The sequence below is a fragment of the Pongo abelii genome, chromosome X, assembly GCF_028885655.2.
Source record: "Pongo abelii isolate AG06213 chromosome X, NHGRI_mPonAbe1-v2.0_pri, whole genome shotgun sequence".
NCBI classification, from domain to species: Eukaryota; Metazoa; Chordata; class Mammalia; order Primates; family Hominidae; genus Pongo; species Pongo abelii.
In genome coordinates, this window is record NC_072008.2 from 78437453 (window position 1) to 78581631 (window position 144179).

The 144179-nt window shown below is 37.7% G+C and overlaps 1 protein-coding gene across 2 annotated transcripts; it reads left to right on the top strand.

Annotated features, from left to right (window-relative positions):
* The first annotated feature begins 6873 nt into the window (after positions 1–6873).
* CHIC1 (cysteine rich hydrophobic domain 1) lies at positions 6874–116079 on the top strand. 2 transcript variants are annotated; one of them, XR_010138940.1, is made up of 7 exons: positions 6918–7355; positions 21234–21288; positions 28234–28389; positions 49790–49934; positions 108283–108339; positions 108611–108670; positions 109925–116079. XR_010138940.1 is itself a non-coding variant. In XM_002831810.6 (6 exons), the coding sequence occupies exons 1-6, from the start codon at positions 7057–7059 to the stop codon at positions 109973–109975; spliced, it is 678 nt and encodes a 225-aa protein (XP_002831856.1). In that variant the 5' UTR covers positions 6874–7056; the 3' UTR covers positions 109976–116079. The 2 variants fall into 2 exon arrangements, 1 of the variants encoding a protein (XP_002831856.1); XM_002831810.6 differs by lacking the exon at positions 49790–49934 and having other exon boundaries at positions 6874–7355.
* The last annotated feature ends 28100 nt before the right edge of the window (positions 116080–144179 follow it).

Genomic DNA, 144179 nt, shown 5'->3' on the forward strand with positions numbered 1-144179 from the left:
TAATGGGAAAACCAAACCCTGTAAAATATTTTAAGAAGGTTTATTTAGAGCTAATATGAATGACCAAGACCTGGGGAACAGATTCAAGCAGTGCCTGAGGTGATCAGGTTACAGTTTGGTTTTATAGCTTTTAGGGAGACAGGAATTGTACATAAGATCATAAATTAATCCATGGAAGGTATATATTAGTACAGCCTAAAGAGGCAGGATACCTTGAAGTGGAGGCTCACGAGTCATGGGTGGTTTCAAAGATTTTCTGACTGACAATTGGTTGAAAGAGTTTAACTTTTTAAAAAAACTTGAAGTCAGTAGAAATAAATGCTTGAGTTAAGATAAGCGTTATGGAGGTCAAAGCTCTTGTTATGTAGATGAAGTCTCCAGGTAGCACCCTTCAGAGAGAATAGATGGTAAATGTCTTTTTTCAGACCTTAATGATGTCAGACTGTCATGTAATCTGTCCTAGATCTGGGAAAGATCTAGAAAGGAAGTCTTGGCTGCATTAATGGAGGTTCTGTACAGATGCAAATTTCCCTAACAAGAGATGGTTTTTCAGGACCATTTCAAAATACATCAAAGAAATATTACTTTGGGGTCAAATATTTTTATTTTTTAAGGATATGCTGTCATGTGATGTTACATAACAATCAGGTTGGAATTTGGTAACTTATTGCCACAAAGAGTGTTTTGTCAGTCTTATGATCTCTAGTTCAATGTTAATGCTGGTCAGTAGTGCCTAATCTTGAAAATGATGGGGTATAATGAGGCATGTCTGACCTCCCTTTCTGTCATTGTTGGTCAGTTTTTCAGGTTTCTCTGGGGTCCCCTTGGCCAAAAGGTGGTCTGTTCAGTGAGTTGGGGGACTTAGGATTTTATTCTTGGTTTATATGAATGAAATAGAAAAATCTATGGCTAGGCAGTACAAGTAAAAAAAAAGAGAACACAAAATTACTAAATTTATAATGAACAAGGGGACATAACTACCTACTAACCTTACAGAATTTTTTTAAAAATTACAAGAAAAACTATGAAACATGTTAGGCCAACTAATTAGACAATTTATACGAAACAAATTCCTAGAAAGACAAAAATACTGAAACTGACTTAAATAGAAAATCTCAACAGAACTACTACAAGTAAAAAGAATAAATTAGTAATAAAAAAATACCCCTACAATGAAAAGCCCAGGCATGCTGAATTCTATCAAACGTTTAAAGAAGAAAAATAACAATACTTCACAGTTTCTCCCAGGAAATAGAGAAAACAGGGAAAGTCCTCAGTCTGATAACAAAGCCAAACCAATATCACAAGGAAAAAAAATATATAGACCAATTAGAATTTATCCCAGGATTTTACAAAACATGTGCAACTTCAACATTGTGAAGTTGATGACATTCTCAAATTGATCTACAGATTCAGAGCAATTCCTATCAAAATTCCAGCTGGTTTTTTAAAAAGAAACTGATGACATGACCCTAAAATTTACATGAAAATGCAGACTCAGGATAGCCAAAATAATATTGAAAAAGAGCAAATTTGATGGTCTTAAATGTTCTAATTAAAACCTTCCTATAAAGCTACAATATTCAAGATGATTTGGTGCTGGCATGAAGATAGACATAAAGAAAAATTGACTAGAATTAAGAGTTCCAAAATAAACCCAAACATTAATGGTCAGTTTTCAACAAAGATATTGAAGCAGCCTCATTGAATGGCGTGACATCTGACTTTCTTGGTCTCACAGCCACAGAGATCAAGGATGCAGACACACACAAAGGGTGAGGTTTAGAGCAGAATTTTAATAGACAAAAGAAATTTGTCTGCCACAGAGAGGGTTCCCAGAAAAATGGATTGCCAACGTGCAGTGAAATGCAAGGGTTTTTATAGATGAGCTAGTTGGGAGGCAGTATCTGATCGACAAAGGACCTGAAAAACCGGTTAGGACCATATGTGCCATCTACATAGGGTGCAAATCTCTGGCAGCCCTAACCCCAATCTTTTACTATGCAGGTGGGTCCTCTGCCTGAGCTACTCCATGTTGCTTATTTCTTTCTTACTGTGCACATGCTAACAAAACAGGGAAGGTGGAGACCCCATGGTGGACATGCCTGGCCCCAGGTAGCCCTTTCTATAATATAGGTACAGCTGCTGGCATCCCCTGTGCAAGCTTCCAGCTTCCTTATCTATGTTTGCAGCACGATCTTCCAGGTTTCCCTTTGTTAGAAAAGAAATGATTTCTCAGGCTGCTTTTTGTTGGAAAAGAAGTTCTGCTGAGGACACTCTTTTGCCCTCGCTATTTGCCTAAATAATTTCTTTTTATCTCCTGTATCAATATCAAGGCAATTCAATGAAAACAGGACAGTCTTCAGTAAATGGTGCTAGAATAATTTAATAACCACAATGCAAAATTATAAATTTAGACCCTTAATACCATACACAAAAAATTAATTCAGAATGAATCACAGACCTGAATGTTAGAGTTAAAACAAGAAAACTCAGCTGAGTGCAGTGGCTCACGCCTGTAATCCCAGCACTTTGGGAGGCCAAGGCAGGGGGATCACGAGGTCAGGAGATCGAGACCATCCTGGCTAACATGGTGAAACCCCATCTCTACTGAAAATACAAAAAAAATTAGCCGGGCATGGTGGTGGGCGCCTGTAGTCCCAGCTACTTGGGAGGCTGAGGCAGAAGGATGGCGTGAACCCGGGAGGCAGAGCTTGCAGTGAGCTGAGATCGTGCCACTGCACGCCAGCCTGGGTGACAGAGCAAGACTCTGTCTCAAAAAAAAAAAAAAAAAACAATAAAACTCTTAGAAGAAAACCTAAGAGCAAATATTTGTGATAATGGGTTAGCCAAAAATTCCTTAGCTATGTCATCAGAAGCATAAGTGATTAAAAATTGATGAACTGATCAAAATTTAAAACTTTTCCATCCTAAAGATATCATTAACCATGAGAAAAGGCAAGCCAAAGACTGGGACAAAATACTTGCACATCATATATGTAATAAAAGACTTCTATCTAGGATGCATAAAGAACATTTATAAATCCATAAGAAGACAAATAGCCCAATTTTTTAAAGGGCAAAAAAGCTGTGCACAATTTTTTTATAGCAGTTTATTCATAACATCTGAAACCTGAAAACAACACATGCCTTTTAGTGGGTGAATAGCTAAACAAATTGTGGTAAATCTATACTGTGGAATATTATACAGCAATAAAAATAACCACTGATACACACAATAACTTGGATGATTCTCAGTATAAGTATGCCGAGTGAAAAAAATCTAAGCCCCCAAAATTACATATAGTATGACACAATTTACATAATGTAAGGAGGAGGGTAAGAAGTATTATGAAAATATAACAGGAGGGATCCTTATGGTGATGTAATTGTTCTGTATCGACTGTAGTGATGGTCATGAGAACCTATACCTCTGATAAAATTGCACAGAACTAAATGGACACACACACAGACACAAATGAGTACATCTATGATGGAAAATCTGAATAAAACAGATGGATTGTATCAATGTCAATTTTGCAATTGTTAAATCTGCATAACAATAGTTATGCAAGATGTTGCTATTGGGGGATACTAAGTAAAGTGTAAACAGGATCTCTCTGTATTATTTTTTACACCTACATATGAATCTACAAGTATTTCAAAAAGAGCTTTATTTTAAAATGGGGCTAAAGATTTGGGTAGACATTTCATCAAAGAAGCTATACAAACAGACATCAGGTACATGAAAAGATGTTCATCGCTAGTCATTAGGGAAATGCAAAGCAAAACCATGATGCACACCCATAAGAATGGTTATAATAAAAAAGACAATAACAAGTGTTGGAGAGGATGTGAAAAAAGTGAAGCTCTCCTGCATTCCTTGTGGGAATGTAAATTGATGAAATCTCTTTGGAAAAACAGCTTGGCAGTTTCTTAATAAGTTCAACATCATCTTAGCATATGACTCAGGAATTCCACTCATAGGTTATCTATCCAAGAGAAATTAAAACCTATGTTCAAACAGAAGCATGTGTGTAAATGTTCATAGTGGCATTTTCATAACCTGCAAAATGTGGCAGCAACCCATATGTCATCGACTGGTAAGCGGATAAACAAAATGCGATTTATCCCAACAATGAAATGTTATTCATCAATTAAAAGGAATAAAGTACTGATACATGAAACAACATTGATGAACCACAAAAACATTATATGCTACGTGAAAGAAGCTAGACACAAAGACCACATAGTGTATGATCTCATTTATTTAAATGTCCATTAAACAAATCTGTAGAAAAGAAAGTAGATTAATGCTTACCAAGTGTTGGGGATGAATGGGGAATGGCTGAAAAATGGGACAGAGATTTCTTTTGGGGATGACGCAAATGTTTTAGTTTGTAGTGACAGTTGCACAACTCTGTGACTAAAATCAGTGAATTGAATGCTTTAATAAATAAATAAAATAAAGCTGTCTTTAAAAGGTTACAATTCTTTTCAGCTGTTTAAGGCTGAAACCCTCTCAGATGGTTAATGATCTCATGCCTCAGGTCTCTATTAATTATATGGGAGAAATACCCCCATACCCCACTTAGCAAGTTAGGCATAATGTTACATGACCTGCTTTCTTCTCCATCTACTCCTCAATTTACTATTCTTAATACTAAGGTATCATTTAGAAACCGTGGTGTTACTTGTGTTTACTGACAATAGATAAACAAAATGTATTTTTCTTCAGCTTGCTTAATTCCAAATTCTCCTATATTTAAGCAAAACAAATCACTTTTGGAATCACATATGACTTTTAATCACAACATATAAGCCAGAAAACAGATGGACAGATTTGACTACACTTGTGTGTTTAGCCAAGTATAGCACTTCCCTGAACTGTTTGGTCTTTTTGACATCTGACTAAACATGAGGGGCCTCTTTCTATTTTAACAGATTTTCCCCATCCCTTTCCTTCCTTCTCATTCTCCATGGCCATAATTTCTCCACTTTTACCATAGTTCCAATATCTTACTTGCACTTATTACAAAGTCCACCCCCTACTCCTTTCCCTTCCTGTCCTTCAAACAGCCTTTCCTAGCCTAATCTTGAGTGTGAGGAGAAACTACCATTTAAGCAGTAGTCAGTGAAATACTTTTCCCTCTAGACACAGACTTAGTGGACCTTCGTGGATAAGATATTTGGAAAAATTTTAAATGTCGTTTACAGTTTTTTTTTTTTTTGCTTCTTGAAAGAGAAGAACTGTTGCAAAGTATTAATTTTGATCTTAACTCTGACACATTAACACCCCAAAAAAGCAAAGATATATATGTCTTGCCAGAAGGCTACTACAAAATATTTTAAGGTTCTATCTTCTATAATTCCTGGCTAGTAGATACAGTTATCTAAACTACAAAAAGTTATAATTTGTTGCTTATTGATAGTGTTATGACTTATTTTTAAAGTTCCCTAAATAAACCAACTTTTGAATAAAAATGGGCTTTTCATTTTAATAACATATACTCCTTGATGATAATGGTTTGATTCATTTCTCTTACAGAACTAATTTCTTCCTACTTCACACACATTAAATGCTTTGTTTACACTGATAATGTCATGCTCATCCTAAATTAAAATTTGACTATGTCTGTTTCCCCAGAGACACACCATCTGATTGGGATGCAGCCGTAGAGTAGCAGAAAGAGCAGTGAAGCTGGTATTAGAATGCTTGGATTACAGTGTTTGTTCCGTTACTTAGCAGCTGTGTGACTTTACTGTCTTAATGATATGGATTTTTGTGCTGCTGCCAAGTATGAAACAGTTTTGCACACTATTTCGAAACGCAAAATATGTGATCTCCACAACATTTTAGTAAGTGTAAAGAAGATAGGATAGACTATTTAAAATGGAAAATTTTGGACAAAAGGTCACCATAGACCTGAATAAATTACTTAAACTTCTGAGACCCACTTTTGTCATGTAATAAAATAGATATAATGATACCTACCTCTCAGAATTAAGGGTTAACTGAAATTGTATGTGAGGGTCTAGCTCAGTGTCTGAAAAATGATGTTAATTAAGGTTTCCTTAGGTTGGAATGCTCCTTTCACCCCCTCCATCCGCCCCCTCCCCCAAAAAACACTCCAAAATTCAAACATGCATATTGTGATTTATCTTTTAAGGAAGAGCCCAAGAGGCACCATTCTACAAAATCTTTCCAAACAACTTCAGGCAGTACAGCCCTTTGGTTAAGAGTACTGGGATTCTGGAATCAGAAGAGACCACCAAATTTAAAACCAGGTCTGCCATTTAGTAGCTCCCTGACACTGGACAAATTACTTATTTTCTCTGCACCTAGATTTCCCATCTGTAAAATAAAATCATCATGATACATACCTCATAGGGTTGCAGAGGATTAAATGAGATATACATACAGAGCACTTAGCACAGTCCCTGAGTTAATAAGTCCTCCGTTAAGTATTACATACGAAAAGTAGTAAAAAGTTTCCTCTTAAGTAAAATGCTAATAAAAGTGCTTACCCTGCCTCCCAAGATTGTGGCAAAGTTATGACGCAAGGCTCTTAAACTGTAATGCTGAACAAACGTAAGGGATTGGTATATACCTTGAGATATTTTGGACAAAGTTCTAACCTTACTTTTATACAATATGCTTTCTCTCACCCGCCTGCAGTTGGGTTAATAATGCCCAGCATCAATTAATAGGAAATAAAATCAGAAGATACCCCGAATACAAGTAGCTGACGCTCAGAGAGCAGTATTAAGGCGAGCACCCGCAGACCGGACCTGGATAATTTCTTGGAGTTCACCTCTAGCGGCCCCCTCCCCTTGGAGCTGCGCAAGCGTACGCTGACTTTGCTCCTCTCTAGTGCCCCCGCCTCCAGCAGCCGGCCCCCCACCCCCCCCGTCTGCCCAACACGCAGGCGCGTCTCCTCAAATCCTGTCTCTACACCCCCCTCTTTCTCTTCATTTCGTTCCCCCTCCTCTTGCAGCACCTCAGCAGGTTCAAACTCTTCTCCCAGAGAGTGGCGGCGATCGCGAGGTCACGTGATGAGCATCCTGCTGCCCAACATGGCGGAGTTCGACACCATCTCGGAACTGGAGGAGGAGGAGGAAGAAGAAGCGGCAACGTCGTCGTCGTCGCCGTCGTCGTCGTCGTCGGTATCTGGGCCTGACGATGACGAGGAGGATGAGGAGGAAGAGGAGGAGGAAGAGGAGGAGGAGGAAGAAGAGGAGGAGGAGGAAGAGGAGGAGGAGGCGCCGCCCCCGCCTCGGGTAGTGAGCGAGGAGCATCTGCGGAGATATGCTCCCGACCCTGTATTAGTGCGGGGTGCCGGCCACATCACTGTGTAAGCGAGAGGGGGTCTTGGGACTTGAAAAGCCTGAGATTTGGCAACAGAGGAATGAGAAGTGATTGAGGGGCCTGTGGAGTGGGGGAGGGTTGACTGATTGAGGCGTACAGTTAGGAAAGGACACCTGGTCTAAATGGAGAAACCATGGGTGGATACGTGTGAAGGAAGTGAGGAGAATGTAAATATGATGCACCAATGCCAGGTAAAGAGTGAGTATAGGAGAGGGAAGTTAGGGGTTTGGGAGCCAGAGCGATTGGAGTAGGGGTGAGTCTCCTTTCTTGTATGTATGCTGGCAAGTGAACAGTCTCTAAACTGCAGGATGTACCAGAGGGTTTTTTGCTGACAAGATTGATACTTTGTGGGAAACGGCAATTGCTGTAACATGTGACAAGAACTAGGCTTGCATTCTTCAAAACGGAAACATGATATATTTTGTGAATAATAATAGAATGTTCATTCACCCACATATTCATCCATCCATTCTTCCTATCGAATCCTTCCTTATATATCACTCGATTAGAGGTTCAGGATGAGAGGCAGCTGTGGAAAGTAGAAAGAGAAATGGATTGAGTCAGGGCTCTTAGACGCTAGTCCCGGTTTTGCTTCTTTCTGGCCCTGTGACCTTGGTCAGGTTGCTTTTTCTCATTTCTGCGCCTTGATTTCTTCATCTCTAAAATAAAGGGTTTGGAGTAGATGGTTTCTAAAGCTTTTCAGTTCTGAGATAATTTACCTCCAAGGGATTTTGTATGCCCAAGTATGAAATATACAGGCATTAAATATATATGGAAATTAATACTTTGGGAGCTGAGCATGATTTCTTTAAAATTTATCCAGGGTGGTTTTTTAAAAAATTGAAATCTTGAGAAAAAATTGAATATTTCAGAAAATAAAATGGGGAGGGACTTCATAACATAGCTACAAGGCAAAAATGTTGATGATTCTCCGGGCTTTAAAGAGTGCTTCCTCATTTTTATTTGCTTGGACCATAACTATTTGGAAGTTTGAGTACTGTGTCATGTTCATCCTCTGAACTATGCTGTCTTTTACCGCATTTTCAAAATAGGTTGCCTTTTGTTGTTATGTCATGCTGCCTCTGGTTTTGATAATGGCTCACCTAGTCCCTTTGACTTTCAATTGAGTTCATGTTACATTAAATCATATATATACTACCTCCCTTATAATAGCTTCAATTTTTAACATGTTGAGTTTTTTTTTTTTTTTTTTTTTGAGACGAAGTCTCACTCTGTCGCCTAGGCTGGAGTGCAGTGGTGCGATCTTGGCTTACTGCAGCCTCTGCCTCCCAGGTTCAAGCAATTCTCCTGCCTCAGCCTCCTGAGTAGCTGGGACTACAGGCGTGACATGTTGAGTATTTTAATTGTAATATACTTTTGTAATCTTTGCGTCAAATATATTAACAAATATTTTGAAATTGGGGAAGGATTGGGGGAGGGTTTTAGAGCTGCTTTTTGATTAGGAAATTTTAAGACAATTTTTCTTGGTCCAAGAATTTTGCAGATAGCCTACAATATTCAGATGCCAACTTATTGCACGGTTTTACTTCCATTCCTTTTGTCACTAGGGAGACAATTTATTACTCAAACTAATTATGATGGCTGGTACCAAAGGTTACTTTTATGCAGATTATTTTACATGACCCTTTAGTCCGTAATTTTATACTCCAACATTCCACCTCCACATTTGCAAAATTCAGGCAGAGGAGAAGGAACAAGAAAATAAAATTTAAGTTACCTGAAATTTATTTGTGGTTCCATTCGACCCTGCACAGTTACTTACCAACCTATTTGCTTCATTAGAAGAACACTGACACTTGCCATGCCCAGGCCCTTCTGATTGGTATAATGTCCTTCTTATTAGGAGCATGCGGGTAGTACTGTTGGTATTCATTGACTGAAACCAAAACCTGAAAAGAAGCAAACCAGTACTAGACTCACTAACCATTGTATATACTTTGGAAACTTATTTAGTTTTATTGTACACATTCTTACACCTAGAAATCACATATGACATTAAATGTCTTGCGATTTGAAAGAGATTACATGTCTAGGAGAAAATTTAACTGGATCTGAGAAATGGGTCTTTGTATGGTAGTGAAGCCTTCCTTTTATCAGGTAAAGTAATATCCTTATGAAGTAGGTAATCTTATTCTGAGACTTCTAAAATCTTATTTTGCGACTTCTAAAATATCAACTTCTGTTTATTTTTTTTCTGGCATAGGAGTGTTAGAGTTGCCTTAAACTGTATACCCTATCTGAATGAAATATTTAATATTCTCTCTCAGCCCTGATTTTTTTTCCATTCTTTGTGCAGTCTTCTATTGTATAGACCATTTTGTTTCTTCCCAAAGTTTAAAATTTGAGAGCCCTCACCTCAAACTCAGTATATTTTAAGCCCAACATCCCTCTCCACATTGCCCGTGCTTTTCATTTGTTTCATTTCTTTCCTTGATGCCCCCATTCTGATCTCCTAGGGTAATATTCAAAACCTTTGAGTCATTTTGACTCTTCCTTCTCCTTGAATTGCTCTGTGTCAGTCTGCCCCAGAATTATGTCATCATAGTTTCTGAAATACCTCTTAGATTTTTCATTTTCTCATTCCTATTTGGCACCACTCTAGTTTGGGTTGCCATCATCTCCTGCTTGACTTATTGCCAGTCTGCTGCCTCTCCCTACTCCAATCCATCCTGTGTGCTTGTGCCAAACTAATTTTCTTAAAACACAGTTTAATCATGTCACTTTCCTGCTGAAAACCTGCACTGGATCTTAATTAGCTCTGAGTTTCTGTGCCATCTTCCTTCAATCTCAGAGTTCAAAGAGACCCTCCATTTGTCCAATGCTCACCTGTCCATTTGTGCCTTCCATACCTTTCTCTTCCAGCCTCCTCCCAGATCTTGCTCAACCAGGCCACCCATCTCTCCAATATTACCTCTCTACTGGCTCAGCCTGTACCCATATTCAGTCTCTAATTTTTAAAAAACAAAATAAGACAAAAGCCTTCCTATGTCCATGTTCCCTTTAGCTACTATCCAGTCTCTCTTTCTTATCTTTCAGATTTCTAAAAAAGTAGCTACATTTACCTTATCTGTTTTCTCTTTACCCCTCTCTGATCTGGATTCTGCTACCAAAACCACAGAGGAGCTATCCTTAATTAATATCACTGTGACCCTCTTGTTGCTAAATTAGTGGACATCTTTCATTCCCTATCCTTCAGGTTCTCTCTGCTGCATTTGACACTTATGATGATTTCTTCTTTTTTAGAAGCTTCTACTCCAGGGTTCACAAACACACAGGCCTTCAGAGGCAAGGCAGGTCACAGAAAATAGTGCAGCATAAGGAGACATGGGGCTTTAGTGGAACTGAAAGTTATACGTCTCAACTAATGGTATTCAAGTTCTAATTTAAGAAAAAACATTTTGCCAGCCAAAAAAATCACAGAACTCCTTGGCCACTTCACTCTCCTGGTGTTCCTTTTATTTTTCTGGCAGTTTCTCAACTGTTCATTCATGGGCTTCTCTTCCTTCTTGACCCTTAAATACCAGCAATCTCTAGAGTTTTGTTCTCAGCCCACTACTCTTCTTATTCCCTACTCTCCCTAGGTGGTCTCATCTTACCTCTCATAGATTCAGTTATCTCATGGCTCCCAAGTAGGGATTTCTTTACCAGTCTCTGCATGGGCTCTTATCTGGGCTTCTTCACTCAATAGCTTACTGTTATCTTAAATTTGACATAAACAAAAATCTTCCGACACCCCTCTCATATCCCCACCCCCAAATGCTCAAAAAAGCCTTCCTATTTCTGTATTCGCAACATCAGTTGAGTGCACCTCCACCTATCCCATTAAAGCATGCTTGGTTCTCCCCACTCACACTTCCCACTGCTAAGCAATTAGCAAATATCAACAATACATGGCTTAAGAATTTCTTCTTTTCCTCTCTACCACCACTTCATTGATTCAGGACCCTTTCACTACCCTAGCTAGTCATCTTGCCTTCATCCTTGTCATCCTCACATCCATCCTCCAGCCTGCTGCTAGATTAAGACACAGAAAGTACAGATCTAATCAAACCACTTTTCCTACTTAAGATTATCTTGTGGTTTTTCCCTTCACCTGCAAGATAGAGTCTAAGCTCCATAACAGAGCATACAGAAATGGACCCTGTGTATCTATCAGCCTAAACTCTTGCCATTTCCCTTACTGCTTGTATGTTGCTGTTCACAGCATGCTGTTTTTTTATCTCATTGCCTCTGCTCAATATGGGGCCTCCACCTAGAATGCTAATATTCACCTCCCGTTTCCCTGGCTCCCATTTCCCTGGCTCTCTATATGTCACCACCTTCTGCAAGTCTCCTTTTTTTCCTCTAAATTGTAAATTGCAATGACAAGAACAATTTCTGATTCCCTATGAATCCTCAGTGCATAGCACAGCACCTGACAAGAGGTGAGTTGAATGAATACTGGTTCACTTTAGTAACATTCAGTGTGCCCACATAGTACAAACTATACTATAGGCCCTCAACAAATACGTTAGTTGAATCATGCTGTGGAGAGCACTTGTTTCTGAGCATAGATGTGTATGAATACAACAGTATCACCAGTACCAGTATCACCAGTGATGGCGTTTATGGCATGAGCTTACCTCTGAAAGCTTTGTTAAACTGTCCCCTATGTGTCAGAGTATTATCTTAATGTTTTGGGTTTCTAGTTACTTTAACAAGATATTAGTCTTTTAACATGAAATTCATTATGATTTCTTAAGAAGTAGAATGACCTAGTCATACTACTTGTATTTCCAATTCTGAGATGATAATCATAAATGGATATTAGGAGATCTTTTTCCAAATTTTAAAAAATATGATTATATTAACTCTTACAGATTTGAGACTATAGAAACAGAAATAATGAAATATCTCTTGGAAGTATTGTGCTTCAAAAATACTATACATCTGAATAATATAACTATCACATTTCTTCTTGATATTTTTAGTATAAGTATTTGGATCTAATGTATTGAAATACAGAAAAAAATATTACATCACATGAGGTTTTTTCCTTATAGACATTACCACCCTCTTTATATTACTTAAAATATATATATATTTACCATTGATATTACACCTGCATAAAAATTAGTAGAGACAGCATATTACTAATCCTCAGAGGCTCATAACATTCTCATTAAAATTAATCTAAGAAAGCTGAAGTTATTATAGAATTGGAAAAGATGGCCAATTTTACCAAACAGTTTATATCTCCAAAAACTTAGTACTACAAATATTGATACTTCTCAAATCAGGGAATGGAACGCCTTTTCTGTAACAGTTGTCTGAGAAATTACAGTGATGATTGTTAATTTGTTTTTATATAAGGTGAATTTTTTTAAGATTTTAGGCTTTGAGAATATTGAGGCCATGGTAACTTGCCATTGTATAGTGTGGGAAGACATTTTTCCCATATGAAATATTAAAGAGATTTAACTAGAATCTTTTAAAAATCTCCTTTTATTTTGTGGCATAGCCTTTTCCTTGGTGTAGCAAATAGAGTTCAGTGAACATGCTTCAGAATCAGTATTACTATAAGTGCATGGTTTTCTAGTGAAGTCATGTCTTATTGGCAGAATTTTACACATTTTCTTTAACAAACTGAGTACGTGAACTTTAATTTGTGCAAGATTTTGAAAGGCTGGTATATAGCCATTTTCAAATATGAAAAATGGTGAGAGGTATAGGGAGGGAGAGAAAAGGGAAGAGGAACTAAGAGTATAGATCCTTTGCCTCAGTTTCCTTTACTTCAAAGAATTTGTCTAAGAAATTAAAAATGTGGGCATTGAAGACACTTGACGAAGAAAATACAATTATTGAGAACTACCAGCTGGGTCGTTCAAACATACAGTAGATTGTATATTTAATGAAGTTGATAAAATAATAGTGTGAGCACTTCCCAAGTGCCTGCTGAGCCCCACATCTTGGCTAATTTCTACCACTGATCAGTAATAAGTAGATGAGTTTGTCTAGCCTCTCTGGACTCATAATTCTTAACTTAATGGTTTGTTTATGAAACCTAACTGAGGTGTTTATTCAGCAGCAGCCATTTCAACATTTTCCTAGTAGCTGCTAAGTGAAATGTACCTAAAGTTATTTAAGTATTTTTTTAGTGTGCTGAGTCTATAAAAGGGAAAGTTAAGGGAAAAAATATCTTGTAGGCAGGAACAAGATTGCTGCTGCCTATTAGCCAAAACTATGAGAGCATCAAGCCTACTTTGCCTTTCTTCATACTTTTTTATATGGATATATTTAGGTCATAAGGGAGTATTTTAAGAAATAAAGCAACACTTTAGTTACCATTTCTAATATACTTTTTATATTTTAGAAAAGGAAATCCCTTTATATATTGGAGAAGAAAGTTAGTAATGTGAATATAGCAAGTATGTCTCTAGAACTTGAGCACTGGGCTAAACACTGTGAAGAATATAGAGAAAACAAAGTATAGGCTTTGCTTTACAAAGCTAACAGGAAAATTGCCTTTAAGATATTGATATGGAGGAGCAAGGAATAAAAGACAACATTTTGTTAACTGTTGAATTGTATAGTGCACATTAGAAGTGGCTGTGAGTATTCAGAGAAAGAAGGAATACATGAAGGCTTGGGCATTCAAGACATTACAGCAGGGGTTGGAACTTCACTTGGGGCTTGAAGGCTGCATAGGACTTAGACTTAAACTTTGGAGGGGAAGCAAGGAGACACATGAGCAAGGACCAGAGCCAATGTAACAGTGACAGTGAAGGAAGGGATCATTATGAGAATGATTTCAAAGGAGCAAATAAGAGGATTTAGGGACCACCTGGCTGTAAGCAAGATGCAAAACATAGGAGAGGGAAGGTGCGAATATGATACCAAGGTATAGGTTAAAGGAAGAGAGTAATGTGCCATTGATAGAAATGAATTTGAAAGGGGGAACCAGGTTCCAAGAAAATGTAACATTTAGTTTTAGACAGGTTTCACTTAAGGTGGTATTATTTTGTGGCAAGGTGTCCAAACAGAAATTTTCAGTATACAATTAAAGATGAGAGACCAGAGCACATATGAAAATATATTACTAGAGCTATAGATTTGGTGATCGTTAACAGATAAATGATTGTCGAAGTTGTCAAATACAGATGAACTTTTGTAGTTTGCTTAGAAAGAAAAAAAAGCAGAAGACTAAAAGCTAAATTTTAGAAGAAGTATAGAGTCTAAGGGCAGAATGAAAGAATGGGAATGTTAGGAAGGAAGTGATCAAGTGTCATAGCTGCAAACAAAGTCAAGAGAAAAAGTTCTGAGAAGACATTGAATTTGGCAATAACGAAGACAAGATGGACTTGTCATTTTGAGTAAATTTACTGAATAAGATATTATTTTCAGCAAAATGACAGTATCAAAAATCAAGTTTCAAAATTTCTTAAGAAAGGAGATATTAGGGAAATGGAAGCAGTGGACAGTTCATTTGTCTGGTGGTAAGTGAAAAGAGGGAATAGTAAACCTAAGAATTTTTAAAACAATAAAAATATTCTATACATTTTGAAGGATATATCTGTCTGTATTGACTGTATATTTGATATCTAGTAGGGGAATGACAGCTGGCAAAAGCTAAATTAGCAGCAATTGCTAATCAAGGTAGGAACATGTTACTGATGTTGCATCTATAAGGCATTTAGGCAAGATGTGGAAATAGAGGTCTACTTAAAATGATCATATCTACTTTCTAAAAATGAAAACTGCATCTATGTCTTTGTACAATAAGAATTTACTCTTTGTGTAATAATGAATTGCATCTTTTCACTAGTGATAAAGTCACTACTTCACTAGCTAAATAGATTTAAATAAAATATTTCTTGTAATATTAAATATTTGTTATTGATTGCTAAGTTAGCAAATAATTACAGTAGGTTTAATACTAGAATGTCAATTTCTCAAGAAGCAGATGAAGATTGCCGTAAAAATTCATGCATAGTGGTGTCCCATCTTGTTTTCAGTTTAGCTATACTCTTGTGTCTATGTATTGATTTCAAAGGAATATGTATTTGCATATAATATTCTCATTACATGTTGTACTGACACACCTGAACAGAATTAATGATTTTTTTTAAATGTAGTTAAAATCTTTTTTCAATTGCTGATTTATTTACTCAACTATTTTAAATATAGAATTTGTTTTAAAATACATTTTAAACATACATAATATAGTATATTTATGTACAGGTATGTATCTTGCTACTAGCTGCTAAATATAGAGAGTTTTTTTGCTTAAAACTGCCTGTGTCCTTGAAAATGAGTTATTAGCATAAATGATACAAGGACAGTATGAAATTCCTGCATAGAGGGTTTTTTTTTTTTTGGTCAAATTTTAGATTTGGGGTATACATGTACAGTTTTATTACAAAGGTATATTACATGATGCTGAGGTTTGGGGTACAATTGAACCCATCACCCAGGTGGTGAGCACAGTACCCATAGGTAGTTTTACAACCCGTACTCACCTCCGTTCTTCCCCCTTCGTGTAGTCCACAGTGTCTATGATTCCCATCTTTATGTTCATGTGTACTTAATGTTTAGCTCCCACTTATAAGTGAGAACATGTGGTATTTGGTTTTGCATGTTTCTGTGTTAATTCATTTAGGATAATGGCCTCCAGCTGCATCCATGTTACTGCAAAGAACATGATTTTGTTCTTTTTTATGGCTGCATAGGATTCCATGGTGTATATATTCCATATTTTCTTTATCTAGTCCACCATTGATGGACCCCTAGGTCAATTCCATATCCTTGCTGCTATGAATAATGCTGCGATGAGCATATGGGCACGTTTGTAATTTTGGTAGAACAATGTATCTTCCCTTGGGTATATACCCAGTAACGGAATTGCTGGTTTAAATTGTAGTTCTATTTTTGATTCTTTGAGAAATCTCCAAACTGCTTTCTACAGTAGCTGAAATAATTTAAATTCCCACCAATGTTGTATAAGTGTCCTCTTTTCTCAGCAGCCCCGGCAACATCTGTTATTTTTTACTTTTTAATAATTGCCATTCTGACTGGCATGAGATGTAGTTTTGATTTGTATTTCTCTAATGATTAGTGATTATGAGCATTTTTTCATATGTTTGTTGGCCACTTATATGTGTTTTTTTGAGAAATGTATATTCATGCCCTTTGCCCACTTTTTGATGGGGCTATTTGTTTATTGCTTATTGAATTATTTAAATTCATAATAGATTCTGTATATTATACCTTTGTTGATACATAGATCGTGGATATTTTCTCCCATTCTGTATGTTGTCTGTTTATTGATAATTTCTTTTGCTGTGCAGAAGCTGTTTAGTTTAACTAGGTCTTAATCAATTTTTGTTTTTGTTGTAGTTGCTTTTAAGGACTTAGTCATGAATCCTTTGCCAAGGCCAATGTTGAGAAGGGTGTTTCCCAGGTTTTCTTCTAGGATTTTTATAATTTGAAGTCTTACATTTAAGTACTTAATCTGTCTTGAGTTAATTTGTGTGTATCATGACAGGTAGTGTTCCAGCTTAATTCTTCTGTATATGACTGGCCAGTTATCCCAGCTCCATTTATTGAATCGAGAGGCCCCTTCTCCGTTACTCAGATTTGTCAGTTTTGTCAAAGATCAGATGGTAGTAGGTGTGCAGCTTTATTTCTGTGGTCTATTCTGTTCCATTGGTCTATGTGTGTTTTTGTGCCAGTACCATGTTGTTTTGGTTACTGTACCCTTGTAGTATAGTTTGAAGTCAGGTAATATGATGCCTCTGGCTTTGTTATTTTTGCTTAGGATTGCTTTGGCTATTTAGGTCCTTTTTTGTTTCTATATAAATTGTAGAATAGTTGTTTCTAATTCCATGAAGAATGATGTTTGTAGTTTGATAGGTATAGCATTGAATCTTTAGATTGCTTTGGGCAGTATGGCCATTTTTATGTTGTTGATTCTTCCAATCCATAAGCATGAAATGTCTTTCCATTTGTTTCTGTCATCTCTGATTTCTTTCAGCAGTGTTTTATAGTTCTCCTTGTAGACATCTTTCACCTCCTTGGTTAGATGTATCCCTAGGGTGTGTTTTTTTTTTTTTTTTTTTTTTTTTTTTTGGCTATTGTAAATGTGATGCCATTCTGGATTTGGCTCTCAGCTTAAACGTTATTGGTGTATAGAAACTCTACTGACTTTTTACATTGATTTTATATCCTGAAACTTTACTGAAGTTTTTTCTTTATCAGTTCAAGGAGCATTTTGGCAAGTCTTTAGGGTTTTCTAGGTATAGAATCATATTGTCTGCAAAAAGAGATCGTTTGACTTCTTCTTTTTCCTGTTTGCATGCCTTTATTTCTTTCTCTTGCCTGATTGCTCTGAGTAGTACTTGCAGTACTATGTTGAAAAGGAGTGGTGAGGTGGACATTTTTTTTCTTGTTCCAGTTCTCAAGGGGAATGGTTCCAGCTTTTGCCTATTCGGCATGATGGTGGCTGTGCATTTCTCATACATAGCTCTTATTATTTTGAGGTACATTCTTTTGATGGTTAGTTTGTTGACAGTTTTATCATAAGGGACATTGAATTTTATCGAAAGCTTTTTCTGTGCCTATTAAGATGATCATTTTTTGTTTGTTTGTTTTTAATCCTGTTTATGTGGTAAATTACATTTATTGATTTGTGTATGTTGAACCAACCTTGCATCCCAGGAATAAAGGCTGTTTGATTGTGGTGAATTAACTTTTTGATGTGCTGCTGGATTCGGATTGCTAATATTTTGTTGAGGATGTTTGTGTCTATGGGATGTCAGGGATATTGGCCAGTAGTTTTCTTTTTTCCTTCTATCTCTGCCAGCTTTTCCTATAAGGATGATGCTAGCTTCATAGGATGAGTTGGGAAGGAGTCCTTCCTTTTCAATTTTTTGGAATCGTTTCAGTGGGATTAGTACCAGCTCTTCTTTGTACATCTGATAGAATTTGGTTGTGAATCAGTATGGTCTTGAGCTTTTTTTGGTTGGTTGGTGTTTTATTTCTGATTCAATTTTGGAACTTGATATTGGTCTGTTTAGGGCTTCAAATCTTCCTGATTCAATCTTGGGAGCTTGTGTGTTTCCAGAATTTTACCCATTTCATCTAGATTTTCTATTTTGTGTGCTAGGTGTTCATAATAGTTATACGAAGTTTTTTTGTATTTATGTGGGATAGGTTGTAATGTCATCTTTGTCATTTCTGATTGCACTTATTTGGATCTTCTCTCTTTTTTCTTTGTTATTCTAGCTAGCAGTCTGTAAATCTTGTTTATTCTTTGAAAGCACCAACTTTTGGTTTCATTGATTCTTTGTATGGATTTTTGTGTCTCAGATTTTCTTCTGCTAGCTCTGGGGTTATTTTGTTCTTGTTTTCCTAGTTCCTCTAGGTCCTGCATAGAGTTTTAATCAGACATTGGATTCTTAACATTTCTTTACAGTGACCCTACAACCAAGTGCCATAAATCAGTTAAACAGTACAGTAGTTTATTATTTGACAAACATTTTTCAACACTGATTAGATTTCATTATGCTACTAGGTATAATAGAAAATAGCAAAATAACCCATAGTTCCTGTTTTCAAGGAACTTAATTTAGGATAAAATAAGGATTTAGGGGGTCAACATTGGAGTTTTGATTTCTCCCACTTAATACATGACTGTGGGCAAATCATTTATGTTTTGAATTTTTTTCTGGATGTTAGCTTCTTTGTCTTTAAAATGGGGTTGACAATACTTCTCTTGAAGGCTTTTAAAGCGTAAAAGTAATGTAGAGTCATGTGTCACTTAACAATGGGGATACCTCCTGAGAAATGTATTGTTAGGCAATTTTATCATTGTGTGAACATCATAGAGTGTACTTACACAAACCTAGATGGTATAGCCTAGTACACACCTAAGCTATATGGTAAGCCTATTGCTCCTAGGCTGCAAACCTGTACAGCATGTGACTGTACTGATTACTATAGGCAATTGTAACACAATGGTAAGTATTTGGGTATCTAAACATAGAAAAAGTACAAAGAAAATATAAAAGACAAAAAATGGTATACCTTTAATAGGGCACTTACCATGAATAGATCTTGAAGGACCAGAAGTTGCTCTGTGTGAGTGAGTGAGTGAGTGGTAAGTGAATGTGAAGGCCCAGGATATTACTGTATACTACTGTAGAATTTGTAAATACCGTATACTTAGGCTACAATAAATTTATTTTCAAATGCTATTCTTTGTTCAATAATAAATTAACCTTAGCTTACTGTAACTTTTTAATTTTATAAACTGTTCAATTTTTAGAAACTCGTTGACTCTTTTGTAATAATACTTAGCTTAAAACACAAATGCATTGTACAGCTGTACAAAAATATTTTCTTTATATCCTTATTCTATTAATTTTTTTTTACTTTTTAAACTTTTTTGTTAAAATCTAAGACACAAACACACACATTAGCCTAGGTTTACACAGGGTCATGATCATCAGTATCACTTCCACCTTCACAGTTATCCCATTGGAAAGTCTTTAGGGACAATAATAACACGGAGCTGTCATCTCCTGTGGTAACAATACCTTCTAGAATACTTCTAAAAGGGCCTGCCTGAGGCTATTTTACAGTTAACTTTTTGTTAGAAGAAGGAATATATACTAAAATGACAATAAAAAGTATAGTATACTAAATACATAAGCCAGTAATGGTCATTTGTTATTATCATCATGTATTATGTATTGTATGTAATTATATGTGCTATACTTTTCTATGGTGGCAAAGTAAGTTTGTTTATACCAGTATCAACACAAACGTGTGTAATGCATTGTACTACGATGTTATGAAGGCTATGACTATGACATTACAAGCGCTATGACAATACTAGGCAATAGAAATTTTTCAGCTCCATGATAATCTTATGGGACCACCATCATATATGCACTCTATCTTTGAAACATGTTATGTAGCATGTGACTATATTTACTTAGCACAGTGTCTAGCCCATGGTGAGTACGTAGTTATTGGTAGCTGTTACTGTTATTGCCCACCTCATATGGAATTCTCAGTAAATGTTACTGTCTTTTCCTTTTTGCTTACAACCTATCCTCCACTAATGTAACATTGTAGTTAATATGAAATAGTATCATCTAACATTCAGGAAGTGACCTTTGTTATCCTTGAAATCAACAAGCAAGTGAGCAAAGCCTTATAAAATTCATTTTGACTTCTTAATGCAGATTTCACTGAGTGTACTGGAAAAGAGAGTTTTCAAGTCTGGTATCTGTTTTCTCAAAATTGGTTGAGCACAGACATGAAAGCCATTCATAAGGATTAAACTTTGAGTATCTGAATAGCAACTGGTCACAAGTGGTCAAACTCTGTAGTTCCAAAGGCTGTATTAGTTGTGGAGGGGTAGTTTGTATTAGGAACATTTGCATACATACACAAAAGTGGAAAGAATAGTATAATGAAATCCCACATAGTACCCATAATCCAGCTCCAACAGTTATCAACTAAAGTAGGTTTTAACGGAAACATCTCAGTTAAAAATGGACACTTCCAGCTCAATATGTGTTTCTCTAACTTATTATTTTTTAATCCTACATCATGGGTTGAGTTAGAATCCCACTTTAATATTTGCTTTTTGTTAAGCTTTTTAAAAAATATATTAGTTTGGATTAATAATCAAAGATTTATTTTCTATAAATGTCATATAAAAAATTTTTCAGAGCACATTTTTAAATTAAAAGGCCAAAAGAAAAATGCATGGGTTTATAACTTTTTTTTTTAAAAAAAGGGAAGATTTAAGTATGCTGGGTAGAACATATTTTGTTCTGTCTTTGTTTTGAAGGTTTGGCTTGAGCAACAAGTTTGATACTGAATTTCCCTCCGTTCTAACAGGGAAGGTAAGTGAGAATTTGCTTTGAACTTTTCAGTTCTAAAGCATTGTTTTATGGCTTACTCATTGTTATGACAAATGCTTTGAATCATTGTTAATGAAGTCAAGTAATAGGAGGCCTCAGTAGTTGGAAGCTGTGTTTATACTGTTTGAAAGCTGTTGCCATGGCTACCAGCCTCTGACCAGTTATTTTGTTTATTGTCCATTAATGCCAGCCATTATTTATTTGTCCGTTCAGCTTTTTCACTTTTGCTTTTTTTTTCGGAGCATAGGTAGCTATAATTGTTTTTATTTGGGTCATTAATTTCCAGTGTTTTTAGAGTTAAAGTTATTTTTTTAACTGTATCACTCTATTAATTTTTAAAGTACCATCTGGTATGATTTGTTATACATGAAAATAATTAAATTTTTGATTAGATGTTTTTCTGACTTTTAGATAGTTGGAGTTAGTAAGATTGGACTCACTGTAATAAATTAGTACCTTTCTATTCTCTGGTTCCTCTACATTGAGTAGTATTTCCTAGTAAATCAAAGGTTTACTAGGATTCAAAACTATAAATTTAAAGACCTAATGCACAGCCTGATTACTATAGTTGATAATATTGTATTATATACTGGAAATTTGCTGAGAGTAGATTTCAGGTGTTATCACAAAATAACAAAAAGGTGACTGTGAGGAGATGGATATGCTAATGTGTTTGACTAGTAATTATCTTACTGTGTATATGTACATCAAAACATCATGTTGTACACCTTAAATATATACAATTTTAAAAAAGAAACTATATTTGGAAGATCATCTTATGACAATAATGTGAACTTTCTGTGCCCAAAGGAGAAGGCTCTGCCTAAGGCAAAAAGTTATTTACCTATGTTTGTTACTTGAGGTAGTGTAGAACAGGAGAGAAAAACCATTATATTACGGAATACTCAATCATTTCCAAATGGTTAATAGTTGAATGCTTGGATAGCTAAAAAGATGATTAGGGGTTAAAGGAAGTTAACTTTTTGTATTTTGGAGCCTTTAAATTCAATATATTTAATTTTAGTACTAGAATAATGGTATTTGTCAGTATAGATTTTGGTCATGTTTTAAAATTATCTCATTATCTAACAGGCTTTTTATTCTATTGTAGTGTCAATTATTCTCATATTGTTGGTGAGAAAAGCAAAATGAAAATCAGTGTGTTTAGTATGTATAATAAATTGGAGAAATAAGCCCATTAATAAATGTATTTTTACATAAAGAAGTTCTAGAGAGATACACATGAAACTAATAAAAGTTATTACCTTTGATGAGAGAAGAGGAATGTGATGGATAGAGGCAAGGGTAAGGATGAGACTTTTCTGAATATCTTTTAGTATTGCTTTCATTTTTAAACCATGTGACTATATTACCTTTTGAACTTTAATTTTTTCTTCATTCACTGTCCCTTGTTCTAAACTCTTTGAAAACCAGATAAGATGCTTCTATTGATATTTGCTGCTTTTTGTCATGCATTTTCCAACTATGTACTCTTTTTGCTTTTGGCCTAATCACAATCTTCCCCCCAGCCTCTTTGCAGGGTAGACAGCAGACCTATTTCTTTTTTCAAGGAATATCTTTGAAATCATAAGAAATTCTGTTTAATTTAACCCTGCAAGGTATGTTACACTTTATTTGCCTCATTTTCCCCTTGAAAAATGGGAGGTAGCTTGAGACAGAATACAGTAGTTAAACAAGCTTTGCAGTCAAATCTGGGTTGGAATCCAGGTTATGTCACTTACTGTGTGGGCTTGGGCAAGTCACTTCTCTGAGCCTCAGTTCTTATGTGAAAAATAGAGATAATGCTCATAATTACCTCACTTTTTGATTTAAGAGCTAAATGAGAGAGCATATATAAAATTCCTAGTATTTTGTCATGTACTTATTAGCTTCTCAATGTTAGTTTGTAGTTGCAGTTGACTATTCTTCATCATTGTATTGTAGTTTCACCCTGGTTGCTTTTCATTCTACTCACTGGCTTTCAATTTTTCATTGCTTTTGCAAATTTTCATCATCTAATTCTAAGAGAATACATTATTATTCTCTGGCCTCACCACTAATTTGTTCTGTTGACTGTTGACCTTTTCTGTCTCTCCTGAGGTATAATATCAAATCATTCCACAGAATACTAAACAGGTGATCATAGTTCGTGGCTAAGTTAGCCTTAGAAAATATGTGGCCATTTAACATTTAGGACACAAGGAACCCTTTGGTGTGAGATTTTGGCTCACTCTTTAGTATGTTCTACCTTCCTATCCTGATCAATTGGAGTAATTTACCAATTGAAGCAGCAGCCTAGACTTAGATTTGTTTTATATGAATTAATCATAAATGTTTTTTCAAATGAATAAAGTAGCTATTGAAATATATCTTGAATAATAATGTATTTTTGTAGAAAGATGGCAAATTCATTATTAAAATTAAAGAGAATGTGAATTATAAGAACTTCAGTAAAAAACTTATTCTTCATGTTTCCTTTGATGCTGCTGCATGTGTTGTAGGTGTAGTTATATCCAACTTTACCATTGGCTTTGAAATACAGGTCCAAGAAATTCTAGAAATGAATAATCAAAAAAAAGTCAGTGTATAAAATTCCCAGGCATACAAATTATCCGTTTTCAAAATTGGCCAATTTTATATGCTCAAGGAATCTTCAGAATATCTTTTCGCACCTTCTCATTTCTTTACAAGCCTTCTGAAACTAAAAATTCCAGTGGCCCCAAAGGTAGTAGACTGTTTTATACTAGAGGAGTAAGAATAATAAGCTGCTTTTGGTATGCACTCACACAACCTAAATTATCTGGATATGAGCTGCTCATAAATATATCCATTCTTTCCAAGTGAGTGTTTTTGTAGCACATTATCATAATGACTTGAGTATTTATTTAAGTGTACATTATGTATAGTGTACAAAATTTATCATGTGTTGGATAAGGCATAAATTATAACTGATATTTTTCTTAGCATGTGTTTGGTGATGGGAAAAACACTAAAAGGAATTCTGAAGATCTGATTTAAAAGTCACATGGTGGTAACATTAGCTTTATTCATTTTCTCGTTAATGAGATAATTTTTCTCTGACAGGCACTTTCGTTTGTTTAGGTTCCTTTGCATTATCAAAATGCTTCTCAGATAACTGGAGAGAAAAGGCAAACATAATTAATGTATATCTGAGGGAAAAAATAAAAGAAAAAAGGGTCTAAATTCCAGACTTAACAGCTCTTACATTAAAATATTTTAAAATGAATAATCTTGATAGCTAAAGTAGAAAAAATATCTACCTTTTATGAAATCAGTCTTCCAATATGAATGTGATTCTAAATAGCTTTTATGCCTGCCTGAGCTAAGCAAAATTGCAGAGGGAAGTCTGAAAACCTAAAAAAACCATTTTGACAAGCTCTGTGGCTCAATATTAATTTTTTGCTTCTTATGTGTTAATGCTTTTAATGCAAACAAAAAGATGACCTTTTATATTAAGTGCAGAAAAGATTGTTTTCCCTATTTCATATCAAACAGGTGTATACACACAGATTCTAGTGACCAGAAAATGAAAGAACCACAGAAATTTAGAAAAGAAAGTAAAGCTTTTGGCCCTCAGCTTGAAACAATTAAACTGTGTTATGGGGAGACTAGTGTGCAGTGTTTGGGAATTGTAAGCAATAAAAATCGACCTTTACTATTGTGATACAGTATGACAGCTGATTGATAGGGCTGTATTCCCCATGATTGAAGAAGGCAGATGAGTCCTGCTGGGGTTTGCTTAGAGTTTCTTCTGTTTACAGAGTCTCTTGCATCCTGTTATAAAATATTATGACCCTTTATCCCACCTTTATGGTGTGGTTTTCTTTTTTCATTCCAAGAAAGCCAAAAGAAATGAAATGTTTCTTTACAACCTACTGTTCAGCTAGAAAGTAAGGGTCTTCTGCTGTCTAACCTTCATTGCTAGAGACACTCAATTATATGAAAGTAAATGAGTAAAATGTTAACTCTGATTCTACACAGTTAACTAAACATTTCTTTCAGGTTGTTTAAAATTGAGTTAACTAATTCTCACTTCTTATGTCTTTAGCTCTGTTTTATGACTTTTACTGTTACTCAAATACAGATTTCTTTCAAAGACAATCCTGGCCTCCTTTTAAAGTCAAAATGCAGATTTTAGTTTATTGTTTGAAACTCTAGTAAAAGCTTTTCTTTTCAATATATTTGTCTTATGACCTCAAAAAAATTTGAATTCTCATTTTTAGTAACTTGAATATTTTAGTTTTTAATTCGTCTATGGTAAGAAAATAGAAATTGAGACTATTATATGTTAAAAAGAAGAAAGTGTTGGCAGGAAAGAAGGAAAATGACCACATTTTTAGGTAATGTTTTTGTTTTCAATTCCAGAAGCATATAATAAAAGGCACATTTTATAACAAATTTTATATACCTCAACATACAATTTATTTTATTCACAGTGTTTGAAATAAAAAGCCATTTTCTCTTCCCTCTTTTATTCTCTAGCTTTTGTCTCCCTCAGTCTTCTAATACTATTTCATCCCTGGTAGAAGTGGAGCTTTCTTTTCTAAGGCTCCTTATAAACAATTTTTTTTTCTTTTGGACTGACTCATTTCTGCACCTTTTAGTTTTATTTTTTTCCATCTGTGTTTGTACTTACTTTTTAAATAAAAATGTAAATTCCAATTATAAGCATTTAAATTTGTAAATGGACAGATTTAATAATTTTATGATTTGAATGAGTTTATATCAAAATTTACCATATTTAAAAAATATGTTAGCTATTCTGGATACATAATTTAAAGAGAGTTGACAGTAATGTAATATTACAGATTAAAGCTAAATATGTACATATTTTTTCTTTATTTTAACTTCTATTTGGTTGCCCAGTGATTCCCAGGAGAAAAGAAGTTGAATATTGCTGTTGGAGGGGTAAATCTTAAGATAGAAACTTGGTACCTTGTTTTTAGAAAGAAGAGCTTGATTTTTTTTTGCTGAAGAATTAAAGAGCATTGAATCTGCATTTAACATGCAGCAGATTATAAACAAATTATCCTTTTGTTTATAATGTAGTATATAGGAAAACTATGGAATATTAATAGTTACTTGAGTAAACCCATTGCCTTCAGGTGAGACTTCATGCAGAAGAGAGCTGTTTCTTTTCTTTCTCTAAACCTTCTCAGAGACATGATTTATGGACTTTCTTTTTCAAAGCATTTCAGGCAGGAGGTTACTTCCAAGGATTAATTTACATTTTCTGTGAAGTATATAAAACAAAGATTATTATTCTCATTTTATCGGTAGGAAACTGAAACTCAGAAAAATTAAATGATTTTGCCTAGGATTTTTCATAGCTAATAAGTAACTATAATTCAAGTCTCTCTATCTGTTTTTCAATGTTTTTAGTTTGTCTTAGTTTAATGTGCTTAGTGCACTCTTGTGCACTAAGTTTGTTAGTGTTTTCTAATTTCAATTATAAGGCAAGGCTCTCTGAATTTGTTTTCATATTTACTTAGAAATTTTGCCATTTAATTGGAATTCTTTGCACCCAGTGATTGTCTTTACATCATGTTGCTGACAGTCCAGATGGAGAATGAAATTAGTTTACTTGCTCTGTGTAAACAAAGTTTTGAGCCTTATAATTTCACAACTATTGTTTGTTAACATATTAGTAAGAAAATCAGATTCATGGGCTAAGCAATTAACCTTATTGATTGACATGAACAATTCTAATAAAGCTTCTAATAAAGCTCATATACTTAATGTTTAGCTTACTTTAGTGCTGAATTCTGTGATCATGTATTTTTATAACATTTGCTAATAGGTATATGTTTTGTAGTGTTGATTCTAAGACATCTCTATTAAGAGACAAAAATGTAATAAATTGATTCGTCGAGTACAATTTTTATTTGGAATAGTAGTAGTAAAGCTCTATATTTTTGATTCCTAACCTGCTAATGCGGTTTTTATTTTATAATACCTTACTTTTCCTAACAATTGCATAATTTTTGCTTTTGTACCCAGATGCTAAAAGTTCTTTCATAAACATTATAGTCTGACAGCTTTCTGAATGAAAGGGAATCATTTTTGTAATCCAGAAATGTGATTTCATTGAAAGCAAACTATTTTTAGTATACGTTTGAATTGTATAACCTTCAAGCAGAATTTTTGGTATAAATCTAATTATTCCAGTCATGTGCATGCCTTTGAACTGACTTTTTCCTTGTTTACAGAGAAGCACAAGCAGCCACTTCCAGGAATGGAGGTAGTAACTAGAAATATTAAACTTGTGTATTTAAAGACCTTTCAACTTCAAAAATTTACAGCAGTTATGAATCCATTTTATACTGAATATTAACAGGCTGTTTTGAATGCAATCACTAGGCATTGTCTTTTGTTAGTGTAACTAACAGTGGCTAATGTTAAAATCGTTATATTGCAAATTTGCCAGGGAATAAGGGTTTGAGAGTTGCCTTTTTTCAAAGTAATCCAGGAGTATTGCCAAGGTCTAATTTTAATTGCATTTTCTCTAGTAGTATTTGGGTTTTTTATTGTTGTGTTATGCTTCCAGTCTTACCCAGCTTTTACTCAGAATGACTAGAGACTATCAATTATACTGCCTTGATAATGAGAATATTTGGTAAGAAAATGGCTTGAAAGTTATCCTTTTCCGTCAACTTTATTGTAGTCATTTTATTGGTGGTCATTTCAGAAGATTGTTTTTCAACATCAGGCTAAGTTCTATCAACATGAAATTATATTGTTGTGCTTTTCAACATCATCCTAGAGTGTATGAACATATTTATGGGGAATATATCTATTTAGATATTTGTGATTCCTTAAATTATTTGTAATAAACATTTTTCTTAGATTTAGAGATAAATAGTGAAAAGCTGCCCACAAACTGCTAAAGATTGTACCCTCTTGTAGGTGGCCCCAGAAGAATTTAAAACCAGCATTGGCCGTGTGAATGCATGTTTGAAAAAGGCTCTCCCGGTCAATGTGAAATGGCTGCTGTGTGGTTGTCTCTGCTGCTGTTGCACACTGGGTTGCAGCCTATGGCCTGTTATTTGTCTCAACAAAAGAGTGAGTAACTGTTTTATTGTATAATAATAATAATAACTAACATTTATGGAAAACTTACTATGTGCTATGAACTCCTTTCAAGTACTTTACACAATTTAGTTAATTCTTGTAACAATGCTATCTTTATTTTACAGATAAGGAAACTTGGGGACAGGCACATTGTTATTTGTCCAACTTTTGTCAACACTTTACCATTTAATATGGGTTCCCATCATTTTACATAAAAGCAGTATAAGTTAAATACTAAGTAATTATAAATGTAAGTGGGCTACTTATTCTTTTTAAAATACCTGATGCTGTGACTTAAGGTATTTCCAAGTTATAGGTATAAAGGAGAGCTTCTGATCTGAAGAAAGGCAAAAGTGAGAGTAACCTACAGAGTTTGCAGGGCAAATCCTTAGTTTTAAACATGTTGCAATAACATGCTAGCATAGCGTTACTACTTATGTCATGGATTTAAGAGTACTCTCTTAATCTTGTCTTCTTTAAAATTTCACATTAGTTTTTGTGAATTTTTTCCTCTGGTGGGACGATGCCTTTAAAATATTTTAATTGAAGCCAATGAGGAAAATTAATTCATTTTACCTAAAGTGTTTTTCCTAGTACCGTATGAATGATTTCATTTAAACTTTTAAATAATAAGTAGCCAATGAAATCAGATTCAAAATTATAGTGCCTTGTGGAAGAATAATTAGTGGTGCAGTTATTTCATTAAAGCCAAAAATATTCCCAAGAAGTACTCATTATTTTTTTATCTCCATTCTTTTCCTGCCTGGTTTAATGTTTACTTCAAAAAAACAAATAATGAAATATTGCCAACTCTATGACTTTTGAATGGAAAAGTTAAGCATTTTATTGAGTCTGTTGGTAATCACAAGTAGGTCAGAGCTTCACTTTAAATATTGCTTAGTCTATTGTTTGTCAAAGCAGGTACAATATTCTCAATTGGTTTTCTATAAATAAAAAAAGCTGACAGCATAAATTCCTTTTCTTAATTGTCATGTCTTACTTTTAAAAGTCACAATCAATAACTCCTACCCATCCCTATTATTTTAAAAGCCTCAGTATGAATTAATCATGTTTGAATTTCCCATCATGTAAATACAGCTATCTCAATTACTTAAGAACAGATTTTTTTGTTTGTTTGTTTCTGTATTATCCAGGACTATCTCTTTTTCTGATGACCTGTTTACACTTTGTCTATTTGTTAATACCCTCACCAGAAGGCCTGAAATAAGGAGAAACATTTTTTTCAGTCATTTGATTTTACCATCAATACTTTGAATCGAATACTCAATGAAAACTAAGATAATACTGATGCTGTGATCTCTCCTATCCTCCATTACTTTGGATAATTAAAAGCTCATAGTGAAGTTGAGGCATCAGTATATTCTGGTTCGCAAATCTGTCAATTTAAAACATTTATTTAATATAGATTTGCAAATTGTCATCCATGAGCCAAATCCAGCCCACTCTGTTTTTAAACATTTTTTTGTTTTTGTTTTTTTGGTTTTCTTTATTATTATTATACTTTAAGTATTAGGGTACATGTGCACAATGTGCAGGTTAGTTATATATGTATACAAGTGCCATGCTGGTGTGCTGCACCCATTAACTCGTCATTTAGCATTAGGTATATCTCCTAATGTTATCCCTCCCCCCTTCCCCCCACCCCACAACAGTCCCCAGAGTGTGATGCTCCCCTTCCTGTGTCCATGTGTTCTCATTGTTCAGTTCCCACCTATGAGTGAGAACATGCGGTGTTTGGTTTTTTGTTCTTGCGATAGTTTACTGAGAATGATGATTTCCAATTTCATCCATGTCCCTACAAAGGACATGAACTCATCATTTTTTATGGCTGCATAGTATTCCATGGTGTATATGTGCCACATTTTCTTAATCCAGTCTATCGTTCTTGGACATTTGGGTTGGTTCCAAGTCTTTGCTATTGTGAATAGTGCTGTAATAAACATACGTGTGCATATGTCTTTATAGCAGCATGATTTATAGTCCTTTGGGTATATACCCAGTAATGGGATGGCTGGGTCAAATGGTATTTCTAGTTCTAGAACCCTGAGGAATCGCCACACTGACTTCCAAAATGGTTGAACTAGTTTACAGTCCCACCAACAGTGAAAAAGTGTTCCTATTTCTCCATATCCTCTCCAGCACCTGTTGTTTCCTGACTTTTTAATGATTGCCATTCTAACTGGTGTGAGATGGTATCTCATTGTGGTTTTGATTTGCATTTCTCTGATGGCCAGTGATGGTGAGCGTTTTTTCATGTGTTTTTTGGCTGCATAAATGTCTTCTTTTGAGAAGTGTCTGTTCATATCCTTCGCCTACTTTTTGATGTGGTTGTTTGATTTTTTCTTGTAAATTTGAGTTCATTGTAGATTCTGGATATTAGCCCTTTCTCAGGTGAGTAGGTTGCAAAAATTTTCTCCCATTTTGTAGGTTGCCTGTTCACTCTGATGGTAGTTTCTTTTGCTGTGCAGAAGCTCTTTAGTTTAATTAGATCCCATTTGTCAATTTTGGCTTTTGTTGCCATTGCTTTTGGTATTTTAGACATGAAGTCCTTGCCCATGCCTATATCCTGAATGGTAATGCCTAGGTTTTCTTCTAGGGTTTTTATGGTTTTAGGTCTAACATTTAAGTCTTTAATCCATCTTGAATTAATTTTTGTATAAGGTGTAAGGAAGGGATCCAGTTTCAGCTTTCTACATATGGCTAGCCAGTTTTCCCAGCACCATTTATTAAATAGGGAATCCTTTCCCCATTGCTTGTTTTTCTCAGGTTTGTCAAAGATCAGATAGTTGTAGATATGTGGCGTTATTTCTGAGGGCTCTGTTCTGTTCCATTGATCTATATCTCTGTTTTGGTACCAGTACCATGCTGTTTTGGTTACTGTAGGCTTGTAGTATAGTTTGAAGTCAGGCAGCGTGATGCCTCCAGCTTTGTTCTTTTGGCTTAGGATTGACTTGGCGATGCGGGCTCTTTTTTGGTTCCATATGAACTTTAAAGTAGTTTCTTCCAATTCTGTGAAGAAAGTCGATTGGTAGCTTGATGGGGATGGCATTGAATCTATAAATTACCTTGGGCAGTATGGCCATTTTCGTGATATTGATTCTTCCTCCCCATGAGCATGGAATGTTCTTCCATTTGTTTGTATCCTCTTTTATTTCATTGAGCAGTGGTTTGTAGTTCTCCTTGAAGAGGTCCTTCACGTCCCTTGTAAGTTGGATTCCTAGGTATTTTATTCTCTTTGAAGCAATTGTGAATGGGAGTTCACTTATGATTTGTCTCTCTGTTTGTCTGTTATTGTTGTATAAGAATGCTTGTGATTTTTGTACATTGATTTTATATCCTGAGACTTTGCTGAAGTTGCTTATCAGCTAAAGGAGATTTTGGGCTGAGACGATGGGGTTTTCTAGATATACAATCATGTCATCTGCAAACAGGGACAATTTGACTTCCTCTTTTCCTAGTTGAATGCCCTTTATTTCCTTCTCCTGCCTAATTGCCCTGGCCAGAACTTCCAACACTATATTGAATAGGAGTGGTGAGAGAGGGCATCCCTGTCTTGTCCCAGTTTTCAAAGGGAATGCTTCCAGTTTTTGCCCATTCAGTATGATATTGGCTGTGGGTTTGTCATAGATAGCTCTTATTATTTTGAGATACGTCCCATCAATACCTAATTTATTGAGAGTTTTTAGCATGAAGCGTTGTTGCATTTTGTCAAAGGCCTTTTCTGCATCTATTGAGATAATCATGTGGTTTTTGTCTTTGGTTCTGTTTATATGCTGGATTACATTTGTTAATTTGCATATATTGAACCAGCCTTGCATCCCAGGGATGAAGCCCACTTGATCATGGTGGATAAGCTTTTTGATGTGCTGCTGGATTCGGTTTGCCAGTATTTATGGAGGATTTTGTATCAATGTTCATCCAGGATATTGGTCTAAAATTCTCTTTTTTGGCTGTGTCTCTGCCAGGCTTTGGTATCAGGATGATGCTGGCCTCATAAAATGAGTTAGGGAGGATTCCCTCTTTTTCTATTGATTGGAATAGTTTCAGAAGGAATGGTACCAGTTCCTCCTTGTACCTCTGGTAGAATTCGGCTGTGAATCCATCTGGTCCTGGACTCTTTTTGGTCGGTGAGCTATTGATTATTGCCACAATTTCAGCTCCTGTTATTGGTCTATTGAGAGATTCAACTTCTTCCTGGTTTAGTCTTCGGAGGGTGTATGTGTCGAGGAATTTATCCATTTCTTCTAGATTTTCTAGTTTATTTGCGTACAGGTGTTTATAATATTCTCTGATGGTAGTTTGTATTTCTGTGGGATTGGTGGTGATATCCCGTTTTTCATTTTTTATTGCATCTATTTGATTGTTCTCTCTTTTCTTCTTTATTAGTCTTGCTAGTGGTCTATCAGTTTTGTTGGTCCTTTCGAAAAACCAGCTCCTGGATTCATTAATTTTTTGAAGGGTTTTTTGTGTCTCTATTTCCTTCAGTTCTGCTCTGATTTTAGTTATTTCTTGCCTTCTGCTAGCTTTTGCATGTGTTTGCTCTTGCTTTTCTAGTTCTTTTAATTGTGATGTTAGGGTGTCAATTTTGGATCTTTCCTGCTTTCTCTTGTGGGCATTTAGTGCTATAAATTTCCCTCTACACACTGAATGTGTCCCGGAGATTCTGGTATGTTGTGTCTTTGTTCTTGTTGGTTTCAAAGAACATCTTTATTTCTGCCTTCATTTCGTTATGTACCCAGTAGTCATTCAGGAGCAGGTTGTTCAGTTTCCATGTAGCTGAGTGGTTTTGAGTGAGTTTCTTAATTCTGAGTTCTAGTTTGATTGCACTGTGGTCTGAGAGACAGTTCGTTATAATTTCTGTTCTTTTACATTTGCTAAGGAGAGCTTTACTTCCAACTATGTGGTCCATTTTGGAATAGGTGTGGTGTGGTGCTGAAAAAAATGTATATTCTGTGGATTTTGGGTGGAGAGTTCTGTAGATGTCTATTAGGTCCGCTTGGTGCAGAGCTGAGTTCAATTCCTGGGTATCCTTGATAACATTCTGTCTCGTTGATCTTTCTGATGTTGACAGTGAGGTGTTAAAGTCTCCCACTATTATTGTGTGGGAGTCTAAGTCTCTTTGTAGGTCACTCAGGACTTGCTTTATGAATCTGGGTGCTCCTGTATTGGGTACGTATATATTTAGGATAGTTAGCTCTTCTTGTTGAATTGATCCCTTTACCATTATATAATGGCCTTCTTTGTCTCTTTTGATCTTTATTGGTTTAAAGTCTGTTTTATCCGAGACTAGGATTGCAACCCCTGCCTTTTTTGTTTTCTGTTTGCTTAGTGGATCTTCCTCCATCCTTTTATTTTGAGCCTATGTGTGTCTCTGCACGTGAGATGGGTTTCCTGAATACAGCACACTGATGGGTCTTGACTCTTTATCCAGTTTGCCAGTCTGTGTCTTTTAATTGGAGCATTTAGTCCATTTACATTTAAAGTTAATATTGTTATGTGTGAATTTGATCCTGTCATTATGATGTTAGCTGGTTATTTTGCTCGTTAGTTGATGCAGTTTCTTCCTAGCCTCGATGGTCTTTACAGTTTGGCATGATTTTGCAGTGGCTGGTTGTTCCTTTCCATGTTTAGTGCTTCCTTCAGGAGCTCTTTTAGGGCAGGCCTGGTGGTGACAAAATCTCTCAGCATTTGTTTGTCTGTAAAGGATTTTATGTCTCCTTCACTTATGAAGCTTAGTTTGGCTGGATATGAAATTCTGGTTTGAGAATTTTCTTTAAGAATGTTGAATATTGGCCCCCACTCTCTTCTGGCTTATAGAGTTTCTGCCGAGAGATCCACTGTTAGTCTGATGGGCTTCCCTTTGATGGTAACCCGACCTTTCTCTCTGGCTGCCCTTAACATTTTTTCCTTCATTTCAACTTTGGTGAATCTGATAATTATGTGTCTTGGAGTTGCTCTTCTCGAGGAGTATCTTTGTGGCGTTCTCTGTATTTCCTGAATCTGAATGTTGGCCTGCCTTGCTAGATTGGGGAAGTTCTCCTGGATAATATCCTGCAGAGTGTTTTCCAACTTGGTTCCATTCTCCCCGTCACTTTCAGGTACACCCATCAGACGTAGATTTGGTCTTTTCACATAGTCCCATATTTCTTGGAGGCTTTGCTCGTTTCTTTTTATTCTTTTTTCTCTAAACTTCCCTTCTCACTTCATTTCATTCATTTCGTCTTCTATCACTGATACCCTTTCTTCCAGTCAATCACATTGGCTCCTGAGGCTTCTGCATTCTTCACGTAGTTCTCGAGCCTTGGCTTTCAGCTCCATCAGCTCCTTTAAGGACTTCTCTGTATTGGTTATTCTAGTTAATACATTCGTCTAAATTTTTTTCAAAGTTTTCAACTTCTTTGCCTTTGGTTTGAATTTCCTCATGTAGCTCGGAGTAGTTTGATCGTCTGAAGCCTTCTTCTCTCAGCTCATCAAAGTCATTCTCCATCCAGCTTTGTTCCGTTGCTGGTGAGGAACTGCGTTCCTTTGGAGGAGGAGAGGTGCTCTGCTTTTTAGAGTTTCCAGTTTTTCTGCTCTGTGTTTTCCCCATCGTTGTGGTTTTATCTACTTTTGGTCTTTGATGATGGTGATGTACAGATGGGTTTTTGGTATGGATGTCCTTTCTGTTTGTTAGTTTTCCTTCTAACAGACAGGACCCTCAGCTGCAGGTCTGTTGGAGTTTGCTAGAGGTCCAATCCAGACCCTGTTTGCCTGGGTATCAGCAGCGGTGGCTGCAGAACAGCGGATTTTCGTGAACCACGAATGCTGCTGTCTGATCGTTCTTCTGGAAGTTTTGTCTCAGAGGAGTACCCGGCCGTGTCAGGTGTCAGTCTGCCCCTACTGGGGGGTGCCTCCCAGATAGGCTGCTTGGGGGTCAGGGGTCAGGGACCCACTTGAGGAGGCAGTCTGCCCGTTCTCAGATCTCCAGCTGCGTGCTGGGAGAACCACTGCTCTCTTCAAAGCTGTCAGACAGGGACATTTAAGTCTGCAGAGGTTACTGCTGTCGTTTTGTTTGTCTGTGCCCTGCCCCCAGAGGTGGAGCCTACAGAGGCAGGCAGGCCTCCTTGAGCTGTGGTGGGCTCCACCCAGTTCGAGCTTCCCGGCTGCTTTGTTTACCTAAGCAAGCCTGGGCAATGGCGGGTGTCCCTCCCCCAGCCTCACTGCCGCCTTGCAGTTTGATCTCAGAGTGCTGTGGTAGCAATCAGCGAGACTCCGTGGGTGTAGGACCCTCTGAGCCAGATGCGGGATATAATCTCCTGGTGTGCCGTTTTTTAAGCCCATTGGAAAAGCGCAGTATTAGAGTGGGAGTGACCCGATTTTCCAGGTGCCATCTGTCACTCCTTTCTTTGACTAGGAAAGGGAATCCCTGACCCCTTGTGCTTCCCGAGTGAGGCAATGCCTCGCCCTGCTTTGGCTCACGCACGGTGCGCTGCACCCACTGTCCTGCGCCCACTGTCTGGCACTCCCTAGTGAGACGAACCCGGTACCTCAGATGGAAATGCAGAAATCACCTATCTTCTGTGTTGCTCACGCTGGGAGCTGTAGACCGGAGCTGTTCCTATTCGGCCATCTTGGCTCCAGCCCCCCTGTTTTTAAACATTTTATTCAGTTTACCAACATTTAAACATTGTAATATTTAAAATAAAATTCATGATATCTAGCCTCTTGTAAAATCTAAAGATCTGGCAATACCAGGCCCACATGGGTATATGTCAGCAGTTGGCTCTGAGTGGTGGCTGCTTCCTTTAAGTAGAACATACATTCTCTGGTTCATCTTAGAAACCACCCATAGTTTACATTATCTGCCTTGCTCTGTAAGCATTATAGTTCACGGCCTCTGATTTTGTATGTGCCATGTTGTCAACGCTATAGTAGACAGCAAAACATTAAGAACATGCTGGTAACCTTGTGCAAGTCACTGTTCTTTCTGTAGCCTCAAGTTTTCTCACCTATAAAATCAGGACACTACTAGTTACTTTTAACATGGTTTTATGATGAAATTTAAAGCAACTCAAAGATTTTTGTCTACATGAAGAAATATAAAATATTATTAAGAATTTTTATACCTTCACTACTGATTTTCTAATCTGTAAAATAAGTTGAATAGACTATAGTAGTTTAATTGGAAGTATGATTCACATTCATATAGTTCAAATCCCTTATTTTACAGGTGTGGACATAAATCCAGAGGGTGAAGTTACTTTCTCAGAGTCACATGGCAAATAGCACAGCCATAAAAATAATCCTTGCTTTATTTTGTTTTTGTTTGTGTCTTTATACTGCATTCTCTTGACTACATCATGTTTCTTACATCAAATTGACTAGTCCTGAGACCAGAAATGTTTGTGTAAGTTGTATAATAAACAGCCCACTGAATTTTAATTCTTTAGCAGTGGATAGAAAACTTTTTCTTAAAGAACCAAATAGTAAATATTTTAGCCTTTGTGAGCCAGAGGTCTCTGTTGCAACCACTCAACTGTGGCATTGTCACATGTGAACAGCCATAAGCATATGTAAATGAGTGAGCATTACTGTGTTCTCATAAAACTTTATTTACAAAAACAGGCAGCAAGCCAGATCTGGCCTGTGGGCTGTTGTTTGACACCTTGCTCTAGCCATCTCTAATTGGGTATCTAGCTTTATGGACGTCATATCTCTGTTTGCTCACAAAATAAAATGGAAATAGTAATGAAGATGCTATGTTAGCCAATTATTGAAAATGTTTCTAGGATAAAAAATTTTATGTAGATAGTCTGCCTTATAATTTTTTTTGGCAGTATAATTCATGAGAATTTTCTCTAGCAAATTAGGTGATAAAGAAATATAGGTCAGAGTGCCTTGAGTTCTCCCTAATCTCTCTTGGCTCTGGTGCGATTTCACAGCTACATGATACATGAAATGAGGCTTTTCATTTAGCTGTTCTTCTATCTACCACTGAACCAACTGTGATATCATAGTCAATTTCAGCCCCAGTCATGCTATCACTCAAAATTTGAAATTACTTTTATTCTTTCCTTTTTTGCTTTTATACTCATTAAATTGAGATGGTCAGAGGAAAGGACTACTTTCTGACTCATGACATGAATATGATGTTTTAGGAGACAGAGGTTATAATTCACTGTCCTGTTTGATTCTGTGTTTTTGTAGCTAATTGTAAAAAGAAGGAAAAGCATATGATAGAAACAAATGCCCCATCCATACATTTTGCCATTTGGAAAAGAAAATCAGTCTTTGCAATGAGAGACAAATAGTTCTGCCAAGAATTAAGCAAATTACGTGTAATCTATGTATAATTTAGGCCTTTCATAAAATACGTTTTGTGCTCTTGGGCAAAGACAACGTGCATAAAGTGAGTGCATAGAGTATTATAACTTGGTCATAGACTGCCTTTTCCTTACCATCTTTGAACCTTTTAATTTATAGGTCAACCTTGAGTCATTTGAGCCATATATAAGAAAATGATGTTTATGGCATATTAATACTAAAAGCTGATAAGTTTGCTTCCTTTTTTGTTAGCTTTACTGGCTAATTGTATTGAATGTAGGATTGTATGTGCTCTGTAGAAGTACAGTGATTGGTATTAAGCTAACTTTGATACTTTTCTGGTCAGCTTGAGAGTCAGCCATCTGGTTTAAAAAAATAATTTATTGGGAAATAATTTACAGAACATAAAGTTAACATAATAATTTACAGAACATATTAAGAGAATAATTCATTGAATATTAATGTACTTACAGAGTTGTGTAACTATCACCATAATCTAATTTTAGAACATTTCCATCATCCTAAGAGTAAACCTTGTGACCACTTTTAGTCACTCCCAATTTCCCTCCAATCCTCCCAGCCCTATACAACTGATCTACTTTCTCTCTTATGTTTGCATTTTTGAACATTTTATATGATACGTACTCTTTCATGGCTTTTAAAACTGAGCATAATGGTTTTTGTGGAAAAATACACATGACATAAAATTTGCATTTTTAACCACTTTAAAGTGTATAATTCAGTGGCATTAACTACACTGACAGTGTTATGCAACCATCCACTATCTAGTTTCAGAAATTTTTTATCACCTGCAAGGAAAATCTCATATCCATTAAGCAGTCATTTCTCATTTTCCTTCCCCTCAGTTAGGAAGTTAAAAAGTGTTGCCCTCTTTTCTGTATTTTACAAAAGTTTAAGAAGGATTGGTATTTTCCTTTTAAACATTTGGGAGAATTTCCTTTCTTTTGGGCATAACAGTGACACCATCTGATCTTGAGATTTCTTTTCTTGGTAGGTTTTTGATTACACATTCAATATTTACTTGTTATAGGTCTATTCAGATTTTCTATTTCTACTTGAGTCAATTCTAGGAGTTTGTTCATTTCCTCTAGGTTGTCTAGTTTGTTGGCCTACAATTATTTTTAGTATTCACTGCTAATTTTTTTCTAAATTACTGTAAGAGTGATATGTAATGCCCCTATTTTCATTTCTGATTCTAGTCATCTCAGTCTTCTTTTTTTTCTTAATCCTTGTCGCTGAAAGTTTGTCAAATTTCTTTTCAAAGAAAAAACTTTTGGTCTTGTTCATTTTTTCTATTGTTCTATTCTGTATTTTATTTCTCTCCACTCTATTTTTTCCTTTCTTCTGCTATGTTTGGGTTTAGTTTGCTCTTTTTAGTTCCATAAGGTCTAAATTTAGGTTATTGATTTGAGATCGTTCTTCTTTCTTAATGTAGGCATTTACTGCCCTCAGTTTTCTTTGAAACATTGCTTACTCACATTCTGAGATACTGGGAGTTGTGATTTCAGTGTATGAATTTTGAGGGAATATAATTCAGCCCATAACACATAAGGAAGGACTTCCACTATTTTTTTATGTTTTCCATGTTGTATGTTTTTTGTTCCTCAATTCCTTCATTACTTATTTATTTTATGTTTGATTGAGTTTTTTAGTGTACTGTATACCTTATTTCCTTTTCTGTATCTTTTTAAGTTATTTTCTTAGTTGTTACAATTAACATCTTAAACTTAAAACACACTAGTTTGAATTAATATCACCTTAGCTTTAATAGTATGTAAATTCTACTGCTATATATATCCATACCTCCCCTTTTATGTTGTTATCACAAATTATATGTTATAAATTGTGTGTCCATTAACAGATTTATGATTATCATTTTGTCTTTTAATCATACGAGAAAAAGAGTTCCAACCCAAAAATACAATATTGGCTTTTAAATATATTTGTGCAGTTACCTTTACCAGTGTTCTTTATCACATGCCTCAAGTTATTGTCTAGTGTCCTTTCATTTCAGCCTAAGGATCTCTCTTTAGAGTTTATTAAAAAGCTGTCCTAATAGTGATGAACACCCTCAGCCCTTGGTTGTCTGGGAATTTCTTCATTTTTTTTTTTTTTTTTTGAAAGATAATTTTGCTCAGTATAGAATTTTTGGTTGACAGAGTTTGCTTGTTTGTTTTGTAATTTCTGCACTTTAAATACTATATGCCATCCCACTGCCTCTGACCTTCATGGTTTCTGATGTGAAATTAACTGTTAATCTTATGGAGAATCTCTTGTACTTAACAAGTCACTTCTTTCTTACTGCTTTCAAGATTTCCCTCTTTGTTTTTTACTTTCAACAGTTTAATTATACTTTATCTTGGTATGGTTCACTTTGAGTTTATCCTACTTGGAATTTATTTGGCTTCTTGGAATGTTTTTTTTTCTGTGTGCAGTTTCAAATTAGTATCTGGTGTCACTTGATGCCAGCCTGAAGAACTTCTTTTAGTGTTTCACATAAGCTGGGTCTGCAGGCCACAGATACTCTCAGTTTTTATTTAGGAATGTCTTTATTTTGTCTTCACTTTTTAATATGCAATTTTTAATTAATAGATTTTTAAAAACAATTTTAGGTTTACAGAAAAAAAATGAGCAAAAAGCACAGATTCCATAAACCCCCCTCATCCTATACCAATTTCCCCTACTATTGAGATCTTACATTAGTGTGGTACAATTGTTACAATTGATGACCCAATATTGATATCTTATAATTAACTAAAGTCCATGGTTTACATTAGGCTTCACTCTTTGTGTTCTACATCCTATGGATTTTGGCAAGTGTATAATGATATGTAGCCATCATCACAGTATCGTACAGAATAGCAGTTGCACTGCCCTAAAACTCCATTATGCTACACCTGTTTCATCCCACCCGCATATCCTGAGCAATCACCTAACTTTTTATTGTCTCCATAGGTTTGCCTTTTCCAGAATGTCATATGAGTTGAAATTATATAGAATATATTCATATTGGCTTCTTTCACTTACCAATATGCATTTAAGGTTCCTCCCTGTCTTTTTCTGGCTTGATAGCTCATTTCTTTTTATCACTGAATAATATTCCAGTTTTGGGATTTGCCACAGTTTATCTGTTCACCTATTAAAGGGTTTCTTGGTTGCTTCCAAGATTTCAAAATGATAAATAAGACTGTTATAAACATTCAGGTACAGGTTTTTGAGTGGGCAGTTTTGAACTCATTTGATGATTGCTGGATCATGTGGTAAGAGTATGTTTAGTTTTGTGAGAAACTGCCAAACTGTCTTGCAAAGTCGCTGTGCCATTTTGTATTCCCACCAGCAATGAATAAGACTTCCTGTTGTTCTACATCTTCATCAACGTTTGGTGTTGTCAGTATTGTGGATTTTGGCCATTCTAAAACGTAGGTAGTGATATCTCACTATTGTTTTAATTTCTAATTCTGCATAGTCATACGATATTGAGCAGCTTTTTACAAGCTTATTTTCCTTCCATGTATCTTCTTTGAAGAGGTTTCTGATCAGGCCTATGACTACCTTTTTTTTAATGGCACGGGTACAGGATGGTTCCTGAAGGAAAAGAGGGCTTAGTGGCCTCTAAATTCCCTCACCCACCAATTTCTGGAGGAGACTCTAGTGGGGTGAGGACTGAGGAGCCTATGCACACTTTTTCATTGGGTTGTTTATGTTATTATTGTAGAGTTGTTAAAGAGTTATTTGTATACTTTGGATACCAGTTTTCTACAAAGTATGTGTTTTGCAAATATTTTCTCTCAGCCTGTGGTTTGTCTTTTTATGCTCTTAATAGTATATTTTGTAGAGTAGAACATTTTAATTTTAATGAATTTCAACTTATCAATGTTTTCTTTTATGCATCTTGCTTTCTGGTGTTGTATGTAAGAATTCATTGCCAAACCCAAGGTCACCTAGATTTTGTTTTATGTTATATCCTAGGAATTTTAAGAGTTTGGCATTTGTGAAAGGTGTAAGGTATGTGAATACATTCAGTTTTCCTTGCATGTTGATGTCCAGTTGTACCAGCACCATCTGTTGAAAAGACAACAATTTCCTTGAATTGCCTTTTTGTCAGAGGTCTATTTCTGGCTTCTCTATTCTGTTCCATTGAATTACTAATCAGTTCTTTCACCAATTCCACACTATCTTGATTACTGTAGCTTTATAGTAAGTCATGAGGTCAAGTAGTATCAGTCCTCTTTGTTCTCCTTAAATACTGTGTTGACTATTATGGATCTTTTACTTTTCCGTATAAACTTTAGAATCATTTTTTCGATAATCACAAAATATTGTGATTTTGTATTCTGAAACTTTACTGAAGATTTTTTTGATCAGTTCAAGGAGCCTTTTGGCAGAGTCTTTTGGGTTTTTCCAGGTATAGAATAATACCATCAGCAAAAAGAGGTAGTTTCACTTTTTTACCTATTTATGTGCCTTTTATTTTTTTGTCTTGACTGATTGCTCTGTCTAGGACTTCCAGTACTGTGTTGAATAGGAGTGGTGGGAGTGAGTATCCTTTTCTTGTTCCAGTTCTCAAAAAAGCTGGGGAAATGGTTCCAGCTTTTGCCTGTTCTATATGATGTTAGCTATGGGTTTGCCATAGATGGCTCTTAACTATTTTGAGATATATTTCTTTGATGGCTGGTTTGTTAAGGGTTTTTATGAAGTGAAATTGGGTTTTATAAAAGGCCTTTTCTGTGTCTGTTGACATGATTATATGGTCTTTTTCGTCCTGTTTATGTGGTGAATCACATTTATTGATTTGCGTATGTTGAACCAACCTTGTATCCTAGGATTAAAGCCTACTTGATTGTGGAGAATTAATTTTTTGATGTGCTGCTGGATTCAGATTGCTAGTATTTGTTGGGGATTTTTGTGTCTATGTTCATCAGGGATATTGGCCTGAAGTTTTTTTTCATTGTGTCTTTGCCATATTTTGGTATCAGGATGATGCTGGCTTCATAGGATGAATTAAGGAGGAGTCTCTCCTCCTCTATTTTTTGGAATAATTTTAGTATGATTGGTACTAGCTCTTCTTCGTACTTCTGGTTGAATTCAGCTGTGAATCCATCTGGTTTAGGGTTTTTCTTCATTGGTAGGTTTTTAATTGCTGTTTCAATTTTGGAACATGTTATTGTTCTGTTCAGGGTTTCCATTTTTTTTTTTCCTGATTCAATCTTAGGAGCCTGTGTGTTTGCAGAAATTTATTCATTTCCTCTAGATTTTCTAATTAGTATGCATAGAGGTATTCATGATAGTATCTGAGGATCTTTTATATTTCTGTGAGATTGGTTGTACTGTCTCCTTTGTCATTTCTCATTGTGCTTATTTGGATCATCTCTCATTTTTCTTTGTTAATTTAGCTGTCAATCTACAGATCTTGTTTATCCCTTCAAAAAACCAACTTTTGGTTTCATTGACCCTTTGTATGGATTTTGGGGTCTCAGTTCCTTTCAGTGCTCCTCTGATTTTTGTTTTCTTCTGCTAGCTTTGTTAGTTTGTTTTTGTTTTTCTAGTTCCTCTAGGTGCAATGTTAGATTGATAATTTGAGATCCTTCTAAGTTTTGACTGTAGGCATTTGGCACTGTAAACTTTCCTCTTCATGCTGCTTTTGCTGCATCCTAGAGATTTTGTGTTTTGTGGATGATTGTCTTGTATAGTATCACGGAGAGGTTCTCTGAATTTCTTGAATTTGCATGTCGACCTCTAGCAAGATTAGGGAAATGTTCATGGACTATATCCTCAAATATGTTTTCCATGTCGCTTACTCTGTTTCCTTCTGTCTCAGGAGTCCTAATGTGTCATAGGTTTGGTCTATCTACATAATTCCCTATTTCTCAGAGACTTTGTTCCTTTTTTATAATTCTGTTTTCTTTATTTTTCCCTGACTGGCTTGATTGAAAAGGCCAGTCTTCAATCTCTGAAACTCTTTCTTGAGTTTGATCTCATCTTGGTTTTTTTTTCTTTTTTTTTCTTTTTTTCTTTTTTTTATTTTATTTTATTATGATTATTATACTTTAACTTTTAGGGTGCACAATGTGCACAATGTGCACATTGGTTGTACTGTCTCCTTTGTCATTTCTCATTGTGCTTATTTGGATCATCTCTCATTTTTCTTTATTAATTTAGCTATCAATCTACAGATCTTGTTTATCCCTTCAAAAAACCAACCTTTGGTTTCATTCCCCCTTTGTATGGATTTTGGGTCATACAAAATCCATGTGCACAATGTGCAGGTTAGTTACATATGTATACATGTGCCATGCTGGTGTGCTGCACCCACTAACTCATCATTTAGCATTAGGTATATCTCCTAATGCTATCCCTTCCCACTCCCCCCACCCCACAACAGTCCCCAGAGTGCGATGTTCCCCTTCCTGTGTCCATGTGTTCTCATTGTTCAATTCCCACCTATGAGTGAGAACACACGGTGTTTGGTTTTTTGTCCTTGCGATAGTTTACTGAGAATGATGATTTCCAATTTCATCCATGTCCCTACAAAGGACATGAACTCATCATTTTTTATGTCTGCATAGTATTCCATGGTGTATATGTGCCACATTTTCTTAATCCAGTCTATCATTGTTGGACATTTGGGTTGGTTCCAAGTCTTTGCTATTGTGAATAGTGCCACAATAAACATACGTGTGCTTGTGAATAGTGCCACAATAAACATACGTGTGCATGTGTCTTTATAGCAGCATGATTTATAGTCCTTTGAGTATATACCCAGTAATGGGATGGCTGGGTCAAATGGTATTTCTAGTTCTAGATCCCTGAGGAATCGCCACACTGACTTCCACAATGGTTGAAATAGTTTACAGTCCCACCAACAGTGTAAAAGTGTTCCTGTTTCTCCACATGTTCTCCAGCACCTGTTGTTTCCTGACTTTTTAATGATTGCCATTCTAACTGTGTGAGATGGTATCTCATTGTGGTTTTGATTTGCATTTCTCTGATGGCCAGTGATGATGAGCATTTTTTCATGTGTCTTTTGGCTGCATAAATGTCTTCTTTTGAGAAGTGTCTGTTCATATCCTTCACCTACTTTTTGATGGGGTTGTTTGTTTTTTTCTTGTAAATTTGTTTGAGTTCTTTGTAGATTCTGGATATTAGCCCTTTGTCAGATGAGTAGGTTGCAAAAATTTTCTCCCATTTTGTAGGTTACCTGTTCACTCTGATGGTAGTTTCTTTTGCTGTGCAGAAGCTCTTGAGTTTAATTAGATCCCATTTGTCAATTTTGGCTTTTGTTGCCATTACTTTTGGTGTTTTAGACATGAAGTCCTTGCCCATGCCTGTGTCCTGAATGGTAATGCCTAGGTTTTCTTCTAGGGTTTTTATGGTTTTAGGTCTAACGTTTAAGTCTTTAATCCATCTTGAATTAATTTTTGTATAAGGTGTAAGGAAGGGATCCAGTTTCAGTTTTCTACATATGGCTAGCCAGTTTTCCCAGCACCATTTATTAAATAGGGAATCCTTTCCCCATTTCTTGTTTTTCTCAGGTTTGTCAAAGATCAGATAGTTGTAGATATGTGGCGTTATTTCTGAGGGCTCTGTTCTGTTCCATTGATCTATATCTCTGTTTTGGTACCAGTACCGTGCTGTTTTGGTTACTGTAGCCTTGTAGTATAGTTTGAAGTCAGGTAGTGTGATGCCTCCAGCTTTGTTCTTTTGGCTTAGGATTGACTTGGCGATGCAGGCTCTTTTTTGGTTCCATATGAACTTTAAAGTAGTTTTTTCCAATTCTGTGAAGAAAGTCATTGGTAGATTGATCTTTTAGTAGTTCTTGTAGTGCTGACTTGGTAGTGGTGAATTCTCTTAGCATTTGTTTGTCTGAAAAAGATTGTATCTTTCCTTCATTTATGAAACTTAGTTTCTCAGGATGCAAAATTCTTTGCTGATAATTGTTTTGTTGAAGGAGGCTGAAGGTAGTGCCTCAAACCCTTCTTGCTTGTAGGGTTTCTGCTGAGAAATCTGCTGTTAATCTGATAGGTTTTTCGTTATAGGTTACCTCATGCTTTTGCTTGGCAACTCTTAAGATTCTCTCCTGTGTCTTGACATTAGATAACCTGATGACTATGTGTCTACCCAATGATCTTTTTGCAGTGAATTTTTCAGGTGTTCTTTGAGCTTCTTGTGTTTGGATGTCTAAATCTCTAGCAAGGCTGGGGAAGTTTTCCTTGATTATTCCCTCAAATATGTTTTCTAAACTTTTAGATTTCTTTTCTTCCTCAAGAACACCAGTTATTCTTAGGTTTGGTCATTATCATAATTCCAAACTTTTTGGAGGCTTTGTTCTTTTTTTTTTTAAATTCTTTTAGTTTTTTCTTTGTTGGATTGGGTTAATTCAAAAACCTTGTCTTTGAGCTCTGAAATTTTTTCTTCTTCTTGTTAGATTATATTACTGACACTTTGCAGTACATTTTGCATTTCTCTATGTGTGTTCTTTATTTCCAGAAGTTGTGATTGTTTTTTACTTATGCTATCTATCTCACTGAAGATTTTTCCCTTCATATCTTGTATGATTTTTTTGATTTCATTAAGTTGTACTTCACCTTTCTCTGGTGCCTCCTTGATTAGCTTAATAATCACCCTTCTGAATTCTTTTTCTGGCAACACAGGGATTTCTTCTTCATTTGGATCTATTGCTGATGAGCTGTTGTTGTCTTTAGGTGGGGGTGTATTAGTCTGTTCTCATGCTCCTATTAAAGATATACCTGAGACTGGGTAATTTATGAAGAAAAAGAGGTTTGTTGGACTTACAGTTCCACATGGCTGAGGAGGCCTCACAATCATGGTGAAAGGCAAAAGGCACTTGTTACATGGTGGCAGCAGGAGAAAATGAGAACCAAACAAAAGGGGTTTTCCCTTATAAAACCATCAGATCTCATGAGACTTATTCACTACCATGAGAACAGTATCGGGGAACTGCCCCCATGATTCAATTATTTTCCACTGGGTCCCTCCTACAACACATGGGAATTGTGGGAGCTAAAATTCAACATGAGATTTGGGTGGGAACACAGCCAAACTATATCAATCTGCCCCTGGCCCCTCCCAAATCTCATGTTCTCACATTTCAAAACCAATCATGCCTTCCCAACAGTCCCCCAAAGTCTTAACTTATTTCAGCATTACCTCAAAAGTCCACAGTCCAAAGTCTCATCTGAGTCAAGGCAAGTCCCATCTGCCTGTGAGCCTGTAAAATCAAAAGCAAGTTAGTTACTTCCTAGATACAATTAGGGTACAGGCATTGGGTAAATACAGGCATTCCAAATGGGAGAAATTGGCCAAAACAAAGGGTCTACAGGCCCCATGCAATTCCAAAATCCAGCAGGGCAGTCAAATCTTAAAGCTCCAAAATGATCTCCTTTTAGTCCATGTCTCACATCCAGGTCACACTGATGCAAGAGGTGGATTCCCATGGTCTTGTGCAGCTCTGCCCCTGTGGCTTTGCATGGTACAGCCTCCCTCCCAGTTGCTTTCACAGGCTGGCATTGAATGTCTACAGCTTTTTCAGGTGTATGGGGAGAGTTGTCAGTGGATCTACCACTCGGGGGTCTGGAGGACAGTTGCCCTCTTCTCACAGCTCCACTAGGCAGTGCACCGGTGAGGACTTTGTGTGGGGGCTTCAACCCCACATTTTCCTTACGTTGCCCTAGCAGATGTTCTCCATGAGAGCCCCACCCCTGCAGCAAACTTCTGCCTGAACATCCAGGCATTTCCATACATCCTCTGAAACCTAGGTGGAGATTCCCAAACCTCAGTTCTTGACTCTTGTGCACCCACAGGATCAACACCACATGGAAGCTGCCAAGGCTTGGGGCTTGCTCCCTCTGAAACCATGGCCCAAGCTGTACCTTGGCCCATTTTATCCATGGCTAGAGTGGCTGGGTTGGAGAGCACCAAGTCCCTAGGCTGCACACAGCAGGGGGCCCCTAGGCCTGGCCCACAAAACCATTTTTTCTTACTATGCCTCTGGGCCTGTGATGGTAGGGGCTTCCACAAAGGTCTCTGACATGCCCTGGAGACATTTTCCTCATTGTCTTGGCAATTAACATTTGGCTCCTTTTTACTTATGCAAATTTCTGCAGCCAGCTTGAATTTCTTCTGAGAAAATGTGTTTTACTTTTCTATCACATCATCAGGCTGCAAATTTTCTGAACTTTTATGCTGTTTCCCTTTTAAAAGTAAATAATTTTAATAGCACCCAAGTCACCTCTTGAATGTTTTGCTGCTTCGAAATTTTTTTTCTGCCTGATACCCTAAATCATCTCCCTCAAGTTGAAAGATTCACAAATCTCTAGGATAGGGGCAAAATGCCACCAGTCTGTTTGCTAAAACATAGCAAGAGTCACCTTTACTCCAGTTCCCAACAAGTTCCTCATCTTCGTTTGAGACCACCTCAGCCTGGATTTCATTTTGGTCAAAGCATTTTGGTCAAAGCCATTCAACAAGTTACAAAGTTCCAAACTTTCCCACATTTTTCTGTCTTCTTCTGAGCCTTCCAAACTGTTCCAGCCTCTGCCTGTTACCCAGTTCCAAAGTCATTCTACATTTTCAGATATCTTTACAGCAGGACCCCACTCTACCAGTACCAATTTACTGTATTATTCTGTTCCCATGCTGCTAATAAAGACATACCCGAGACTGGATAATGTATAAGGAAAAAGAGATTTAATGAACTCACAGTTCTACATGGCTAGGGAGGCCTCACAATCATGGCAGAAGGCAAAAGGCACTTCTTACATGGTGGTGGCAAGAGAGAATGAGAACCAAGCAAAATAGATTTCCCCTTATAAAACCATCAGTTCTCATGAGACTTATTCACTACCATGAGAACAGTATGGGGGAAACTGCCCCCATGATTCAATTCTCTCTCACCAGGTACCTCCCACAACACATGGGAATTAGGGGATCTACAATTCAAAATGAGATTTGGGTGGGGACACAGCCAAACCATATCAGAGTGTTAAAGAAATTTGTTTTGTCCTACTACCAGAATTGTTTTTCTGGTTCTTTCTCATTTGGGTAGACTATGTGAGAGGGAAGATCTGTGTCTTAAGGGCTGCTCTTCAGATTCTTTTGTCCTGTGGGGTGCTTCATTGCTGTAGTATTCTCCCCCTTTTCCTAGGTACATGGCTTCCTTGGAGCCAAACTGCAGTGATTATTTCTTTTTTGGATTTAGCCACCCAGCGGAGCTACCAGGCTCCTGGCTGGTACTGGGAGGTGTCTGCACATAGTCCTGTGATGTGAACTGTCTTCAGGTCTCTCCGCCATGGATAGCCGTACCTGCTATGATGGAGGTGGCAGTGGAGTGAAATGGACTCTGCAAGGGTCCTTAGTTGTAGTTTTATTGCACTAGTTTTGTGCTGTTTGGCTTGCCAGGAGGTGGCACTTTCAATGGAGCATCAGCTGTAGTAGTATAGGGATGATCAGGCAATGCACAGGGTCCTAGAACTCCCAAGATAATATGTCCTTTGTCTTTTGCTACCAGAGTGGGTAGAGAAAGACCATCGCATGAGGGTACGGTTGAGTGTGTCTGAGCTCAGACTCTCCTTGGGTGGGGTCTGCTGTGGCTGCCGTAAGGACTGGGGGTGTGGTTCTCAGGCCAGTAGAGTTATGTTCCCAGGGGATTATGGTTGCCTCTGCTGTGTCCTGCAGGTTGTCAGGGAACTGGGGGAAAGAGAGCCATTACAGGCTTCATCCAGCTCCCATGCAGCCCAAAAGGCTGGTCTCACTTCCACCATGCCCCGCCCCCAACAGCACCAAGTTGGTTTTCAGGCAGCAGGTAAGCAGGGCTGAGAACCTGCCCCAGGCTACCAGCCTCCTGGCTGCGAAAGCAAGCAGGGCTTTCAGGTTTTATTCCTCCCCGCCTGCTGTGGCTTCTGTGCTATATCTGCACTCTGGATTCACCTCCTCCCCTGATTTCTGTCCAAGAAAATTCACATTAGGTCGATTTTCTTTTTTACAAAGTTCAGCTAGAAGTTTTCTTCTTCCTCTGGTCTTTTCCCAGTTCCTCTGGCAGCCCTCCTTAAGGACCTCTGCAAGACAAAGTCAGAAATGGCTTCTTTGGGGGCCAAGAGAGCCCACAGGGCAATTCCTGCTGCTTCTTCTACCCCTGCATTTTGCTCGGCTCTCTAAAATCGTCTCAGTTCCAGGTAAGGTCAAATCTTTCTCCCATGATCTGGACCTTAGGTTCCCCAGTGAGGGTGTGTGTTCAGGGGTAAGATGATCCACCTTTCACACTTTTACACTTTGGGGACTCACAGGTTTTGGGCTGTCTCCTGGGGTATGCAGGAGCAATCGGCTTCCTTCAAAAGGTCTATGGATTCTCTTAGCTTTCTTTGTATATTCATGCAGTAGTCCTTGGAGCAGGAGTTCACAATATGAATCTCCACACACTGCTCTGTCCTTCTGAGTGGGAGCCGCAGTTTAGTCCTGCCTCCTATCTGCTGTTTTTCTTTCTTCTCCCCAGCCAATCTATTTCTTTTCACTGGAGAGTTTAATCCAGTTATATTCAGTGTTATTATTGATCAGTAATGATTTACTCCTTTCATTTTCTTGTTTACTGGTATTCTGTTGTCTTCTCTTCCCTCCTTCTTTCCTTCCTGTCTTCCTTTCGGTGAAAGTGATTTTCCCTGGTGCTGTTCTTTAATGTCTAGCTTCTTTTTGTTATATGTTGTATAAGTAATTTTTGATTTGAGGCTACCATAAGGCTTGCAAATAACATATTATTTTAAACTGATGACAAGTTAACAATTATATAAAAACAAGCAAGCAAAGAGAAAACTAATAAAAACTCTACATTTTAACTTTATCCTTCCCACTTTTTTTCTTTAAAATTATTATACTTAAGTTCTGGGATACATGTGCAGATCATGCAGGTTTGTTACATAGGTATACATGTGCCATGGTGGTTTGCTGCACCCATCGACCTGTAATCTACATTAGGTATTTCTCCTAATGCTATCCCTCCCCTTTTCCTCCACCCTCCAAAAGGCCCTGGTGTGTGATGTTCCCCTCCCTGTGTCCATGTGTTCTCATTGTTCAACTCCCACTTATGAGTGAGAACATGCGGTGTTTGGCTTTCTGTTCCTGTGTTAGTTTGCTGAGAATGATGGTTTCCAGTTTCATCCATGTCCCTACAAAGGACATGAGCTCATCCGTTTTTATGGCTGCATAGTATTCCATGGTGTGTATGTGTCACATTTTCCTTATCCAGTCTATCATTGATGGGCATTTGGGTGGGTTCCAAGTCTTTGCTATTGTGAACAGTGCTGCAGTAAACATACACGTGCATGTGTCTTTAGAGCAGAATGATTTATAATTCTTTGGGTATATACCCAGTAATGGGATTGCTGGGTCAAATGGTTTTTCTGGCTCTAGATGCTTGAGGAATCACCACACTGTCTTCCACAATGGTTGAACTAATTTACACTCCCACCAACAGTGTAAAAGCGTTCCTATTTCTCCACATACTCTTCAGCATTTGTTGTTTCCTGACTTTTTAATGATCGCCATTCTAATTAGCATGAGATGGTATCTCATTTTGGTTTTGACTTGCATTTCTCTAATGACCAGTGATGATGAGCTTTTTTTCATGTTTGTTGGCCACATGAATGCCTTCTTTTAAGAAGTGTCTGTTCATATCCTTTGCCCACTTTTTGATGGGGTTGTTTTTATCTTGTAAATTTGTTTAAGTTCCTTGTAGATGCTGGATATTAGCTCTTTCTCAGATGGATAGATGGTAAAAATTTTCTCCCATTCTGTATGTTGCCTGTTCACTCTGATGATAGTTTCTTTTGCTGTGCAGAAGAAACCCCATTTGTCAATTTTGGCTTTTCTTGAAATTGATTTTGGTGTTTTAGTCATGAAGTCTTTGCCCATGCCTATGTCCTGAATGGTATTGCCAGGTTTTCTTCTAGAGTTTTTATGGTTTTGGGTTTTACTTTTAAGTCTTTAATCCATCTTGAGTTAATTTTTGCATGAGGTGTAAGTTGTCTGCATATGACTAGCAAGTTTTCGCAACACCATTTATTAAATAGGGAATCCTTTCCCCATTGCTTATTTTTTCAGGTTTGTCAAAGATCAGATGGTTGTAGATGTGTGGCATTATTTCTGAGGCCTCTGTTCTGTTCCATTGGACTATATATCTGTTTTTGCACCAGTACCATGCTGTTTTGGTTACTGTAGCCTTGCAGTATAGTTTGAAGTCAGGTAGCGTGATGCCTCCAGCTTTGTTCTTTTTGCTTAGGATTGTCTTGGCTATATGGGCTCTTTTTTGGTTCCATATGAAATTTAAGGTAGTTTTCTCTGATTTTGTGAGGAAAGTCAATGGTAGATTGATGGGGATATCATTCAATCTATGAATTACTTTGGGCAGTATGGCCATTTTCACAATATTGATTCTTCCTATCCATGAGCAGGGAATGTTTTTCCATTTTTTGGTGTCCTCTCTTTTCCTTGAGCAGTGCTTTATAGTTCTCCTTAAAGAGATCCTTCACATCCTTTGTAAGTTCTATTTGTAGGTATTTTATTTTCTTTGTAGCATTTGTGAATGGGAGTTCACTCATGATGTGGCTCTCTGTTTGTCTATTATTGGTTTATAGGAATGCTTGTGATTTTTGCACATTGATTTGTATGCTGAGACTTTGCTAAAGTTGCTTATCAACTGAAGGAAATTTGGGGCTGAGACAGTGGGGTTTCTAAATATACAATCATGTCATATGCAAACGGAGGCAATTTGACTTCCTCTCTTCCTATTTGAATACCCTTTATTTCTTTGTCTTGCCTGATTGCCCTGGCCAGAACTTCAAATATTATGGTGAATAGGAGTTGTGAGAGAGGGCATCCTTGTCTTGTGCTGGTTTTCAAAGGGAATGCTTCCAGCTTTTGCCCATTCAGTATGATATTGGCTGTGGGTTTGTTATGAATAGCTCTTATTATTTTGAGATACATTCCATAAATATCTAGTTTATTGAGAGTTTTTAGCATGAAGGGCTGTTGAATTTTGTCAAAGGCTTTTTCTGCATCTATTGAGATAATCATGTGGTTTTTGTCATTGGTTCTGTTGATGTGATGGATTACGTTTTTTGATTTGCATATATTGAACCAGCCTTGCACCCCAGGGATGATACAGACTTGATCATGGTGGATAAGCTTTTTGATTTGCTGCTGGATTTGGTTTGCCAGTATTTTATTGAGGATTTTTGCATCGATGTTCATCAGGGATATTGGCCTGAAATTTTCTTTTTTTGTTGTATCTCTACCAGGTTTTGGTATCAGGATGATGCTGGCCTCATAGAATGAGTTAGGGAGGATTCCCTCTTTTTCTGTTGTTTGGAATAGTTTCAGAAGGCATGGTACCAGCTCCTGTTTGTACCGCTTGTAGAATTCGGCTATGAATCTGTCTGGCCCTGGGCTTTTTTTGGTTGGTAGGCTATTAATTACTGCCTCAATTTCAGAGCCTGTTATTGGTCTATTCAGGGATTCGACTCCTTCCTGGTTTAGTCTTGGGAGGGTTTATGTGTTGAGGAGTTTATCCATTTCTTCAAGATTTTCTAGTTTATTTGCGTGGAGGTGTTTATACTATTCTGTGATGGCAGTTTGTGTTTCTGTAGGATCAGTGGTGATATCCACTTTATTTTTTATTGTGTGTATTTTATTTTTCACTCTTCTTTATTGTTTTGGCTAGCAGTCTAACTATTTTGTTAATCTTTTGAAAAAAACAGCTACTGGATTCATTGACTTTTTGAAGGGTTTTTTTTGTGTTTCTGTCTCCTCCAGTTCTTCTCTGTTCTTAGTTATTTCTTGTCTTCTGCTAACTTTTTAATTTGTTTGCTGTTGCTTTTCTAGTCATTTTGATTATGATGTTAGACTGTCAATTTTACATCTTTCCCACTTTCTCCTGTGGGCATTTAGTGCTATAAATTTCCCTCCAAACACTGCTTTTGCTGTGTCCCAGAGATTCTGGTATGTTGTGTCTTTGTTGTCATTGGTTTCAAAGAACTTACTTATTTCTGCATTAATTTCATTATTTATCCAGTAGTCATTCGGGAGCAGGTTGTTCAGTTTCCAAGTAGTTACGTGGTTTTGAGTGAGTTTCTTCATCCTGAGTTTTAATTTGATTGCACTGTGGTCTGAGAGACTGTTATGATTTCTGTTCTTTTGCATTTGCTGAGTAGTGTTTTACTTCCAATTATGTGGTCAATTTTAGCATAAGTGTGATGTGGTGCTGAGAAGACTTTATATTTTCTTGATTTGGGGTAGAGAGTTCTTTAAATGTCTATTAGTTCTGCTTGGTCTAGAGCTGTGTTCAATACCTGAATATCCTTGTTAATTTTCTGTCTCATTGATCTGTCTAATATTGACAGTGGGGTGTTAAAGTCTCCCACTACTATTGTGTGGGAGTCTAAGTCTCTTTCTAGGTCTCTAAGAACCTGCTTTATGAATCTCATTGCTCCTGTATTGGGTGCATATATATTTAGGATAGTTAGCTCTTCTTGTTGCATTGATCCCTTTACCTATTGTAATGCCCTTCTTTGTCTTTTTTGATCTTTGTTGGTTTAAAGTCTGTTTTATCAGAGACTAGGATTGGAATACCTGCTGGTTTTTTTTCTTTGCATTTGCTTGGTAAACATTCCTCCATCCCTTTATTTTTAGCCTACACACGTAGAATTTTTTACAAGATTGATTTTTCACAAATCTTCCACAACTTGCTTAAGCCTTCAGCTTTATCCTATCTAACTTAAAACAATATTTTAACCCTCTAAACTTAGCAAAAAAATTTACATTTCTTTAACTTGTTATGATATTTTACCAAAAATACATTTCAGTTTTCTTACACACCTTTTATAAAATTGTTTTTATTTCCCAAAGATTACCTAAGTCACATGAACTAAAAGGCATTACACTTTACTTTTTTGACAAAATATTTGATTTAACCTTTTATTATTTTAAACCAATTAAAGCTCTTTCATATATAAACATCACACACAACACGTATAAATACACAGATAAAAGAAAATCCAGTAGTTGTAAGTGTTTTCATTTGCCAGTTTTAAAGTTTCTCTTTAAAGTGTGCAGTTACTAGGGCCTAATAAGCAGGCACAGCTGGAAGGCAAAAGAAATCCCCCAAAATTAAGGATCTCATTTTTATACTAGATACTGGATCTTAAAAAATAGGGAATCAGCCCATTCCCCATGGGAGTCTTATCTCTCAGGTGGGGGTGGGGAAATTTCCATAACTTCTAGGTGGCCAAGAGCATGCTCCTCTGATCCAAATATGCAAAGAGCCATGTATTTTTTCATAACTGCCATTAGCTGTTTTCAAAGGTACATTTTCTACCTAGTTACTACACACCAAGTTTCTCTCATAATGTGACACCCCCAAAAATCAAAACCATCAGATAACGTAATGCAAAACAGAATAGAGGCTTAGATTTTGAGAGGGATCTATCTGATTTTAATTAAGCTGACTTTTAACCATAGTGCTCTTTAAAGAAAAATTTTTTTAATCTCTTACTACCTGACATTAGCCAGGCCAATGGCCAATATTTCTGGCTTTTGAACTTTCTCCCAGGTGAAACTAATAAGCCTTAGCTACTAAGCTACAGCACTGGACAGTTCTATTGCTCTTCCCAGAAGGAGCCTAGAGCAGTCAGTTTTGAGCTTGTGTAGGCTTTTAACTGCTCAATATAATTTTTAGGGCTAACTATGACATGAGCCCTCAAATTTCTGTTCCCTGGATAGCAGAGACCAAGAGAGTACCGCCACGTGGTTACAAGGTCAAGCTCCCAAGGATATGAAACAAGATGAGAAGGAAACTTCATCCAGTTTTTTTGTTGTTTCAGAGACCTGCAGCAGTTTGTAACTGAGATCCTAAGCCCATGTTCTATCCTAAGGTATTCCTCTTTATGACAGAATGATACAGAAAGACACACAAAGCACACCAGATTTGCTACAGCTTAAGACTAGCCTCACAAATTGTTTTTCCCATTAATCAAAACTTTACAGAGGAGATAAACAGTGAATTTTACCATTCATTCAACCAGTTTGCATAAAGAAAGAGGACAGAAGTCTGACCAGTAAGAAATCCTTACCCTTTTGCTAACATGTCAGGTTTCTGGGTTCTCTTTCCCTGAGCAGCCCTAGTAACCTTGCTTGCTACATCAAAGCCCTTGGGGCCAAGCCACAACACAAAAGAATTTTTTTTTTCTGTTTCATGGAACCACAGGCAAAAGCCTCTCAATTTTGCAAGTGGCCACCCAACTGGCTGTATGGGGGACCTGAATTAATATTTTCCATTCAGCTAGAGAAAAATACATATGACAAACCATACCAATATTGAGCTGGCAAAGCTCAAACTTGCCGCCTGATGGGCTCTGTCATCTTTAATCCATTCAAAGTGGATTAAAATAGTTTCAACATGTGTTTCTCTGGGCAAGATGGTCACCCCAAGTAACAGAAAAAATAATAAAGGGAAAGAAGAGAGAGAGAGAAAAGCATTGCCTGCTGCAAGGTGGGGAAGGCGAAGAGCTCAGGGAGGCTAGAGAAAGACCCACCCATTGCAGTGACATTTAATCAAAAGTTCAGGCAGCTGTTTGTTGGTCACAAAGGATCTTCTCCAGCATTCCCATTAGCTCTCAAGTTTTCCCCTTTAGGGAAAAAAAAGCTCCCCTTATCCCATGATCCTGTACCTGCCTAATCCTGTCACAGCCATCAGCAGAGTGCAAGGCAGATTAATCCAAAGAGAGTAACAGTTAACATCCCATAGTGTCAAATCAATTTTTTAGCCGACAGGGACTTTATTGAGAGGATCCTCTAACCCCCTAAATGTTAGGAAGGTCTGTAACCTTCCTAAATTGGGCCTCAAACCCAAGTTTGGTCAAGTGTCATTGCCTTTTAAGAGGGGCCTTTAACCCTCTCTGTCTCCAGAGAAAGTGCTTTAACCCTCTCTGTTTCTAGGAGACGCTCTAACTCCCCTAAATTGGGCCTCTAAGTCAATCCCATCCTTTACTGGATACCCCACCACTTACCCAAAGTCAGTCAATTGTTGCTGCAGTCTATTTCCTTTGGGTCGGGGGTCTCCTCAGTATCATCCCTTCATGGTTCGCCAGGAAGATGTTACTAGAAAGGGGTCCCAGTCCAGACCCCAAGAGAGAGTTCTTGGAGCTTGCACAAGAAAGATTTTGAGGTGAATCCATAAAGTGAAAGCAAGTTTATTAAGAAAGTAAAGAAATAAAAGAATGGCTACTCCATAGCGGAACAGCCAGAGCTCCATTGTATGTTGTTTCCTCTGTCTTGCTGCATTTAAAGGATTCTTTCTGTATCGTTTACCTTTGGGAGTATGATTATTAAATGTCTTGAGGTAGTAGTCTTCATTGGGATAAATCTGCTTGGTGTTCTATAACTTTCTTGTACTTGGATATTGGTATCTTTCTCCAAGTTTGGGGACTTTTCTGTTATTATCACTTTGAATAAACTTACTACTTCTGTCTCTTTCTCTATCTCCTTTTTAGGGCCAATAACTCTCAGATTTGCCTTTTTGATATTATTTTCTAGATCCTGTTGGCATGCTTTACAGTTTTTTATTTATTTTCATTTTTCTCCTCTGACTGCATTTTCTCATAGCCTTTCTTCAAGAAGCTAGTTCTTTCTTCTGCTTGATTAATTCTGCTGTTAAAAGACTCATGTATTCTTCAGTATGCCAATTGTTTTTTCTGCTCCAGAATTTCTTCTAGATTTTTAATAATTATTTCAATCTCTTTGTTAAATTTATCTGATAGAACTCTGAATTCTTTTTCTTTGTTATCTTGAATTTCTTTGAGTTTCCTCAACACAGCTATTTTTAAATGTCTGTTTGAAGGATCACATTTCTCTGTTTCTCCAGGATTGGTTCCTAGTGCCTTATTTCATTCATTTGATAAGGTCATGTTTTCCTGGATGCTGTTGATGCTAGTAGATATTCTTCGGTGTCTGTGCATTGAAGAGTTGGGTATTTATTGCAGTCTTAATTGTCTGGGATTATTTGTAGACATCCTTCTTGAGAAGGTTTTCGAGATATTTTAAAGGGCTCAGGTGTTGTGAGCTAAACTGTGTCTGCATAGGGGGCATCCCAAGCCTACTAACCCTGTGGTTTTTGCAGACTCGTAGAGATACCACCTTTTTGGTCTTGGACAAGATCTGGAAGCATTATCTGTATTTCCAGGCAGAGACTCTTCTTCTTTCTTTAATTTCTCCCAAAAACAAAACAAAACAAAACAAAACAAAAAACAGAGTCTTTCTCTCTCTGTTCTGAGCCATCTAAAGCTGGGAGTGGAGTAACATAAGCACCCTTGTGGCCACTATCACTATGACTGTGCTTGGTCATAGTCCTGATGCCTGAAGCCATCACAGCACTGGGTATAGCCCAAGGCCTTCTGTAACCACTCACTGACTACTACCTATGTTCACTCAAGGCCCTGGAGTTCTACAATCAGGTGGCAAATCCAGCCAGTCCTATGTCCTTCCCTTCAGGATGGCAAGATCACCCAGGCCTTGGATAGGTCCAGAGGTGCTGTCCTAGAGTCAGGGACTAGAGTCAAAAACCTTAGAAGCCTACCTGGTGTTCTATGGTATTGTGGCTAAGTTGGCACTGAAACCATAAGACGCAGTCCTTCCCACTCTTCCCTTTCCAAAGGCAGAGGAGCTTGACCCCATAGCCACTGCCACCTCATGCCACGAAGAATTCTACCAGAGCACCAGCCAATGTTTCCTTCAGCCCCAAGGGCTCTTAAGTCAGCTTGTGGTGAAAGCTGCCCAGCCTTCAAATCACCCTTCAGGGCAGTGTGCTCTCCTCTGGCCCATGGTAGGTTGAGAAATGCTGTCCAAGAGTCAAGTCTTGAAATCAGAGACCCCAAGAGCCAGCTTGGTGCTCTGCCCTGCCCTGGTCGTGGTGGTATCTAAGAAAGTCTTCTTTACTTTGCCCTCTGCTTTTCTTAGTCAGGAGTTTTGCCCCATAGCCACTGCTGGTAATGTGCTGAGTCTCACCTGAAGCCAGCAAGTCTCAGAGGCTCACCCAAGACCCTCGATATTGTACCTGGATATTGCTGCTGGTTATTTCGAGTTCAAGAGCTCTTCAGTCAGCAGGTGATAAATGCTTCCAGGACTTGGTCCTTTCCTTCAAAGCAGTGGGTTCCCTTCTGGCCCAGGGTGTGTCTAGAAATATCTGGGAGCTAGGTCCTGGAACGGGAGTCTCACAACTGTCTGGCGGCCTGTTCTGCTGTGGCTAAGATAGTATCCAAGATGGAAGACAAAGTTCTCCCCACTCTTTCCTTTGCTCTCAAGTTGAAGGAGGGGGTCTCTTTTGAAGCCAAGAGCTGTGCAGCCTGAGTTTAGGGAAGTCATGATACCAGCACTCCCTTGACCGCTCCAGCTGGCATCTCAGCATGTTGTGTGACTCACAGTCCACTGTTTCTGGGACTATTTCAGGACTAGGACTCACCTAAAAGTTTCAGTCCTTATGGGGTAGACCACCTTTCAAGTTTACTTGGAGACAGAGAGCTGTGGCCCTTTGTGGCAAGGTTTGTAGGAACTCAAGTTCCGTATACTGGAATCTGCGATTCCCCTCTGGCTAGGGCTGGTTTGAATGCTCCCTCCATGATGGGTGGGCATCAGCTGAGTTTGGTCCAGTTTTTCTTTCTGCTCTAGCAGGATAGCACTGTGTTCAGTGCCTCACACTTGCTGTGTTCTTTCTCCCCTAGCAGGCAGAGATGCTCTCTGCACCACACCACTGTTGTCAGGGTTGGGGGAGGGGTGGCTTCTGTGATTCTGGACTGTTTTTTGTATCTCTTCAGTGCCTCTTTCAGTGATATGAAGTTAAAACCAGGTACTATGAGTGCTCACCTAATTTTGGGTTCTTACGGAAGTGTTATTTCTTTATAGATAGTTGTTAACTCGATTTCCTTGTGGGGATGGGGACAATTGGTGGAGCATTCTATTGTGCCATTTTTCTCCCAATCTTTTTTTAATTTTTGAGGAAACTCCATACTCTTCTACCTATTGACTCTACTAGCTTATATTACCACCAGTAGAGTTCAAGATTCTCTTTACTATATTTCCTTGCCCACACTTGTTATCTTTTTTTAAATAGTAGGCATCCTAATAGGTTTTAGGTGATACCTCATAGTGGTGTTGATTTGCATTCTCTGATAATCAGTGATGTTGAGCACCTTTTCATATACCTGTTGGCCATTTATATGTCTTTTTTCTTTCGCTCATTTTTTAATCAGGATTTTTTTTCTATTCAGTTATTTTTCTTTCATGAGGTTCTTACATATTTTGGATGTTAACCTCATATCAGATATATTGTTGGCATTTGTGTTCTCACATTCCGTAGATTGCCTTTTTATTTTGTTGATTGTCTCCTTGGCTGTGCAGAGGCTTTTTAGTTTGATGTTGTCTGTCTTATTGTTGCTTTTGTTGCCTGTGTTTTTTAAAATCACAACTCAAAAATCATTGTCAGTAGCAATGTTAGTGGGCTTATTCCCTATGTTTTCTTTTAGAAGTTTTACATTTTTAAGTCATGTTTAAATGTTTAATTTATTTTTAGTTAATTTTTGTATGGTATAAGACAAGCATACAGTTTCATTCCTTTGCAAATGGATATACAGCTCCCCAACACCATTTATTGAAAAGATTATCCTTTTTCCAATGTGTATGCTTGTTTTCCTTTTCAATAATTAGTTGACCATATATGCATGAGTTTATTTCTGGGCTCTGTTGGTGTATTTGTCTACTTTTATGTCAGTATCATACTGTTTTGATTACTATAGCTTGGAAATATATTTTGAAATCAGGAAGATTAGGGCCTCCAGCTTTGTTCTTTATTCTCAAGATTCTTTTGGCTATCCAAGATCTTCTGTGGTTCCGTGTAAATTTTAGGATTTTTTTTTATTTCTGTGGGAAGAAAATGCCATTGGAATTTTCATAGGATTGCATTGAATCTGTAGATTGCTTTGGGTAGTATGGACATTTTAGCCATATAAATTCTTCCAGTCCATGAATGAGATATCTTTCATGTATTTGTGTCTTCTTAAATTTCTTTCATTAGTGTTTTATACTTCACTATACAAATATTTCACCTCCTTAGTCAGCTATTGTAAACGGAATTGTTTTCTTAATTCCTCTTTTGGATAGTTTATACTGTATAGAAACACAACTGTTTTTGTATGTTGTTTTTATATTCAAACCTTTACGGAATTCATTTTACAGTGCTAACAATTTTTTGGTGGGGTCTTTATGGGATTTTCTATATATAGGATTATGTCATTAGCAAACAAAATTTTACTTCTTTCTTTTAGATTTTGTTGCCTTTTAATTTTAATTAACTTATCTATTTACTTATTGACTAATTGCACTGGCTATGACTTCCAGTAGTAAGTAGAACAAAAGTGTCAAGAGTAGGCATCCTTGTCTTATTCCTCAGGATTTCATCATTGCATATGATATTACCTGTGTGCTTGTCATATATGGCCTTTATTATATTGAGTATATTTTTATTTACCTAATATGTTAAGAGTTTTTTTATGAAATGATGTTGAATTTTGTTAATGTTCTTTCTGCACATATTGATATGATCATGATTTTTATCCTTCATTCTTTTAGTGTTGTTTACCGCATTTATTGATTTGAGTATGTTGACCCATCCTTACATTCCACAGAAAAATCTACATGATTGTGATGTATGATCCTTTCAATGTGCTGTTGAATTTGGTTTGCTAATATCGTGTTCAAGATTTTTGCATCTATTTGCTTCAGGGATATTGGCCTATAATTTTAATTTCCTCTTGTGTCCTTGCCTAGCTTTGGTATCAGGGTAATGCTGGCCTTGTAGAATATATTTGGAATTGTTTCCTCCTATTCAGTTTTTTGGAAGAGTTTGAGAAGGATTGGCATTAATTAGTTTTTCAGTGCTTGGTAGAATTTACCCATGAAGCCATCTGATCCTGTACTTTTCTTTGTTGGAAGATATTTGAGTACTGATTTTATCTCCTTGCTCTTTTTTGTTCTGTTCGTATTTTCTGTTTCTTCATGGTTAGTCTTGGTGTTTCTTGGTATATTATATTTCTCTAGGAATTTAGCCATTTATTCTAGGCTATCCAGTTCATTGACATATAATTGTTCATAATAGTGTCTTCTGACCTTTTGTATTTCTCTGTTACCAGTTGTAATGGCTCTTCTTTCATTTATGATTTTATTTATTTGAGTGTTCTCCTTTTTTCTTGGTTAAGCTAGCAAAAGGTTTGTCAATTTTCTTTATCTTTTCAAAAAGACTCATAGTTTTTTAGATCTTTTAAATTGTTTTTCTAGATTCTATTTTATTTATTTCTGTTCCTATCTTTATTATTTCCTTCATTCTGCTAACTTTGGGCTTGGTTTATTCTATTCTTGCTATTTACTTGAGGTGTAAAATTAGGTTGTTTAGGCTGGGCGTAGTGGCTCACGCCTGTAATCTCAACACTTTGGGAGGCTTAGGCAGGCAGATCACCTGAGGTTGGGAGTTCGAGACCAGCCTGGCCAACCTGTTTAAACCCCATCTCTACTAAAAATACAAAAAAAAAAAAAAAAAAAAAAATTAGCTGGGTGTGGTGGCACATGCCTGTAATTCCAGCTACTCAGGAGGCTGAGGCAGGAGAATCATTTGAATCCAGGAAGCAGAGGTTACAGTGAGCTGAGATTGCAGACTGCACTCCAGCCTGAGCAACAGAGACTCCATCTCAAAAAAAAAAAGGTTATTTGATATATGTTTTAATGTAAGCATTTATCACTATAAACTTTCCTCTTAGAACTGCTTTTGTTGCATCTCATAAGTTGTGATATGTTTTGTTTCCATTTTTGTTCATCTCAGAATTGTTTTTTAACTTTCCTTTAGATTTTTTTGACCCATTGGTTGTGCAGAAGTATCTTGCCTAATTTCCACATATTTGTGAGTTTTCCAATTTTTATCCTGTTATTTCTAGTTCTGTACAATTGTATTAGGAAAATATACTTGATATGATTATAATCTTGTGAAATTTGTTAAGACTCATTTTCTGGCCTAACGTATGCTCTGTTCTGGAGAATGCTCTATATGCAATTGAGAAGATTGTGTATTCTGCTGTTGGATGGAATTTTCTGCGAATGTCTGCTAGGTCTGTTTGTTTTACATTCTTATTCAAGTCCACTCTTTCCATACTGATTTTCTGTCTGTATGATTTATCCATTGTTGCAAGTGGTTTATAAATGTATATTTACGTGCTCTGAACTTGGGAGCATATGCATTTATAATATCTTCTTGATATATATCCTCTTGATAAATTGACCACTTTATTATATACTGTCCATTGTTTCTTGTGACAGATTGTGATTGAAAATATTTTTTCCAGTATAATTACCCCTGCTAATTTTTGTTTACTATTTGCATGGACTGTCTTTTTCCATTCTTCACTTTCAGCCTAGTGTGTGTCTCGTGAGCAGCATATAATAGGGTGTTGTTTGTTAATGCATTCAGCAACTCTATTTTTCTATTGGAGAGTTTAATTTGTTGACATTTAAATTAATTATTGGTAGGCAAGGACTTGTTATTGCTATTTTTTAAAGCATTTCCTGACTTGTTTGTAGTTTCTTTCTTCCTCTTTTGCTGTCCTTTTCATTTGTTGATTTTTTTTTTCATAGTAGTATGCTTTTATTTTTTTTTCTCATCTTTTGTGTGTCTACTATAGGTTTTATTCTTTGGAAGTTACCATGAGGTTATTTTTTTCTTTTTATGTTATGTATCCATTGACAAATTAATGTAGCTATAGTTGTAATACTTTGTCTTTTAACTTTTATCATAGAGATAAGTGATTTTAACCACCATTACAGTATTGTAATTCTTTTTTTTTTTTTTTTTTTTTTTTTTTGAGACAGAGTCTTGCTCTGTCACCCAGGCTGGAGTGCAGTGGCACAATCTCGGCTGACTGCAAGCTCCGCCTCCCGGGTTCACAACTTTGTCCTGCCTCAGCCTCCCGAGTAGCTGGGACTACAGGCACCCGCCACCATGCCCAGCTAATTTTTTGTATTTTTAATAGAGACGGGGTTTCACCGTGTTAGCCAGGATGGTCTCGATCTCCTGACCTTGTGATCCGCCGGCCTCAGCCTCACAAAGTGGTAGGATTAAAGGCATGAGCCACCACGCCTGGCCAGTATTGTTATTTTTAACTTGACTCTGCTTACCTTTACTGTGAGTTTTATACTTTTATATGTTTTTATGTTGCTAATAAGCATTCTTTTATTTCAATTTGAAAAACCTCGTTTAGCATTTCTTACAAGGCAGATTTACTGGTGATGAACTTACATCCCTCCCCCCCCACTGACCCCCTACATTTGTGTGGAAATCTCTTTATCTCCTTCATTTCTAAAGGACAGCTTTACTAGGTATAGTATTATTGATTGGCAGTTTTTTTTTCCTTCAGCTCTTTGAATATATGATCTCACTCTCTTATGGCTTGTAAGGTTTCTGCTGAGAAATCTGCTGATTTTCTTATTGGGGCAATGGTGAATAGTTCCCTTAGATGTGATGAGTTGTTTTCACTTTCAAAATCGTCTGTTTTTGACTTTTGACAATTTCATTAAAACGTATCTCAGTGAAGACCTCTTGGCTCTCAACCTATTTGGAGTTCTTTAAGCTTCATGCATCTGGATGTCCATTTCCTTTTCCAGATTTGGGAAGTTGCCCATCATTATTTATTTAAATAAGCTTTCTGTTCTTTCTCTTTTTCTCCTCCTTCATTGACTCCCAGAATGTTTATATTGGTTCACTTGCTTTTGTCCAATAAGTCTCGTTGGCTTTCTTTACTCATTCTCATTTTTTTTTCTTTTTCTCTCTATAACTGGATAATTTCAAATGATCTGTCTTTGAGGATGCTGATATTGTCCTCAGCTTGATCAAGTCAGACATTGGTGGTCTTTATTGAATTTTTCTTTTTAGTCATTGTGATTTTCAGCTGCAGGATTTCTGGGTTTTTTTTAATAGATTTTCTACTGCTTTTTTGAAGTTTTCATTTTGTTCTTTTATTGTTTTTCTGATATTGTGTAATTGTCTGTGTTCTCTTCTTAATGAGTTTCCTTAAGATGATTATTTTGAATGTTTGTCAAGCTCTTTGTGGATTCTCTATTTATTCAGGGTCTTCACTGGAACTTTATTTTATTCTTTTTGTGGTATCATATTTCCTTGATCCTTTATTTTCCTTTTAGCCACACATTGCTGTCTTCACAGTTGAAGGAACACTCACCTTCTCCAGTCTTTATTCTTTGGCTTCAGGAGAGATAGACCTTTACCAATGAGCCTAGGTAGAGATTCCAAAGGTCTCTCAGAACTTTTCTGTGAATGTGCCCACCTGCTTCACTTGTTCTGTCCTAGGGGACGAGTGTTAGGATTGTGTGCCTTTACTCTATCCTGTCAAGCCAGGTATGGTGATAAGCCTTCTGTTTCTTTTCCCTATGGCACTGCCAAAGCATGAACAAGGTTGAATGCCTTTTCTCAAACCAAGAGAGTCAAGCCAGCTATTAAGATACGTACCTGCTATTGAGATTCGTGTACTGTCTGTGGGAGGTCAGGCAGGCTGTGCTCAGGGAAGTATGGGCACCATCCACAAGGTTGTAGGGGTTCATTAAGTGCTCACAGCTCATGTTGGCTAGTTGGGGGGTTCCTCAGGCAAGTCATTCTTCAGATTTCTTGGGTGGGCCTTGTGGTGGAGTCTTTAAGCAAGTTAACAGGATCTATAGCCACTGTTTTAAACTGCACACTGGTTGTTGTGCTCTCCCTCCCCTTCTTTTTGCTTCTTGTTGTCCCCAGACAATTTAACCATGCAGATTCCCTCAGTATTCAAGGTGCAGAGAGATAGATATGGCCTCCTGGGCCATATCCTGCAAGTCTGAGGAAGCAAAGTGTTAACGTTAACTTTTCTCCATGGTAGAAATTGCAGGTTAAGGAGGGGGGCTTTTTTGGCATCAAGCTGTGCCATCTTGGTGGAGAGATGACATGGATAAATTGAAACTGTAGTTTTTGCCCTCTTTAATGTGTCCACTTTCAGGATTTTTGCCGTATTATAGTGCTGAAACCTTAGTTAGACTCTGGCTCCCACAAAAGTATTCTCATCTATGGGTGGTTGCCAAAACCAGTGTATCTGTAGGGGAATGAAAGCTGGAACCTCTTGTTCTGCCATCCTGGTGATGTTACTCTTTAATTTTTCAAATGTTTGTTTTGCATCAATGTAAATGATCATGTGGTTGTTTTCATTCATTCTGTTAATGTAGTATATCACACTGGCTTTCATATGATGAATCATTCTTGCATTGCAGGAATACATCATACTCGATCATGGTTTACAATCCTTTTATTATGCTACTGACTTTGATTTGCTGCTATTTTGTTGTGAATTTTTGCATCAGTATTAATAAGGGATGTAAGACTAGTTTTCTTTCTTTGTGGTGTGTTTGAATAGCTTTGTTAAATGGGTAATGTCCTCAGAGAATCAGTTAAGTGTTCTTTCAATTTTTGGAAGAGTTTGAGAAGGACTGGTGTTAATTCTTCTTTAAATGTTAGGAATAATTCACCAATGAAGTCATATTGTCTAGGTCTTTCATTTGGGGGAGGTTTTTATTTCTGATTAAATCATCTTACTACCTATTGTTCTATTTAGGTTTTCTGTTTATTCCTGATTCAGCCTTAGTAGTTTTTGTGTTTCTAAGAATTTAGCCATTTCATTTAGGCTAGCCAATTTGCATGTAGTTATTTACCATATTCTCTTACAATTCATTTTTTATTTTTTTAAACCAGTAGTAAAGTCCCCATATTTATTTCTGATTTTATTGAGTCTTCTCTTTTTTCTTCATCAGTCTAGCTAAAGGTTTGTCAATTTTGTTTATCTTTTTCAATAACTAACTTTTGGGTTATCCTGGAGAATGTTTCATGTACCATTGAAAATAATGTGTATTCTGCTGTTGGATGGAGTGTTGTGTATATGTCTCTTAGGTCCTGTTGGCTCATGATGTTATTCAAGTACTCTCTTTTCTTTCTCTCTTGTTGTTAACTTCATTATTGAAAGTGGTGTATAGAAGTCTGAAGCTATTATCACTTCAATTTTGTCAATGCTTGCTTCATATGGTTAGAGCTGTGATGTTTGGTATATATCTTTTTATACTTTTTACGTATTCTTAGCTGCTACATTGACCATTTTTTAAAATGTTGTTCTTTGTCACTTGTAAGATTTTTACTTAAGGCCAGTTTGGTCTGACATTAGTGTATTTATTTTTGCTCTCTTTTGGTTACTATTAGCATGTAATATTTTTTATCATTTTACTTTCCATGTATTTGTGTATTTAATCCAAAGTGAGTCCTTATAGATAGCATTTCTTTATGTTTTATATTTCTAAAGATGAGGTCTTACTGTGTTGGCCCAGCTGGAGTGCAATGGCTATTCACAGGAATGATCACAGTGCAGTACAGCCTCAAACTCCTAGCCTCAAGCAATCTTCCTGCTTTAGACTCCTGAGAGGCTGGAACTACAGGTACCCACTGCTGCACTCAACTGAGAGCACTTTTTATCCACTCCCCCAATCTCCGAAATTTTGGTAGAGAGTTTAATCAATGTACATTTAAAAAAATTATAGTAAGTAAAAACTTACTGTGCCATTTATTTCTTTTCTTCATGTCTTATAACTGTTTTGTCCCTTATTGCTTTCCCTTACTACCATTTTCTGTTTAGTTCTTTTTTTTTTGTGATGACACATTTTTATTTTCTTCTAATTGTCTTTGTGTTTATTTTATAGATATTATCTCTGTGGTTACCATGGAGGTTACATAGGACATTAAAAATTTACAAGAGTCCACTTTAAATTAATAACAACTGAACATAAATGAGATACAGAATCTCTATTTATGTATATATCTGTTCCTCTGACACTTTGTTATTGATGTCACAAATTATATTGTATACATTGTATATCCACTAGTGTAGGCTCACAATTATTTTATGTGTTTATCATTTGTTTTATAGAAATAAAAAATGCAGTATATTACAATATTATAATAATGATGTCTTTTATATATGTGCATGTGTTTACCTTTACCAGAGATGTTTATATTGTCCTCTGGCATTGAGTTACTTTCTAGCATCGTTTAGCATTTTTGTAGGGCAGATCTAATGGTAATGTACTTCCTCAGCTTTTGTTTATCTTAGAACGTCTTAATTTTTCCTTTATTTTTGAAGGAAAGTTTTGCTGCATATGGAATTCTGTTAACAGGTGTTTTTATTGCAATACTTTAAGTATATCTTCACTGCCTTCTTGCCTCCAAAGTTTCTTCTGAGAAATCAGCAAAAATCTTACTGAGGATCCCTTGTATATGACAAGTTACTTCTCTTGCTGATTTTAAGTTTTTTTTTTTTTTTTTGGTCTTTTTCTTTTGATAGTTGGAGTATGTCTTGGTGTTGGTCTCTTTGGATTTATCACACTTGGACATCATTGAGCTTGGATTTGTAAATTCATTTCATTCATTAAATTTGGGAAGGTTTTAGCCATAATTTCTTCAAAGTTTCTGCTCCTGTATCCCAAGTCTCTTCTTGGAAGCCCATAATACACATATTTGTCCATTTAATGGTGTCTCACAAGTCCCATAGTCACTGCTCATTTTTCTTCATTTTCTTTCTTCTCTTCAGATTCAGTAACTTCATTGTCCTAACTTCTGCTTTGTTGATTCTTCTGCCTGCTCAACTCTGTTCTTCAACTCCCTCTATTGAATTTCTATTTCAGTTATTTTATTTTTCAACTCCAGAATTTAGTTTGGTTTCTTTTTACATCTTCTATCTCTTTTTTTAAATTTTAATTTTATCATTTTCTTGATTTTATTTCTGTATTTATGTTTTTCTTTAGTTCTTTCACAATATTTAAGAAAGCTCTTTTAAAGTCTGTCACATAAGTGCAATGTCTGGACTTTCTTATGAATGTTTTCTGCCAGTTTATTTGTTCCTAGGAGTGGGCTATGCCTTCTTGTTCTCTTGTATGCCCTGTTATTTCGTTGTTGAACATTGGGAATTTGAAAAAACAACCTCATCTGCCAATCTTTGCAGACCGGCTCTGTTCAGGAGCAGTTCTTAATAGATTACCAGAACTTGATCTTAGCATAGGAATGAGATGAAAAGCTAAGATCTTCTCAGGTATTTTCTGAGTATGCATCTTGCCTGGGCCTGTGTGTGGCTTTCTCAATTCCCCATATACATGACTATGTTTCAGTGTCTTAATTTCACAACCAGTCTCATCTTTGGAACTTTAGCTGGTCAATTTTTATGTATTGACTTGTAATCTCTTGCCCTAGCCTTCTACATGTCTGTTGCCTCTCTGCAGTGTTTATGAGGAGTGCCTTCTGCTTTCCCCACCTGAGATCCAAGGTAGGTGAAAAAGAAATGAGTCCTTCAGTTTGTCTTCAGACAGGTTAGAACATTGGAAATAATGTCTGCTCTTCTTTCTCTGTTTTGAGAGAGAATTGAGATCTGAGTTCCTACCTCATTCAGACCAAGGTTACTGCCATACGTGGTGGGGTAAGGCAAGGAGAGAGCAAGGAAAAATGCCACAAAACCTTTCCCCCCATTTTGAAGATGTCTTTTCTTTAAAAAAAAAAAAATTTTAGGTTCAGGGTACATGTGCACGTTTGTCATATAGGTTAATGTGTTTCTCAGAGGTGTGTTGTACGGATCATTTTGTCACCCAGGTAATTAGCAGAGTACCTGATACATATTTTTTCTGATTCTCTCCCTCCTACCCTCCTTCCTCAAGTAGGCCTCTGTGTCTGTTGTTTCCCTCTTTGTGTCCCTGTGTTCTTGTTGTTTAACTCCCACTTATAAGTGAGAACATACAGTATTGGATTTTGTATTCCTGTGTTAGTTTGCTTAGGATAATATCCTCCAGCTTCATCCATGTTGCTGCAAAGGAAATTATCTTATTTTTTATGGCTGCATAGTATTCCATGGAGTATATGTACCACATTTTCTCTATCCAGTCTACTGTTGATGGGCATTTAGGTTGATTCCATGTCCTTGCTATTGTCAGCAGTACTGCAGTGAACATATGTGTGCATGTATCTTTATGGTAGAACAATTTATATTCCTTTGGGTATATACCCAGTCATGGGACTGCTGGGACAAACAATAATTGTGTTTTAAGCTCTTTGAGGAATCACCACACCATTTTCTACAGTGGTTTTCACATTTTCTACATTCCCACCAGCAGCTAAGTATATCCTTTTCTATGCAACCTCAACAGCAACCTCTCATTTTTTGACCTTTTAATAATAGCTATTCTGACTGACCTGAGATAGTATCTCACTGTGGTTTTGATTTTCATTTCTCTAATGATTAGTGATGTTGATTTTTTATATGTTGCTTGGCCACATATATGTCTTCTTTTGAAAAGTATCTATTCATGTCCTTTGCCCACTTTTTAATGGGGTGTTTGTTTTTTCTTGGAAATTTAAGTTCCTTCTAGATTATGGATATTAAAACTTTGTTGAATGCATAGTTTGCAAATTAGTTTTGCCCATTTTGTACATTGTTTTCTCTGTTGATAGTTTCTTTGGCTATGCAGAAGCACTTTAGTTTAATTAGATTCAATTTGTCCATTTTTGCTTTTGTTGCAGTTACTTTTGGCATCTTCATCATTAAATCTTTTCCAGGTCCTATGTCCAGAAGGGTATTTCCTAGATTATCTTCCAGTGTTTTAATAGTTTTGGGTTTTACATTTAAGTCTTTAATTAATTGAGTTAATTTTTTTATATGATGTAGGAAAGTGGTCCAGTGTTTTGTAACTCTCGTTGTAGAGGTCTTTCACCTCCCTATTTAGCTGTTTGCCTAGTTATTTTATTCTTTTTATGGTAATTGTGAATTGGACTACATTTCTGATTTGGCTCTCAGCTTGAATGTTGTTAGCATATAGGAATGCTACTGATTTTTGTATGTTGATTTTGTATTGTGAAACTTTGCTGAAGTTGTTTACCAGCTCAAGGAGCTTTTGGGCAGAGAATATGGGGCTTTTAGATGAAGAATCTTGTCATCTGCAAACTGATAGTTTGACTTCCTCACTTTTTATTTGGATGCTCTTTATTTCCTTTTCTTACCTGATTGTCCTGGCCAGGATTTCCAATACTATATTTAATAGGAGTGGTGAGAGAAGACATCCTTGTCTTATGTCAGTTTTCCATGGGAATGCTTCCAGCTTTCATCCATTATTCGGTATGGTGTTGGCTGTGGGTTTGTTCTAGATGTGTCTTATTACTTTAAAGTATATTCCTTCAATGGCCTAGTTTATTGATGGTTTTTAACATGACAAGATATTGATTTTGTGAAAGCGTTTTCTGCATCTATTGAGATAATCATGTGGTTTTTGTTTTTAGTTCTGTTTATGTGATGAATCACATTTATTTATTTTCATATATTGAACCAAGCTTGCATCCCAGGGATAAATCTTACTTGATCGTGGCGGATTACTCTTTTGCTGTGCTGCTGGATTGAGTTTGCTAGTATTTTGTTGAGGATTTTTACATCTACGTTCATCGAGGATATTGGCCTGAAGTTTTCTTTTTGTGTGTGTCTCTGCCAGCTGATTCAGTTTTGAAACTTGTTATTAGTTCATTCAGGGATTCAGTTTCTTCTTCAGTCTGGGGAGGATGAATGTGTGTAGGAATTTGTCCATTTCTTCTAAATTTTCTTGTTTGTGTTTATAGAGGTGTTTATAGTACTCTCTGATGGGATTCTTTTTGTATTTATATGTCATTTCTAATATCCCCTTTGTTATTTATAATTGTATTTATTTGGATCTGTTTTTTTCTTTATTACTCTAACAAGCAGTCTACCTTACTAATTTTTTCAAAGAAGACACTCCTGGATTTGTTGATCTTTTGTATGGTTTTCTCTAGATTTTCCTTCAATTCAGCTCTGATTTTGGTTATTTCTTCTTTTCTGCTAGCTTTGTGGTTAGTTTGCTCTTGCTTCTCTAGTTCTTCTAGTTGTGGTTTAGGTTGTTAATTTGAGATGTTTCTAACTTTTTGATGTGGACACTTAGTGCTATAAATGTCCCTTTTAACACTGCCTTAGCCATCTCCCAGAGATTCTGGTACATTATTATCATGTTCTCATTAGTTTCGAAAAATTTCTTGACTTCTGCCTGAATTTTATTTTTTACCCAGAAGTCATTCAGGAACAGGTTGTTTAGTTTCTTTGTAACTGTATGGTTTTGAGTTATTTTCTCAGTATTTATTTCTGTTTTTATTGTGTAGTGATCTGAGATTGTGGTTGGTATGATTTTTATTAATTTGCTGAGGATTGTTTTGTCTGATTGTATGGTCAATTTTAGAATATGTGCCATGTGGCAATGAGAAGAATGTATCTCGCATTGTTTTGGAGTGAAGAGTTCTGTAGATATTGATTAGGTCCATTTGGTCAGGTTGAGTTTGGGCCCTTTATATCTTTGTTAATTTTCTGCCTTGATCTAACTGAAACTTTGTATCCTTTGACCAATATCTCACCTTTGATCTTCCCCAAACCCCTTTTACTGCTAACCACTGTTCCACTCTCTACTTTTATAAGATGAATTTTTTTAAAAATTTCATTATTATTATACTTTAAGTTTTAGGGTACATGTGCACAATGTGCAGGTTTGTTACATATGTATACATGTGCCATGTTGGTGTGCTGCACCCATTAACTCGTCATTTAGCATTAGGTATATCTCCTAATACTATCCCTCCCCTCTCCCCCCACCCCACAACCGTCCCCGGAGTGTGATGTTCCCCTTCCTGTGTCCATGTGTTCTCATTGTTCAATTCCCACCTATCAGTGAGAACATGCAGTGTTTGGTTTTTTGTCCTTGCGATAGTTTGCCGAGAATGATGCTTTTCAGTTTCATCCATGTCCCTACAAAGGACATGAACTCATCATTTATTATGGCTGCATAGTATTCCATGGTGTATATGTGCCACATTTTCTTAATCCAGTCTATCATTGTTGGACATTTGGGTTGGTTCCAGGTCTTTGCTATTATGAATAGTGCCGCAGTAAACATACATGTGCATGTGCCTTTATAGCAGCATGATTTATAATCCTTTGGGTATATACCCAGTAATGGGATGGCTGGGTCAAATGGTATTTCTAGTTCTAGATCCCTGAGGAATCGCCACACTGACTTCCACAATGGTTGAACTAGTTTACAGCCCCACCAACAGTGAAAAAGTGTTCCTATTTCTCCACATCCTCTCCAGCACCTGTTGTTTCCTGACTTTTTAATGATTGCCATTCTAACTGGTGTGAGATGGTATCTCATTGTGGTTTTGATTTGCATTTCTGATGGCCAGTGATGGTGAGCATTTTTTCATGTGTTTTTTGGCTGCATAAATGTCCTCTTTTGAGAAGTGTCTGTTCATATCCTTCACCCACTTTTTGATGGGGTTTTTTTTTTCTTGTAAATTTGTTTGAGTTCATTGTAGATTCTGGATATTAGCCCTTTGTCAGATGAGTAGGTTGCAAAAATTTTCTCCTTTTCTATAGGTTGCCTGTTCACTCTGATGGTAGTTTCTTTTGCTGTGCAGAAGCTCTTTAGTTTAATAAGATCCCATTTGTCAATTTTGGCTTTTGTTGCCATTGCTTTTGGTGTTTTAGACATGAAGTCCTTGCCCATGCCTGCGTCCTGAATGGTATTGCCTAGGTTTCCTTCTAGGGTTTTTATAGTTTTAGGTCTAACATGTAAGTCTTTAATCCATCTTGAATTGATTTTTGTATAAGGTGTAAGGAAGGGATCCAGTTTCAGCTTTCTACATATGGCTAGCCAGTTTTCCCAGCACCATTTATTAAATAGGGAATCCTTTCCCCTTTGCTTGTTTTTGTCAGGTTTCTCAAAGACCAGATGGTTGTAGATATGTGGCATTATTTCTGAGGGCTCTGTTCTGTTCCACTGATCTATATCTCTGTTTTGGTACCAGTACCATGCTGTTTTGGTTACTGTAGCCTTGTAGTATAGTTTGAAGTCATGTAGCATGATGCCTCCAGCTTTGTTCTTTTGGCTTAGGATTGACTTGGCGATGCAGGCTCCTTTTTGGTTCCATATGAACTTTAAAGTAGTTTCTTCCAATTCTGTGAAGAAAGTCATTGGTAACTTGATGGGAATGGCATTGAATCTGTAAATTACCTTGGGCAGTATGGCCATTTTCACGATATTGATTCTTCCTACCCATGAGCATGGAATGTTCTTCCATTTCTTTGTATCCTCTTTTATTTCATTGAGCAGTGGTTTGTAGTTCTCCTTGAAGAGGTCCTTCACTTCCCTTCTAAGTTGGATTCCTAGGTATTTTATTTTCTTTGAAGCAATTGTGAATGGGAGTTCACTCATGATTTGGCTCTCTGTTTGTCTGTTATTGGTGTATAAGAATGCTTGTGATTTTTGTACATTGATTTTGTATCCTAAGACTTTGCTGAAGTTGCTTATCAGCTTAAGGAGATTTTGTGCTGAGACAATGCGGTTTTCTAGATATACAATCATGTCATCTGCAAACAGGGACAATTTGACTTCCTCTTTTCCTAATTGAATGCCCTTTATTTCCTTCTCCTGCCTGATTGCCCTGGCCAGAACTTCCAACACAGTGTTGAATAGGAGTGGTGAGAGAGGGCATCCCTGTCTTGTGCCAGTTTTCAAAGGGAATGCTTCCAGTTTTTGTCCATTCAGTATGATATTGGCTGTGGGTTTGTCATAGATAGCTCTTATTATTTTGAGATGCGTCCCATCAATACCTAATTTATTGAGAGTTTTTAGCATGAAGGGTTGTTGAATTTTGTCAAAGGCCTTTTCTGCATCTATTGAAATAATCATGTGGTTTTTGACTTTGGTTCTGTTTATATGCTGGATTACATTTATTGATTTGCGTATGTTGAACGAGCCTTGCATCCCAGGGATGAAGCCCACTTGATCATGGTGGATAAGCTTTTTGATGTGCTGTTGGATTCAGTTTGCCGGTATTTTATTGAGGATTTTTGCGGCAATGTTCATCCAGGATATTGGTCTAAAATTATCTTTTTTGATTGTGTCTCTGCCAGGCTTTGGTATCAGGATGATGCTGGCCTCATAAAATGAGTTAGGGAGGATTCCCTCTTTTTCTATTGATTGGAATAGTTTCAGAAGGAATGGTACCAGCTCTTCCTTGTACCTCTGGTAGAATTAGCTGTGAATCCATCTGGTCCTGGACTCTTTGGTTGGTAAGCTATTGATTATTGCCACTATTTCAGAGCCTGTTATGGGTCTATTGAGAGATTCAACTTCTTCCTGGTTTAGTCTTGGGAGTGTGTATATGTCGAGGAATTTATCCATTTCTTCTAGATTTTCTAGTTTATTTGCATAGAGGTGTTTGTAGTATTCTCTGATGGTAGTTTCTATTTCTGTGGGATCGGTGGTGATATCCCCTTTATCATTTTTTATTGTGTCTATTTGATTCTTCTCTCTTTTCTTCTTTATTAGTCTTGCTAGTGGTCTATCAATTTTGTTGATCTTTTCAAAAAACCAGCTCCTGGATTCATTAGTTTTTTGAAGGGTTTTTTGTGTCTCTATTTCCTTCAGTTCTGCTCTGATTTTAGTTATTTGTTACCTTCGGCTAGCTTTTGAATGTGTTTGCTCTTGCTTTTCTAGTTATTTTAATTGTGATGTTAGGGTGTCAATTTTGGATCTTTCCTGCTTTCTCTTGTGGGCATTTAGTGCTATAAATTTCCCTCTACACACTGCTTTGAATGTGTCCCAGAGATTCTGGTATGTTGTTTCTTTGTTCTCGTTGGTTTCAAAGAACATCTTTATTTCTGCCTTCATTTCATTATGTACCCAGTAGTCATTCAGGAGCAGGTTGTTCAGTTTCCATGTAGTTGAGTGGTTTTGAGTGAGTTTCTTAATCCTGAGTTCTAGTTTGCACTGTGGTCTGAGAGACAGTTTGTTATAATTTCTGTCCTTTTACATTTGCTGAGGAGTGCTTTACTTCCAACTATGTGGTCAGTTTTGGAATAGGTGTGGTGTGGTGCTGAAAAGAATGTATATTCTGTTGATTTTGGGTGGAGAGTTCTGTAAATGTCTATTAGGTCCGCTTGGTGCAGAGCTGAGTTCAATTCCTGGGTATCCTTGTTAACTTTCTGTCTCATTGATCTGTCTAATATTGACAGTGGGGTGTTAAAGTCTCCCATTATTATTGTGTGGGAGTCTAAGTCTCTTTGTAGTTCACTAAGGACTTGCTTTATGAATCTGGGTGCTCCAGTATTGGGTGCATATATATTTAGGATAGTTAGTTCTTCTTGTTGAATTGATCCCTTTACCATTATGTAATGGCCTTCTTTGTCTCTTTTGATCTTTGTTGGTTTAAAGTCTGTTTTATAAGAGACTATGATTGCAACCCCTGCCTTTTTTTGTTTTCCATTTGCTTGGTTGATCTTCCTCCATCCCTTTATTTTGAGCCTATGTGTGTCTCTTCATGTGAGATGGGTTCACTGATGGATGATGTGTCTTGACTCTTTATCCAATTTGCCAGTCTGTGTCTTAATTGGAGTATTTAGTCCATTTACATTTAAAGTTAATATTGTTATGTGTGAATTTGATCCTGTCATTATGAGGTTAGCTGGTTATTTTGCTCGTTAGTTGATGCAGTTTCTTCCTAGCCTCGGTGGTCTTTACATTTTGGCATGTTTTTGCAGTGGCTGGTACCGGTTGTTCCTTTCCATGTTTAGTGCTTCCTTCAGGAGCTCTTTTAGGGCAGGCCTGGTGGTGACAGACTCTCTCAGCATTTCCTTGTCTGTAAAGGATTTTATTTCTCCTTCACTTATGAAGCTTAGTTTGACTGGATATGAAATTCTGGGTTGAAAATTCTTTTCTTTAAGAATGTTGAATATTGGCCCCCACTCTCTTCTGGCTTGTAGAGTTTCTGCCGAGAGATCAGCTGTTAGTCTGATGGGCTTCCCTTTGTGGGTAACCTGACCTTTCTGTCTGGCTGCCCTTAACATTTTTTCCTTCATTTCAACTTTGGTGAATCTGACAATTATGTGTCTTGGGGTTGCTCTTCTCGAGGAGTATCTTTGTGGCGTTCTCTGTATTTCCTGAATTTGAATGTTGGCCTGCCTTGCTAGATTGGGGAAGTTCTCCTGGATAATATCCTGCAGAGTGTTTTCCAACTTGGTTCCATTCTCCCCGTCACTTTCAGGTACACCAATCAGACGTAGATTTGGTCTTTTCACATAGTCCCATATTTCGTGGAGGCTTTGTTGGTTTCTTTTTATTCTTTTTTCTCTAAACTTCCCTTCTCACTTCATTTCATTCATTTCGTCTTCTATCACTGATACCCTTCCTTCCATTTGATTGCATCGGCTCCTGAAGCTTCTGCATTCTTCACATGGTTCTCAAGCCTTGGCTTTCAGCTCCATCAGCTCCTTTAAGGACTTGTCTGCATTGGTTATTCTTAGTATCCATTCGTGTAATTTTTTTTCAAAGTTTTTGACTTCGTTGCCATTGGTTTGAATTTCCTCCTGTAGCTCGTAGTAGTTTGATCGTCTGAAGCCTTCTTCTCTCAACTCATCAAAGTCATTCTCCATCCAGCTTTGTTCCGTTGCTGGTGAGGAGCTGCATTCCTTTGGAGGATGAGAGGCACTCTGCTTTTTAGAGTTTCCAGTTTTTCTGCTCTGTTTTTTCCCCATCTTTGTGGTTTTATCTACTTTTGGTCTTTGATGATGGTGATGTACAGATGGGTTTTTGGTGTGGATGTCCCTTTTGTTTGTTAGCTTTCCTTCTAATAGACAGGACCCTCAGCCGCAGGTCTGTTGGAGTTTGCTAGAGGTCCACTCCAGACCCTGTTTGCCTGGGTGGCTGCAGAACAGCGGTGTCTGTAGAACAGCAGTGGCTGTAGAACAGCAGATATTGGTGATCCGCAAATGCTGCTGCCTGATCATTCCTCTGGAAATTTTGTCTCAGAGGAGTACCCGGCCGTGTGAGGTGTCAGTCTGCCCCTACTGAGGGGTGCCTCCCAGTTAGGCTGCTCGGGGGTCAGGGACCCACTTGAGGAGGCAGTCTGCCCATTCTCATATCTCCAGCTGCGTGCTGGGAGAACCACTACTCTCTTCAAAGCTGTCTGACAGGGACATTTAAGTCTGCAGAGGTTACTGCTGTCTTTTTGTCTGTGCCCTGCCCCCAGAGGTGGATCCTACAGAGGCAGGCATGCCTCCTTGAGCTGTGGTGAGCTCCACCCAGTTCGAGCTTCCCGGCTGCTTTGTTTACCTAATCAAGCCTGGGCAATGTTAGGCGCCCCTCCCCCAACCTCAGTGCTGCCTTGCAGTTTGATCTCAGACTACTGTGCTAGCAATCAGCAAGACTCCATGGGCATAGGACCCTCCGAGCCAGGTGTGGGATATAATCTGGTGTGCCATTTTTTAAGCCCGTTGGAAAAGCACAGTATTAGGGTGGGAGTGACCCGATTTTCCAGGTGCCATCTGTCATCCCTTTCTTTGACTAGGAAAGGGAACTCCCTGACCCCTTGCACTTCCCAAGTGAGGCAATGCCTCGCCCTGCTTCAGCTCGCACCCGGTGCGCTGCACCCACTGTCCTGTGCCCACTGTCTGGCACTCCCTAGTGAGATGAACCCGGTACCTCAGATGGAAATGCAGAAATCACCCGTCTTCTGCGTCGCTCACACTGGGAGCTGTAAACTGGAGCTGTTCCTATTCGGCCATCTTGGCTCCAGAAGCTGAGTTCAATTTTTTCAGATTCCACATATAAGTGAGATCACACAGTATATATCTGTGCCTGGCTTTTATCACTTAACATAATGTCTTTCAGGCTATCTGTGTTGTCAAAAATGATAGAATTTTCTTTTCTTAATGCTGCGTAGAATTCTATCATGTATATGTGCTACATTTTCTTTATTCATTAGTCCATTGATGGACACTTAGGTATCTCTCTATCTTGGCTATTGTGAATAATGCTGCAATGAACATGGGAGTTCAGATACCCATTTGACATACTTATTTCAATTTTTTTGGATGTATACCCAGAAGTGGGATTGCTGGATCATATGGGAATTCTATTTTTAGTTGTTTGAGGAACATCCATTCTGTTTTCCATAACAGCTGTATTAATTTACATTTCTGCCAACAGTGTCAAAGAATTCCCTTTATTCTACATCCTCACCAATACTTGTTATCTGTTGTCTTTTTCGTAGTAGCCATTCTAATAGGTGTGAGGTAATATCTCATTATGGTATTCATTTGAATTGCCCTGATGATTAGTGATGTTGAGCACCTTTTTATATACCTCTTGGCTACCTGTATGTCTTCTTTTGAGAAGTATCTATTCAGATCCTCCACCTATTTTTGGTAATTGGATTGTTTTATTACTGTTTGAGTTTCTTATGTTTTGGATATTAGCCTTGTCAGATGTATGGTTTGCAAATATTTTCTTCAAATCCATGCAATTGTCTCTTCACTCTGTTAATTATTTCCTTTGCTTTGCAAAGGAAATAGTTTCATGCAGTCCTATTCATTTATTTCTGCTTTTGTTGCCTGCGCTTTTACCAAGAAATTACTACCCAGACCAGTGGCATGGAGTTTTTACCCTGTGTTTTCTTCTAGTAGTTTTATATTTTCAGGTCTTACTTTTAAGTCTTTAATACATTTTGAGCTGATTTTTATGTATGGTGTGAGGTAAGGGTCCAGTTTTATTCCTCTGCATGTGAATATTCAGTTGTTCCAATATCATTTATTAAAGAGACTGTCCTTTCTCTATTGTGTGTTCTTAGCAACTTTGTCAAACCCATTGACCATGGTTTGACCATGAATAAATGTAAGTTTATTTCTGGGCATCTATCCTGTTCTGTTGTCCAATGTGTCTGTATTTATGCTGTTACCATGCAGTTTTGATTTTTATAGCTTTGTAATATATTTTGAAATCAGGTAGTGCGAGGCCTCCAGCTTTGTTCTTTTTTCTCAAGACTATTTTGGCTATTTGCAATCTTTTGTGGTTCCAAATGAATTTTAGGAAATGCTTTTTCTATTTTTGTGAAATATAAAATTGGAATTTTCATAGGGATTGTTTTGAATCTGTAGGTTGCTTTAGGTAGTATGGACATTTTAACAATATTCTTTCAATGCACAAACACAAAATATCCTTCCATTTGTGTGTTCTTCCATTTCTATTATCATTGTTTTGCAGTTTTCAGGATACAGATCTTTCACATCCTAAGTGAACTTTAATCCTGAGTACATTTTTGTTATGCTGTTGTAAATGGGATTGCTTTCTTAATTTCTTTCTTAGTTTGTAGCATATAGAAACATAACTGAAACTTGTATGTTGATTTTGTATCTTGTAAATTTACTGAATTTGTTTATCAACTCTTAACAGTTTTTTGGTGGAATCTGTCAGGTTTTCTATTTATAGGATAAGGTCATAAGCAAACAGAGACAATTTCACTTCTGTCTTTTTGACTTTGTTAGCTTTTATTTCTTTGTTGTAATTCCATTTGTCTATTTTTACTTTCAAAGTTTTATCCATAAAATCTTTGACCAGACCAATGCCTTGAAGCATTTCTCCAACTAGTAGTTTCATAGTTTCAGGTCTTACATTTAAGTCTAAAATACATTTCTATTTGATTTTTGTATATGGTGAGAGATAGGAGTCTAGTTTCATTCTTCTGCATATGGATATCCAGTTTTCCCAGTACCATTTATTGAAGAGGATACACTTTACCCATGGTATGTCTTTGGTGCCTTCATTGAAAGTGAGTTGGCTGAATGGAGGTGGGGAGTGAGCGTGCTACCCAGCTAGGGAAACCATGCTTTTTCCACAGAACTGTGCAACCCATGTATTGGAAGATCCCACTTATAAATCCATGCCACCAGGGACTAGGGTTCTAACATTGGAGCCATGCAGATTCTTAACAGCATCTCAGCTAGAATCTGATTAAGTTTCTAGTTAGAACTTAACTAGAGTTCAGTTCTAGGGAGTTTCTAGAACTCCCCTGCTGAGTTCCTGGAGAGATGGGTGGCCAGCACCACAGCTGCGGCTGCCTGTTAAGCTGATTGAGCTCCTTGGGGGGAGAGGCAACTGCCAGCACTGGGACTGACAGCTGCCTAACACACCAAGCTCCATGGGCAGGGGAAGGGTGGGAGCCATCTCTATAGCTTGAGGCCACAATTTTCCCCTGCTGGAGCCAGGGAGGCTGGATGACTTGGTCCCAAGGGATGTCCCCCACAGCCTGACACACTGGCTGTGTGGCAGACTGTGGCCAGAGCACCTCTTCAGGCTTGATGCTGACCTATCCCTCCTCACTGTGTGGGGCCTCCCTGCAGGAACTCCACCAACTTCATCCATGGGCTCAGGGACAGAACTCTGATCTCCCTGGGCCTGAGCCCCTAGGGGAAGGCATGGCCACAGTCTCTGTGGACCAGCAGACTTAGCCTTTCTTCCTGCTACTGCTGAGGAATCCAGGCAGCCTAGACGAGTGGGTTTCTGCCCAGTGAGGTACATCCCCTCCACCAAGGGGCAGTCAAAGTGCTTGATTAAATGGATTCTGTTCCCCGTGCCACCCAACTGGGTGAGACCCTTCAACAGGAGTGGTCAGATACCCTATAGAGGAGCAATTCTACTGACATCAAGTCAATGTCCCTTGAGATCAGAGATCCCAAAGGAAGAACTAAGCACCCAACTTTGCTGTTCTCCAGCCTCCAGATGTGGAAGAGAACCAGATGAATAGGGCCTGAAGTGAACCCCCGGCAAACCACAGCAGCTGTAGAGAAGAGGGACCTGACCGTTGAAAGAAAAACAAACAGAAAGCAACAACAACAGTATCAACCACAAAAAAAGTACCAACAAAAACCCCAAGGGACAGCAGCTCCAAAAATCAAAACTTAGACAAACTCATGAAGAAGAGAAAGAATCAACAACAACAACAAAAAAAACCCTAAGAACCCAAAATACCAGAGTTCCTCTTTTCCTCCAAATGATTGAACTCCTCTCCAGCAAGGGTGCAGAACTGGACAGAGGATGAGATGGATGAATTGACAGAAGTAGGCTTCAGAAGATGGGTGATAACAAACTTTGCTGAGTGAAAGAAGCATATTTTAACCCAATGCAAAGAAGCTAAGAAGGTAGATAAAGGGTTAAAGGAGCTGCTGACTAGAATAACCATTTTAGAGAGGAATATAAATGACCTGATGGAGCTGAAACACACAGCACAAGAACTTGGTGAAGCATACACAAGTATCAATAGGTGAATTGACCAAGTGGAAGAAAGGATATCAGAGTTTGAAGACCATCTTGCTGAAAAAGGGCATGCATACAAAATTAGAGAAAAAAGAATGAAAAGGAACGAACAAAGCCTCAGAGAAATATGGGACTATATAAAGACTGAACCTATGATTGACTGGAGTACCTGAAGGAGATGGGGAGAATGGAAACAAGCTGGAAAACACACTCCAGGAGAAATTCCCTAACCTAGTAAGAACAACATTCAAATTCAGGAAATACAGAGAACACTACTAAGATACTTCATGAGAAGATCAACCCGAAGACACATAATCATCAGATTCTCCAAGGTCAAAATGAAGGAAAAAGTTTTAAGGCAGCCAGAGAGAAAGGTCAGGTAACCTACAAAGGGAAGACCATCAGACTAACAGCAGATCTCTCAGCAGAAACCTTACAAGCCAGAAGAAAGTGGGGGCCGATATTCAACATTCTAAAAGAAAAGATTTTTCAACCCAGAATTTCATTTCCAGACAAATTAAGCTTTTAACTGAAGGAGAAATAAAATCTTTTCCAGACAAGCAAATGCTGAGGGATTTTTTTCACCACCAGGCCTTCCTTGCAAGAGCTCCTGAAGGAAGCACTAAATATGGAAAGGAAAAACTAGAACCAGCCACTGCAAAAACACACCAAAAGGTAAAGACCAATGACACCATGAAGAAACTGTATCAACTAGTGTGCAAAATAACCAGCTAGGATCATGATGACAGCATCAAATTCACATATAACAATATTAACCTTAAATGTAAATGAGCTAAATGCCCTAATTAAAAGACACAGAGTGGCAAATTAGATAAAGAGTCAAGACCCATCAGTATGCTGTATTCAGGAGACCCATCTCATGTGCAAAGACACAGGCTCAAAATAAAGGAATGGAGGAATATTTACCAAACAAATGGAAAGCAAAAAAAGCAAGGGTTGCAATCCTAGTCTCTGATAAAACAAACTTCCCAACAAAGATCAAAAAAGACAAAGGACATTACATAATACTAAAAGGATCAATGCAACAAGAAGAGCTAACTATCCTAAACATATATGCACCCAATATAGGAACACCCAGATTCATAAAACAAGTTCTTAGAGACCTACAAAGAGACTTAGACTCCCACACAACAAAAATGGGAGACTTTAACACCCCACTATCAGTATTAGACAGATCAACGAGACAGAAAATTAACAAGGATATTCAGGACTTGAACTCCACTCTGGACCAAGCAGAACTAATAGACATCTAAAGAACTCTGCATCCCAAATCTGCAGAATATACATTCTTCTCAGTGCCACATGGCACTTATTCTAGAATTGACCACATAATTGGAAGTAAAACACTACTCAACAAGTGCAAAACAATGGAAATCATAACAGTCTCTCAGACCACAGTGCAATCAAATTAGAACTCAGGATTAAGAAACTCACTCAAAACCACACAACTACATGGAAATTGAAAAACCTGTTCCTGAAAGAGTCCTGGATAAATAGCAAAATTAAGGCAGGAATCAAGTTGTTTGAAACCAATGAGAACAATGAGACAACGTACCAGAATCTCTGGGACACAGCTAAAGCAGTGTTTAGAAGGAAATTTATGCACTAAATGCTCACATCAGAAAACTGGAAAGCTTTGAAATCGACACCCTAACATCACAATTAAAAGAACTAGAGAAGCAAGAGCAAACAAATCCAAAAGCTATCAGAAGACAAGACATAACTAAGATCAGAGCAGAACTGAAGGAGATAGAGACACAAAAAAGCCCTCCAAAAATCAATGTATCTAGGAACTGGTTTTTGAAGAAATTAACGATATAGACTGCTAGCTAGACTAATAAAGAAGAAAAGAGAGAAGAATCAGATAGGCACAATGAAAAATGATAAAGGGGATATCACCACTGACCCCACAGAAACAGAAACTATCCTCAGAGAATACTATAAACACCTCTCCACAAATAAACTAGAAAATCTAGAAGAAATTGATAAACTCCTCGACACATACGCCCTCCCAAGACTAAACCAGGAAGAAGTCAAATTCTTGAATAGACCAATAACAAGTTCTGTAATTGAAGCAGTAATTAATAGCCTACCAACCAAAAAAAAAAAAAAAAAAAAAAAAAAAAAAAACCCAGAAGCAGACAGATTCACAGCCGAAATCTACCAGAAGTACAAAGAGGAGTTGGTACCATTTCTTCTGAAACTATTCCAAAAAATTGAAAAGGAGGGACTCCTCCCTAACTCATTTTATGAGGTCAGCATCATCCTGATACCCAAACCTAGCAGAGACACAACAAAAAAAGGAAACTTCAGGCCGATATTCCTGATGAACATTGATACAAAAATCCTCAGTAAAATACTGGCAAACCGAATCCAGCAGCACATCAAAAAACTTATCCACCATGATCAAGGCAGCTTCATCCTTGGGATGCGAGGCTGGTTCAACATACGCAAGTCAATAAACGTAATCCATCACATAAACAGAACCAAAGACAAAAACCACATGATTATCTCAATAGATGCAGAAAAGGCCTTTAATAAAATTTCACATTCCTTCATGTTAAAACTCTCAACAAACTAGATATTGATGGAACATATCTCAAAATAATAATTTATAGATATAATGTTATTCCCATCAAACTACCATTCACATTCTTCACAGAATTAGACAAACACACAGCCAATATCATATTGAATGGGCAAAAGCTGGAAACATTTCCTTTGAAAACCAGCACAAGACAAGGATGCCCTCTCTCACCACTTTTTTTTCAACACAGTATTGGAAGTTCTGGCCAGGGCAATCAGGCAAGAGAGACAAATAAAGGATATTCAAATAGGAAGAGAGGAAGTCAAACTGTCTCTCTTTGTAGATGACATGATTGTATATTTAGAGAACCCCATTGTCTCAGCCACAAAACTCCTTAAGCTGATAAGTAACTTCAGCAAAGTCTCAGGATACAAAATCAATGTGCAAAAATTACATGCATTCCTATACATCAACAATAGACAAGCAGAAAGCCAAATCATGAGTGAACTCCCAATCACACTTGCTACAAAGAGAATAAAATACCTAAGGATACAGCTAACAAGGGATGTGAAGGACGTTAAGGACCTCTTCAAGGAGAACTACAAACCACTGCTCAAGGAAATAAGAGAGGACACAAACAAATGGAAAAACATTCCATGCTCATGGATAGGAAGAATCAATATCATGAACATGGCCATACTGCCCATAGTAATTTATAGATTTAATGCTCTTCCCATCAAACTACCATTGACATTCTTCACAGAATTAGAAAAATCTACTTTAAAGTTCGTATGGAACCAAAGAAGAGCCCATATAGCCAAGACAGTTCTAAGCAAAAAGAACAAAGCTGGAGGCATCACACTACCTGACTTTAAACTATAATACAAGGCTACAGTAACCAAAACAGCATGGTACTGATACCAAGACAGACAGACCAGTGGAACAGAACAGAGACCTTAGAAATAACACTACACATCTACAACCATCTGTTCTTCGATGAACCTGACAAAAACAAGCAACAGGGAAAGGATTCTCTATTCAATAAATGGTGCTGGGAGAACTGGCTAGCCCATATGCAAAAAGCAGAAACTGTACCCCTTCCTTACACCTTATACAAAAATTAACTCAATATGGAATAAAGACTCAAATGTAAATCCCAAAACCATAAAAGCCTTAGAAAAAAACCTAGGCAATAACATTCAGGACATAGGCATGGGCAAAGACTTCATGACATAAACACCAAAAGCAATTGCAACAAAAGCCAAAATTGAAAAATGGGATCTAATGAAACTAAAGAGCTTCTTCACAGCAAAAGAAACTATCATCAGAGTGAACAGGTGACCTACAGAATGGGAGAAAATTTTTGCAGTCTACCCACCTGACCAAGGTCTAATATCCAGAATCTACTAGGAACTTAAGTTTACAAGATAAAAACAATGTCATCAAAATGTGGGCAAAGTATATGAACAGACGCTATTCAAAAGAAGACATTTATGTGGCCAACAAACATATGGAAAAAAAGCTCAACATCACTGATCATTAGAGAAATGCAAATCAAAACCACAATAAGATATCATCTCATGCCAGTCAGAATGGCAATTATTAAAAAGTCAGTAAACAACAGTTGTTGGTGAGACTGTGAAGAAATAGGAATGCTTTTACATTATTGGTGGGAATGTAAATTAGTTCAACCATTGTGGAAGACAGTGTGGCGATTCCTCAAGGACCTAGAACCAGAAATATCATTTGACCCAGCAATTTCATTACTGGATATATACCCGAAGGAATAGAAATCATTCTATTATAAAGATACATGCACACATATGTTTATTGCAGTACTATTCACAATAGCAGTAACATGGAACCAACCAAAATGCCCATCAATTTAAACTGGATAAAGAAAACGTGGTACATATACACCATGGAATACTATGCAGCCATAAAAAGAGATTATTTCCTTTGCAGGGACATGGATAAAGCTGGAAGCCATCTTCCTCAGTAAACTAACACAGGAACAGAAAACCAAGCACCTCATGCTCTCACTCATAAGTAGGAGTTGAACAATAAGAACACATGGACACAGGGAGGGGAACAACACACTCTGGGGCCTGTTGGGGGGTGTGGGATGAGGGGAGGGAACCTAGAGGATGGGTCAATAGATGCAGCAAACTACCATGGTACACGTATACCTATGTAACAAACCTGCATGTTCTGCACATGTATCCTGGAACTTAAAGTAAAATGAAAAGAAAATCAGTTGGCTGTAAAATATGTGGATTTACTTCAGGGTCCTCTGTTCTGTCCTGGTGTGTGTGTCTGTTTTTTTATGCCAGTACATGCTGCTTTGGTTACTGTAGCTTAGTAGTATATTTTGAAATTATTTTAGTGCCTACAGTTTTGTTCTTTTTGTGCAAGATTGCTTTGCTTATTCAGGGTGTTGTGTATTTCCATTCACATTTTATAATTATTTTCTCTTTCTATGAAGAATGTAATTTGTATTGTGATTGGGAATGCATTGAATTTGTATATTGCTTCGGGTAGTATGGGCATTTTAACAATATTAATTCTTCCAACCTATTAGCATGGGCTGTCTTTCTGTTTTTTTGTGTGTGTGCCCTTTTTAATTTCTTTCATCAATGTTTTATGATTTTCATTACAGAAATATTTTACCTCTTTGAGTAAATCTATTCCTAAAAATTTTTTTGTATCTATTGTAAATGGGATTTTTAGAAATTCCTTTTTCAGATTGTTTATTGTTGGCATATAGATATGCTACTGACATTCATGTGTTGATTTTGTATCCTGCAACTTTACTGAATTTGAAAGATTGGTGACATCTTTAGGCTTTCCTAATTATATATGATCATGTCATCTGCAAATAGGGCAATTTGAGTTCTTTCTTTCTTTGTTGCTTTATATTTCTTCCTTTTGCCTTATTGCTGTGGCTAAAACTTCTAGTAAAATTTTGGTCAAAATAGTGAAAGTGGACATCCTGGTTTTGTTCCAGATCTTAAAGGAAACACTTTCAATTTTTCCCTATTTAGTATAATGTTAGCTGTGGGTTTATCATATATGGGCATTATTGTTTTTGAGATATATTCCTTCTGTACTCAGTTTGCTGAGAGTTTTTACTTTGAAGGTTGTTGAATTTTATCAAATGCTTTTTCTGCACCGATTAAAATGATTTATATTTTTACTCTTTTATTCTGTTGATATGGTTTATCACACTTACTGATTGTGTATGTTGAGCTCTCCTTACATTCCTGGGATAAATCCTACTTGACCATGGTATTTATCTTTTTAATGTGTTGCTAGATGTTCATTTTGCTAGTATTTTGTTGAGGATTTTTGCATTTATGTTCATGACGTATATTAGCCTGTAGTTTTTCTCTTGTATTCTCTGGCTTTGGTATCAGGTTAATGTGGGCCTTGTAGAATGAATTAGGAAGCATTTCTTTGTTTTCAGTTTTTTAGAGTAGTTTGAGAGGAATTGTTATTAGTTCTTCTTTAAAAGTTTGGCAGAATTCAGCCATAAAGCCATCCACTCCTGGGCATTTTGTTGTTTTGAGATGTTTTATTGGTGAATGAATCACATTACACATTATTGGTCTGTTCAGGTTTTAGTGTTCTTTCTGATTCAGTCTTGGTAAATTTGTCCAGGAATTTGTCGATTATTTTGGTTTTCCAGTTTGTTGGCATATAGTTCATAACAGTCTCTAGTGATTCTTTTTATTTCTATAGTATCTCTTATAATGTCTCCTTTTTCAATTTGATTTTATTTATTTGGATTTTTCTTCTTCTATTTTAAGTTCAAAGGTACATGTGACAAATATGCAGGTTTGTTACATAGGTAAATGTGTGCCATGGTGGTTTGCCACACAGATCATCCCATCACCTAGGTATTAAGCCCATCATCCATTAGTTGTTCTTTCTGATGCTCTCATTCTCACCTTCCACCCTCTGACAAGCCCCAGTGTGTTGTTCCCCACTGTGTGTCTGTGTGTTCTCATCATTCAGCTCCAATTTATGAGTGAGAATGTGGGTATTTGGTTTTCTCTTCCTGCATTATTTGCTGAGGATAATGGCCTCGAGCTCCATTCATGTCACTTCAAAGGATACGATCGCATTCCTTTTCATGGCTACATAATATTCCATGGTGGTGGTGGTGGTGTGTGTGTGCGTGTGTGTGTGTGTGTGTATGCGTGTGTATATATATATACACAATATTGTGTGTGTATATATATATACACACCCTATATATATACACTATATATATACACACACACATACACACTATATATACACACAATACTGTGTGTGTATATATATATACACATATATACAATATTGTGTGTATATATATGTACACATATATACAATATTGTGTGTATATATATATACACATATATACAATATTGTGTGTATATATAGTGTGTGTGTATATATATACACACACAATATTGTGTGTGTATATATATATATAAACACACAGCATTATCAAGTCTATCATTGATGGGCATTTCTGTTGATTCCATTGGTTCTTTTGATTCTCTCTTTGCTGCTGTGAGTAGTGCTGCAATTAACATATGCATGCTTATCTTTATAATAGAATGATTTATATTCCTTTGGTATATTCCCAGGAATGGGATTGCTGGGTCAAATAGTATTTCTGCCTCTAGGTATTTGAGGAATTGCCACACTCTCTTCCATAATGGTTAAACTAATTTACACTCCCACCAACGGTGTAAAAGCATTCCTTTGCCTCCACAACCTCACTAGCATCTGTTGTTTTTTGACTTTTTAATAATAGGCATTCCGACTGATGTGAGATGGTATCTCATTGTAGTTTTGATTTGCATTACTCTAATGATCAGTGATATTGAGCATTTTTTTATGTTTGTTAGGCGTATGTATGTCTTCCTTTGAGAGGTGTCTGTTTATGTCTTTTGCACACTTTTTAATGGGTTTTTCTCTTGTAAGTTTGTTTAAGGTCCTTGTAGATGCTGGATATTAGACCTTTTCAGATGGATGGATTGCAAAAATTTTCTCCTATTCTGTAGGTTTTCTGTTCACCCTGATAATAGTTTATTTTGCTATGCAGAAGCTCTTTAGTTTAATTAGATCCCATTTGTCCATTTTTGCTTTTGTTGCAATTGCTTTTGGCATCTTCATCGTGAAATGTTTGTTCCTGTCTATTTCCTGAATGATGTTGCCTAGATTTTCTTTTAGGGATTTTATAGTTTGGGGTTTTATATTTAAGTCTTTCATCAGTCTTGAGTTGATTTTTATATATGGTGTAAGGAATAGATCTACTTTCAGTTTTTTGCATATGACTAGCCAGTTCTCCCAGCACCATTTATTAAACATGGAATCCTTTCCCATTGCTTGTTTTTCTCAGGTTTGTCAAAGATCAGTTGGTTGTAGGTGTGCAGTCTTACTTCTGGGTTCTCTATTCTGTTCCAATGGTCTATGTGTCTGTTCTTGTACCAGTGCCATGCTGTTTTGATTACTGTAGCCTTGTAGTGTAGTTCAGAGTCAGGTAGCATGATGCCTCCAGCTTTATTGTTTTTGCCTAGGATAGCCTTGGCTATTCAAGCTCTTTTTTTGTGTCATATGAATTTTAAAATAGTTTTTCTAAGTCTGTGAAGAATGTCAGTGGTAGTTTAATGGGAATAGCATTGCATTTCTAAATTGCTTTGGGCAGTGTGGTTATTTTCACAATATTGATTCTTCCTATCCGTGAGCATGGAATTTTTTCCACTTGTTTTGTGTCATTTCTGATTTCTTTGAGCAGTGTTTTGTAGCTCTCCTTGAAGAGGTCCTTTACTTCCCTTGTAGGCTATATTCCTAGGTATTTTATATTCTTTTTTTAATTTTTTTTTTTTTTGAGACGGAGTCTTACTCCATCACCCAGACTGGAGTGCAGTGGCACGATCTCGGCTCACTGCAAGCTCCACCTTCCGGGTTCACGCCATTCTCCCACCTCAGCCTCCAGAGCAGCTGGGACTACAGGTGCCCGCCACCATGCCCGGCTAGTTTTTTTGTATTTTTTAGTAGAGACGGGGTTTCACCATGTCAGCCAGAATGGTCTTGATCCCCGACCTCATGATCCACCCACCTCAGCCTCCCAAAGTGCTGGGATTACAGGCGTGAGCCACCGCACCCAGCCGTATTTTATATTCTTATCGTGGAAATTGTGAATGGGAGTTCATTCATGATTTGGCTCTTGGCTTGCCTGTTGTTGGTGTATAGGAATGCCAGTGATTTTTGCACATTGATTTTGTATCTTGTAACTTTCCTGAAGTTGCTTATCAACTTAAGAAGCTTTTGGGCTGAGACGTTGGGATGTTCTAGATATAGAATCAGGTCAACTGCAAATAAAGATAGTTTAACTTCTTCTCTTGATATTTGAATATGCTTTATTTCTTTTTCTTGCCTAATTGCCCTAGTCAGAATTTCCAATACTATGTTGAATAGGAATGGTGAGGGGGCATTCTTGTGTTTTACCAATTTTCAAGGAGAATGCTTCCAGCTTTTGCTCATTCAGTATGATATTGGCTGTAGGTTTTTCATTTATGGCTCTTATTATTTTGAGGTATATTCCTTCAATATCTAGGTTATTGAGAGCTTTTAACATGAAGGGATGTTGAATTTTATTGAAGGCCTTTTTGCGTCTATTGAGATAATTATGTAGTTTTTTTCTTTACTTCTATTTATGTGATGAATCACATTTTTTGATTTGTATATGTTGAACCAACCTTGTATTCCAGGGAGAAAGACAACTTGATCATGGTGGATAAGCCTTTTAATGTGCTGCTGGATTTGGATTGCCAGTATTTTGTTGAAGATTTTTGCATCGATGTTGTCAAGGATATTGGCCTGAAGGTTTTTTTGTTGTATCTCTGCCATTTTGCGGTATTAGGATGATGCTGGCTTCATAGAATAAATTAGGGAGGGGTCTCTCCTTTTCAATTTATTGGAATAGTTTTAGTAGGAATGGTACCAGCTCTTCTTTGTACCTCTGCTAGAATTCAGCTGTGAATCCTTGTCCTGGGTTTTTTTTTTTTTTCTTTGGTTGGTAGGCTATTTATTACTGCCACAATTTCAGAACTCATTATTGGTCTATTCAGGGATTCACTTTCTTCCTGGTTCAGTCCTGGGATGTTGTATGTGCCCGGGAAAATATCCGTTTCTTCTTTATTTTCTAGTTTATGTGTATAGAGGTATTTATAGTATTCTCTGATGGTTGGTTTTATTTCTGTGTGGTCAGTGGTGTTATTTTCCTTATCATTTCTGATTGTGTTTACTTGATAATCTTCTCTCTTTTTTTCTTTATTAGTCTAGGTAGAATTCTATTTTATTATTTAAAAAAAAAAAATCCAGCTCCTGGATTTGTTTTTTGAAGGTTTCTTTTTGTGTCTCTATCTCTTTCAGTTCCACTCTGATCTTGCATATTTCTTATCTGCTACTAAATTTGGCATGTTTGTTCTTGGTTCTCTAGTTCTTTTTGTTATGATGTTAGGTTGCTAACTTGAGGTCTTTCTAGATTATGATGTGGGCATTTTAGTGCTATAAATTTCCCTCTTAACACTGCTTTAGCTGCATCCCAGAGATTCTGGCACATTTTATCTTTGTTCTTATTTGTTTAAAGAACTTCTTGATTTCTGTCTGCCAAGTCTGACCGGCAGACCCTGGCCAAGCAATGGATGAAAAAATTTATGCAGACATAGGTTTTTTGCCTGGCCGTGTGGCTAGGGGACCAGGCCACCCACAGACACTGAGGAGGGTGCCATAAAGAGTCCCAGCAGCCGTGGCCCTGACAAGCCAGTGCTGCGGGGATTTATATAGTACAGATTTAATGACAAAGGCTTTCAGTCAACATACTTGTGGGTAATTAACATGGTCACCTCCCTGGAGAGAGCAGTGCTGCACGCAAATGATTAAAGGCCAGGTTCCAAGGCCTAAGTAAAGTAACTTATCTAGATCAATTCCTTTACACTTCCTTGTTATCTACCTCTTGCTCTCAGGCTCTGGATAAGAGAATTTGGCTGCCTTCAGTCAAATTATCTTTCAAAGCTTTTGCAAAACCCGGCCTTCCAAGAAGGTTTATGTTTTTCCTATAATTTCTCCCACCACCCTGAATGATCTCCATCTTCCCCTTTTCTTTTTTTTTTTTTTTTATTTTTTTTTTATTTTTTTGCATCAGGTTTTGTTCATTGAGGAGTGCAGATGTGTGTGGCAATGTAACTATGAATCTTTTGTGTCTGACCTGGGACAGGGCACATTCTAAGGTGATAAGAGCAGAGGAACCTTGCCAATCGCATGTCAAATTGACTGGCAGGAATGCCTTAGATTGTCTCCTTAATACCATGACACTTGTAATTTAAATTAGATATGTTGTAATTAGTGATACAAGAGGCGAACCAAGCCTGTCCCTGCACTCAGGTCACAAACGTGGAGTTTTGGGATGTAATGGAAATATTGGTTCCCGTAAGGAAAACATATGGATGGATAGTGCAAATCAGGCATGATCAGTGTGATTATGAAGAAATGTCATAGTGTAATTGTGACTGGAATTATGATATGTCCCATGCCAGGTGTAAAGGGAGGTGCTAAGATGTCCCAGGCACCATAACGTGTCTTGGGGTGGCATGGACTCTACTTGGGGTCTGGGATACCCCATTCCCCTATTGGCCCAAATTATAGGGGAGCAGGACATGGCTACAAAACTGTCATTGATGCCATGATAGATGCAGTCATCAGTATGATCACCCTGAAATGGCTGTGGGAGCTCCAGTCTAAGATGTTACAATTGCCTAACTGGAGGCTGTGGGTTTGTCCCCCATGACAGACCTCTCAGCCAAAGTGGAATCCATTACTTTCTTGGCTTTGTTCTTTAACACAGGGAGGAATGCTGGGGAAAGTAGCATTGGTGGTGTTGCCCAGTTTGAGGCTACCTGCAACTAAGACTGTTAAGGCATTTCCTTTACCATGATGTAGCCATAATTGTGTTTGGGCAGGTACACAGTAAGGGTTAGAACTTTTATAACTTACACACAGTAGGAGGATAGTGGAGTGTTATGTAGTGTTACCTGGCACCTTAGTCCAATGTGTGCCATTAATGAGGGACCCCACTGGGGGTAAATCTATTCCTCCTATCCAAGCAGTTACATTATTAGAGGCTGGAAAGGGGGTGTCTGCCCAGATGACAGGGCAGAAGAAAGGCGGATGCAAGATATGAGCCCAATAGAGTGTAGTAGGTACAGGTTGCAGAAAAGCAAGAGCATAAAAAGGATTAATACCCTACGCGAGTTGCAGTGTACAACAGAGAGCATAGCAAGGAACAAATTATCTGGAGTGAATGGTGTCTTGTGTCCAGAGCAGGATTCGCTCAGCCTCCAGAGTTTTCTTCTTCAGCATCCCCCAGATAATGTCCAGGGCTTGTGTGGTCCAAGGGAGCAGCATCGTCTGGGGCTGCAGATCCTGCAGGGTCATTTTCTTCATTTCTGGTACCGGGTTGGGTCCTAGCCACGCCATGGTATGGTTTGATGCATTGTGCTGGAATCCAAAGAGGACCTGAGGGGGTGTGAACACAAGCATATCCTCTTCCCCACATTAACAAATTATTTGGACCACACCATACATTACTGTTTATGTCTTTCCATAAAACAGTGGGCTTTATGTCTTGAGAGGTTTTAGCAAAGTGCTTTTCTACAGCTGACTGAAATTTATCATTTAAATTTAAGAAATTAAGGGTAAATAAGGCTTGTGCTAGTGGTGTTGCAGGGTCCTTACTCATAGTCCGCCTTTTTTGTTTTTTGAGCATATTTTTAAGGGTGGCGTGGGTACGTTCTACTATGGCCTGTCCTTGGGGGTTATACAGGATGCTTGTGGCATGTTGGATGTTCCATGTGTGACAAAATTGTTGAAATTGTGAGCTGGCATAAGCCATACCATTGTCAGTTTTAAGTTTTGTGGGCTGCGCCATAAAGGCAAAAGTTAAAAGAAGATGTTTAATGACGTGTCAGGTGGACTCTCCAGGAAAGGCATGAGTGCTAATTAAGTGAGAATTGGTATCAACAGATACATGTACATATCTTAGTTTTCCAAATTCAGGGATGTGTGTAACATCTGTTTGCCATAAATGATTAGGTTCTAGTCCTCTAGGGTTAACACCTCTTGAAGGAGGAGACATGCCTGTGAGCTGGCAATCTGGGCATTGCAGGATAATTTATTTAGCTAGTCTCTGGGTAAGTTGAAATTGTTAAGTTTCTCTAATTTTGGTGGAAAAATTGATGCAATTGGGTGGCTTGATCAAGCAGTGATGTCATAACTTGTAAGTCTACTTGATCATTGCCATAAGCCAATGGGCCAGGCAGTGAGCTGTGGGCTCAAATATGTGATATTTGGATATGTACATTGATCTAGCAGTTGCTGAAGTCAAAGAAAAAATGCACACAGGGTGGGCTCCAGAGTGGACTTCATGAGGGCTGTTTCAAGGTTCTGCAGTAAATAAACAGAATAAGCAGAGTCACTAACAATATTGATGGGCTGAGCAGAAAAAGTTTCCAGGGCTCCAACTTCAGCTCTCTGAGTGCTAGTAAATCCAGAATGAGTGAGGGAATTATGCGCTCTCCACCAAACAGCCACTTTTCCATGTTTACCAGAGCCATTCGTAAACAGTGTTAAAGCGTTAGGTATGGGGGAGTGAAATATTTTTGTAGGCAAAACCACAGAAGTATGAGATAAGAACTGAAGTAGTTTATCAGCAGGAAGGGCATGCTCTATATGGCCTGTGTAATCAGAAAGTGCTATTTGCAGGTCTAAAGATAAGGGCAATACTGCTTCGAATTGCTTTTTACTTAAAGGAATTCTGATGACATCGGGGTCATAACCTAGCAACTGATTGCATCATCTGCCACCTGAATGGATGACTTTACTAACTAGTTGGATATAGGGAGAGAGTGTTTTAGTCCCAGTAGTGAGCAAAAAACCTGTTCTAGAAAGCTTAGCCCTGGGGGCGTCTGTCCTGTTAACCCTGTTGGGGAATGTTTAGTGGGAAAAACAAACAACTGAACTGAATATTGTGGATCTTATGCAATCTAGTTGCCCCTGAGAAATAGCTTGCTCTATTTCTTCTATTTCCCTTTTTGCTGCAGGAGTTAAATACCTTGGAGAGTCTAGGGCAGCATCACCCTTTAAGATAGAAAACAGGTTTTGTAACTTATCCGTAGTTTTGCCCAAGGTGGGGTGAAGTCAGTTAATATCGCCTAGTAATTTCTGATAATCATTTAAGATGTGCAAGTTGCTAGTATTTAATTTAATCTTTTTGAGGTCTTACTGACCAGGAAGTTAGTATGTACCTGAGATATTTCCAAGGAGAGAACATTTGTACTTTTTCAAGTGCTATGATTAAACCTCTTAACTGTATTCTTTACAACAGAGGCATATAAACTTAAAAGTACTGGCTCATTGGGGCTGCTAGTAGAATATCATCCATAAAATGAATAACTGTGCAATTAGGAAATTATTTTCTATTGGGGAGCAAAGCTTGATTTACATGATACTGACATGTGGTAGGACTGTGGAGCATTCCTTGAAGAAGCACTTTCCAATGAAATTGGTGAGCTAGCCTTTCATTATTGATAGCTGGTATTGTAAACGGAAATTTTTCTCTGTCCTGTTCTGTAACGGGAATAGTATAAAAACAGTCTTTTAAGTTAATAACAACTAAGGCCAATCTTGAGGAATCACCATCGGGGAAGGGAGGCCCTGTTGAAGGGGTCCCATAGGTTGCAAATTAGCATTGATAGCCCATAGGTCATGCAAAAGTCTCCATTTACCAGACTTTTGGGGAATGACGAAAATGGGCGAATTCCAAGGGCTGTTTGATGGTTCTATATGGCCGGCTTTTAATTGCTCACCTAATTCATGGGCTCTTTGTAATTTTTCTCCCTTTAAAAGCCACTGTGCTACCCAAATTGGATCTTGAGAGAGCCATGTCAGGGGTAGGGGAAGGATAATAACAGTGGCCATTATTAGAAAGGGGTCTGCAAAGTGACTCCCCCATTGGGCTAATAGGTCTCGTTCCCCAAAGTTTAACAGGGATGCGCATGATTAGAGGTTGTATAAGTGCCTTTCTTCCCTCTGAATTGCAACGTGTTAGGGGGCATGTGCTCTGCTTGGCTGTGTGTGCTTCCCCGACGCTGACAATTTTTTGTTTCTGAGTGACCCAAGGCCAAGTTTCTGTCCAGTTTTGATGACTAATTATCAAAATGTCCGCCCCTGTGTCCAATAAGCCAGTAAAATTTTTATTTCCAAGTTTTAAGGTAATCATGCATTCTGATCAGTGATTAATTGGTTCAGATATGCTCCTGTGGCTCCCGTGCTTCCAAAACTTCCCTTTCCCCTTTCTTTTCCCTGGGCGTTAGGGACCCAATACGGTAGAGTATTAACCGAGCTATCTTTGATCCAGGGGGAAGAATATGCAGACCTTTACATTCCATCATAACTAGTATCTCACCTTGATAATCACTACCCCGGTAAGCACATTAATTCCTTTACTGGATAGACTTGATCACCCTAGGACTAATCCCACTGTTCCCAGAGGCAGGGGCCCCAGATCCCAGTTGCAACCCTTTTAGGGTCTTCTCCTTCTTTTAGCCCTAATTCTTTAGGGCAGAGTAAGTCCAGTCCTGTGCTCCCAGTGGTGGCAGCTCTGAGAGAGCGGACTGTGGGCTTTTCATCTGACCGAGGAAAGCCACTGGCATTGCTCCAATTTAGAACAGGGCCTGGGACCAGTCCCTCATGAAGTTTCCCACCTGATTACTTATGGGGTTGCTGTTTTTATCAATTTGTACCTGCATTGATTTGTCCAATGTTTCCCTTTTTACATCGGGGCATATAGAAAGAGGTTGTTTTCCTGAGTTACCTTAGTCTCTATTATTGGGGGGCATTTCCACTTCATATGACCTGGCTCTCCACATAGAAAACAATTTGGGTTTCTCTCCCTTTTCACTTCAGGAGGCCTTAATGCCATAGCCAATATTTTGGCTTTGTGTGTTTTAGTCCCCACCAGTTGACATGCTTGTAGAAGTTCCCCAACTGTGGCTGCCTTTCCTCTGATTGCCTGCATTGCTTGCTGGCAGTTGATGTTAGCATTTTCATAAGCCAATTGCAACAATAAGATATCAGTGGCCTGGATGTGACTAATTTGTCTCTTAATTGCCTGGGTTAACCAACTGATAAATTCAACAAATGGCTCCTGAGGCCCTTGTCGAACATTTACAAAAGATCCCTGTTGAACTCCACCTGGGGATCAAAATTTAGTTGTTGTTGTTCATCGGAATGGGGACTCCCTCCCCTGGAGCATAGCAGTGGTTGTGTCTTGCCTGGCCACTTGATTCTGGTTGGCTTGTTGTTCGCACAACTCATCATATTCTGCCCTCCAGAGGAGGTATTGGCTGGGCTCCAAAGTTCTTTTAGCTAGCACTGACTAGTCCCATGGGGTCATACAGAAGTTGTCTGCCATGGCTTCAATTATTCCTTTCGTAAATGGGCTAGCAACTCCATTTACTTTAATGCTTTTTATCTTTTTATAAACGTTAAAAGAAATGGGTTCATATACCTGATTGCCTTGTCAATTTTGCATTAACAGGCAGGCCAAGAGCTCCCCTTCTAATGCCACTTGCCTAAGACAGGGTCCCATAGCTGTAGTGTATCCCTTGTCTTTTTTCCAATTTATTGGAGGAGGGGGCTCAGGCAAAACCTCCGTTTCCTCTTTGTTATTTTTGCCCAGAAATGGCAAGACTGAGGGAGGTGGAGGTGGAAAAGTAGGTGATGGTTCCTCTTGCCTCCCCCTTTTAGGCTCTTCTATATATAGTGGGACCAAAGCAGCCCTTACTAAAGCCCATGCTGTTAGAGATGTTACTGGGACCTGTTGCCCTTGTACATGATGTTCTTGAAGATTTCTCTTCACTTGTTCTCAGAGCTCTACATCTAGCATACCTTCTTCCGGGAATCATGGGTTATGGGAAATAACAGTTTGCATTAGGTCCCTTAATTGAGCCTGCGAAACCGAGGCTCCACTAGCTTTAAGCAGCTGTTTCAATACTTTTATATACTGTTGCTGTTGAGCTGATAACTGTTGTCCCATGATGAAACCCTAGCCTGAACAACGTCCTCAAACTTGCAAATCCTGAGCAGGCACCAAGGACTTACTGACTGTGCAGTCTCTTCATCTTCATTTTCAAGGGTTCCGTTGTCATCCATTGCAGCTATTTCTTACACAGGGCACCAGCTGCCGGGTCTGACCAGCAGACCCTGGCAGAGTGATGGATGAAAAAATGTATGCAGACACAGGTTTTTTGCCTGGTCACGTGGCTAGGGGACTGGGGCACCCACAGACACCAAGGAGGGCACCATAAAGAGTCCCAGCAGCCACGGCCCTGACAAGCCAGTGCTGCGGGGATTTATTTAGTACAGATTTAATGACAAAGGCTTTGAGTCAACACACTTGTGGGTAATTAACATGGTCACCCCCCTGGAGAGAGCAGTCCCACAAACAAATGACTAAAGGCCGGGTGCTGAGGCCTAAGTAAACTCACTTATCTAGATCAATTCCTTTACATTTCCTTGTTATATACTATTTGCTCTCAGGCTCTGGATAAGAGAATTTGGCTGCCTTCAGCCAAATTATCTTTCCAAGCTTTTGCAAAACCTCCCGGCCTTCCAAGAAGGTTTGCATTTTTCCTATAATTTCTCCCACCCCCATAACCAATCTCCTACATCTGCCTTAATTTCATTATGTACCCGAGAGTCATTTAGGAGCACATTGTTCAGTTTCAATGCAGTTGTGTGCTTGTATTGGGGAGTTTATTACATATTAACTTACACAATCACAAGGTCCCACAATAGGCTGTCTGCAAGCTGAGGAGGAAGGAGAGACAGTCCGAGTCCCGAAACAGAAGAACTTGGAGTCCAATGTTCAAGAGTAGGAAGCATCCAGCATGGGAGAAAGATGTAGGCTGGGAGGCTAGGCCAGTCTCTCCTTTTCACATTTTTCTGCCTGCTTTATATTTATTGGCAGCTGATTAGATTGTGCCCACCAGATTAAGGGTGGATCTGCCTTCCCCAACCCACTGACTCAAATGTTAACCTCTTTTGGCAACACCATCACAGTCACACCCAGGATCAATACTTTGTATCCTTCAATCCAACCAAGTTGACACTCAGTGATAAACATCACAGTGGTTTTGAGTGAATTTCTTAATCTTGTGTTCTAAATTGATTGTTCTGTGCTCTGAGAGACTATTATGATTTCTGTTCTTTGCATTTGCTGAGGAGTGTTTTACTTCCAATTATGTGATCAATTTTAGAGTAAATACCATGTGGCGATGAGAAGAATGTATATTCTGTTGTTTTGGGGGTGGAAAGTTCTTAGATATCTATCAGGTCCACTTGATCCAGAGCTGAGTTTAAGTCCTGAATGTCTGTTAACCTTCTATCTCAATGATCTGTCTAATAGTGCCAGTGGGGTGTTAAAGTCTTTCACTATTATTGTGTGGGAGTCTAAGCTTTTTGAAAGTCTCTAAAAACTTGCTTTACGAATATGGCTGCTATTGTATTGGTTGCATATATATTTAGGTAGTTAGCTCTTCTTGTTGAATTGAACCCTTTACCATTATGTAATGCCCTCCTTTGTCTTTTTTGATCTTTGTTGGTTTAAAATCTGGTTTTTCAGAAACTAGGATTGCAACCCCTGCTTTTTTCTGCTTTTCATTTACTTAGTAAATTTTCTTCCATCCCTTTATTTTTAGCATGTTTTTGTCTTTGCATGTAGGATGGGTCTCTTGAAGACAGCATACCAATATGTCTTTGTTCTTTATCCAGCTTGTCATTCTGTGTCCTTTAATTGGGGCATTTAGCCATTTACATTTAAGGTTAGTGTTATTATGTATGGATTTGATTTTTTTCATCATGATGTTAGCTGGTTATTTTGGAAACTTGTTTATGTGATTGCTTCATTCTGTCACTGGTCTATGTACTTAAGTATGTTTTTGTAGTGGCTGATGACAGTTTTTCCTTTCCATATTTAGTGCTTTCTTTTTTTTTCTTTTATTATTATTATACTTTAAGTTTTAGGGTACATGTGCACAATCTGCAGGTTAGTTACATATGTATACATTTGCCATGCTGGTGTGCTGCACACATTAACTCGTCATTTAGCATTAGGTATATCTCATAATGCTATCCCTCCCCCCTCCCCCCACCCCACAACAGTCCCCAGAGTGTGATGTTCCCCTTCCTGTCTCCATGTGTTCTCATTGTTCAATTCCCACCTATGAGTGAGAACATGCGGTGTTTGGTTTTTTGTCCTTGCGATAGTTTACTGAGAATGGTGATTTCCAATTTCATCCATGTCCCTACAAAGGACATGAACTCAACATTTTTTATGGCTGCATAGTATTCCATGGTGTATATGTGCCACATCTTCTTAATCCCGTCTATCATTGTTGGACATTTGGGCTGGTTCCAAGTCTTTGCTATTGTGAATAGTGCCGCAATAAGCATACCTGTGTATGTGTCTTTATAGCAGCATGATTTATAGTCCTTTGGGTATATACCCAGTAATGGGATGGCTGGATCAAATGCTATTTCTAGTTCTAGATCCCTGAGGAATCGCCACACTGATTTCCACAATGGTTGAACTAGTTTACAGTCCCACCAACAGTGTAAAAGTGTTCCTATTTCTCCACATCCTCTCCAGCACCTGTTGTTTCCTGACTTTTTAATGATTGCCATTCTAACTGGTGTGAGATGGTATCTCATTGTGGTTTTGATTTGCATTTCTCTGATGGCCAGTGATGGTGAGCATTTCTTCATGTGTTTTTTGGCTGCATAAATGTCTTCTTTTGAGAAGTGTCTGTTCATGTCCTTCGCCCACTTTTTAAGGGGGTTATTTCTTTTTTTCTTGTAAATTTGTTTGAGTTCATTGTAGATTCTGGATATTACCCCTTTGTCAGATGAGTAGGTTGTGAAAATTTTCTCCCATTTTGTAGGTTGCCTGTTCACTCTGATGGTAGTTTCTTTTGCTGTGCAGAAGCTCTTGAGTTTAATTAGATCCCATTTGTCAATTTTGGCTTTTGTTGCCATTGCTTTTGGTGTTTTAGACATGAAGTCCTTGCCCATGCCTGCGTCCTGAATGGTAATGCCTAGGTTTTCTTCTAGAGTTTTTATGGTTTTAGGTCTAATGTTTAAGTCTTTAATCCATCTTGAATTCATTTTTGTATAAGGTGTAAGGAAGGGATCCAGTTTCAGCTTTCTAGATATGGCTAGCCAGTTTTCCCAGCACCATTTATTAAATGGGGAATCCTTTCCCCATTGCTTGTTTTTCTCAGGTTTGTCAAAGATCAGATAGTTGTAGATACGCGGCGTTATTTCTGAGGGCTCTGTTCTGTTCCACTGATCTATATCTCTGTTTTGGTACCAGTACCATGCTGTTTTGGTTACTGTAGCCTTGTAGTATAGTTTGAAGTCAGGTAGCGTGATGCCTCCAGCTTTGTTCTTTTGGCTTAAGATTGACTTGGCAATGCGGGCTCTTTTTTGGTTCCATATGAACTTTAAAGTAGTTTTTTCCAATTCTGTGAAGAAAGTCATTGGTAGCTTGATGGGGATGGCATTGAATCTGTAAATTACCTTGGGCAGTATGGCCATTTTCACGATATTCATTCTTCCTACCCATGAGCCTGGAATATTCTTCCATTTGTTTGTATCCTCTTTTATTTCATTGAGCAGTGGTTTGTAGTTCTCCTTGAAGAGGTCCTTCACGTCCCTTGTAAGTTGGATTCCTAGGTATTTTATTCTCTTTGAAGCAATTGTGAATGGGAGTTCACTCATGATTTGGCTCTCTGTTTGTCTGTTATTGGTGTATAAGAATGCTTGTGATTTTTGTACATTGATTTTGTATCCTGAGACTTTGCTGAAGTTGCTTATCAGCTTAAGGAGATTTTGGGCTGAGACAATGGGGTTTTCTAGATATACAATCATGTCATCTGCAAACAGGGACAATTTGACTTCTTCTTTTCCTAATTGAAAACCCTTTATTTCCTTCTCCTGCCTAATTACCCTGGCCAGAACTTCCAACACTATGTTGAATAGGAGTGGTGAGAGAAGGCATCCCTGTCTTGTGCCAGTTTTCAAAGGGAATGCTTCCAGTTTTTGCCCATTCAGTATGATATTGGCTGTGGGTTTGTCATAGATAGCTCTTATTATTTTGAGATACGTCCCATCAATACCTAATTGATTGAGAGTTTTTAGCAGGAAGGGTTGTTGAATTTTGTCAAAGGCCTTTTCTGCATCTATTGAGATAATCATGTGGTTTTTGTCTTTGGTTCTGTTTATATGCTGGATTACATTTATTGATTTGTGTATATTGAACCAGCCTTGCATCCCAGGGATGAAGCCCACTTGATCATGGTGGATAAGCTTTTTGATGTGCTGCGGGATTCAGTTTGCCAGTATTTTATTGAGGATTTTTGCATCAATGTTCATCAAGGATATTGGTCTAAAATTATCTTTTTTGATTGTGTCTCTGCCAGGCTTTGGTATCAGGATGATTCTGGCCTCATAAAATGAGTTAGGGAGGATTCCCTCTTTTTCTATTGATTGGAATAGTTTCAGAAGGAATGGTACCAGTTCCTCCTTGTACCTCTGGTAGAATTCGGCTGTGAATCCATCTGGTCCTGGACTCTTTTTGGTCGGTAAGCTAGTGATTATTGCCACTATTTCAGAGCCTGTTATTGGTCTATTGAGAGATTCAACTTCTTCCTGGTTTAGTCTTGGGAGGGTGTATGTGTCGAGGAATTTATCCGTTTCTTCTAGATTTTCTAGTTTATTTGCGTAGAGGCGTTTGTAGTATTCTCTGATGGTAGTTTGTATTTCTGTGGGATCGGCGGTGATATCCCCTTTATCATTCTTTATTGCGTCTATTTGATTCTTCTCTCTTTTCTTCTTTATTAGTCTTGCTAGTGGTCTATCAATTTTGTTGATCCTATCAAAAAACCAGCTCCTGGATTCATTAATTTTTTGAAGGGTTTTTGTTTCTCTATTTCCTTCAGTTCTGCTCTGATTTTAGTTATTTCTTGCCTTCTGCTAGCTTTTGAATGTGTTTGCTCTTGCTTTTCTAGTTCTTTTAATTGTGATGTTGGGGTGTCAATTTTGGATCTTTCCTGCTTTCTCTTGTGGGCATTTAGTGCTATAAATTTCCCTCTACACACAGCTTTGAATGCATCCCAGAGATTCTGGTATGTTGTGTCTTTGTTCTCGTTGGTTTCAAAGAACATCTTTATTTCTGCCTTCCTTTCGTTATGTACCCAGTAGTCATTCAGGAGCAGGTTGTTCAGTTTCCATGTAGTTGAGCGGTTTTGAGTGAGTTTCTTAATCCTGAGTTCTAGTTTGATTGCACTGTGGTCTGAGAGACAGTTTGTTATAATTTCTGTTCTTTTACATTTACTGAGGAGAGCTTTACTTCCAACTATATGGTCCATTTTGGAATAGGTGTGGTGTGGTGCTGAAAAAAATGTATATTCTGTGGATTTTGGGTGGAGAGTTCTGTAGATGTCTATTAGGTCTGCTTGATGCAGATCTGAGTTCAATTCCTGGGTATCCTTGTTAGCTTTGTTTCCCGTTGATCTGTCTAATGTTGACAGTGGGGTGTTAAAGTCTCCCATTATTATTGTGTGGGAGTCTAAGTCTCTTTGTAGGTCACTCAGGACTTGCTTTATGAATCTGGGTGCTCCTGTACTGGGTGCATATATATTGAGGATAGTTAGCTCTTCTTGTTGAATTGATCCCTTTACCATTATGTAATGGCCTTCTTTGTCTCTTTTGATCTTTGTTGGTTTAAAGTCTGTTTTATCCGAGACTATGATTGCAACCCCTGCCTTTTTTTGTTTTCCATTTGCTTGGTAGATCTTCCTCCATCCTTTTATTTTGAGCCTATGTGTGTCTCTGCATGGGAGATGGTTTTCCTGAATACAGCCCACTGATGGGTCTTGACTCTTTATCCAATTTGCCAGTCTGTGTCTTTTAATTGGAGCATTTAGTCCATTTGCATTTAAAGTTAATATTGTTATGTGTGAATTTGATCTTGTCATTATGATTTTAGCTGGTTGTTTGGCCTGTTTTTGCAGTGGCTGCTACCAGTTGTTCCTTTCCATGTTTAGTGCTTCCTTCAGGAGCTCTTTTAGGGCAGGCCTGGTGGTGACAAAATCTCTGAACATTTGCTTGTCTGTAAAGTATTTTATTTCTCCTTCACTTATGAAGCTTAGTTTGGCTGAATATGAAATTCTGGGTTGAAAATTCTTTTCTTTAAGAATGTTGAATATTGGTCCCCACTCTCTTCTGGCTTGTAGAGTTTCTGCTGAGAGATCAGCTGTTAGTCTGATGGGCTTCCCTTTGTGGGTAATCCGACCTTTCTCTCTGGCTGCCCTTAACATTTTTTCCTTCATTTCAACTTTGGTGAATCTGACAATTATGTGTCTTGGAGTTGCTCTTCTCAAGGAGTATCTTTTTGGTGTTCTCTGTATTTCCTGAATTTGAATGTTGGCCTGCCTTGCTAGATTGGGGAAGTTCTCCTGGATAATATCCTGCAGAGTGTTTTCCAACTTGGTTCCCTTCTCCCTGTCACTTTGAGGTACACCAGTCAGATGTAGATTTGGTCTTTTCACATAGACCCATATTTCTTGGAGGCTTTGTTCATTTTTTTTATTCTTTTTTCTCTGAACTTCCGTTTTCACTTCATTTCATTCATTTCATCTTCCGTCACTGATACCCTTTCTTCCAGTTGATCGCATCAGCTAGTGAGGCTTCTGCATTCGTCACATAGCTCTTGTGCCTTGGTTTTCAGCTCCATCAGGTCCTTTAAAGACTTCTCTGCATTGGTTATTCTAGTTATCCATTCGTCTAATTTTTTTTCAAAACTTTTAACTTCTTTGCCATTGGTTCGAATTTCTTCCTGTACCTCAACTCGTCTGAAGCCTTCTTCTCTCAACTCGTCAAAGTCATTCTCCATCCAGCTTTGTTCCGTTGCTGGTGAGAAGCTGCATTGCTTTGGAGGAGGAGAGGCACTCTGATTTTTAGAGTTTCCAGTTTTTCTGCTCTGTTTTTTCTCCATCTTTGTGGTTTTATCTACCTTTGGTCTTTGATGATGGTGACGTACAGATGGGTTTTTGGTGTGGATGTCCTTTCTGTTTGTTAGTTTTCTTTCTAACAGACAGTACCCTCAGCTGCAGGTCTGTTGGAGTTTGCTAGAGGTCTACTCCAGATCCTGTTTGCCTGGGTATCAGCAGCGGTGGCTGCAGAACAGCAGATGCTTGCGAACTGCAAATGCTGCTACCTGATCGTTCCTCTGGAAGTTTTGTCTCAGAGGAGTACCCAGCCCTTTGAGGTGTCAGTCCGCCCCTACTGGGGGGTGCCTCCCAGTTAGGCTACTCAAGGGTGAGGGACCCACTTGAGGAGGCAGTCTGTCCATTCTCAGATCTCAAGCTGCGTACTGGGAGAACCACTACTCTCTTCAAAGCTGTCAGAGAGGGACATTTAAGTCTGCAGAGGTTACTGCTGTCTTTTTGTTTGTCTGTGCCCTGCCCCCAGAGGTGGAGCCTACAGAGGCAGGCAGGCCTCCTTGAGCTGTGATGGGCTCCACCCAGTTCGAGCTTCCCTGCTGCTTTGTTTACCTAATCAAACAACTAACTCGGCAATGGCGGGCACCCCTGCCCCAGCCTCGCTGCCACCTTGCAGTTTGATCTCGGACTCCTGTGCTAACAATGAGCGAGACTCTGTGGGCGTAGGACCCTCCAAGCCAGGTGTGGGATAGAATCTCCTGTTGTGCCGTTTTTTTAGGCCGTTGGAAAAGTGCAGTATTTGGGTGGGAGTGACCCAATTTTCCAGGTGCCGTCTGTCACCCCTTTCTTTGACTAGGAAAGGGAATTCCCTGACCTCTTGCGCTTCCTGGGTGAGGCGATGCCTCGCCCTGCTTCAGCTTATGCACAGTGCGCTGCACCCACTGTTCTTCACCCACTCTCTGGCACTCCCTAGTGAGATGAACCCGGTACCTCAGTTGGAAATGCAGAAATCACCCGTCTTCTGCATCGCTCACACTTGGAGCTGTAAACCAGAGCTGTTCCTATTCGGCCATCTTGGCTGCTCCCTCTCAATTTTCTTAAGATCACTTTTAATGCCTTTTCAGGAACTTCATAAGTTTAATTTTCTTTGGAGTCTGTTGCTTGAAAATTATTGTGTCCTTTTGGAGGTTGGTTTTTTGTTTTTTTTTTTTTTGTCCTTGCGTTGATATCCACATCTGCTATAATTGCCACTTCATTCATTTGTATGGAGTAGCTCCCATAGAGAAAGAGTTTTTCCTGTAGATGTGTCTATAATGTTGGTTGGGTAGGGTGCTTTGGCTTTGGTTCTGCATGGGCAGCACAGTGTAATCTCCTTTGATTACTTCAGCTGTAATCAATTTCAGCAGTGTCTTTGAGTTCCTTAGTGGTTTAGGCTGCAGTTGATTGTGGAGGCTGTGGTAAGGCTTTGTTTGGGATAGCAATGCCAGGTAGACTGGTCCTCAAGCCCCTAGATAGTGCATGTGGGTACTGGCATTGGCTTGCCCTGAGTATATCAGTCTTTGGACCATGCGTGGGCCATGCAGGTGTAAAAAGTGGTGGCAGCAGGCCCTGGGTGGGCCAGTCCTCAGGCCCTCACTCAGGGCATGCAGGTCCCAGTGTGCCAAGAAGTTTGCTCTTCAGGCTCCCAGGCCAGATAGTCCCTGGGGCCCTGGGAGGAGGACGTAGGTGCTGACAGTGTCTGCAGTGGACCAGTGGGTGGGTCCATTAGTTCTCAGGTAGGGAACACTGGTGTTGGCAGTGTCCATGATGGGCTAGGTAGGTTTCATCTTTTATTTTAATGTTTTGAAAAGCTTTTTTAACATTATGTACTCCCTACAAAATATACAGATTCTAAATGAAGAAACTCAGTCTCTATCCCCCTCTTTGCTACATTACTGCTTCTCTGATTTATGTTTTTCTAAGTATGTTTTTCCACTGGCTGTTTTTAACATGTTCTTTTCTGTGGAAATTCTGATATATGTTGGCTTGCTTTATTCAGCCTGTAGACCTTAACTGAATGCTGTATGACAGGTATTGTGGCAGGAGCGGTGGTAGGAAAACTTTCCATGAGAAATTAGATTAGCTTGGCATTAGATGATTATTTAAAGTAATCCTATGACAGTTATGTGAAAATCTAGATTAAATTCATAAATGGACTACTATCTCAAGTTAGTATATTGTTTAGGTTTTCACAGTACTCCAGTCGATGGCCTCACAACACAAAGAAATTCATACATATTTCATTTTAGAAAGCATATATAAAAATCTGATTGATTGATTGACAGGTAGATAATCTTGTTATAATAGTCATCCAAATCTTACTCCTTTTTAGCATTTTCTGCCACTGATATTGCTTATTTCTCATTTCTAATAGAAAAACAAGGAGAAAGTAATGGGATGTTACAAGTAGGCAGAAAAATATAGATGCGCATAGTTTACAAAGCTCTTCAGGTCATCTTGTAACAAAGTCTTGATCATTTTTCTTAGACCAGAAGATCAATTCAGAAGTTAATAGAATGGGAAAATAACAGATTATATCACAAGGTAAGAAATTTTAAGCAAATAATTGCCCCATTCATATATTTGCAGTATTAAATTGAAAAATAAATACAAAATGGGAATTTTTAGTCCACAAAGGAATGGATTAGAGAATTAATACTCCATTTTTAATATATATTCTTTACAAGGTATTTTTAAGTGCTCTGTTTTGTATCCTGTACTTTTCCTGGATTGTTTTCAGTGATTTATTCAAATGTATAGGTTGTAATTAGTTTAAGTTAATATAAAAATTTTTAACAAGACTATACTTTCTTAGCTTGCTTTGCACTGGAAGTTGACTAAGAGGAAATGTGAAACTAGCAATATGATGGAGTATGTAAGTATGAGGTTGTTTTTAATTATTTTTTGATTCATTCTTAATGTACCATTTTCCTGTGTTTATCATTTGTCAACTATTCCTTCTTTTTTCTCCTCAGCCAGAACTTTTGTCCATTGAAATATAGAGGTTTTCTTCTATCTTCTTTAGATTTGTAGCCAACCTAAAATATCTTGAAAGCTAACAATCATTTGGGTCTTAGAAAAGTTTCAGTTAGTATGCTAAAATGAAAACATTGTACAACTTTAATCATTTAACATAGGCGCAAACCATAGCATGTGGTAGTGGGGAAAGCTGCTGTTGAACAAATATTTCTAAATGTAATCTTGTCAAAACTTGCATAAAATAGGAGTTGACGTCTGCATTCTGGATTCCTATTACTGGCTTTATTTTTTATTTTTTTGGCTGACATTTAACTTTTAGTGAAGAAACTGTAGGTTCTAATTTTTGTTTTAACAGAAAGATATACAATCTTAGTCATAAGACATAAATTCACATATAGCCAATGTGATCAATTTAGCATAATTAACATTGAAAAGAATATTAAATTTATTCAAACTTCCAATACGTAGTATATATTTAATAATGAACATTCCATGTGTGTTTCATAAGTAAGGATTATTATGGTATCTCTCTACACTTTGAATAATTTTGGGGAAAATATGCAAAATATGCATATGACCACAAGTCTAAAATTCATTATAGATAAAACATTCAAAACTATCTGAGTTTTTTAAAATTATGTTTACAAACCTTTTGTAATTAATATGTTTTACTCAGTCCATTTGGGCACATTCATTTTTCACAACTTGTGAACGATAGTAATCTCCAACTAATATCAGTTGCTTTAATTGAAAAATATATAAATCTAATATAAAGGCATTTTTTAATCTGTATAGCATTTTTTAATCTCTCCTTTGCTAACAAAAAGATAGGGGTGTCGGGGAAAAACATAATATAATTTAATGGAGTTTGCTCCTGTGAACCTAGACAAATAGTTATTGTAAATCAGATAGTAAAATCTGTTAGCTACAATAAGTAGTTTTGTTTGCCAGCTTAATTTTTAAATGGCCAATCTAATAACAACTTGTGGTTTAAGTTCTTTACATAATTTTTTCATGTATTTCACTTACTTTATATGGTTCAGGATTGAAATATTGTCCTATGAAAAATGATTATAGACTTTCTGGGTTATTTATAAGTTATATTAAATGAAAAATATTTTGTAAATATATTCTTGTTTTTATTTTGCAGGTAATACTAATAGAATTCTTACCAAAATATCCCATATTCCGACCTGACTGAGGAGTTTTATCCAGTCACTTCTGTGTTACCTGTCATTTCCTACCCTTAGTGCCTTGTAGATTTGGAATGAAGATGGTCTCCTTTGCTGTGTTCAACTTATTCTTTATAATGGTAGAATATTCTTCTCGCTCTTTTGTGTTGGTTTATGAAGAAAATTTGCACATCTTGTTTGTCTTTAAATGAGGCTTGTGTTTTGCACTCTCAATTTTAAATACACACACATGCGTGTGTGCATATACATATATAGATAGTTGCCATTAAAGATAAATCTTCAGTGTTGGTGTTTAAAAAACAAAAGCTTGTTCTGAGCATGCTGCCTTATAATTTTCATACTCATTGTTTCTAAACTCGCATCATTTTTCTAGGCTACTTGATGCTCTGTAATCCCTTACTGGACAAACTTAAATAAGCTTTTGGTAGCTTTTAGAAATGGTTTTACTCTGCTTTTAAAGGACATGCTTTTAAAGGACATGCAATTAATGGCAGTGGTTTTGTCCTGCACTTTGCTTTATCACTTATGTTAGTGGATAAAATACTTAAACTCCTAAAGACTTGTAAATATTGCCTCTTTGCATAATGTAAAATGTGGTATGCCATGATTTACATAATGTAATATTACTCTTATTGTATTGCCAACAATTTTACGTAGATTTTAATATGAATGAAGTTTGCAAGCATCCCTTTGAATGTAGAGACTGCTAACATGCTGTTTTGTGGCAAGGCCATAATGAGTATGTTAAGAATTTCAGGTGTAGGGCAAGGTTGCCCTTTGTAACAAGTGGATTAAAATTGAAATTATTATCTCAGATATTCTGTATTGCACCTGAAACCATGACCTTTATTTTTCCATTTCATTTAATAATTTCCATTTTGTTCTCTACTCCTTCCCACAAAAAAATTATTTGACATCTGACACATTTCACAGTCTCACTATCCTGCATTTATTAGCCTTTTCTTCCTTTGAAAATACACACAATTATGACCTTTAAGGAGTATTTTGAGATTTCAGACATCTTCAGAAGGTATCTAGACCCTCTTGAAAGCCACTAACACCTTTCTGCAGTTCTGATATTCTAGTTTGAGAAAGAGAGAGAACTAATTGAGAAGCTGTAGCTAAAGAGTATATAGCAGCTGATTCATAATTGAAAAAGATTTCTCAATTCTGTTTTTGACGATCCTTTATAAAACATTAATGAGGAAAGACAAGTGTTTAGACAAAAGTATTTTAGTTTATAAATTCAGCACATATGTAACATTTATTTGGTACATATTTCTCTATTTTTCTTCACAATTAAAATGATTGCTAGCACCACACAACTAGAATTCGAAAATTCAGTATAATGAAAGCTTTATATCACATTAATTCAACTGCAAATGTATGCCTGTTTGTAGGCATTATTTGTAATTCATAGTGCTAAAAATAAAAGTGTCTAGGGCTCAGTAATATTTTGTCATCTTACTCTTACTGCTTTTAGTAAACCTTTTAGGCAAGATTCTTCTCAGTGAAGTAAACAATCATTTCTTCATACAAGGTCAAGCCTTTTTAAGCCACTTTTAAAATTTATGCCTTATTTGAAATCCACAGTCCTTGACCAGTTTAAAAAAGAGAGGAAAAAGAAGACACTATTTGATATGTGATTATAATTGTTTGCACAAACACTTTTCCACCTTCCTCTGTGCCCCATTACCTCTATGCCACTCAGTCACCCCAAATCTCTAACCTTTAGTAATGTGTATGCCTGCAAATATCACGTGTTTGCCTGCTGCAAAATTGAAGGTGTATTTTTATAGACAAGGTAGAAGCCTCTGAAAATGTATACCAAATGTCTTGTTTTATAGCTAAGGTCAGGGAAAAATTGTATCTGAGGTTTATGTTCCAGCTAATGTTATCAGATTTATGCTTCAAACTGTGATATTTTAATACCAAAATCGATTTTCAGCATAATACAAAATGTCTCATTTTCACTGATAGAATAATTGCTTTTAAGTGTTGATCCTTAGAAATCTTATTTTTTTCTGTAACCTTAGAATTTGATCATATGATGGTCGTAGGAACTTTTTCTGCCATGTATAAATCACACTTGGTTTTGCTCAAAGAACAGCAGGAAGTGGTGAATTGTTTCCATGAAACAATTATTGAGAATGAGAATAGAGTGTATCTGGAAATGACACAGTACAATACAAGTTACAGTAGCATTTGTCACAAAAACCATTTGTCAGCATGTGTAAACTTAATTTTAAAGCCTATTCTAATCACTCGAGTTTATTATTTTATTGTTCGCTATGCTGGTTGACTCATCTTAGTTTTTCAACTACCCAAAAAAATACCAGTTTTTTTCCTCTCTTGTATGACTACTTTTTCAAACTGTTTTCCTTTGCAGGGGGCTGATTAGCAATTGAGTATTTTGTAATGTTTGGGGGGTTTGCTTTGTTTTCAGTGAAATTGGTTGCAATGAATGCTAAAATGACACAGCACACTGGTGATTAATTCCTCCCCCGTGGAGCTTTTTTTCTGTTATGCTTAGGATAGAACACACTTGTAATTTTCCATTAGGTTAGTAACATACTTTTGTGAAAGTTGTTTTTAGACTGAAGAAAGTAATTTTGTATTTCTTTGTTACATAATATTCCTTTATGAAACTTGTGATAGTTTCCAGAGCAAAACAACATGTATTTGCCAAAGTATATAAATCTCACAAGGCTTTGGGGTTACAAGCTAAAATTGTTTTTTAAAATTAATGTTCCAATTTTTCTTATTTGGCCCAAGATTCTGGCTTAATAAATTGTCCAACTGGCTATTTTTAAGCTTGTCCTAAAAGCCAATAACATGTTTATTCCTAATAACTAATATGGGCAAGTGTTATTTACAGATTTATTAACTCCATCCCAGATATATCTCCACTCTTTGTTCCCTCCTAACACTTATGCTAATTTAGGAAAGAGACCACTGTAGTAAAACTTTAGAAGAAGATGGAGAAGTGCCTTGTCTTTTTAGAACAAAGATAACACATTACGTGTAAGGAAGCATAATAAATGAATTGGTGGATCATTAGATTAGAAATCATCCTTTTCAACTAGGTCTAAGAATACTTTACTAGTGTATTATCTTTTATTTATTATGTAAAGCCTCTTTCCTTCCTTTTCCCCAATCATGATGTATTAGTGACAAAATATTACAGAACTGGACTATCAGTCACTTAAAAAAACAGTATAATTCTAATGCTAGTAAACGTGTAATTTAATTTAGTTCTGGAAGGACAGTTGTCTTTGATTAAAGCCCCACCAAAACCCATTAAAGTATTTAATGTACATACTATTCATATTATTATGGCCTGTAAACACTAACATCTGAGGATTCAAACTGTTTTATCTACCATTTTTGATGAAATTTGAATAAAGTTTAAAAACGTGTAAGCCTTTGAACAAATGTATGAAAGCTTTAAAAGATCATTAGCATTTTTATTTTGTTTACAAATAAGCTGCCATTTAAAAAAAATAAAACCTCACTACTTGAACATAAAGCTCCCAAACAATATTGTATTAAAATGTACTATATCAACCTGGGAGGATATAGAAATATTCACCCGATTAACTGGAGCAGTTTCACATAGTGGAAATACTTTTTGCTAATTTGATTATAAGTGCTCAAATTTATTGAAATTAGATTCTCTTATGCCTATAAAAGTATACTTTAAAAATATTTTGCAACAACTGTCAAATTATTTGAGTTCCTTTAAATAGCAAACAGTTGGGAAATTTTCCACAAAAATGAATAGGTTTTATTAATACCTGTTCATGTAGTATGTGGACTAAAACAATTGATATATATCTGTGTATAAAAATGAATGATCTTATCTTGCCCCAAATTTTTCTTACCTGATTCTGAGCCAGCCTTTTTGTTTTGATGGCACCCTGTGAGTATGTTCCATTTTCTGTGAACTTTGTCAAATTCATACTATATGAGGATCTAATATTGTGGGCCCCAGGCAGGTCATCTTAATTGCATGTCTGTCTCTTCTTCTGTAAAATTATGAGGTGGAACCTAGAGCTGGACAAAAAATTAGAGATCACTTAACATTCTGTGATTCAAGGAATTCTTAGGACATTTTTACTCTATAGAATCTCAGAATGATTATTCTCAGATCTACTGTCCTTGGTGGAAACTCTCACAGTGCCTTGCATGCAGTAAAATTTGATTTGCCGACTAGCTGACATGTGTTAATTATCACACAGACTCCAAGAACCTGATACTTGCTAGACCTTAGTTCCTCGGTGATGCTAAGAGTAAATGTTGTTTTCCTAGGAACTGAGCACTGAGGTCTGTGTGCTTTGCCTGTGTAAAATCTGTCTATGCAGTTGGTATTCAAGCAAGAATTATAGCTGTAACAACAATGGAAATATTGGAGGACCCACTTTGGCATTTATGTAAAGATTTCATATCCTATCCAACATTTACTTTAGTGTCTAATCAAATTCCATACCCTCAAAAAGATGTGTTGGAACAAATTGATAAAATTAGGTGGAAAGGAAAGTGGTATGGAACACAAATGCAAGTCACTTCTGGTTTAATTATTGGCTCTGCTGCTTAATTCCTCTGTACCTCACGTCCTCATTGTTGAAGTGGGGACAATAATCTGGACCTACCTCACAGGGGAATTGAGGATATTTTCATATATTAATGTGCTTTGAAGTTGACTGAAAGATATACTGGATATCATAATTATATAATTTCTAAATAGATTTCTTTAAATCCATGCTATGTTTTCTTTCTCAGTCAGGTCCTACAGAATGACTGTTGCACTTGGTCTATTATTTTAATAGTAAATTTTGTTATTAATCCCCTATGTGTTAAACGTGGATAATTGTATTATGTTAATACATACTTAGGGAGAAAAAGCAGGTGGATGTAAATCAGTGGTTCCCAACTTCAGCAGATGATAGCAGTGGAGGGTATCCTTGAGCTTTTTGTAATATTTCAAAAAGTATATTAGAAATTATACATTTACCTATAATATTCCTGCTTCACAAGCCAATTAAGACATTAAATTGCCATGCATTTTGCCTGTATTCTCTCAAAAGCTGTGAATGGCAGTATGTTTTTGATTAATAATAAAATAAGAAATCCTATTATGTGCAACTTATTAAGTACTTGGAAACATGGGAAAACAATAATGAAGGGATTCTTATGGTGAAAATGTTGGGAACCACTTTTATAAAGGAACTAAGATTATTTGACCCCCTCCACAGATTGCTTACCTAGTCTCTAAATAATGAAATGTGTGTGTTTGTGTGTTTTGGCTATATTAGGCTATATAACTTCAGGTTAGAATTTGCCTTCAGTTTTTTTTCTGTTTTAGAATATCACTGGCCTAATTTATTTAGGTGTGTACATGTTGCTCATACATACACACACATATAGGATTACAAATGTGGAAAATGTTATAATGTCGTCTTCTAGCATTGGACTAAATATCAATTTCTGATTCTTAAAGTAGTTCTGTATATAAATTCAACATGATGAATCAAGGCAATAATTTCTCAAATGTTCTTTTATTTCTTTGTTTTTATCTCGACTTTTTATTTTCCATTTTTTCTAGTACGCAAATAGTGTAAAATTGTTTTAATGCCTGGACTTTGAAACAAGTAACAAGTGTTTGAAAGTATATAATCTACAAGCGAATTTGCCCTCCTTGGACTAACCACATACAAATATGAATCTGGCTGCAAAAACAGGATATCCAGGTAACTAGAGAGTGGGCATTGATAAAAATATCTGGTGGAGAAGCCTAGGATTTCGACTTTTTGTCAGAGGATTCCTGTTGGGACAGCTTTACCAGAAAAGAATAATAGTGGATATATTCATCCAAATTAAGAACTTTCATGCATCTTGCATTGTTACATAGCCTGTGGAATGAATTCATTTTTTCTCCCTTGAGTCCAGGAATGACTTCCCTGGAAAAACTCAATCTATATACAGCTGTGCCAAAATGAAGGATACCTGCCTCTCTGAAACTTTCACTGCTGCTTCTGTCATTGTTCATTTGTCAGATAAAATTTTATTATCTCAGGATGCAAATTTAAAATAAAGTGTAAATCTATGTTAATGAATTGAAGTCTGTGTTTTTTTTATGCATCTTCCTTTCTTCCCTTCCCTATATGTCCATCATTATAAGGCAATTAATTTAGGCTTCCTTTTAAAAATTGCATTTTATATCTGGCCTTTTTCCACATATACTAGTGTTAATGTTCAATCCTGTAAGTATTTTATGCTATAAACACATGCCTCAGAGAAGTGTGAATTCAGTTCCAGACAACCAAAATAAGTCACACAAATTTTGGGGTTTCCCAGTGCATATAAAATTTGTGTTTACACTATAATGTAGTCTATTAAGTATGCAATAACATTATTTCTAAAAAAAAGTACATACCTTAATTTAAAATATTGTATTGCTAAAAAAATACTAGTGATCATCTGAGCCTTCCACGAGTCATAATATTTTTGTTTGTGGGGGGTCTTGCTTCAGTGTTGATGGCTGCTGACTGATGGGGCAGGTCATTGCTGAAGGTTAGGGTGGCTTTTGCAATTTCCTAAACTAAGACAGTGAAGTTTGCCATATTGCTTGATTCTTCCTTTCACAAAAGATTTCTCTGCGGCATGCAATACTGATTGATAGCATTTTACCCACAGAACTTTCGAAATTGGAGTCAGTCCCCTCAGACCTAGCTACTACTTATCAACTAAGTTTATGTAATATTCTAAATCATTTGTTGTCATTTCAACAGTATTCACGGCATTTTCACCAGGAGTAGATTCCATCTTAAGAAACCACTTTTTTGCTAATCTGTAAGATGAGCATCCATTCAAGCCTTATCGTGAAATTGCAGCAATTCAGTCACATCTTCAGGTTCCACTTCTAATCCTCTTGCTGTTTTTACCACACCTGCAGTTACTTCCTCCGCTGAAGTGTTGAATCTCTCAAAGTCATCCTTGAGGGGTTGGAATCAATTTCTTCCAAACTCCTGTTAACATTGATATTTTGACCCTCCATGAATCACAGATGTTTTTAATGGCACCTAGAACAGTAAATCCTTTCCAGTAGATTTCCAATTTACATTGCCCAGAGATCGATCAGAGGAATCACTATCTATGGCAGCTATAGCCTTACAAAATGTATTTCTTAAAAAGACTTGAAAGTTGAGTTTCTTGTTGATCCATGGATTGCCAAATCGATATTGTGTTAGCAGTCATGAAAACAACATTAATTTTCTTGTACATCTCCATTGGAGCTTGGGTGACTAAGTGCATTGTCAATGAGCAGTAATATTTTAAAAGGAATCTTTTTTATTCTGAACAGTAGGTCTCAATAGTGGGCTTAAAATAGTAAGCCATGCTGTAAAAAGACATGCTGTCATCCGGGCTTTGTTATTCTATTTGTAGGACACAGGCCGAGAAGATTTAGTATAATTCTTAAAGGTCCTGGGATTTTTGGAATGATAAACGAGCATTGGCTTAGCCCCTAACAAGAGAGTCAGCATGTCCTTTGAAACTTTGAAGCCAGGCATTGACTTCCCCTCTCTAGCTATGAAAGTCTTAGATGGTGTCGTCTTTCAATATAAGGCTGTTTTGCCTACATTGAAAATATGTTATTTAGTGTAGCCAACTTCATCTATGATCTTAGCTAACTCTTCTGGATAGCTTGTTACTTCATCTTGCACTTTTATAGAGAAAACTTCTTTCCTTCAACTTTATGAACCAATCTCTGCTAGCTTCAAACTTTTCTTCTGCTCCTTTCTCACCTCTGTCGGCCTTCATAGAATTGAAGAGAATTAGGGCCTAGCTCTGGATTAAGCTTTGGCTTGAGGGTGTGTTGTGGCTGGTTGGATCTTTGATCTTCTATCAAGACAACTAAAACTTTCTCCATATCTGCAATAAGGCTGTATTGCTTTCTTATCATTCATTTGTTCACTGGAATAGCACTTTATATTTCCTTTAAGGCATTTTTCTTTGCATTTACAATTTGCTAACTCGTGAAAGAGGCCTAGCTTTTACCTTCTCGCAGCTTTTGACATGCCTTCCTTGCTAAACTTAATCATTTCAAGCTTTTGATTTAAAGTGAAAAACATGCAACTCTTTTTTTCACTTGAACATTGAGAGGCTATTGTAGGGTTATTAGCCGGCCTAATTTCAATATTATTTTGTCTCGGAATAGGGAGGCCTGAGGAAGAAGAGAGCTGGGGAAACAGCACATCAGTGGGGCAGTCAAAACACAACATTTATTAAGTTTGCAATCTTACATGAGTGCAGTCCATGGTCCCCCAAAACAATTACAATAGTAACATCAAAGATCATTGATCATAAATCACCATAACAGATTTTAATAATGAAAAAGTTTGAAATATTTTAAGAATTAACAAAATGTGACAGAGACATGATGTGAGCACATGCTGTTCGAAAAAAATGGTGCCAATAGACTTACTCAATGCAGAGTTTCCACAAATCTTCAATTTGTAAAATCCACAATATCTTCAGAGCACAACAAAATGAAGCACAGTAACGTGAGCTTTGCTTGTATATTGGGTTTGGAGACCTGTGTTGTTCCCAGCGTTTGGCATTTGGCTAAGTAGGAAGTTATTTCTAAATGACTTTGCATTTACACTGCATAGCTACCTATAAACTGTAAAATTTAAGTATAAGTATAGTTCCACCTTATTGAGTATAAATTTTTAGTGCAGGGATGTGGAAATGTGAAGCTACTTGGCAAACGTTTTGACACTTCTTCAGATTGTGTAAGAAATTCAAGTGTTAATATCTTCTACTTCAGTTACTACTCAAGCTGATTTTATGCAATAATAGATTTTTTAAGGTTGTGCCTAATTTTTGCAAATTCAAAGTACAACATATACAAGACAAACATGAATATTTCCCAATATATTTGGTAATTTTACCGAATATTTCAAAAAGATTATGAATTTCAAAATGTTAAAGCAGAGATGATAACACACTTAAACTTATATAAAAGTTTCATAATGCTTTGTTTAAAATTTTTTTCAAAGCTTTATTATATGGATGGGGTAAAAAAGCATACTTTTATTGATGACTTCTTAGATGTGAAGTAGAATATGCTATGTGGGAAATACTTTTACATTCAACTTTACATTGAGGGCAGAAGCCATATGACATTACATCTATTATTAAATACTTAATGCTTTATAAGATACTTCACTTACATAAATGTAGGAAATCCTCTGGGGGATAGTAGAATGCTCCAGTTATAATTACTAGGAATTTGAGTTAAAATCCTTGGTCACCTAGGTTACCTCTAGCGAAAACTTAGTACACTCAGTGAGCCTAATTTTGTCTGTCGTACCCAAGGTGGGAGGTTGAGCTAGATCAAGGTTGTAAACTGAGCTGTATCCAGTCCTCAGACATGTCTTTTTGACCTACAGAATTTCTTTTACACATCGTAACAGACTTCAAAGTCTTCATATAGAAATCCAGATTTCTGGCTTTCTTTGAATTTCACATATGGACAATCAGCTAGAGCTGAGTAACAGCCTGTCCCTTTTAGATGGAAGATTTATTTTCTGTTTTGCCATGGTCACCATTATTCCCTCTTGTCTTTCTGAAATCCAAGTTTTCTTATGATTCAGTTAAAAGGAAAGCAAAATATTTCTTGAACCCATGTTTCTTTCAAAATCAAAAAAATACAGACCATGATAGCTACATATATTATTTACAAAAATTGAGGGAGATGGAAATGAAGAGACTACTGTGTGTGTATGTGAAAGGGAACCATTTTGAAAATGACCTGCTTCGTTCATTGTTGTTATCTGGTGATTGTGGGCACTTGATTTCCTGATCCCTGAGATCCCTTAGAGACAATCTCTAAAGTCTCATCTAATTCTGACATTGAGTTTCCATGAAATGATTCTTAGAACATTGGGGTATTTGAAATCATTATGCCTTTGTAAGTGTGTGTATGATGATGAATGGATGCTGTTTATGAAACTTGCTAAGCTTCCAAATAGAATAGTGGCATAACAGACTGCTTTTAGTGAAACATAGCCACTAGCTGGGAAGACCAACACATTATTTTAGAACCGTTTTTTCACTTCATATCTTTTCAGCAAAGTTTGGTCAGCCACCCAAAGCAGCATTGGCTTTGTTATCTCCCAAGGGTGATATTGCCCAAGGTGATATTAACATGGTTAAAAAAAACTCTTGGTGGGAATCTATATAACCTGCCTTTTATTTTCTTATGTGGATAAGACTACTGATTGGGATTTTTTTCTTACATTACATTGAAACAAATTGGCATTAATCTAAATGAAAATTTCTTATTTCAAAAATAGGCTTAACTCATTAAGTTTAGACACTGCAACCAGGACTAAATTAGGTTTTTTTTTTCCATGAGGCCTGTATTAGTGTCTGATGAATGAGAGATATGGCTGTTAACAGAATTTTTTCTTTATTATAAAAATACATTTTCTAGTAGAAGCAATTATGAAGAAGAAAATTAATATCTCTCATTAACCCAACCATCTACTACCATTTTAATGTTTTAAAATTGCACTATATTACTTATGTATATGCATATAGTACTTTTTAAAATTTTTATTTTATGTTCCAGGTGCAGAATGTGCAGGTTTGTTACATAGGTAAATGTGTACCATGGTGGTTTGCTGCACCTGTCAACCCATCACCTAGGTATTAAGCCCGGTATGCATTAGCTATTTATCCTGATGCTCTCCTTCCCTCTCTCCCCGCCCCAACAGGCCCTGGTGTGTGTTATTCCCCTCCCTGTGACCGTGTGTTCTAGTTCAGCTCTTACTTATGAGTGAGAACATGTGTTTGGTTTTCTGTTCCTGTGTTCGTTTGCTGATGATGATGGCTTCCAGCTTCGTCCGTGTCCCTGCAAAGGACATGATCTCATTCCTTTATATGGCTGCATACTATTCTATGGTGTATATGTACCACCACATTTTTTTATCCAGTCTATCATTGATGGGCATTTGGGTTGGTTCCATGTCTTTGCTATTGTGAATAGTGCTGTAATAATCATACATGTGCATGTATTTTTGTAATAGAATGACTTCTAGTCCTTTAATAGTAATAGTTCCTTCAATAGTAATGGGATTGCTGGGTCTATTCCTTTATTAGTAATAGTTCCTTTAATAGTAATGGGATTGCTGGGTCAAATGGTAGTTAATTACATTGTCTATTGAATATTGGTAGTTAATTATATATTAACTACCAGTAAATATATAACTGGTAGTTAATTATATATTAACTACCAGTAAATATATATACTGGTAGTTAATTATATAATTAACTACCAGTAAATATATATACTGGTAGTTAATTATATAATTAACTACCAGTAAATATATATACTGGTAGTTAATTATATTGTCTATTGAATACTGTTTTTACATTTTAACATTTTTCCATATATCTATTCTTCAAAACTAAATTATGGTTATATAGCAGCACAATGTATGAATATACTATAATTTCATTATTTCCCATTATTTGGTATTTCGTCTGTTTTCAGTATTTTACAACAATGAATAATGACTTCATGAGCATCTTTATACAGAAATCTTTGCCTCAATCTGATCATTTCCTTCATATTGGTTTCTATAAATTGATTATTGGTTGAATGGGTATGAAGTCTGTATTGCAAAATTGATTTAGGAAAGGCGTGGGAGATACATTCTGAAACTGGGCATGTCTTCTGCTGGATAGATGAGGATAAATAAGAGCAGGAATTAACAGACACATTACTTAGAGCTGCTAATTGGGGCTGGGTGCAGGCAAAAAAAAAAAAAAATGTAGGAATAAAATGGCCATCCCCAGCAGCTAAGAGTAGAATAGAGGATTCTTGATCCTCCAATCAAGGGCACATGAAATACCATCAACCGTCAGCCCTGCAGAACTGTCACTATAAATCAGTTAAAGAAATCATCACCTCTTGAATTCTGATTTACAGAGCTCTTATAGCTGAATAGCATCAGCAAAAAAAAAAAAAGAGAGAAAGAGAAATGTGTCAGTCTGTAAATATCCCCCTCCCATCTTTCAGCAATCAGATGGGAAAACAAACTGCTTACTCCCCTCTCCCAAACATCAACCACAGACTTCAATGGCCATTTTCCCTCACTGCTTCCTTTGGCGATTTTTAAAATTTGACTTCACCTGTTGAAAACTATGAACAAGCTCTCGCCTCACATATTACTTGCCATATTCTGGGCCCCTCTAGGGTTATTTTACACTCCCCTAACATGGCTGCCTCTTTCCTGCTTTATCCGTTCTCGAAGGCAGGAACAATTCAGAGAAAGGAGCACTGGATTAAGTATAACTGGCTTTATGCTTCCTGCCTGCCATTTCTTTCTCTAGAAAATTTTCAGAAAGTAAACTGTTTTAGCCTTGATTTCTTTTGTAAAATAGAAATAATCTGACCTTTTAAAAAGAACTGTAAGGATCACCTGCTGGTTCTTATGTTAGATATGTTGACCATTCAAAACTCTGCCAAGGTAGAGGTTAAGGGTTGTTTCTCAGTTCTGTTTAGTTAGGGGCACTCCTCAGGTTTTTGGTCATTCCTTATACACCCATCATGTGCATGGTTCCCTGCCATGTCTATAGAGGATATGATCCCTACCTTCTGGAAGCTAACCCTCTAAGATAGCACAGTTCATTGATTCATTCTTTCATTTATTCAGTCAATACTTTGTGAGCAGTTACTATGTACTAGGCACAACATTAAGCATTATTCCCACACTTTTGTCTCTCCAGAGACTATATTCTTAGCCACCTTGCTATTGTGACATCATACACTCCCTATGAATATACACATATACATATTTAATACTTCATATACACACACAATACACTTGAATAAATACATCTAATGATACAGCACATTAAGTAGCAACCATATTGTTACTTGAGAAGCTTTGCATTCTGCTTTGTATTTTTTTAATAAAACATGTTTTAATCAGTATGGATTAGAAATGAATTATTTGATAGAAGTTGGAGGACAGAAGTGGATCCAATCAACCAGCAGAACACTGAGGTATCTGAAAGTCCAGTTCTCATTTCTCTTGTCTGAGAAAGCATCCTGAAGTACTTGCAGTTTGACAAGAGGTTTCACAGATGAAAAGTGGGTAGCAATGCAGATATTTAGAGTGGCATCAATAATGGTCAGAATGTAAGGCAGAAGGAGATCAAAGGAGACCACAAAATGTTTTCAAAAGATAAATCTGCCATTTTAACTAAAGAAAAAATTTACACAGAGGTCAAAGAAAATAGCATTTGATTGGGAAATAAAGAATTGTAATTTAGCAAGAGGAGGCAAGATGGCCAAATAGGAAGAGCTCCAGTCTGCAGCTCCCAGCGAGATTAATGCAGAAGGTGGGTGATTTCTGCATTTCCAACTGAGGTACTTGGCTCATCTCATTAGGATGATTAGAGAGTGGGTGCAGCCCATGGAGGGCAATCAGAAGCAGGGTGTGGCGTCACCTCACCCAGGAAATGCAAGGGGTTGGGGAGCTCCCTCCCCTAGCCAAGGGAAGCCTTGAGAGACAGTGCCATGAGGAACGATACACTCCAGTCCAGAAACTATGCTTTTCGCATGGTCTTTGCAGCCCACAGACCAGGAGATTCCTTCGGGTGCTCATGCCACCAGGGCCCTGAAATTCAAGCACAAAACTGGCTGGCCATTTGGGCAGACACTGAGCTAGCTGCAGGAGTTTTTTTCATACCCCAGTGGCACCTGGAATGCCAGCAAGACAGAACTGTTCACTCCCCTGGAAAGGGAGCTGAAGCCAGGGAGCCATGTGGTCTAGCTCAGTGGATCCCACCCCCATAGAGCCCAGCAAGCTACGATCCACTAGCTTGAAATGCTCACTGCCAGCACAGCAGTCTGAAGTCGACCTGAGATACTCAAGCTTGGTGGAGGGAGGGGTGTTCACCATTACTGAGGCTTGAGTAGGAGGTTTTTCCCTCACAGTGTAAACAAGCCACCAGGAAGTTCGAATTGGGTGGAGCCCACCGCAGCTCCACAAAGGCTCTGTAGCCAGACTGCTTCCCTAAATTGCTCCTCTCTGGGCAGGGCATCTCTGAAAGAAAGGCAGGATCCCCAGTCAGGGGCTTACAGATAAAACTCCCATCTCCCTGGGACAGAGCACCTTTGGGAAGGGACAGCTGTAGGCAAAGTTTCAGCAGACTTAAATGTTCCTGCCTGTCAGCTCTGAAGAGAGCACTGGATCTCTCAGCACAGTGATCGAGCTCTGCTAAAAGACTGCCTCCTCAAGTGGGTCCCTGACACCCATGCCTTCTGACTAGGAGACACCTCCCAGGAAGGGTTAACAGACACCTCATACAGTAGAGCTCTGGCTGGCATCTCATGGGAGCCCCTCTGAGATGAAACTTCCAGAGGAAGGAGCAGGCAATCTTTGCTGTTCTGCAGCTTCTGCTGCTGATACCCAGGCAAACAGGGTCTGGAGTGAACCTCCAGCAAACTCCAGCAGACCTGCAGCCGAGGGGCCTGACTGTTAAAAGGACAACTAACAAACAGAAAGGAATAGCATCAACATCAACAGAAAGGATGTCCACTCAGAAACCCCATCCAAAGGTCACCAACATCAAAGACCAAAGACAGATAAATCCACGAAGATGGGGAGAAACCAGCATAAAATGGCTGAAAATTCTAAAAACCAGAATGCCTCTTCTCCTCCAAAGGATCACAACTCCTCACCAGCAAGGGAACAAAACGGATGGAGAATGAGTTTGATGAATTGACAGAAGTAGGCTTCAGAAAGAGGGTAATAACAAACTCCTCCGAGCTAAAGGAGCATGTTCTAACCCAATGCAAGGAAGCTGAGAACCTTGAAAAAAAAGCTAGATGAACTGCTAACTAGAATAACCCATTTAGAGAAGAACATAAATGACCTGATGGAGCTGAAAAACACAGGAGCATGTTCTAACCCAATGCAAGGAAGCTAAGAACCTTGAAAAAAAATTAGATGAATTGCTAACTAGAATAACCCATTTCGAGAAGAACATAAATGACCTGACGGAGCTGAAAAACACAGCACGAGAACTTCGTGAAGCATACACAAGTATCAATAGCCAAATCAATCAAGCAGAAGAAAGGATATCAGACATTGAAGATCAACATAATGAAATAAAGTGTGAAGACAAGATTAGAGAAAAAAAACAATGAAAAGGAATGAACAGAGCCTACAAGAAATATGGGACCATGTGAAAAGGCCAAACCTACGTTTGATTGTTGTACCTGAAATTAACGGGGAGAATGGAACCAAGCTGGAAAACACTCTGCAGGATATTATCCAGAAGAACGTCCCCAACCTAGCAAAACAGGCCAACATTCAAATTCAGGAAATACAGAGAACACCACAAAGATACTCCTCAAGAAGGGCAACCCCAAGACACATGATCATCAGATTCACCAAGGCTGAAATGAAGGGAAAAATGTTAGGACAACCAGAGAGAAAGGTCAGGTAACCCACAAAGGGAAGCCCATCAGACTAACAGCTGATCTCTCAGCAGAAACCCTACAAGCCAGAAGAGAGTGGGGGGCAATATTCAACATTCTTAAAGAAAAGAATTTTCAACCCAGAATTTCATATTCAGCCAAACTAAGCTTCATAAGTGAAGGAGAAATAAAATCCTTTACAGATAATCAAATACTGAGAGATTTTGTCATCACAAAGCCTGCCTTACAAGAGCTCCTGAAAGAAGCACTAAATATGGAAAAGAAAAAGTTATCAGCCACTGCAAAAATATACCAAATTGTAAAGACCATCAACACTGTAAAGAAACCGCATCAACTAATGGGCAAAATAACCAGACAGCATCATAATGACAGGCTCAAATTCACACATAGCAATACTAACCTTAAATATAAATGGGCTAAATGCCCCAATTAAAAGACACAGACTGGCAAATTAGATAAAGAGTCAAGACCAATTGCTGTGCTGTGTTCAGAAGACCCATCTCATGTGGAAAGACACACATAGGCTTAAAGTAAAGGGATGGAGGAATATTTACCAAGCAAATGGAAAGCAAAAAAAAAGGAGGGGTTACAATCCTAGTCACTGATAAAACAGACTGTAAATCAACAAAGATTAAAGAAGACAAAGAAGCGCATTACATAATGCTAAAGGGATCAATGCAACAAGAAGAGCTAACTATCCTAAATATATATGTACCCAATACAGGAGCACTCAGATTTATAAAGCAAGTTCTTAGAGACCTAAAAAGAGACTTAGACTCACAAATAATAATATTGGGAGACTTTAACACCCCACTGTCAATATTACACAGATCAATGAGACAGAAAATTAACAAGAATATTCAAGACTTGAACTCAGCTCTGGCCAAGGAGAACTAATAAACATCTACAGAACTCTCCACCCCAAATCCACAGAATATACATTATTCCCAGCATGTCATGGCACTTCTTCTAAAATTGACCACATAATTGGAAGGAAAACACTCCTCAGCAAATGCAAAAGAACAGAAATCATAAAAAAAATCTTTAGGACCACAGTGCAATCAAATTCGAATTTAGGATTAAGAAACTCACTTGAAACAGCACAACTACATGGAAACTGAACAACCTGATCTTGAATGACTACTGTGTAACTAAATTAAAGCAGAAATAAATAAGTTCTTTGAAACCAATGAAAATAAAGACACAATGTACCAGAATCTCTGGGACACCATTAAAGCACTGTTTAGAGGAAAATGTATAGCACTAAATGCCCACAAGAGAAAAAAGGAAAGAAAGAAAATTGACACCCTAGCATCACAATTAAAAGAACTAGAGAAGCAAGAGCAAAAAATTCAAAAGCTAGCAGAAGACAAGAAATAACTAAGATCAGAGCAGAACTGAAAGAGATACAGACACAAAAAATCAATGAATCCAGCAGCTGCTTTTTTGAAAAGATTAACAAAATAGTTAGACCACTATCCAAACTAATGAAGAAGAAAAAAGAGAAGAATCAAATACACACCATAAAAAATGATAAAGGGGATATCACCACTGATCCCACAGAAATACAAACTACCATCAGAGAATACTATAAACACCTCTATGTGAATAAACTAGAAGACCTAGAAGAAATGGATAAATTCCTGGACACATTCACCCTATCAGGACTAAACCAGGAAGAAGTCGAATCCCTGAAAGGACCAATAATAAGTTCTAAAATTGAGGTAGTAATTAATAGCCTACCAACCAAAAAAAACCCAGGGCCAGATTCACACCTGAATTCCACCAGAGGTACAAAGAGGAGCTGGTACCATTCCTTCTGAAACTATTCCAAACAACAGAAAAAGAGGGAATCCTCCCTAATTTATTTTATGAGGGAGGCCTGCATCATTTTGATACCAAAACCTAGCAGAGACATAACAAAAAAAAAAAAAAGGAAATTTCAGGCCAAATTTCCTGATGAACATTAATGCGAAAATACTCAATAAAATGCAACCAAATCCAGCAGCACATCAAAAAGCTTATCCAGCATGATCAAGTCAGCTTCATTCCTGGGATGCAAGGCTGGTTCAACATCTGCAAATCAATAAATGTAATCCATCACATCAACAGAACAAATGACAAAAACCACATGATTATCTCAATAGACGAAGAAAAGGCCTTTGATAAAATTCAACAGCTTACATGCTAAAAACTCTCAATAAACTAGGTATTGATGGAACATATCTCAAAATAATAAGAGCTATCTATCACAAACCCACAGGCAATATGATACTGAATGGGCAAATGCTGGAAGCATTCCCTTTGAAAATTGGCACAAGACAAGGATGCCTTCTCTCACCACTCCTATTCAATATAGTATTGGAAGTTCTGGCCAGGGCAATCAGGCAAGAGAAAAAAATAAAGGTATTCAAATAGGAAGAGAGGAAGTCAAATTGCTTCTGTTTGCAGATGACATGATTGTATATTTAGAAACCCCATCGTCTCAGCCAAAACATTCTTTAAGCTGATAAGCAACTTCAGCAAAGTCTCAGAATACAAAATCAGTGTGCAGACCTCTGCAGACTTAAATGCCCCTGTCTGACAGCTTTGAAGAAAGCAGTGGTTTTCCCAGCATGCAGCTGGAGATCTGAGAACGGGCAGACTGCCTCCTCAAGTGGGTCCCTGACCCCGACCCTCGAGCAGCCTAACTGGGAGGCACCCCCCAGCAGGGGCAGACTGACACCACACACGGCCAGGTACTCCAACAGACCTGCAGCTGAGGGTCCTGTCTGTTAGAAGGAAATCTAACAAACAGAAAGGACATCCACACCAAAAACCCATCATCACCATCATCAAAGACGAAAAGTAGATAAAACCACAAAGATGGGGAAAAAACAGCAGAAAAACTGGAAACTCTAAAAAGCAGAGTGCCTCTCCTCCTCCAAAGGAACACAGTTCCTCACGAGCAACGGAACAAAGCTGGACGGAGAATGACTTTGACGAGTTGAGAGAGGACCTTCAGATGATCAAATTACTCTGACCTATGGGAGGATATTCAAACCAAAGACAAAGAAGTTGAAAACTTTGAAAAAAATTTAGAAGAATGTATAACTAGAATAACCAATACAGAGAAGTGCTGAAAGGAGCTGACAGAGCTGAAAACCAAGGCTTGAGAACTGCGTGAAGAATGCAGAAGCCTCAGAAGCCGATGCGATCAAAGGGAAAAAAGGGTATCAGCAATGGAAGATGAAATGAATGAAATGAAGCGAGAAGGGAAGTTTAGAGAAAAAAGAATAAAAAGAAACGAGCACAGCATCCAAGAAATATGGGACTATGTGAAAAGACTAAATCCACGTCTGATTGGTGTAACTGAAAGTGACGGGGAGAATGGAAACAAGTTGGAAAACACTCTGCAGGATATTATCCAGGAGAACTTCCCCAATCTAGCAAGGCAGGCCAACATTCAGATTCAGGAAATACAGAGAATGCCACAAAGATACTCCTCAAGAAGAGCAACTCCAAGACACATAATTGTCAGATTCACCAAAGTTGAAATGAAGGAAAAAATGTTCAGGGCAGCCAGAGAGAAAGGTCGGGTTACCCTCAAAGGGAGGCCCATCAGACTAACAGTGGATCTCTCAGCAGAAACTCTACAAGCCAGAAGAGAGTGGGGGCCAATATTCAACATTCTTAAAAGAATTTTCAACCCAGAATTTCATATCCAGCCAAACTAAGCTTCATAAGCGAATGAGAAATAAAATACGTTACAGATAAGCCAATGCTGACAGATTTTGTCACCACCAGGCCTGACCTAAAAGAGCTCCTGAAGGAAGCACTAAACATGGAAAGGCACAACCAGTACCAGCCACTGCAAAATCATGCCAAAATGTAAAGACCATCAGGACTAGGAAGAGACTGCATCAACTAACGAGCAAAATAACCAGCTAACATCATAATGACAGGATCAAATTCACACATAACAATATTAACTTTAAATGTAAATGGACTAAATGCTCCAATTAAAAGACACAGACTGGCAAATTGGATAAAGAGTCAAGACCCATCAGTGTGCTGTATTCAGGAAACCCATCTCACGTGCAGAGACACACATAGGCTCAAAATAAAAGGATGGAGGAAGATCTACCAAGCAAACGGAAAACAAAAAAAGGCAGGGATTGCAATCCTAGTCTCTGATAAAATAGACTTTAAACCAACAAAGATCAAAACAGACAAAGAAGGCCATTACATAATGGTAAAGGGATGAATTCAACAAGAAGAGCTAACTATCCTAAATATATATGCACCCAATACAGGAGCACCCAGATTCATAAAGCAAGTCCTAAGTGACCTACACAGAGACTTAGAATCCCACACATTAATAATGGGAGACTTTAACACCCCACAGTCAACATTAGACAGATCAACGAGACAGAAAGTAAAGAAGGATACCCAGGAATTGAACTCAGCTCTGCACCAAGAGGACCTAATAGACATCTACAGAACTCTCCACCCCAAATCAACAGAATATACATTTTGTCAGCACCACACCACACCTATTCCAAAATTTACCACATACTTGGAAGTAAAGCTGTCCTCAGCAAATGTAAAACAACAGAAATTATAACAAACTATCTCTCAGATCACAGTGCAATCAAGCTACAACTCAGGATTAAGAATCTCACTCAAAACCACTCAACTACATGGAAACTGAACAACCTGCTCCTGAATGACTACTGGGTACATAACGAAACGAAGGCAGAAATAAAGATGTTCTTTGAAACCAATGAGAACAAACACAACATACCAGAATCTCTGGGATGCATTCAAAGCAGTGTGTAGAGGGAAATTTATAGCACTAAATGCCCACAAGTGAAAGCAGGAAAGATCCAAAATTGACACCCCAACATCACAATCAAAAGAACTAGAAAAGCAAGAGCAAACACATTCAAAAGCTAGCAGAAGGCAAGAAATAACTAAAATCAGAGCAGAACTGAAGGAAATAGAGACACAAAAAACCCTTCAAAAAATTAAAAATTAATGAATCCAGGAGCTAGTTTTTTGAAAGGATCAACAAAATTGATAGACCACTAGCAAGACTAATAAAGAAAAAAAGAGAGAAGAATCAAATAGACGCAATAAAAAATGATAAAGGGGATATCACCACCGATCCCACAGAAATACAAACTACCATCAGAGAATATTACAAACACCTCTATGCAAATAAACCAGAAAATCTAGAAGAAATGGATAAATTCCTTGACACATACACTCTCCCAAGACTAAACCAGGAAGAAGTTGAATCTCTGAATAGACCAATAACAGGAGCTGAAATTGTGGCAATAATCAATAGCTTACCAACCAAAAAGAGACCAGGACCAGATGGATTCACAGCCGAATTCTACCAGAGGTACAAGGAGGAACTTGTACCATTCCTTCTGAAACTATTCCAATCAACAGAAAAAGAGGCAATCCTCCCTAACTCATTTTATGAGGCCAGCATCATCCTGATACCAAAGCCAGGCAGAGACACAGCCAAAAAAGAGATTTTTAGACCAATATCCTTGATGAACGTTCATGCAAAAATCCTCAATAAAATACTGGCAAACCGAATCCAGCAGCACATCAAAAAGCTTATCCAACATGATCAAGTGGGCTTCATCCCTGGGATACAAGACTGGTTCAATATACACAAATCAATAAATGTAATCCAGCATATAAACAGAACCAAAGACAAAAACCACACAATTATCTCAATAGATGCAGAAAAGGCCTTTGACAAAATTCAACAGCCCTTCATGCTAAAAACTCTCAATAAATTAGGTATTGATGGGACGTATCTCAAAATAATAAGAGCTATCTATGACAAACCCAGAGCCAATATCATATTGAATGGGCAAAAACCGGAAGCATTCCCTTTGAAAACTGGGACAAGACAGGGATGCCTTCTCTCACCACTCCTATTCAACATGATGTTGGAAGTTCTGGCCAGGGAAATTAGGCAGAAGGAAATAATGGGTATTCAATTAGGAAAAGAGGAAGTCAAATAGTCCCTGTTTGCAGACGACATGATGGTATATCTAGAAAACCCCATTGTCTCAGCCCAAAATCTCCTTAAGCTGATAAGCAACTTCAGCAAAGTCTCAGGATACAAAATCAATGTACAAAAATCACAAGCATTCTTATACACCAACAACAGACAAACAGAGAGCCAAATCATGAGTGAACTCCCATTCACAATTGCTTCAAAGAGAATAAAATACTTAGGAATCCAACTTACAAAGGACGTGAAGGACCTCTTCAAGGAGAACTGCAAACCACTGCTCAAGGAAATAAAAGAGGATACAAACAAATGGAAGAACATTCCTTACTCATGGGTAGGAAAAATCAATATTGTGAAAATGGCCATACTGCCCAAGGTAATTTACAGATTCAATGCCATCCCCATAAAGCTACCAATGACTTTCTTCACACAATTGGAAAAAACTACTTTAAAGTTCATATGGAACCAAAAAAGAGCCCGCATCGCCAAGTCAATCTTAAGCCAAAAGAACAAAGCTGGAGGCATCACACTACCTGACTTCAAACTATACTACAAGGCTACAGTAACCAAAACAGCATGCTACTGGTACCAAAACAGGGATATAGATCAATGGAACAGAACAGAGCCATCAGAAATAACGCCACATAGCTACAACTATCTGATCTTTGACAAACCTGAGAAAAACAAGCAATGGGGAAAGGATTCCCTATTTAATAAATGGTGCTGGGAAAACTGGCTAGCCATATGTAGAAAGCTGAAACTGGATCCCTTCCTTACACCTTATACAAAAATCAATTCAAGATGGATTAAAGACTTAAATGTTAGACCTAAAACCATAAAAACCCTAGAAGAAAACCTAGGCATTACCATTCAGGACATAGGCATGGGCAAGGACTTCATGTCTAAAACACCAAAAGCAATGGCAACAAAAGCCAAAATTGACAAATGGGATCTAATTAAACTAAAGAGCTTCTGCACAGCAAAAGAAACTACCATCAGAGTGAACAGGCAACCTACAAAATGGGAGAAAATTTTCGCAACCAACTCATCTGACAAAGGGCTAATATCCAGAATCTACAATGAACTCAAACAAATTTACAAGAAACAAACAAACAACCTCATCAAAAAGTGGGTGAAGGACGTGAACAGACACTTCTCAAAAGAAGACATTTATGCAGCAAAAAAAACACATGAAGAAATGCTCACCATCACTGGCCATCAGAGAAATTCAAATCGAAACCACAGTGAGATACCATTTCACACCAGTTAGAATGGCAATCATTAAAAAGTTAGGAAACAACAGGTGCTGGGGAGGATGTGGAGAAATTGGAACACTTTTACACTGTTGGTGGGACTGTAAACTAGTTCAACCCTTGTGGAAGTCAGTGTGGTGATTCCTCAGGGATCTAGAACTAGAAATTCCATTTGACCCAGCCATCCCATTACTGGGTATATACCCAAAGGACTATAAATCATGCTGCTATAAAGACACATGCACACGTATGTTTTTTGCAGCATTATTCACAATAGCAAAGACTTGGAACCAACTCAAATGTCCAACAATGATAGACTGGATTAAGAAAATGTGGCACATATACACCATGGAATCCTATGCAGCCATAAAAAAGGATGAGTTCATGTCCTTTGTAGGGACATGGATGAAATTGGAAATCATCATTCTCAGTAAACTATCGCAAGAACAAAAAACCAAACACCGCATATTCTCACTCATAGGTGGGAATTGAACGATGAGAACACATGGACACAGGAAGGGGAACATCACACTTCGGGGACTGTTGTGGGGTGAGGGGAGGAGGGAGGGATAGCATTGGGAGATATACCTAATGCTAGATGACGAGTTGGTGGGTGCAGCGCACCAGCATGGCACGTGTATACATATGTAACTTACCTGCATGTTGCGCACACGTACCATAGAGCCTAAAGTATAATAATAATAATAATAATAATAAAAAGAAAAAAAATAAAAAAGAAAAGAAAAAAAAAGAAAATGTGGCACATATACACCATGGAATACTATGCAGCCATAAAAAATGATGAGTTCATGTCCTTTGTAGGGACATGGATGAAATTGGAAATCATCATTCTCAGTAAACTATCACAAGAACAAAAAACCAAACACCACATATTCTCACTCGTAGGTGGGAAGTGAACAATGAGAACACATGGACACAGGAAGGGAAACATCACACTCTGAGGACTGTTGTGGGGTGGGGGGAGGGGGAGGGATAGCATTGGGCAATATACCTAAAGTATAATAATAATAAATATAAATAAAAATAAAATAAAATAAAAAAATCAATGTGCAAAAATCACAGCATTTCTATACACCAATAACAGACAGAGAGTCAAATCATGTGTGAACTCCCATTCACAATTGCTACAAGGAGAATAAAATACCTAGGAATACAACTTAAAATGGATGCGAAGGACCTCTTCAAGGAGAAATACAAACCCCTGGTCAAGGAAATAAGAGAGGACACAAACAAATGGAGAAAATTCCATGCCCATGAATAGGAAACATCAATATTGTGAAAATGGCCCTACTGCCCAAAGTAATTTATAGATTCAGTGCTGTACCCATCAAGCTACCATTGACTTTCTTCACAGAATTAGAAACAACTACTTTAAATTTCATATGGAACCAAAAAAGTGCTCATATAGCCAAGAAAATCCTAAGCAAAAAGAACAAAGCTGGAGGCATCATGCTACCTGACTTCAAACTATACTACAAGGCTATACTAACCAAAGCAGCTTGGTATTGTATTAAAACAGATATAGACCAATGGAGCAGAACAGAGACCTCAGAAATAATGCTGCATATCTACAACTATCTGATCTTTGACAAACCTGCCAACAACAAGCAATGGGGAAATGGTTCCCCATTTAATAAATGGTGGTGGGAAAACTGGCTAGCCATATGCAGAAAACAGAAACTGTATTCCTTCCTTACACTTTATACAAAAATTAACTCAGATGGATTAAAGACTTAAATGTAAGACCTAACACCAAAAAAAACCCTAGAAGAAAACCTAGGCAATACCATTCAGGACATAGGCATGGGCAAAGACTTCATGACTAAAACACCAAAAGCAATGGCAACAAAAGCCAAAATTGAGAAATGGGATCTAATTAAACTAAAGAACATCTGCACAGCAAAAGAAACCATCATCAGAGTGAACAGGCAACCTACAGTATGGGAGAAAATTTTTGCTATCTATCTATTTGACAAAATGCTAATACCAAGAATCTACAAAGAACTTAAACAAATTTACAAGAAAAAAACAACCCCATCAAAGAGTGGGCAAAAGATATGAACAGACACTTTTCAATAGAAGACATTTGTGCACCCAACAAACATATGATAAAAAGCTCATCATCACTGGTCATTAGAGAAATGCAAATGAAAACCACAATGAGATACCATATCACACCAGTTAGAATGGAGATGATTAGAAAGTCAGGAAACAACAGATGCTGTAGTAAATGTGGAGAAATAGGAATGCTTTTACACTGTTAGTAGGAGTGTAAATTAATTCAACAATTGTGGAAGATGGTGTGGCAATTGCTCAAGGATCTAGAAGCAGAAATACCATTTGATCCATCAATCCCATTACTGGGTATATACCCAAAGTATTATAAGTAATTCTACTATAAGGACACATGCACACGTATATTTATTGCTGGACTGTTCACAATAGCAAAGACTTTGAACCCACCCAAACGCCCATCAATCATAGACTGGATGAAAAACATGTTGCACATAAACCCCATGGAATACTATGCAGCCATAAAAAAGGATGAGCTCATGTTCTTTGTATGGAGATGGATGAAACTGGAAACCATCATTCTCAGCAAACTAACACAAGAACAGAAAACCAAACACCACATATTTTCACCCATAAGTGGGAGATGAACAATTAGAACACATGGACACAAGGAGGGGAACATCACACACCAAGTCCTATCAGGGGATGAGGGGCTAGGAGAGGGACAGCATTAGGGGAAACACCTAATATAGATGACAGGTCGCTGGATGCAGCAAACAACCATGACACATGTATTCCTATGTAACAAACCTGCACGTTCTGCACATGTGTCTGAGAACTTAAAGTGTAATTTTTTAAAAGTTGCAATTCATGTATACTGAATCATGCAACCCCAATTAATATCCTCTCACAGAAGCTCAGGAAGAGGGTGGAGCCAAGATGGCAAAATAGGAAAAGCTCCAGTCTACAGCTCCCAGCATGAGCAACACGGAAGACAGGTGATTTCTGCATTTCCAACTGAGGTACCGGGTTCATCTCACTGGGGAGTGCCAGACAGTGGGTGCAGAACAGTGGGTGCAGTGCACTGTGCATGAGCCAAAGCAGGGCAAGGCATCACCTCACCAAGGAAGTGCAAGGGGTCAGGGAATTCCCTTTCCTAGTCAAAGAAAGTGGTGACAGACGGCATCTGGAAAATCGGGTCACTCCCACCCTAATACTGCGCTCTTCCAACGGGCTTAACAAATGGCACACCAGGAGATTATATCCCGCACCTGGCTCAGAGGGTCCTACACCCACGAAGACTCACTCATTGCTAGCAAAGCAGTCTGAGATCAAACTGCAAGGCAGCAGCGAGGCTGGGGAACGGACGCCCACCATTGCCCAGGCTTGAGCAGGTAAACAAAGCGGCCCTGGCTCAAACTGGGTGGAGCCCACCACAGCTCAAGGAGGCCTGCCTGCTTCTGTAGTCTCTACCTCTAGGGGCAGGGCACAGACAAACAAAAGACAGCAATAACCTCTGTGGACTTAAATGTCCTTGTCTGACAGCTTTGAAGAGAGTAGTCATTCTCCCAGCATGTAGCTTGAGAACTGAGAATGGGCAGACTACCTCCTCAAGTGGGTCCCTAAACCCCAAGTAGCCTAACTGGGAGGCACCACTCAGTAGGGATGGACTGACACCTCACAGGGCCGGGTACTCCTCTGAGACAAAATTTCCAGAGGAACGATCAGGTAGCAGCATTTGCAGTTCACCAATATCCCCTGTTCTGCAGCCACCGCTGCTGATACCCAGGAAAACAGGATCTAGAGTGGACCTCTAACAAACTCCAACAGACCTGCAGCTGAGGGTCCTGACTGTTAGAAGGAAAACTAACAAACAGAAAGGAAATCCACACCAAAAACTCATCTGTACATCACCATCATCAAAGACCAAAGGTAGATAAAACCACAAAGATGGGAAAAAAACAGAGCAGAAAAACTGGAAACTCTAAAATTCAGAGCGCCTCTCCTCCTCCAAAGCAACGCAGCTTCTCACCAGCAATGGAACAAAGCTGGATGGAGAATGACTTTGATGAGTTAAGAGAAGAAGGCTTCAGACAATCAAACTACTCCGAGGTAAAGGAGGAAGTTTGAACCAATGGCAAAGAAGTTAAAAACTTTGAAAAAAAATTAGACAAATGGATAACTAGAATAACTAATGCAGAGAAGTCCTTAAAGGACCTGATGGAGCTGAAAACCATGGCACAAGAACTACGTGACAAATGCGTAACACTCAGTAACCAATGCAGTCAACTGAAAGAAAGGGTATCAGTGATGGAAGACGAAATGAATGAAATGCAGCATGAAGAGAAGTTTAGAGAAAAAAGAATAAGGAGAAACGAACAAAGCCTCCAAGAAATATGGGACTATGTGAAAAGACGAAATCTACGTCTGATTGGTGTACCTGAAAGTGACAGGGAGAAGGAACAAAGTTGGAAAACACTCTGCAGGATATTATTCAGGAGAACTTCCCCAATCTCGCAAGGCAGACCAACATTAAAATTCAGGAAACACAGAGAATGCCACAAAGATACTCCCCAAGAAGAACAACTCCAAGACACATAATTGTCAGATTCACCAAAGTTGAAATGAAGGAAAAAATGTTAAGGGCAGCCAGAGAGAAAGGTCGAGTTACCCACAAAGGGAAGCCCATCAGACTAAAAGCTGATCTGTTGGCAGAAACTCTACAAGCCAGAAGACAGTGGGGGCCAATATTCAAAATTCTTAAAGAAAAAAATTTTCAACCCAGAATTTCATATTCAGCCAAACTAAGCTTCATAAGTGAAGGAGAAATAAAATCCTTTACAGACAAGCAAATGCTGAGAGATTTTCTCACCACCAGGCCTGCCCTAAAAGAGCTCCTGAAGGAAGCAGTAAACATGGAAAGGAACAACCGGTACCACCCACTGCAAAAACATGCCAAATTGTAAAGACCATCAAGGCTAGGAAGAAACTGCATCAACTAATGAGCAAAATAACCAGCTAACCTCATAATGACAGGATCAAATTCACAATTAACATACTAACCGTAAATGTAAATGGACTAAATGCTCCAATTAAAAGACACAGACTGGCAAATTGGATAAAGAGTCAAGACCCATCAGTGTGCTGTATTCAGGAAACCCATCTCATGTGCAGAGACACACATAGGCTCAAAATAAAAGGATGGAGGAAGAACTACCAAGCAAACGGAAAACAAAAAAAGGCAGGGATTGCAATCATAGTCTCTGATAAAAAAGACTTTAAACCAACAAAGATCAAAGGAGACAAAGAAGGCCATTACATAATGGTAAAGGGATCGATTCAACAAGAAGAGCTAACTATCCTAAATATATATGCACCCAATACAGGAGCACCCAGATTCATAAAGCAAGTCCTTAGTGACCTACAAAGAGACTTAGACTCCCACACAATAATAATGGGAGACTTTAACACCCCACTGTCAACATTAGGCAGATCAACAGGACAGAAAGTTAACAAGGATACCCAGGAATTGAACTCAGCTCTGCACCAAGCGGACCTAATACACATCTACAGAACTCTCCACCCCAAATCAACAGAATATAGATTCTTTTCAGCATGACACCACACCTATTCCAAAATTGACCACATAATTGGAAGTAAAGCACTCCTCAGCAAATGTAAAAGGACAGAAATTATAACAAACTGTCTCTCAGACCACAGTGCAATCAAAGTAGAACTCAGGATTAAGAAACTCACTCAAAACCACTCAACTACATGGAAACTGAAAAACCTGCCCCTGATTGAGTACTGTGTACATAACAAAATGAAGGCAGAAATAAAGATGTTCTTTGAAACCAACGAGAACAAAGACACAATATACCAGAATCTCTGGGACACATTCAAAGCAGTGTGTAGAGGGAAATTTATAGCACTAAATGCCTACAAGAGAAAGCAGGAAAGATCCAAAACTGACACACTAACATCACAATTAAAAGAACCAGAGAAGCAAGAGCAAACACATTCAAAAGCTAGCAGAAGGCAAGAAATAACTAAAATCAGAGCAGAACTGAAGGAAATAGACACACAAAAAACCCTTCAAAAAATCAATGAATCCAGGAGCTTTTTTTTGAAAAGATCAACAAAATTGATAGACTGCTAGCAAGACAAATAAAGAAAAAAAGAGAGAAGAATCAAATAGATGCAATAAAAAATGACAAAGGGGATATCACCACCAATCCCACAGAAATACAAACTACCATCAGAGAATACTATAAACACCTCTACACAAATAAACTAGAAAATCTAGAATAAATGGATACATTCCTCAACACATACACTCTCTCAAGACTAAACCAGGAAGAAGCTGAATCTCTGAATAGACCAATAACAGGATCTGAAATTGAGGCAATAATTAGTAGCTTACCAAAAAAAAAAATCCAGGACCAGACAGATTCACAGCCGAATTCTACACAGATACAAGGAGGAGCTGGTACCATTCCTTCTGAAACTATTCCAATCAATAGAAAAAGATGGAATCCTCCCTAACTCTTTTTGTGAGGCCAGCATCATCCTGATACCAAAGCCAGACAGAGACACAACCAAAAAAGAGAATTTTAGACCAATATCCTTGAAGAAAATTGATGCAAAAATCCCCAATAAAATACTGGCAAACTGAATCCAGCAGCACATCAAAAAGCTTATCCACCATGATCAAGTGGGCTTCATCCCTGTAATGCAAGGCTGGTTCAACATACGAAAATCAATAAATGTAATCAAGAATATAAACATAACCAAAGACAAAAAACACATGATTATCTCAATAGATGCAGAAAAGGCCTTTGATAAAATTCAACAGCCCTTCATGCTAAAAATTCTCAATAAATTAGGTATTGATGGGATGTATCTCAAAATAATAAGAGCTATCTATGACAAACCCACAGCCAATATCATACTGAATGCACAAAAACTGGAAGCATTCCCTTTGAAACCTGACACAAGACAAGGATGCCCTCTCTCACTACTCCTATTCAACATAGTGTTGGAAGTTGTGGCCAGGGCAATTAGGCAGGAGAAGGAAATAAAGGGTGTTCAATAAGGAAAAGAGGAAGTCAAATTGTCCCTGTTTGCAGATGACATGATTGTGTATCTAGAAAACCCCATCGTCTCAGCCCAAAATCTCCTCAAGCTGATTAGCAACTTCAGCAAAGTCTCAGGATACAAAATCAATGTGCAAAAATCACAAGCATTCTTATACACCAAAAACACACAAACAGAGAGCCAAATCATGAGTGAACTCTCATTCACAATTGCTTCAAAGAGAATAAAATACTTAGGAATCCAACTTAAAAGAGATGTGAAGGACCTCTTCAAGGAGAACTACAAACCACTGCTCAGTGAAATAAAAGAGGATACAAACAAATGGAAGAACATTCCATGCTCATGGATAGGAAGAATCAATATCGTGAAAATGGCCATACTGCCCAAGGTAATTTACAGATTCAATGCCATCCCCATCAAGCTACCAATGACTTTCTTCACAGAATTGGAAAAAACTACTTTAAAGTTCATATGGAACCAAAAAAGAGCCCGCATGGCCAAGTCAATCCTAAGCCAAAAGAACAAACCTGGAGGCATCACGCTACCTGACTTCAAACTATACTACAAGGCTACAGTAACCAAAACAGCATGGTACTGGTACCAAAACAGAGATATAGTTCAATGGAACAGAACAGAGCCCTCAGAAATAATGCCGCATGTCTACAACTATATGATCTTTGACAAACCTGACAAAAACAAGCAATGGGGAAAGGATTCCCTTTTTAATAAATGGTGCTGGGAAACTGTCTAGCCATAGGTAGAAAGCTGAAACTGGATCCCTTCCTTACACCTTATACAAAAATGAATTCAGGATGGACTAAAGATTTACATGTTAGACCTAAAACCATAAAAACCGTAGAAGAAAATCTAGGCAATACCATTCAGGACATAGGCATGGGCAAGGACTTCACGTCTAAAACACCAAAAGCAATGACAACAAAAGCCAAAATTGACAAATGGGATCTAATTAAGCTAAAGAGCTTCTGCACAGCAAAAGAAACCACCATCAGAGTGAACAGGCAACCTACAGAATGGGAGAAAATTTTCACAACCTACTCATCTGACGAAGGGCTAATATCCAGAATCTACAATGAACTCAAACAAATTTACAAGAAAAAAACAACCCCATCAAAAAGTGGGCAAAGGATGTGAACAGACACTTCTCAAAAGAAGACATTTATGCAGCCAAAAAACACATGAAAAAATGCTCATCATCACTGGCCATCAGAGAAATGCAAATCAAAACCACAATGAGATACCATCTCACACCAGTTAGAATGGCGATCATTAAAAAGTCAGGAAACAACAGGTGCTGGAGAGGATGTGGAGAAATAGGAACACTTTTACACTGTTGGTGGGACTGTAAACTAGTTCAACCATTGTGGAAGTCAGTGTGGCGATTCTTAGGGTTCTAGAACTAGAAATACCATTTGACCCAGCCATCCCATTACTGGGTATATACCCAAAGGATTATAAATCATGCTGCTATAAAGACATATGCACACATATGTTTATTGCAGCACTATTCACAATAGCAAAGGCTTGGAACCAACCCAAATGTCCAACAATGATAGACTGGATTAAGAAAATGTGGCACATATACACCATGGAATACTATGCAGCCATAAAAAATGTTGAGTTCATGTCCTTTGTAGGGACATGGATGAAACTGGAAACCATCATTCTCAGCAAACTGTCACAAGGACAAAAAAACAAACACCGCATGTTCTCACTCATAGGTGGGAATTGAACAATAAAAACACATGGACACAGGAAGGGGAGCATCACACACCGGGGACTGTTGTGGAGAGGGAGGAGGGGGGAGGGATAGCATTAGGAGATATACCTAATGCTAAATGACGAGTTAATGGGTGCAGCACACCAACATGGCACATGTATACATATGTAACATACCTGCACGTTGTGCACATGTACCCTAAAACTTAAAGTATAATAATAATAATAAAAATAAATAAATAACTAAAAATGAAAATACGTTGTGCAAAGTGATAAAAAAAAAAAGAAGCTCAGGAAGGTTTTTTTTTATTACAGGCTCTCCATAAAATGTTGTCTTTAAAGACAGTTCTTTGGCTATGCAGTAATCCTAAATTGCAAACCCATTTTGATTGTTTTATTAGGGTACTCTCAGCTGAGAGATGTTAAAGGCCAGCGGATACTGACTTCTGTAATTATCCAAGTCTATTGGAACATCCTGTGGCTTTACTCAGCAGGTGAGGGTGCAATCATCTCACAATCTCCTGACTCCACTTTTAAGCCTTAGCCTTAAGTACATCCTTTAGACTCCACCTCTGTGGGCAGGGCATAGCTGAACAAAAGACAGTAGACAACTTCTTCAGACTTAAACCTCCCTCTCTTACAGCTCTGAAGAGAGCAGTGGTTCTCCCAGCATGGCATTTGAGCTCTGAAAATGGACAGACTGCCTCCTCAAGTGGGTCCCTGGCCCCTGTGTAGTTAACTGGGAAACATCTCCTAGTAGGGGTCCATAGACACATCATATAGGCAGCTTCCCCCTCTGTGACAAAGTTTCCAGAGGAAGGATCAGGCAGCAATATTTGCTGTTCTGCAGCCTCTGCTGGTGATACCCAGGAAAACAGGGTCTGGAGTGGACCTCCAGAAAACTCCAACAGACTTGCAGCTGAGGGACCTGACTGTTAGAAGGAAAACTAACAAACAGAAAGGAATAGCGTCAACATCAACAAAAAGGTCATCTACACCAAAACCCCATCTGTAGGTCACCAACATCAAAGATCAAAGGCAGATAAAACCACAAAGGTGGGGAGAAACCTGACCAGAAAAGCTGAAAATTCTAAAAATCAAAGCACCTCTGATCGCAGCTCCTCGCCAGCAATGGAACAAAGCTGGACGGAGAATGACTTTGACAAATTGACAGAAGTAGGCTTCAGAAGATCGGTAATAACAAACTTCTCCAAGCTAAAGGAGGATGTTCAAACCCATCACAAGGAAGTTAAAAACCTTGAAAAAATATTAGATGAATGGCTAACTAGAATAAACAGTGGAGAGAAGACCTTAAATGACCTAATGGAGCTGAAAACCATGGCATGAGAACTTAGTGATGCATGCACAAGCTTCAATAGCCAATTCAATCAAGTGGAAGAAATGGTATCAGTGATTAAATCTCAAATTAATGAAGTAAAGCAAGAAGACAAGATTAGAGAAAAAAAGAGTAAAAAGAAATAAACAAAGCCTCCAAGAAATATGGGACTATGTGAAAAGACCAAATCTACATTTGATTGGTGTACCTGAAAGTGATGGGGAAAATGGAACCAAGCTGGAAAACACTCTTCAGGATATTGTCCAGGATAACTTCCCCAACTGAGCAAGGCAGGCAAACATTCAAATTCAGGAAATACAGAAAACACCACAAAGATACTCCTCAAGAAGAGCAACCCCGAGACACATAATCATCAGATTCACCAAGGTTAAAATGAAGGAAAAAGTGTTAAGGGCAGCCAGAGAGAAAGGCCAAGTTACCCACAAAGGGAAGCCCATCAGACTAAGAGCAGATCTCTTGGCAGAAACCCTACAAGCTAGAAGAGTGGGGGCCAATATTCAACATTCTTAAAGAAAAGAATGTTTAATGTAGAATATCATATCCAGCCAAACTAAGTTTCATAAGTGAAGGAGAAATAAAATCCTTTACAGACAAGCATATGCTGACAGATTTTGTCACCACCAGGTCTGCCTTACAAAAGCTCCTGAAAGAAACACTAAATGTGGAAACACCGGTAACAGCCACTGCAAAAACATGCCAAATTGTGAAGACCATCGATGTTATAAAGAAACTGCATCAATTAATTGGCAAAATAACCAGTGAACATCATAATGACAGAAACAAATTCACACACAACAATATTAAACTTAAATGTAAATGGACTAAATGCCCCAATTAAAAGAGACACAGACTGGCAAATTGGATAGTCAAGACCCATCAGTGTACTGTATTCAGGAGACCCATCTCATGAGCAAAGATGCACATAAGCTCAGAATAAAGGGATGGAGGAAGATCTACCAAGAAAATGGAAATAAAAAAAAAAACAGGGGTTGCAATCGTAGTCTCTGATAAAACAGACTGTAAACCAACAAAGATAAAAAGAGACAAATAAGACCATTACATAATGGTAAAGGGATCATTTCAACAAGAAGAGCTAACTATCCTAAATATATATGCACCAATACAGGAGCACTCAGATTCATAAAGCAAGTTCTTAGAGACCCACAAAGAGACTGAGACTCCCACA

Coding starts and splice junctions, on each gene's coding strand:
- CHIC1 (XM_002831810.6), top strand. CDS start 7,057: ATGAGCATCCTGCTGCCCAACATGGCGGAGTTCGACACCATCTCGGAA. Junction 7,356..21,233: donor GGTGCCGGCCACATCACTGT/GTAAGCGAGAGG, acceptor TTTGTTTTGAAG/GTTTGGCTTGAGCAACAAGT. Junction 108,671..109,924: donor CTAGCAATATGATGGAGTAT/GTAAGTATGAGG, acceptor TTTATTTTGCAG/GTAATACTAATAGAATTCTT.